The sequence below is a fragment of the Helianthus annuus genome, chromosome 15, assembly GCF_002127325.2.
Source record: "Helianthus annuus cultivar XRQ/B chromosome 15, HanXRQr2.0-SUNRISE, whole genome shotgun sequence".
NCBI lineage: Eukaryota > Viridiplantae > Streptophyta > Magnoliopsida > Asterales > Asteraceae > Helianthus > Helianthus annuus.
Genome location: NC_035447.2, coordinates 11,098,609 through 11,242,787, shown reverse-complemented (window position 1 = coordinate 11,242,787; position 144,179 = coordinate 11,098,609). Strand labels below are relative to the sequence as shown.

General features: G+C 38.1%; 4 protein-coding genes and 2 long non-coding RNA genes across 31 annotated transcripts; 1 reads left to right on the top strand and 5 right to left on the bottom strand.

Moving 5' to 3' along the window:
* Positions 1 to 36,133: 36,133 nt before the first annotated feature.
* Positions 36,134 to 39,133, bottom strand: LOC110910623. The gene is made up of 2 exons (XR_002576329.2): positions 38,745 to 39,133; positions 36,134 to 38,006 (listed from the first exon to the last, which is right to left on the bottom strand). It is a non-coding gene; the product is annotated as an uncharacterized LOC110910623 (long non-coding RNA).
* Positions 39,134 to 40,044: 911 nt separating this feature from the next.
* Positions 40,045 to 42,577, bottom strand: LOC110910622 (probable cysteine desulfurase). Its single transcript, XM_022155244.2, has 5 exons — positions 42,255 to 42,577; positions 41,428 to 41,932; positions 41,142 to 41,343; positions 40,632 to 41,051; positions 40,045 to 40,541 (listed from the first exon to the last, which is right to left on the bottom strand). Exons 1-5 carry the CDS (start codon positions 42,547 to 42,549, stop codon positions 40,185 to 40,187), a joined length of 1,779 nt encoding a protein of 592 aa, XP_022010936.2. The 5' UTR covers positions 42,550 to 42,577; the 3' UTR covers positions 40,045 to 40,184.
* A 16,543-nt stretch (positions 42,578 to 59,120) lies between these two features.
* On the top strand, positions 59,121 to 62,207 carry LOC110910621 (lipase 1). The gene is made up of 5 exons (XM_022155243.2): positions 59,121 to 59,766; positions 60,576 to 60,853; positions 61,611 to 61,703; positions 61,782 to 61,849; positions 61,934 to 62,207. Exons 1-5 carry the CDS (start codon positions 59,415 to 59,417, stop codon positions 62,049 to 62,051), a joined length of 909 nt encoding a protein of 302 aa, XP_022010935.1. The 5' UTR covers positions 59,121 to 59,414; the 3' UTR covers positions 62,052 to 62,207.
* A 284-nt stretch (positions 62,208 to 62,491) lies between these two features.
* On the bottom strand, positions 62,492 to 65,218 carry LOC110910620 (haloacid dehalogenase-like hydrolase domain-containing protein At4g39970). The gene is made up of 10 exons (XM_022155241.2): positions 64,769 to 65,218; positions 64,584 to 64,677; positions 64,362 to 64,406; positions 64,233 to 64,283; positions 64,024 to 64,098; positions 63,922 to 63,955; positions 63,541 to 63,596; positions 63,159 to 63,218; positions 62,962 to 63,068; positions 62,492 to 62,744 (listed from the first exon to the last, which is right to left on the bottom strand). Exons 1-10 carry the CDS (start codon positions 65,131 to 65,133, stop codon positions 62,699 to 62,701), a joined length of 933 nt encoding a protein of 310 aa, XP_022010933.1. The 5' UTR covers positions 65,134 to 65,218; the 3' UTR covers positions 62,492 to 62,698.
* A 37,320-nt stretch (positions 65,219 to 102,538) lies between these two features.
* On the bottom strand, positions 102,539 to 103,844 carry LOC110910609. The gene is made up of 2 exons (XR_002576306.2): positions 103,512 to 103,844; positions 102,539 to 102,905 (listed from the first exon to the last, which is right to left on the bottom strand). It is a non-coding gene; the product is annotated as an uncharacterized LOC110910609 (long non-coding RNA).
* Positions 103,845 to 124,416: 20,572 nt separating this feature from the next.
* Positions 124,417 to 129,415, bottom strand: LOC110910608 (pectin acetylesterase 8-like). 26 transcript variants are annotated; one of them, XR_002576298.2, is made up of 12 exons: positions 129,134 to 129,414; positions 128,946 to 129,029; positions 127,843 to 128,450; positions 127,067 to 127,143; positions 126,875 to 126,952; positions 126,670 to 126,775; positions 126,391 to 126,532; positions 125,977 to 126,147; positions 125,819 to 125,881; positions 125,536 to 125,648; positions 125,076 to 125,172; positions 124,417 to 124,763 (listed from the first exon to the last, which is right to left on the bottom strand). XR_002576298.2 is itself a non-coding variant. In XM_022155234.2 (7 exons), exons 3-7 carry the CDS (start codon positions 127,880 to 127,882, stop codon positions 126,358 to 126,360), a joined length of 483 nt encoding a protein of 160 aa, XP_022010926.2. In that variant the 5' UTR covers positions 127,883 to 128,450; positions 128,946 to 129,029; positions 129,134 to 129,414; the 3' UTR covers positions 126,154 to 126,357. The 26 variants fall into 26 exon arrangements, 1 of the variants encoding a protein (XP_022010926.2); XR_002576294.2 differs by lacking the exon at positions 125,977 to 126,147 and having other exon boundaries at positions 127,843 to 128,068; positions 128,212 to 128,450; positions 129,134 to 129,413; XR_002576293.2 differs by lacking the exon at positions 125,977 to 126,147 and having other exon boundaries at positions 127,843 to 128,063; positions 128,212 to 128,450; positions 129,134 to 129,413.
* Between the last annotated feature and the right edge of the window lie 14,764 nt (positions 129,416 to 144,179).

Genomic DNA, 144,179 nt, shown 5'->3' with positions numbered 1-144,179 from the left:
CAATTTATGTTTCAATATTCTGTCACGCATACTATACCATAAACTACAAACTTATAATACACAGTTTCACTTACAAAACAATTTGTATGGCCGAACAATCACGGCTTTATTCCTTTGACTTTATCAGCATCCCCGAAAATATTAGATCCGCTAATTCGCTCCTTTTCCTCATAATTTAGCATTGACGCAAAGCCATTTATTACTCCATCATTAATCCACTTACTTGGTTGTAAATCCAACATTTGAAAATGGTACAACCCAACGCCACTTTCAGTTTCGAAAACCAATTTTCTGCAAAAGATGACAGTATTATCAACAATGCGTTCAGTTAACTGTATCTACCACAAATAACAAGCTTACGAGTACAACTGTCTACCAAAGCACATACACATGTCTAACAGGTGTAAGAATGCAGTACGCGCTCACATAAATAACAACTTTTCACAGTGAACACATGTGTACTTCTAGTTAGTCTTTTATAGTACACATGTGTACAACATACAGACCTATTTTGTGCACATGTGTACTTCTAGTTAGTGTTTTATAGTACACATGTGTACAATATACAAACCTATTTTGTGCACATGTGTACATCTAGTTAGTATATACCAACATGTACCAACATATGCACGTGTGCACATTAAGTACTCATTCAGTTTTCTAAAACAAGAATCGTCCTTACGCATTCGTCCTCGCAACCTCGTTCAGTTCCGTTTCAACCGCATTTTTTTCCCCATTCTTTTTCCCTGTCTTTTTTTTGGTTGGGCGACCCTATCATACAAAAACAACTTTATTAAAAATATCTTAAAATATGAAAAATTTAACAATTCTCCCAGATGAAAAATATACATACTCGGTGTCGTTCGCGCAACTTGACAAATATCTCCATAAGACCTTTTCGTTTTTGTCCAACCAGGTGTTGATATTCACGGATCTGTGCAAGAACGGAGACTGCCCGTATTTCGATATCTTTTTCTTCCGCTTTCCCTTCCCTTCAGCCTCATTGACTTCTGCCTGCTTTTGTATGATTTGAATTTTTTCAGTCACATCATTTTGCGGGCACGGGTCGTCCTGCGTGATACCAAGACTGAACGACGGAATGTCATTCAGCTTCTGCGTATCATACGCACCTTCCATAACGTCCTCCAAAACATCCACTGATTTCATCATAATCTGCGTGAACGTTGATGCTATATGTGGCGTCCCAAGACCATCTATCTCTTCATTCATTTCTACATCATTCCTTTTTACATTCGCACCTAAACAATTAGATTAACCTAAGTTTATAACATTGACTTAAACAACTTACACATAATAATTAACAAACAGATTAATATTAACTACCACTTTTTACAACGGTCGGACTAACAAAGCCGTCCGATTCGCCTTTCCCACCAACTGCAGATCTGTTGAATATGCTTTTGTGTCGCGCAAGAATGTCAATTACGGAATCACTTTTCGGATAAGCAGTTATAAACTGGTTTATCGCAACCTCCATTCTACCTTTAACATCTTCTGCATCGTCACACATTGCAAGAATGCTTGAAACATACCCCTTCACATTTAAACAAAATATTAAGAGTGTACGATAACAAGTGTACACTAATGTACTCTATCGATTATAAAATATTCACCCACGTCTAACTCATACCTCAACTGAACATGTATCGAAGGATACAGGTCCCTTTTCAACTTCATCCTTCGATAAATCAACCGCTTCTTCTTCGACATGTACATCACCATCTACATGGAACTCTTGGAGTTCTCTAAGTTCACCCATACCAAACCCTCCGTTCTTTATCTCCTGCTCTTTACGCATACTCATCCTATCTTTCGTCCAAAAATTGTAGAGGAGACTCTTTGTGGAAATCTTCAAAACCCGGACAACTTGTAGCCTCCAGATATAACAACTATATTTAAAGCATTTAAACAAACAAAGTTTGTTAAGTACATATGTGTACACTACAAAAAAAATACACAGGTGTACATTACCAAAGTATAGTACATACCACCAAATAAGTGAGGGGTCCCCTAAAATAATCTTCCGGGTCGCATCTGTCCCAGTCATCCTTACAAGACTTCACAGCATCCATCATAAGCTGACACCAGTCATGATCTTTGAATTCCTTCTCCGGAGAAAACCAATCCAATATGTTATGCATCACGCTCCCGTTTTTTGTACTAACGATTATAGTAGATAACATCAATATAACAAAGTCTACATTGAACATAGTCCAATCCTGATAAGGATCTACTCTGATCTTATCTAATATGTTCTTAAAACTAATCGGACGCTCGTAAAACCTATCAGTCCATTTTTTTTTTCAAAGGATGACCAGGTTCATCCTTCTTCTTCTTAGCCACCTTTGTGTCACCGAGTGGTAAACCTAATATTTTCCTAACTGATTCTTTCTCTACGCTTATATGCCTATCCCCAATTTGTATTTTCATACTCTCAGTGTCTAACATATCTACCACATAATGACCCAGGTTTGCATTTACTTCGCTGAGATTGAATCCCAAAAACTGCCCAAAACCCATTTTTATGACGACATCACGTTGCCATTTATTAATAACACGAACCGCTTCATAAAGCTTATTAGGCGATGTCCTAGTTCGTATACTTGGTAGATCGTCCTCTGCCTTTACTTTTTTTTTCAGCTTCTTTGGCAATTTTTTGCTTTTCCTCTTTTTCAGGTTGAACATCACACCAACTACGTTATCCTTATCATCATCATCTTCTGCAACTATTTTCAAGAAAAATTTAAAAAAACTTAGAATCTGCCTTACCACAATACCATACAAAATACAAAACATTTTTAAAAAAATCATACCTTTGTTTTCAACTTCCTTTTCGTCTTTATCATCCAAAGACGACCCAAACGACATTCCAATATCACCTTTCTTTCGCGAACCTAAATAATTAGGTATTAAAAATTGTAATAAAAAAATCAAATACACATGTGTACATTCAGGATCAACATCATACCTAAACTTTCCTTTCGTAAGACAACACCAGTCGGTTTGCTGATTATACTGGTCGGTTGTGTACTCTGACTTTCTTTTATAACAACTGTAGACAATCATAACAAACTCATTTGAATGGAATCACATTATCAATATAGATGCTGTTATTTTAAAATGAAACACAATTACTTTACCTTCTGGTACATCAGCAAACGGAACACTAACGGGTTTCATTTTTTCTCTTTTCACCTTTTTCTTCGACAACCTTTTCGCTCTTTGCCACCCATTTAAACTTTTCAACCTCTGCTGACTATCACCGGTTGAACCTGCATTATCCGCTACAACAATTATGCATTACATTTTTTTCAAATATTATCATGCTAATTTGTAACTACATTTTTTAATTATTGTTACTTGCCTTTTCCATTAATAACCCCAGCTTCGCACGGTTGTTCCCTCTTTTTCCCCGGCTTCCTTTCACATATACCATGCTCATTTTTTCCATGATCAACACCTACGGGCACCATTACAAAAAACATACATACAAAACCTTAAATTTAAAACAATAACATTATAAAACACATTACTTCACAATTACCATCATCTTTCATATCGCGTACGTCCAAAACCTTTGCATCATCCTTCGGTTTCGCACAGTCCCTTGGTTCTTTTAACATCTTTGAACCTTTTTCCAAAAACAACAAAATTAATCACGTATACAAAACATACAAAACACATCATACAATCAATTTAGATAAAACATTTATATTAAATTATAGACTATTAACTTTAAAACATTTTCACCTATATTGTCCGTTTCTTCATCATCCGAACATTCAATGGGGCAATCTATTGTCTTACTAAATCTACTTGCCAAAATACGAGCTATCCTCTCGCTTTTCCCACCTACAAAATTAAGTTACATACGTTCCTATTAAATTTATTACCACCTATATTCAATCAATTTATTCTTTACATCTTTACAAAAAAAATTAAAACTTACGTCTTCTCATTGTTACGTTTCGAACCTACAAAATGTAAACACAAATGAAATTACTAATATGAAAAACTTTAACCGTTGCAGTGACATCACGATGTGGTACACAAATGTAACATCATTATTCAACCCAAAAAATAACACTTACAAAGGAAGCCAACTACATAACAGACATAACATACCACTTGTCAATATGATTACACAGTTTAATACACATACACATGTGTACACATTTTCATGCCATTCACATTCATACGATCACACAATTTCGGGTAAACATGTACACATGTGTACTATGAAAACTACTTCTACATCAGTTAAAACCATGGCATAAACCCCTATTTTTTATTAACAAAACTTTTTAGTAAACAGAATCAACACACAACAAAGAAATAATTAAAGTATCACTATGTACACCGGTGTACATCTCGAACTAAACAACATACACAGGTGTACTGATCGTTTACATATTTAATAAAACAAACCAACCTACCTACAATATTTTGAAAAAGATAACAACATCAAAAAACTCAAGCCCTAATTGCAGATAACGCCTTCAAACATTCAAGCCCTAATTATGTTCTAACAGATTCAACGAAATCTTACTGATAATCCATTAAATCCTACTTATAACCATACTATTGTACAATAATTCCAATAAGTAAACCACTCTCATAACAAAAACATTTAAACACTAGTTCCGATTGGTGTTACTACTTGATTCAGTAAAGGAACGGAACATGCAACTAGCGTTTGAAACAATTAAAGAAGATGATTTTTCATTGTGTACCTTTTGAATGATGAAGATGAACTTCTTCCGGTGATTAAACACCTACCGCCGCCGACGATACCTTTTCTCTAGTCGCCGATTGTGAATATAATGAGATACCGGTTGTTGCATCCTTATGACATTATTTTATTTTAAGAACTATAAAATATCACGTGATTTAATGTTGTTTATGGAAAGAATCTTGCTATTTTTTAAATACATTAATTAACCTAATTACAATTTTACCCTTTAGATTTTAATAAAATACTAATAATTAACATATTAATTACAATTATTCCACTACTTTAATTATCAAGATTATATTGATCAACGGTTCAGATCAGTTCACGCAGTTCACGCAGAGGAGGTTGTTCACGCTAGAACCTCACCATATATATATATATATATATATATATATCAAATTGATGTGTTGATTATACCTGTATGTTTATAGTTTATGCTAACAAACATAATCAACAATTTTAGTTGATTATGTTGATGTGCTTATTAGAATAAACATAACCAATACAAAAAAGTTTGAAATTAGTACAAACAATATTGAAACCAACACAGACACTTTTGAGTACTTCGGATAAATGTCGTTTTAGATATATATACACACACATATAGCAACATAAGAAGTGAAGGGGGAAATTTTATTTTTTTTTAAATGTTTTTCCCATCTTGTCATACAGGTATTTTAGTTCTAGTATCTACAAAAAATCGTGTAGTAGAGTAATTATGTAATTACTCTAGATTAATTATTATTACTCTAGAGTAATTTAGTTACTCTATTAGAGTAAATACATAAATTATTTTATTTTATTATTATTATTATTAAATTTTGCAACTAGCCATCATTCTTAGTTAGATCGAAAAAAAATTCAAAAAAAACTTTCTTCACTTCTTATGTTAAGACCCATTTGTATATATACATATATATATATATAGAGAGAGAGAGAGAGAGCAAAGATACAAGTTGTGAGAGGTTAGAAAACTCAGTCTTATGAAAGGTTTTTCAAAAAAAAAAAAGTTACTAAAAATCTCAAAAATCAACTTTTCCAAAAAAAAAAACATAGTTTTTTATTTACCATAATCATTCTCGCGAGTTTATTTAAAAATTTATAATTTTATATTTTACACATGATATAAATAAATACAAAAAGTAATACATTTTTTTATTGTAAACTAAGCTAGTATAGTTACTCGCGCCATGCGCGGAGTGTGTTACACTTTGTACAAAGGTAACAAGTTGACGTTAACCCGCGCGTTGCGGCGGGATCTTGATTATGAATGTTTTTAATACCGGTGATTTTTAATTCCCAACTCTAACTACACATTCGCAAGGCTTTTGATACTCACAGTTTCAAAACACAACGAAAAACCTAAATCCACAAATGGTGTTTGAAGATCAAGATCAATACAAACTAAAATAGCATAGTAAATTTGTCTTCTAATTAGTTATTCAAGCTGCAAAGAGCAACTTATGGCGTTCATATCTCATTTATATATGCACAAAATTGATGATGAAAAGTGGACAGGAAGTGAACGACATGACTAATATTAAAAGATAGAATAGCAGATCAGATGTAGAGATAAATAATACGTAGGATTATTGGTTGCTTAAGAGGTTATACACATGCTTTTAGGGACTTGTACTGTTTGTTAAAGGTAAATTAATTTTCAATGTTTGACGGAACCCTAAACGATGTCGCCTTGTATCCGCCACCTCCTCTGTCTCTCTCTCTAGGGACATGGGGTGCGTGGCATGTGGAAGGCTGACTCACAACGTCCGAATTGTAGACTTTTCCATTCCACCTAGCTTTCTGACTCTACGGATGATCACCCCCTTTGATCAGAATATCACCTTTTGTCCCTCTGTACATCTAATCTCTTAAACCCAATATCACCCTTTACTGGAGTTATAATGTAATATATGGTTAAAAAAAGTCAAATAGACTTTAATTGATATAGGTTATGATATGGCAGCCAGTTTAACCAATTAACCCATTAAAAATCTGTCAACCAATTTACAACTTGTCAACTCGTTTGACACAGTTAGATAAACGGGTTATAAAAATCATATTCGGGTTAAACAAATATAAATGTGCTTAGGTTAGGGTTGGTTTACAATACCGATAAAAATATGGGTAATGTCCGGCTTCACCAATTCAACTTGAGACGAATGCCACCTCTATTCGTACATGTTGGTGCTCCGTTAAGAACAACTGCTCAGGCCTACGCAGCACTTGATTGATTAATATCCACCTACAACATAGAAAAGTGCAATCTAAATTACAGAAAAAGGAAACCTATCAAACTTCAAATCAACACCAAACACCATTTCGAGTGCGTAGATCAATATATTATATACATAAGGGGCTGTTTGGTAGCCTCTTAATGACCATTCAGATGCTAACTCTTAATGGTGTAAAACCTCTGAATGAATAAGAGGTAACCTCAAGTCTGAATGGTTAAGAGGTAACCTCTGAATGGTAAATCATCACATGTCACATTTTTCTACCTTCTCATTGGTAAAATTCTTAATGGTTCCACCAAAAGGTAACCTCTTAATGACCATTTAGAGGCTACCAAACAGCCCCTAAGTTTCATTTTCACAACTAAACAATAGAATTAGTTAATCAAAAGTTATACTTCATATAAAATGTATATAAGATTGAGATTCTAAGGCTTTAATTGAGTTTTTCTAATTAAATGAAATATAAATTTACACGTCGATGGCATCAGATGTTAAAGCAATCTCTTTGGCAGACCCCTTCTTTACAGAATTAAACATTACCCATAGCAAAAGGCTTTTTTAACCAAAACAGTAAACCAAAAAACAATATTTGCCCATATATTATCATATTCCTTGAATGTGTACCGAGGTCTCACAACAAATCCATATTCAAATGCAATAAAGAAATTAGCATGCATAAGCAAAAGACAAAATCATTTACTTTCTTTTAAACCAACAATGAAATCGTATTTGACAGTCAAATTTATCTAATTGAGGATTGATTCTACTTTGTGAATTCTGATGATTAGTCTTAGTGCATACACAGAGATGTCACAAAAAGGAATTAACCGTAATATAGGCTATTCTGCACATGTTTCACCATGATTAAATTTCAATGTTAAACTTTATTATCTATAGTGCATTCAAACGTTTCTCTTTTAGATCGCCAAGATCGAGTAGAGCATTGTTTGAAGTTCGAGTAGATCTTTAAGCAAACCGCCGCTGTATCGTTTGAAGGTCTACCCGAAACGTCGTGGTGAAGATTATGGACGATAGGGAACGGTGTGTACCATCATGATAGAAGGACCCTTTCGAAGAGGTGTGTCCATGGTGTGGCAACCTTTTGAATAGTCACATCTACTGCACCATCGTGACCATTCATATTAATGTATGTGATTTAGCAAACCATAGCATCCATTTGAAGATCATTATACATGATTGTTGGTCGTTTGATCAAACCATCAAGTCTGTTTATCAAGCAACAAACCAACACATCAATTTTAGGGATTGATATGACGATGCTACCAAACCAGCGAATCCATTCGTGATCCATCAAACCCTCTGTTCGGTGCGTCTGTGTCTTGAATCAACGGGTTTGGTAGCGATTCAACCGCATACTGAACCATCGCATCCCTTATGATCACTCTGTTTGAAATGATCCATACGAACCATGGAATCTATGGAACAAAATATTTCCAAAATCTTCTTCAACTTTCTAAGACTCAGATTTATGTGATATTCCTTTATGAAAATCATTTTCCCCACAATTTATAACTAATTTGTCTGTAACTAATTTGAAAACCCTAACAAAAAAATTTGGAACGAAGGAAACCTTGATATAATTAATTCAAGAAACAGCATAAATGGGGTAAAACCGTAAAGGGTATGATTAAAAGGGTACCATGTGGGTAATGGCATGGGGTGGAATGCATAACGATGGTAAAGTAAAGATTGGAAGTTAGGTTGTAACGGTAAACATTACGTCAATTAAGTTGGTTTATGATTAAGTATATACATAATATAATAATAAAATGAAAGGGTGTGATTAAAATAAACTAAAAGTTGTGACTTTTAAACAAATGAGACACACCCTAAGTTGGTAATTGTATAAGGGTATAATTAGGTGACTTGTCCATTAATACGAGAGACTCCATTTTTTAACAAAAATTACATTAAAAAGTAGATAAACATAAGGAGTAAATTACAAAAATCGTCCTTTATGTATGTTACTTATTGCAAATTGTGTTCTTTGTCTTTAATAAGTACAAAGACCGTACTCGATATTTACAAACCCTTGCACATTATTGTAACATCTCGCAAAAATCATGTCCAATATAGTATCGACACAGACAAATATCGGGTACGTTTTCTGTATTTATTGAAGATAAAGGACACAATTTGCAATAAGTGACATACATAAAGGACAATTTGCAATAAGTGACATACATAAAGGACGTTTTCTGTAATTATTGAAGATAAAGGACACAATTTGCAATAAGTGACACAATTTGCACATTATTGTAACACCTCGCAAAAATCATGTCCTTTCTGTGTGTCCTTTATCTTCAATAAAGGACACCTCGCAAATTGTGTCCTTTATCTTCATCCCAAATATCGGTACCAATACCGGTATTCGTTTTTCTCTTTAGCTTACTATATCGAGTGTTGTATCGTATCGATACTGTAAAAATTGAGCTTATAGCAAAATCCCACCTCAAACGTATTTATTTTTTCTCGAGTATTAATTTCATTGACAGGCAAATGTATTAAAATAGAGTATTATTTTTGGTGTCATAAGTGTTGGATATTATGTCCGGTTCGATAAGTCAACGCTGCCGACCGGGTCTTGACCCGTAAGAGTTACACCTTGGGCAACGAACTAAAAATCCACTTAACCCGTTTAATTGGTAATTACAAACAACATACGAGACAGATCACCATTATTTATGATCATAAGCGGGTATTAACGGAGAGACAGGTACATGGACCGGGTGACACGGGTATTCTCACCCACCGCCACTTGTCATGCGCCACCCCTTTTGGCCAAAAGAGATACATGCAATTTGCCACCCCTTTTGGCCAATAGAAATACATGCAATTTGCATGAATGACACTTGGCGAGCATGCAAAAGTGTCCCTGTCTTTAAATCTTCTGGGTCTTGCTATTTGGTGAGAGTAGAGTTAGATGACCAAAATATTAGTTGTAGCAACAAAATGCTCTCAACCACAACACCCACAAAGCAACCGGCCAAGGGCCGCCCGCCGGCCACTGTCGCGGCTGTCGCCGCATTCGTCGCCCTGCTGCCGCCCTTCACCGCCCCGTCTCGGCCACTGCCAGCCGCAGCCACCCGCGGTCTGCCGCCGTTGTTCGCCGCGGTGGGCCGCCGCTTGGTGCCGCCCTCCTTCGTCGCGTCTCGTTGGTTCGTTAACTAGCCCTTGTTCGTTGAACCTCGGTGTCTCGACTGTTAGTCATTAACCGAGGTATATCTTTCTCATCGGAAGTTAAATATATTTTACTGTGCTCGTATTTGCATGTAACCGGATCCTGTCGGGTTTCGTTTGTTGATCACTTGTTTATTTTCCGCGGCGTTTTATTAATTAACTTGTTTAATTAATTAACTATTATTTATCGAACCGGGTTTTTGATAAATAAATTTTGACCGATTACCACGGAATCCCAACAGTGGTATCAGAGCCTTGGTTACAACATACGAGTCGGTACCGGTCCTTTTAACCGGAATTAGAACGCAAAATTTATTTATTTAAAGCTTCCGATCTAAGTATTTTTTATGTGCACTTTTATTTTGGTCAATATTTTATTTGTTTTGCTTGACCAAAACATTGCCCGGTTTACTTTGTGATTGTTGTGCGATGTGTAAATCCGGCCCGACCTTTTTTTGTGGTTGTATATTTTATTCGGTTTTTGTATTTATTATTTTTGGGCCACCGAGATGGTTCAAAGTTGTAATAGTTTAGTTTATGGTTTTGGCCCGTCTTGTGGTTCAAAGTTGTAATAGATAGGCCTTTATGTCTTTATTGTATTTACTTGTTAAATATTGTTGATACAAAGACCCGAAGCAAAACCGAATGCCAAGAGGAGTCTTGGAGTTAGTGGGAGTTGCTCAAGACAACAAGATGCACTCAAGTCCATCCTTGTGGTTGTTTGTGTGTTGTGACCCCGTGACCCGTTTGATCTCGCTATTAGGCTCTAGCAAGATCGAACAATTTTGGCCATATGGATTTACATATTTATCTTGCTATTGTGGTTGCTTTTATCTTATAAATTGTTATAACGTAACCAACCTAAATACCAACATGTTTTTAAAAGGAGTTTTAAAATATTAAAAACAATCACACTAAAACAAGTTCTAAATTGTTTTTACAACTTGTTAAAGCTTTGTTATAAAACAAAGTTTGTTTTTGAAACAAATAATAACTAATTAAGTTTTGCAAATTAAATTAATTTTATTTTCCAAAACGATCAACTTAATAGTTTTCTATTAACTTAAAATTGGTTATTCCAAGTCGCGACAAACTTAGTTTTATAGGTTATCTAAAACTAATTGTCCCGAGAGGTGAAAGGGTCCTTTTGGTTATGTCGCAAATTTAATATCTAAATTAAAACCGACTATAACGACCCTATTTGGTAAAAATTAAAATCAATAATCTATGCCATCCTACTACTAGTAACACTTGGGGCATAATGCGAACCATCAGTGTTGGAGCCACAGCACAACACTTGGTGTCTAGTTTATCCTTCCAAGGTGCAAGGGCTTCGTCGACACATCCGGCCCTTCCACATGTGACCGTGTTAGGACGACTATTACTTTTCTTCTCGTGTTACGTGCCCCAGCTGTCTCGAGAACAAAAGTGGCATAGATGAGGCCAAACGTATCAATGCAAGGACAATAGGTTGTCCTCGCAACCTCATAAACCCTGAGAGTTGTGCTTTTCTCACAATTGGCAATCGTTTTCAGTCCGCTTGAACCTCTTGCTAATGTTGCATGCCCCAGCTGCCTTTAGAAAGAGCTTCTAACCGGATTCTCATTCCTTATCGTCTCACCTCACGTATTAAGGAGATATACATCGAAAATACTAATTAATATCACCTTGCTTATATATAACAGATGTCTAATGAAAACAACTCCTTCATTTTCAAGTCTATACTTGAAAAGGAAAAGAAATAAAATTTGAATAACACCAACCTTCTCGAATGGCACCGCAATCTGAGAATAGTTCTCAAGATGGAGGAAAAGCTGTATATCTTATATGGCCTAGTCCCTACCGAGCGTGAAAGTAATTCTACTACTGCTCGTAAGGCACTGGAGTAACATAACGAGGATGTCGTTGAGGTAGCCTGCCTTATGAAAGCCACCATGTCTCTTGAACTTCAAAAGAATATGGAAGATATGGATGCTTATGACATGATCCAGCAACTGAAAGGCATGTTCCAGAAACAAGCCCAACGGAGCGATATGACACCATGAGACAGCTCATAAGCTGTAAAATGCTGGAAGGATCATGTATCAGTACTCATGTGCTAAAGATGAAAGGATACATTGACCAAATGAACAAACTTGGTTATTCCACAAAACCAACCAAGTTCTAATGGTCAAGTCGGGTGGTGTTAAGAAGCCCAATAACAAGAAAAGGAAACATAAGTGCAAAGGCAAGAGAAAAGTTGTTGTTGCTGCCAGAAATGCCACCAACGACAAGCATGTTGCAAAACCACACCCTCCTAGGAGTATCAGTGCTTTGAATGCAACCAAATGGGCACTGAAAGGGAAACTGCCTACAGTATCTAGCCAAGCTGAATATGAACAAGGCCAATAACATTGGCACTTCTTCCGATATTCTTATTTATGTTATCGAACTTTTCACTGTTTCTAGCAACACATGGGTATTTGATACTAGATGTGGTTACCACATCGTTAATGTCTTGCAAGAACCTGAAAAGTGGAAGAAACTGAAACAAGGCTACCTGGAACTCATAGTTGGTAACGGAAAGAAAGTTCCAGTTCTTGCAACTGGAACATTTTGTTCCCCTGGTCTTGCAGTTACTTTAAATAACTGTTTATATGCATCTGGTTTGACCATAATTTTAGTTTCTTCACTGTTTGAACAAGGATTCAATTCAAGTACGTCTTAAAAGGTTCTTCTATTATAGCCTACTTGAATGATGTCTTTTATTTTGAGGCTGAACCTCGAAATGGTATTTCTGAGATTGATGTTCAAACAAGTAATAACATATATCATCTTTTTAAACGTAACAAAGCTGGCATAAATGAAAGATATTTATGGCATTGCAGACCTGGCCACATAAGTAAGGCACGCATAAAAGGCTCTAGTCTGAGTGGATTCTCGAATCCACTAGACAGGACTCCTTTGATGATTGCGAATCTTGCTTAGCTGGCAAACTTACAAAGTACCCCTTCACCGATGTTGGTGAACGGATCAATGGTCTTCTAGAACTCATTCACATGATGTATATGGCCCTTTCAGAACCATGTCTAGAAACCATGACTAAAAACCAGCTTGATAGAAAGATGAAAGTACTTCGATCAGATCGAGGTAGTGAATATCTCAGCTTTGAATTTCTCAATCATCTAAAAGAGTGTGGAATAGTTTCACAACCCTCTCCACCTAGCACATCCCAACTTAATGGCGTGAGTGAAAGGTGAAATCAAACTCTACTTGATATGGTTCGATCGATGATGTATAGAACTAACTTGCCTCACTCCTTTTGGATCATGCTCTTATGATCGCTTCCCGCATTGTCAATTTGACTCCGACTAAAAGGTCAACAAAACCGCCATATGAGATATGGCATGGGCGTAAACCCGATTTGGAATACCTTATAGTATGGGGATATGAAGCATACATCACAAGTGATTATGATGATAAGCTCGATCCTCGAGGCGAAAAGGTTGTTTTCGTCGGACACTGTAAAAGAAGCGGATATTATTTCTACAATCCTGAAGCAAATGTGATTTCCATCAAACGGAAGGGACACTTTCTCGAGAAAGAACTTCTTAATCGAGAAACTGGAAATAATGTGGTTGATCTTAAAGAAATTCAAGAACCACAAACAACCGCAGATGTAGTCGGACTGTCTGATCAACAAGTAATTGTTGCCAATGAGTCAGACATAAAACACAAGCTTTTGCAGAAGTAGTAGATTTCGCAAGAATCTGATAGATGTCTATGGCGTCTAAAAGGTCCCGAAGTCTTATTAGTAGTTGAGTCTAATGACGAACCTGCTAACTACAAATCTGCAATCTTAGATTCAGAATCTGAGAAATGGCAAGAAGCCATGAACGTCGAGATGCAATCTATGCATGACAATCAAGTATGGTACTTGGTTGAGCTACCCCCGAATCTCGGGCAATAGGGAGCAAATGGATTTTCAAGAGAAAAACCGATATGCATGGAAATATACAAACCTATAAAGCACGGCTAGTAGCGAAAAGGTTTCACTCAAACTCAAGGTATTGACTATGATGCAACCTTCTCACCCGTTGCCATGATCAAATCGATTAGGATATTACTTGCCATAGCTGCGTACTATGATTACGAAATTTGGCAAATGGATGTTAAAACCGTCTTTCTTAATGGACATCTTTCCATGGTTCAACCTGACGATTTTATCGATCCAAAATATCCTAATAGGGTATGTAAGTTAAACAAGTCCATTTATGGATTCAAGCAAGCATCTCGAAGCTGGAATCTTCGTTTTGACCAGAAAGTCAAAGAGTTTGGTTTTGTCAAGAACGAAGATGAACCTTGTGTTTACAGAAAGGCTAGTGGGAGTGCTATATCATTTCTCATCTTGTATGTAGATGATATATTGATCATTGGAAACAACATCCCCATGCTTAAGGAGATTAAACATTGGTTGGGATCTTGCTTCGTAATGAAAGATCTTGGAGAAACTGCTTACATTCTAGGAATGAAGGTCTATAGGAATAGATCTAAGCGGCTTCTAGGGCTAAGTCAAAGAATGTACATAGAAAAAATGATGACACGCTTCAAGAAGGAAAACTCCAAGAAAGGAGGTGTTCCTATGACTAAAGGAACCGTGTTGAACAAATCACAATCTCCTTCAACGGACATTGAAACTAAGAAAATGGAAGCAGTTCCATATGCTTTAGCGATTGGTTCAATCATGTATGCTATGTACTAGACTTAACGTCTCGTATGCTTTAGGCATAACCAGTCGTTTTCAGCGTAGTCCTGGCATTGCCCAGTGGACTACAGTAAAGAACATTCTGAGGTACTTGAGAAGAACCAAAGATATATTCTTGGTGTTTGGAGGAGTGGAAGAGGAGCTCACTGTAAGGTGTTACACTGATGCTGGCTTCCAAAATGACCGAGATGATTCTCGCTCACAATTAGGATTCGTATTCACTCTCAATAGAGGAGTTGTCTATTGGAAAAGCTCCAAACAGAGTATAGTGGCGGAATCAGCCACCGAATCCGAATGTATAGTTGCATCGGATGCTGCGGAAGAATCTGCTTGGATGAAGTAGTTCATCAGCGACCTCGATGTGGTTTCAAGAATTCAGAAACCAATCTAGGTGTTCTGTGATAACACAGGAATCATTGCTCAAACCAAGGAGCCCAGATCACAGGGTTAAGCACATTCTAAGAAAGTTCCACTATATACGGGAAATACTAGAACGAGGAGACATCTTAATAAGCAAAATAGACACAGATCAAAACCTAGCAGACCCGTTCTCTAAACCGATGACTCAGGACAAGCTATCGGTCTTAGATTGGATAACCATTTGTTTGATTTAGTATTTGGATGTACGAACACTTAAACAATTGTACCTTTTGAATTCACCTTTGATTTACTGGCTAAATGCAAAGTTTGAATCTTACAACTGTGTTCGATTTTGATACGTTTAATCCATGAATCTTGTATTCTAAATTATCCGTAGTCGGTCAGACTCGTGGGAACGACTCTGAATTAAGACTATTCTGACTTTGGACTCAAGGAGTTGACTTCCAAACTCACAAACCTCATTATGAATGACGTTGGATGTAACTTGTATCAAATCATCTTCGTGGATCATGGTCATAAGATGTATTTGATTTAGGTATACTCATTTAGTATCCTCTGACCTGAGATACATACTAGAACTTTCGTTTACTAAAGACTATTCTTTGATCAGTGTCCAAAGCTGTCGCGTAACTGCCAGTCATAAAGGCATTGGTTGGGAGTGGATCTGAAGTTCAGTGGGAGTTGTATGTAGTCAAGATGGGATTCTGTACTCTTACATTATAATGTAACAGTTAGACAATTCCGAACCCGCTTTGTCTACGAACAAGGAAGCTATAAGTAATGCAACTATGAATCTCATGGAGAGTTCGATCCTGGCTCGTTGATTCAAACGGGTGAAGTGTAAGGCCTTACCCAAACTTACTGTGTGTTTGATTGGACCACTTTGATTCTATGAACGAGAACGATAATGATTGAACGCCATGTGAGATTGAATCTGATCCATGTCTCATTGTTCAATTGATGTCTTTTACAGAAAGGATAGATGACGAGAATTGCCATAAGTCTATTGTCTTCAAGTAGCAAACCGTTGCTAAAGAGAAGATACCTTGGTTAATGACTTTAAAGTGTCATGACCTGTTGGGGGCAACCATGTGTAGCTAGAACACCGCTGGCTGTCTGCGTTGAGATCTTATCAGAGACCGTCCAAGTGGGAGCTGTTGGATATTATGTCCGGTTCGATAAGTCAACGCTGCCGACCGGTTCTTGACCCGTAAGAGTTACACCTTGGGCAACGAACTAAAAATCCACTTAACCAGTTTAACTGGTAATTACGAACAACATACGAGACAGATCATAATTATTTTTGATCATAAGCGGGTATTAACGGAGAGACAGGTACATGGACCGGGTGACACGGGTATTCTCACCCACCGCCACTTGTCATGCGCCACCCCTTTTGGCCAATAGAGATACATGCAATTTGCCACCCCTTTTGGCCAATAGAAATACATGCAATTTGCATGAATGACACTTGGCGAGCATGCAAAAGTGTCCATGTCTTTAAATCTTGTGGGTCTTGCTATTTGGTGAGAGTAGAGTTAGATGACCAAAATATTAGTTGTAGCAACAAAATGCTCTCAACCACAACACCCACAAAGCAACCGGCCAAGGGCCGCCCGCCGGCCACTGTCGCGGCTGCCGCCGCATTCGTCGCCCCGCTGCCGCCCTTCACCGCCCCGTCTCGGCCACTGCCAGCAGCAACCACCCACGGTCTGCCGCCGTTGTTCGTCGCGTCTCGTTGGTTCGTTAACTAGCCCTTGTTCGTTGAACCTCGGTGTCTCGACCGGTTAGTCATTAACCGAGGTATATCTTTCTCATCGGTAGTTAAATATATTTTACTGTGCTCGTATTTGCATGTAACCGGATCCTGTCGGGTTTCGTTTGTTGATCACTTGTTTATTTTCCGCTGCGTTTTATTAATTAACTTGTTTAATTAATTAACTATTATTAATTTTACCGGGTTTTTGATAAATAAATTTTGACCGATCACACGAAATCCCAACAATAAGCTACACGAGTGATCAAATCTGCTTTGCGGTTTAGGTTTTATTTATATATAAAGTGATGAACTTTACACTTGTTATCATTTTAGTAATATAAAATAACATTTTCTATAAAATTTCAAACCAGTTAGATATAGTTGATTTTGTTCTTTGCAATGTCGTCTAAACAACGTCGCTACCATATTCTTTATAGTGTAACCACCTTTTCTCCCACCGGAAACTCCATTCCACCTGACTAACCACCACCAATGTGTAACCACCAACTATCCCACCGGACCACCACCCTCAAACTAAACTCCACTCCACACGACTAACACCCACCACTCACCACCTATGTTCTGCCACAACGACTCTAACCACCCATCGTCTTCCACATCCTTCACTCCACTCACCTTCTCCTACACAATAAACAACCTTGAACCACCGTCCACCAACTTTCAACCCACCATTTCTAACCACCACCTCCCACCAGTCACCAACAAACACCGCCTCCTTCTCACTCACCCACCACCAATCATCCTCAACTCGTTGTTGTCGTTGTGGTTTTAATGTGTGAGAGAAGGAAACCACAGAACTGTTGTTGTCGTTGGCTTAAAGAGAGGGAAAAGAAACAACAGTGGCAACTATTGTTTAGCTTTCAAAAATTGGGGTTAAAGGTTGCAGCTGTTGTGAGAAAATAGAGGGGGAGAAATGGTGTTGTAAGGGGAGGGGGTGGTTATCACTTGAAAAAATTCCATCACTCACAACATTCAATCAAGTTCCGCCATGTCATCAACCATTATTCTATCACTCACAACCTTTTTTAGTGGCAATGGTCATCACTTACAACACCCAACAATAAACCCTCACATCCTTTCCTCCATCACGCGCGAAGTTTTTCACGGGATCCTTCCATCACTCGTTAACATTTGTTGGTGGCGGTGGAAAACTTCAAACTTCCACGCGTGAAATATGCCCCATCACGGAGAAAAAGCCACCACCCCCAGTCCCCTAATGGTTGTTGTTTTAAATCTAGTGTTTGGGTTGTAATGTGAGATATTAGGGAGATATAATAAATATTTAATTGTGGGATGCTTTAGAATGGGTATGGGATAAGAGGTAAAGTGAAAATATGGGCTGATGTTCGGTTTGTTAATGAGTTGCTTATGGTCTCCGTGAGCAAATTAAGGCTATAGAACTCTAATGCTTTTGGACTCGTTTGATTTAATTATGGGCTAGTAAGTGTTCGATATTTCTTGGGCGACTTTTTAACTAGTTGAATTTCGATCAATTAAATTGTTGTCTCAACTTAGGCAGCGAAAGTGTTGAACCAAATTATTAGATTTGGACTCTTTTACATTGATTGATTTGGTCGAGTATCAATTAAATCATTTCAGGCTAAAGCAAATAATACTGAGTTGCTACTGAGTTATATGGTCTGCATAGTTGATTAGTTGCAACAAATGAATTGAGCTTTGGACCGTTGGAATTTCAAAAAAATAGGAGGGTCAGGTTTAGTGTAATATTCATTTATTTGTGGGCCAGAATGTTGACAGGTTCGGGCGCATATTATTTTTGTTGGGCGGAGATATAGATGATTGTCTACATGGGCCAGCAAAAGGATTTGGTTCAAGACTTAACCCGAAAGATACTAATTTTTATTATTAGGTCGAGTGGTGATTGACGGTACGTTAAGGCCAGGTGTTTTGATTACGTCTAGTGGGCTGTAAAATTTAGTTGATCGTTTGGGATTTTCTGATTAATGTTTATTGATGTTGGGCTATGTAAGATCTACTGATGAAAGCCAAAACCCAACGGAACCATTATTTCTACCTGATGAAATAAGTTAAAATACAATCATTGGTCCAACAGTATCCCCCCCCCCCCCCTAAGGCTTCCTAAGCCAACAGCCCAATCCCTGTCGCATAACTACTGCCTTCAAAGTATAGATAACAAAAGTGCTCAATTGCAAAAGAGCTGGTCAACAGTCAAGTCAAAGTCAAGACTCAAGACTAGAAGACTAAGTCAATATGTCCAAGACCAGAACTGTTGGAAACTAGATGTTCTATAGAATCCAGCTATTCTCTTCATTATATAGCAAAAGCGGTAGTTCAATGTAACAGTAAAACTATCCAGCAGTTTTGACAACTGCTGACAGTTATACTAATTTAATGAGTTGTTAGATGTCGCTTTCATGGTGATGTACTAGCTTTTATATCCTCCTACATATAGTTCTTTACTTTCACTGTAATTTGTTGAAATATCAGTATAAATGTGCTCCTATTATTATGTGTTTGGCTAGATTCTAATATTTCTTGTTTTATTTTGTGAGGTTTGGCTTATATTTGCTCGTTGGGCCGCTCCCCTGTTTGTGTCGCTGGCCTGCTTCTCCCGCTCTCCTTGGGCTTCTCTTCTTGGGCTCCAGCTGTTTCTCTTGGGCTCCAGCCGTCGCATATATGCTAGGGTTATTTTCCCCTTTTAAGGGGTGGTTGATGGCTGCTTATCATCATCGAGCATTTCAGCTCTCTTGCTACTTCTTGGTGTTCTTTGTCTTTCTCATTTCCTCATAAGTAAAATACGTGAGCAGCCTTAGAGTTATAGCATTTCTGTTTGTTCTTGTTGAACATTTATATCACCAGTCAATCTGTGATGACTGGATGATTGCTTCGTTGTAATCGTTTGATGCTTTGAATAAAGTGGTGCTGTGTGTTTGAATCTAAATTTGTGACATGGTATCAGAGCCCCAAGGTTGAAATCGGGCTCTGGTTCTTCTTCCGCTGTGGTTTATTGCTCCGATTGTCCTTCTCTTGTCCGATCTAGGGTGTAACAACTGCCATTAAAATCAATAGTTAGGACGGTAATTAGTTAATGAGAAAACCCTAATTGAGACACCCAAGTAATTCTGCACTAGCCCTAAAATTTTCAGAACAATCAGAATCAGGATCAGGGCCCCTAAAACTCGAGGGGGGTAAACCCTAGTTGATAATTATCTTAATTTAAACGTTGCTTTGTTCTGATTTGTTGAAAAGTTGAGTCACCCAAGCTACAACCGAGTCTAGGCAGCCTATGAATTAGACTGCTTAGCTTACGGACCGTAAAGGTTCGGGCTTACGGTCCGTAAGGAGGCCCCAAAACTTGCTATAAATAGCCGACCTTGGCATTAGAACAGAAGTGTTAAAACGTTGCACAAACCTTCTGTGAACGTTGAGTTATTTCCGAAATCAGTTCATCACACACACACGATCACGAGGTGCTGCCGCAATCAGGGTAATAACTCGATCGCTATTACGATTCAACGTCCGATCGATTATAACTATCCAACGATTGTCCGAGTGCTGCTCAAATTGAGCTTGTACTTTGCTATTCATTGTGATTTCGACTTGAATGTTTGAGTGTTGTTCGAATTCGGACTATGCTCTGTCATTCGTTGTGAATCCATTGAATTATTAAGTATTGCACTTGATAATAGTTGTGAGGGTTTAATCTCGTGAATTGACGTAACTGCTGAATTAGTTACTAATCCCGTTTGTGTGTGCATTGTTATTTAAATTAGGTTAAAAGGCTAATCAGTAAAGCTTATACTCTGCTCGTAAATCTGCAATGTGAGTCATTTCTCTTTTTATAAACTCTTTTCTCACAGTTTGTGAGCCAACTGTTTTACAAAACTCCAAGTTATTTTTAAAGTTATAATTACAGGGATTAAGTCTATGTAATCACCAAATTACAGCCGGTATGTGGGGTTTTGTATACATTACTTGTTTCCCGTCACACTTGGACAAACGGGTGGCCAAGGGGTGATCTGACCACAGTCACAGACACCATTGGACAAATGGGCTAGCCAATGGATGGTCGAGTGACAAATACTGTGGGTAGTTGGTTTGATATCAGAAACATTGTAATTCCCCTTAATACTGTAGTTTATAACAAATGTGTCGTTTTCAGTAAAATGAATGATTCACTCAGTATTTCCCTGCTGACAAAACCTTTTTCAAACATGTTTCAGATGATATGGTATGAGCAAAGAAAAGTGCCGTGGAGCACTCCCAGCTTAGAAAAGTGGCTCAATGTAAATAAATAAATGAACATGTTTTGAAAATAAAGATTTCCCTGAGAAATCACATTATTGTAAATTTAGGGAATTTATCCCTAACGAGCAGTTTGAATTATTAAAAAGATCATGTTTTAAAAAGACTTCCGCTGTTGCCTAAATTAAATACCACGGGGTTCCTGTCCCGCGGCTCCTGAAACGGGTCAAAACGGGTCTGGGGCCGTGACAGGAAAAGGTGGTATCAGAGCCACTGTTTTAAGCTTACTGATTAAGCTCATTATTTGTAACTAGGAAAAATTTTATTTGTCATTTTGTGAATATATGCTTATTAACTGATTAATTGTTAAAATTACAGTATGGGTAAACAAAAGATTTCTGCTATCTACCGCAAATTAGATAGTACACCTAAAGAACAGGGAACCTCTTCCTCCAAATCTCCCACCAATTTAGAAGAAGGAATCTTTGTCCGTAAGGCAAATTATGAAAACCCACTTACACCGGAGAAAAGGAATTCAATCCTTAGAAAAGGTCAAGAGAAAAAGAAACCCCGAACCAAGAGAGTGAGGTTTAACTCAGAAATTCAGGAAATTAATAATAATCCACCAGGAGAGAATAACTTAGATGAAAAATGGGTAAATCTGTATCTGCTTGCTACTGTAGCAGAAAATGCAAATCTTTAAGCTTTAAATCTAGAAATATTTACTTCCCAGTAAATAAATAAATAGATCTAAGTGTGTTCTGTTTGCTGTATGTTGTACAAATTGGTATGCAATAAAAATGTTTATTTGTTAAGCTTTGTTCCAAAGTTTTAACTTAGCATTTTGTGCATTTTGCATATATGCCGTACAACATGAATGAGATGTCGGAAGCATTTTAGAATCTCAACCTCTATCCTGTGCCAATTGAAGTCTCCCACAACTTCACTGGTTACATTGCTGACATAGAGGAACCTCTGGAATTCCAAGCTCCACCGCTGGAAAAAGCAAAACCTAAAAAGAAGAGAAGATATGTAGGGTGGCGAAAAGTGCGCAGAAGGAAACCTAGGAGACTCCCTAAAATAGAAAATCCTGTGAGTGTGAGCAAGGGAAAAGAAATAGAAACCGGAGAAAATTCCAAGCCAGCAGAAATAAGGATAGACCTAAAGCAAAAGGGAATAGAGATCGGAGAAAGCTCTAAACAGTCTGAGGAAATCACGTTCCAGGACGAAATAGACCGCCTACTGGCTAATTGTGATGTTTTAGAGCCTATCAACGATAATCTCTTTTCTTATCCTACTACAGCCCAATTCCCAATAAACCTAGGACCAGCTATTCCAGACCCACTAGTTCACACCCGACCATTAGGCCAAATGGAGGAATGGTGGACCAATGACTGGCAATTCCAAAATATAGTTAATAGTCCCTATAGTTTTCTCCCACAGTTTGATCCAGAACCGGTCCCTAATCCGCCAATGAGCTATGAAAATTTAGCTGAACTACGTCAGTTTGGTGAAGAACTGATAGGCACCGGGAATAGGATCCGGGAAATGGGGGAGCAGATTTCTTGGAAGTACGACGAGAGGGAACGTCGTTACTGAAACTGCCAGCAAACCAAAAGATAGGAGGGGTTGGAAAAATTTGTCTGTATTATAACTAATATAGTAAAACTGATTCTGTAAAATGGGCAATAAAACACTGTAAGATAAAAAGTGTATTGAAGCAGGTATAATATATGAAACAAAACAGAAGTCGAGGCATCGACAATTTTGACTATGCTTGCATGTTATGCTGATCTATGTGTTTATCTGTGTATTTATCTGTAATTTTGGCATTAATAATTAGACACTAATAATTTCTATTAATACTAATTAGCAGATGGAAAACGCTAATAGTGAACCAGTTAATGAAGTAAATCAGTCTGAGCAAAATCAGGATGATCAATATATAACTAGACAAGATATTGAATACTTTATTGCTCAAGGGATAGCCAATGCTATTCCAGAAATAGTGGCTGCTGTTCAGAAACCTGCCGAACCACAATTAATTCCTAGTAAACGTATTCCGGAAGATAACGGCAGTAACAACATAAATGGAGGCGGCAATCATAACGATCATGATCCGCAACAGGCCCCACTCCCTAAGAGAATGAAAGCTGCAACGCCTGGTTGCACTTACAAGGAATTTCTTGCCTGTAAACCCGCAGAATTTGCAGGTAATGAAGGGGCAACTGCAACACTGCGTTCGTTAGAGAAAACCGAGGCAGTAATTGCAATAAGTAAATGTGCTGAAGAAGATCAAGTGATGTATGCATCAAACTTGTTCAAAGAAGGGGCGCTAGAATGGTGGAACACGGTGCTACAAGCAAAAGGAAGAAGGGTGGCCTATGCAATAAATTGGGAAGAATTTAAGAGTCTTGTAGAAAGAAAATTCTGTCCCGAATACGAGAAGGAACAAATGGCAAACAAGTTCCTGAGTCATCGTGTGTTAGGTGTAGACTGTCGAGGATATACTTCGACATTCTTCGAATATGCGAGAGTGGTACCTTCCCTGGCTTCGCCAGAACCGGTACTTATTTCCCGTTATATTTGGGGATTAATTGGAGAAATCCTTAACATCGTTAAAGCTGCGAGACCACGCACGATTGACGATGCTGTGGAATTAGCTAATACCTTAACCGATGAACTAGTCCGCACCAGAGAAGAAGATCGTAAGAAGGAATTGGCTCAGAAGATTACCCAAGGATTTCGCGTGGGTAATAGTAACAATAAATTCAAGAAAAGAGGAACCGGGCAATACTCGTCACTTCCTTTCTGTCGAAATTGCAAAAAGAAACACTATGGACAGTGTAATATATTTTGCAACTTCTGCAAGGCGAAAGGACATCGGGAAGAAGACTGCAGAAGGAAAACAAAAGTTTGTTATAACTGCAGAGAAGCAGGACATTTTCAGTCTGAATGCCCTAAGTTAGCTAAACCAGCAGATAGTAGAGCTAAAACGACTGAAGGAACTACTAAGAAAAATGCACGAGCATTCCAGCTGACCACTCAAGAAGCCGAACTCATTCCAGACGTGATAGCGGGTACGTTCTTAGTACATAACGTCTATGCAAAAGTATTATTTGATTCTGGTGCAAACCAAAGTTTCATTAATACTGCATTTTGCCAAGCTCTTAACTTACCTCTAAATACCCTTAGGCAGATCTTTACTGTTGAAACGGCAGATGGAAATTCTGTCAACATAGATAAGGTTGTAAAAATAGAATTGTTAGGTCATAAGTTTTCTGCAAACCTGTTACCTATGAATTTAGCCGGATTCGATGTAGTGTTAGGAATGGATTGGTTAATAGCCAACCATGCTCGAATCCTGTGTGATAAGAATTCCGTAGAAATCCGTACCCCCACAGGAGAAGTAATCCTAATTACAGGAGATAGACCTCGGAAGCCACTGAAATTCATTTCAGTAATGAAATTAGCTAGTTATTCAAGGAAACAAGGAATGGTGTATATGATTTCTGTAATCATTAACACTAAAAGTAAGGAACTTCAGGACATCCCTATAGTTTCAGAATACCCAGATGTTTTTCCAGAAGAATTACCTGGTTTACCATCTGATAGGGAAATAGAGTTTAGAATTCATTTAATTCCAGGTACTGCACCAATAGCTAAGACACCTTATCGATTAGCACCTACTGAAATGCTAGAATTGAAAAAGCAATTAGATGAATTACTAAGCAAAGGATTCATACAACCTAGTTCGTCCCCTTGGGGTGCACCAGTGTTGTTTGTGAAAAAGAAAGATGGATCAATGAGAATGTGTATCGATTATAGGGAATTGAATAAAGTTACAATTAAGAACCGATACCCATTACCTAGGTTTGATGATCTTTTTGATCAATTGCAAGGAGCTAGGTATTTCTCTAAAATAGACTTAAGATCTGGATATCACCAGTTGAAAGTACAAGAGGAGGACATACCTAAAACTGCTTTCAGAACTAGGTATGGTCATTATGAGTTTACAGTCATGCCCTTTGGATTAACAAATGCTCCAGCCGCATTTATGGACATGATGAATAGAATCTGTAAACCATACTTGGATAAATTTGTAATCGTGTTCATTGACGATATACTCATTTATTCCAAAAGCCAGGAGGAACATTGTGAGCACTTGCATGCACTCTTAACTTTGTTAAGAAAGGAAAAACTTTATGCCAAATTCTCAAAGTGCGAATTCTGGCTACAAGAAGTGCAATTTTTAGGTCATATGGTGAATCACGAAGGAATTCACGTAGATCCTGCTAAAATAGAAGCAATCACGAATTGGAAAGCTCCACGAACGGTCATGGAAGTTAGAAGTTTTCTAGGATTAGCTGGATATTATAGACGATTTATTAAAGATTTCTCTAGGATAGCTGTACCTTTAACTAAGCTAACCTGTAAAGCTGTTAAGTTTGAATGGGGATCTAGACAAGAGGAAGCTTTTAGGATTCTAAAGCACAAATTGACAAATGCTCCAATTTTAGCTTTACCCGAAGGAACCGAGGATTTTGAAGTATACTGTGATGCTTCAAAATTAGGATATGGATGTGTGTTGATGCAACGCAAAAAGGTAATTGCGTATGCCTCTAGGCAATTGAAAAAGCACGAAGAAAATTATACAACTCATGATCTAGAATTAGGAGCCATAATTTTTGCTCTTAAAATTTGGAGACATTATCTGTATGGAAGTAAGTTTACTATCTATACGGACCATAAGAGTTTAAAGTATATATTTGGGCAAAAAGAATTAAATATGAGGCAAAGAAGGTGGATGGAAATCCTAAGTGATTACGACTGTGATATTCAGTATCACGAAGGAAAGGCAAACGTAGTCGCAGATGCCTTAAGTCGTAAATATCATGAAAAGCAAAAGCGAGTCCGTGCTCTTAGGTTAAATCTACAATTAGATTTAATGGAACAAATAAAGGAAGTTCAGGGAACGTCAATCAAGGATGATACCGAAGGAATGAAAGGTTACCTAAAGGAATTAGAACAAGGAAAAGATGGAATTTGGAGATTCCACAAGAAACGAATTTGGGTACCTAAGCAAGGAGAATTAAGAAATAAGATTTTAGAAGAATCTCATAAATCTAGGTATACTGTACATTCAGGAAATAATAAGATGTACCAAGATTTAAGAAATAATTTTTGGTGGATAGGAATGAAAAAGGATATAGCCGAATACGTATCTAAGTGTTTAACCTGTTCACAAGTTAAAGCTGAACATCAGAAACCTTCAGGACTACTACAACAGTTAGAAATGCCTGTATGGAAATGGGAACTCATAACAATGGATTTTGTTACTAAGTTACCCAGAACTAGAAAAGGCAATGATGCTATTTGGGTAATTGTGGATCGATTAACCAAATTAGCTCATTTTCTACCAATGAAGGAAACCTTTAGCATGGAAAGGTTAGCCAAGTTGTATGTAGATGAAGTAGTATCCTTACATGGAGTCCCACTCTCCATTGTATCGGATAGAGATAGTCGTTTTACTTCCCGTTTCTGGACAAGTTTCCAAGAAGCAATGGGAACTCGACTTAATTTAAGTACTGCATATCATCCTCAAACGGACGGGCAAAGTGAAAGGACAATACAAACCCTGGAAGACATGCTCCGAGCATGTGTAATTGACTTTGGTGGCAATTGGGATAGCCATTTACCATTAATTGAATTCTCCTATAACAATAGTTATCATTCGAGCATCGAAGCTGCTCCATTCGAAGCAATGTATGGACGCAAGTGCAGAACTCCCGTTTGTTGGGCAGAAATAGGAGAAAGTCAGTTATCAGGTCCAGAGATTGTGCAAGAAACTACTGACAAGATATCGCAAATCAAGGAAAGACTGAAGACTGCTAGAGATCGTCAGAAGAGCTATGCAGACAATCGCCGTAAGCCATTAGAATTTCAAGTCGGAGACAAAGTACTTTTGAAAGTATCTCCTTGGAAAGGAGTAGTACGATTCGGTAAGAAAGGAAAACTGTGTCCAAGATATGTTGGACCATTCCCAGTGATCCAACGAATAGGACCAGTAGCTTATCGTTTACAACTACCAGAAGAATTAGCTGGAGTACATGATGTGTTTCATGTATCCAATCTCAAGAAATGTCTATCAGACGAATCCCTGGTAGTACCTCTTCAAGATATAGAGGTAAATGAAAAGCTGAAATTCGTAGAGAAACCCTTACAAATAGAAGACCGGAAAATCAAGTTTCTCAAACATAAACGACTGGTGTTGGTCAAAGTCAAATGGGAATCCAAGAGAGGACCAGAATTTACTTGGGAACTGGAATCAGAGATGAAGCGAAAGTATCCTCATCTATTTCAGTAAATCTCAAGGACGAGATTTTTCTTAAGGTGGGGAGGATGTAACAACTGCCATTAAAATCAATAGTTAGGACGATAATTAGTTAATGAGAAAACCCTAATTGAGACACCCAAGTAATTCTGCACTAGCCCTAAAATTTTCAGAACAATCAGAATCAGGATCAGGGCCCCTAAAACTCGAGGGGGGTAAACCCTAGTTGATAATTATCTTAATTTAAACGTTGCTTTGTTCTGATTTGTTGAAAAGTTGAGTCACCCAAGCTACAACCGAGTCTAGGCAGCCTATGAATTAGACTGCTTAGCTTACGGACCGTAAAGGTTCGGGCTTACGGTCCGTAAGGAGGCCCCAAAACTTGCTATAAATAGCCGACCTTGGCATTAGAACAGAAGTGTTAAAACGTTGCACAAACCTTCTGTGAACGTTGAGTTATTTCCGAAATCAGTTCATCACACACACACGATCACGAGGTGCTGCCGCAATCAGGGTAATAACTCGATCGCTATTACGATTCAACGTCCGATCGATTATAACTATCCAACGATTGTCCGAGTGCTGCTCGAATTGAGCTTGTACTTTGCTATTCATTGTGATTTCGACTTGAATGTTTGAGTGCTGTTCGAATTCGGACTATGCTCTGTCATTCGTTGTGAATCCATTGAATTATTAAGTATTGCACTTGATAATAGTTGTGAGGGTTTAATCTCGTGAATTGACGTAACTGCTGAATTAGTTACTAATCCCGTTTGTGTGTGCATTGTTATTTAAATTAGGTTAAAAGGCTAATCAGTAAAGCTTATACTCTGCTCGTAAATCTGCAATGTGAGTCATTTCTCTTTTTATAAACTCTTTTCTCACAGTTTGTGAGCCAACTGTTTTACAAAACTCCAAGTTATTTTTAAAGTTATAATTACAGGGATTAAGTCTATGTAATCACCAAATTACAGCCGGTATGTGGGGTTTTGTATACATTACTTGTTTCCCGTCACACTTGGACAAACGGGTGGCCAAGGGGTGATCTGACCACAGTCACAGGCACCATTGGACAAATGGGCTAGCCAATGGATGGTCGAGTGACAAATACTGTGGGTAGTTGGTTTGATATCAGAAACATTGTAATTCCCCTTAATACTGTAGATTATAACAAATGCGTCGTTTTCAGTAAAATGAATGATTCACTCAGTATTTCCCTGCTGACAAAACCTTTTTCAAACATGTTTCAGGTGATATGGTATGAGCAAAGAAAAGTGCCGTGGAGCACTCCCAGCTTAGAAAAGTGGCTCAATGTAAATAAATAAATGAACATGTTTTGAAAATAAATATTTCCCTGAGAAATCACATTATTGTAAATTTAGGGAATTTATCCCTAACGAGCAGTTTGAATTATTAAAAAGATCCTGTTTTAAAAAGACTTCCGCTGTCGCCTAAATTAAATACCACGGGGTTCCTGTCCCGCGGCTCCTGAAACGGGTCAAACCGGGTCTGGGGCCGTAACATAGGGTTTCTTCCTTGACGACATCCTGTGGTCTGATTTCTGTTTCCGGAGTGGTTCCTGCTCAAGGGAGACGGTGCAGATCTAGTAGGTGTGAAACCCTAAGGTCTAGGGTTTGGTTTCCGTTGGTGCCTGGCTTCCGGTGACGGCGCTGCTGTTGATACCCTTTCTGGGGTTGTTGTGTCCTTGTTGAAGAAGAAGATCCTCGTTGGTCCCATTAGGGCAAACCAACAGGAACTGACCTCCGGCTTTCTAACCTGTGTCTTGCAACCCTAAGTGAAGGTTGTATTCCTGGTCCCCTTCTCTGCTGGCACCCACTGTGAGATTGTTCCTTTCCTTGTCTCCTTTTATTTTTATTTTTTTTTTTGCATCACTGTGTCTTGAGTCTAGGCATCCTTGATACCGGGTTAGGCAAAACCGGTTTTGATTATTGGGACACAGAGAGGGTTCACTCTGTTGCATTATGTCTGTTTGTTGGTCTGTTAAGTTGTGGCTCCCTGGTCATTGTCTGCAGAGGCACCTTTGAGTGATGAACCTCTGATCGGACCTCTATCCAGGCTTCGCCGGTGTGTGGTTGGTACTCTTTTGATTGCTTGTCTGTTTGGCTCTTGACTGCTTATCTGTTTGGTTCTGTTGTCTGCTTATTTGTTTACTGACTGTTCTATTCTGTGTTTCGTTATCCTACCATTATGCCTGATAAAACTGAAACTGTTGTGACCTTGATTAGCAAGTTGGATGCCAGTGACCCTCTATATCTGCATGCTAGTGACTCTAGTGGGCTCACAATTGTTAGCATAAAACTAAAAGGAACTGAAAATTATGTGGTCTGGTCTAATGCTATGAAACTTGCTTTAATGGCCAAAAACAAACTAGGTTTTGTTGATGGAACTTGCGTTAAATCAAAAGACAATGATGTGCTTGCTAGTCAGTGGGATCGATGTAATTCTATTGTCCTTACCTGGATTTTGAACTCAGTTTCTGATGAATTATATGTTGGTTAAGTCTATTCTAAACTTGCTTCAGAAGTGTGGGATGATCTAAAAGACACCTATGATAAGGTTGATGGTTCTGTTGTGTTTAGCCTATATGAAAAAATTAACTCAGTTAGCCAAAATGGCTCCAGTGTGGCTGAATAATGCCATAAAATTAACACTATGTGGAAACAGTTTGATGCTATGCTACAACTGCCTTCTTGCACCTGTAATGCTTCTGCTAAATTTAATGAGTTTAGTTAGTTAATTAAGCTTATGCAATTCTTAACGGGTCTTGATGATATTTTCCAACCTGTTAGGACAAATCTGTTAATTAGGGATCCTCTACCAACTATTAAAACTGCCTTCTCTATCATTTCTAGAGAAGAATCACATAGAGGATCTAATGGTGGGTCAAAAATTCCCAATGTTGGTTTTGCTGCTAAGACAAACAATTTTTATGACAACAAAAAGAGATTTAACAAGGGTCCCAACCCTAACCTTAAATGCTCTCATTGCAACAAAATTGGGCATACCATTGACAAATGTTTTGAATTGCATGGCTATCCCACCAATTATAGACAAAAACCTACTCAAAATGGTCAATGGTCTAAGTCTAACAATTCTGCTAATAACAGTAATAGCCCCTCTGTTAACAACTCTATGTGTGATGCTAGTTCTTTGAATACTCTGTCTGCTGATCAGTTTTCTAAGTTGCTAGGGCTGCTAAATGAAAATAAAACTGAAGACACAAATAAGTCCAATGTAGGAGGTAAATGCTTTAACTCCTTCTCTACTCTAGGTGGTTACAAAAACTCATTTTGTTTCAACTCTATAAACTCACCATCTCAGCTGTTGAACTGGATCATTGACTCTGGTGCAAACCAGCACATGGTCATGACCAGTGAAAACATGTTCAACTTAGTTGATGTCTCAGAATACAATATAACAATTAAACATCTTAATGGGACAGATGCTAAAGTTACAAAAATTGGGTGTTTTAAGCGATCTGACTCTGTGATCTTAAAACATGTCTTTGTTGTGCCTGAATATTATGTGAATCTCATTTCTGTGTATAAGCTTGCTAAAGACAACAAACTTAGAGTTATTTTTGATGAAAATACTTGCTATATTCAGGATTCCTGCACAAAGAAAACCCTGGTGACTGGTAGAAAAACTGAGGGTTTGTACTTTTGTGGTAATCCGTTAGGCACTAATTTCTCTTGCTTGAGTAAAACTGAAAATATAAAGCTCTGGCACTCAAGACTGGGACACCCAGCTGAACAAGTGTTAAAAGTTTTACAAATTAAAACTGAGTTAAACGACACCAGACCCTGTGACATCTGCCATAAGGCCAAACAACACAGGGTACCCTTTCCCCTAAGTGACCACAGGTCAACTAAAGTAGGGGATCTGGTTCACTTAGATGTTTGGGGACCTTACAAGGTTACTAGTATAGACGGGTACAAATATTTTCTTACCATTGTAGACGACTTTACCAGATCTATATGGGTCTATCTAATGAAATCTAAATCTGAAGTGTTTGAGAACATACAAAGTTTTTATAATCTGGTAAAAACCCAATTTGAAGTGAATGTCAAAATTTTTAGAAGTGATAACGGATCTGAATTCATTAACTCACAAATAACTACTTTTGTTAAAACAAACGGTATCATCCATCAAACCTCGTGCACTTATACTCCTCAACAAAACGGTGTTGTGGAAAGAAAACACAGACACTTGCTAATGTTGCAAGAGCTTTATTATTTCAGTCCAAAGTCCCTCTTAAATACTGGTCTGAATGTGTGCTTACTGCTTCCTACTTGATTAACAGGCTTCCCTCTTCTGTGCTGCATGGTAGTTCCCCTTATGAAAAACTTTTTGGCTTTAAACCTTCTCTTGATCACTTGAAAGTTTTAGGTTGTCTCTGTTTTTTTACTTTTTTGGATAACACTGATAAACTTGAAGAACGTGCTGAAAAATGTGTCTTTATGGGGTATTCCAACAATAAAAAAGGCTATAAGGTCTGGAGTTTAGATCAAAAGAAGTTCATCTTCTCCAGAGATGTCAGTTTTCATGAAACCATTTTTCCCTTTGAAAATAAAAACAACTCTCCAGATCAAGTCACAATAAATGATTTAAACCAAATCAATTTTTTTGACAACTTTGAAACTTCAAGTGAAACAAATCCCTATGATGAAAAGAAGGACATTCCTGATTCTCCTGTTGAGACACAGCAACACAGTGACGAGGCTGAGCACACTGCTGATCAGCAGTCATTAGGAAATAATGGTGTGAACCATGAATCCACTAGTGCTGAACCTGGTCCTGTGAGGGTTGAGTTGAACAGCTCTAATGATGAATCAAAACTTCCTGAGGGTACCCAAACCATTAGGAGATCATCTAGATCTGTGTCTGCCCCTAAGAAGTTTAATGACTTTGTTGTTGGACACGCCAAATATAGTTATGATAAAGTTGTAAATTACTCCAACTTGCCTAGGGAAAGTATCTGATTAGCTGCCAATGTTAACAAAACCATCGAACCGTCCACCTATAAAGAAGCCAGCAAAGACAAAAGGTGGATTGATGCGATGAATGAAGAGTTATCAGCTCTTCACAGAAACAACACTTGGGATATAGTGGACCTACCTAGTGGAAAAAAACCCATTGGGTGTAAATGGGTTTTTAAAGTCAAATATAAATACACGGGTGAGATTGATAGATTCAAAGCTAGACTCGTTGCTAAAGGTTATAACCAACGAGAGGGTATAGACTTTGAGGAAACATTCTCACCTATGGTCAAAATGGTCACTGTCAGATGTGTCATCAGTCTGTCTGTTCAAAATAACTGGCCTATGTACCAACTTGATGTCAATAATGCTTTTCTTTATGGTCATCTTAAGGAAGAAGTTTATATGAGTCTTCTGGATGGTCTAGGGGTCAAATATCAAAACAAAGTTTGCAAATTGAACAAGTCCTTGTATGGCCTCAAACATGCCCCACGCATGTGGAACGAAAGACTTGTTCAGGCTCTTGTTAAATTCGGATTCATTCAGTCCAAGCGTGATCATTCTATGTTCATCATGTCAACAAAGGACATATTTGTTGTCCTTCTCGTCTACGTAGATGATATTATTATAACAGGAAATAATGAAGGAAAAGTGACTGAAGTAAAAAAATTTTTGAAAACTGAATTTCTAATTAAGGACCTTGGGCTCTTAAATTTTTTTCTTGGCATTGAGGTCATAAAAACTGGGGATGGGGTGTGTCTCTCTCAAAGAAAATACTGCATGGACCTTCTCAATGAATATGGGATGAGTGGCAGCAAACCCATTGGTTGTCCTATTGACCAAAATCATGTTCTAACAAACTTAGTAAAAAAGGAAACCAATTTGGTTGATGTTACTCAATATCAAAAACTAATTGGTAAGTTGATTTATTTGTCCCATACTCGCCCAGATATAGCATATTCAGTTCATTATCTATCTCAGTTTATGCATCAACCCACTGAAGCCCACACTCAGATTGCTTTCAAGGTGTTACGATACCTAAAGGGGGCACCTGGAACTGGGATTATGTTTAAAAAAACTGACACGCTCCAATTAACTGCCTATTCCGATTCGAACTGGGCAAAATGCACTGAAAGTAGAAGGTCAGTAACTGGTTTCTGTATCTTTCTTGGGGGCTCGTTAGTCTCTTGGAAAAGCAAGAAACAAAGCGTTGTGTCCCGATCGTCTGCTGAAGCAGAGTACAGGTCAATGTGCAGCGCTACATGTGAGCTATTGTGGCTGATCAACATTCTTAGAGAGCTAAATGTTGAGGTCTCTCTTCCTATTACGCTAAAGTGTGATAGCTCCATTGCCTTGTCCATTGCTGCTAAGCCTGTGTTTCATGACAAGACCAAGCACTTTAAAGTTGACTTGTTCTTTTTACGAGAAAAAATAGCTTCGGGACATATCAAGACTTGTGGTATAAAAACTGAACATCAGCTCGCTGACCTGTTTACCAAGGGCCTTTTACCTACAGCTCATGCTCATATGTGTAAGTCCATTGGCCTTCTTAACCTATTTGCACATTTAAACTGGGGGGGGGTGTTGAAATATCAATATAAATGTGCTCCTATAATTATATGTTTGGCTAGATTCTAATATTTCTTGTTTTATTTTGTGAGGTTTGGCTTATGTTTGCTCGTTGGGCCGCTCCCCTGTTTGTGTCGCTGGCCTGCTTCTCCCGCTCTCCTTGGGCTTCTCTTCTTGGGCTCCAGCTGTCGCATATATGCTAGGGTTATTTTCCCCTTTTAAGGGGTGGTTGATGGCTGCTTATCATCATCGAGCATTTCAGCTCTCTTGCTACTTCTTGGTGTTCTTTGTCTTTCTCATTTCCTCACAAGTAAAATACGTGAGCAGCCTTAGAGTTATAGCATTTCTGTTTGTTCTTGTTGAACCTTTGTATCACCAGTCAATCTGTGATGACTGGATGATTGCTTCGTTGTAATCATTTGATGCTTTGAATAAAGTGGTGATGTGTGTTTGAATCTAAGTTTGTGACATAATTGTCAACACTTAGAGCCTTCGTGCATAAGAACCAAGTATGAGAGAGTGCACCTGGTGAAGGTGAAGGGGAATAAGTTGTACTTGTGATTGTATTACATTCTATGAATTCAATATAAACCAAATTGAATTCAAAATCTGTACTTTGAGTTTGTTTTTTTTTTTTTTTTTTGGTACATTTTAGAGGCCAAACCAATTTCAATATTCAGGTTTTGGTTTGAACTTGAATGGGTGATAAACTCAGTTAAAGCCTTTTGGTATTATCAAACTTCTAATCAGGTTTTGGTTTTGGTAACATATGTTTATAGACGAATTCTATCTCTCAACATTAATGTTTATATGTACACAATATTACCTCTATCCTAGATAATTCTTCTAGTTTACAGTTTACTAGACATAGTTTTAACAAAGTCTTTAACTGTAGTCAAATGTCTTAGTTATCCTTTGAATTTTGATAAGTACAAAATAAGGGGTGTATTGTATGCAGCAATAAAGATCCTTTGAATTTTGATAAGTACAAAATAAGGGGTGTATTGTATACAACAATAAAGATTAATAAATAATAGATCCTTGGGTAAATTACTTTTTGAGTCCCTGTGTTTTAGTGGTTTTAACTAGTTGAGTCCAAAAGCAAAATGTTTAACGACCTGAGTCCCTATAAGCATTTTCTTTAACCATTTGAGTCCTTTTGAGTCCAAATTTTAACCTTTTGAGTCCAATTTTTTGGACTCAAATCGTTATAAAATGAACAAAATTGGACTCAAAACGTTATAAAATAAATGGCTAGGGACTCGGGGCGTTAAACTTTTTGATTTTGGACTCAAGTGGTTAAAACCACTAAAACACTGGGACTCAAAAAGTAATTTACTCTAGATCCTTTGTTCTGTTTGTTGCTTTTGCTATAAGATTTTCTTTAAAAAATAACAAAGTATTTAAGTGTTGATTTAAGATTTCTTTTATTTAATTTTTTCCAGGGTGGGGGAGGGAAAGATGATTACACGAATGCGTATATTGATGGAGTTCGCGAAATAGGGTCAAGTTTTGAGGCAACCTTTAATTTTAGGTGACAAACAATTATTTTAGGTGTCGATAAGAATGTTTCGACAAACAATATTTTTATTCAGGTTAAAATATTTGTAGTATACTTGACAAATGATTATACAATGGGTTATTTTGGTGTTAGTGTGTGTGTGTATATATATGTATGTATTTCATATTATGAAATGAATTTATTGTTTTTGTTATTATATATGTATCCATGGTAAATTAGTAATTCTATAATGTTTTTAAATAATTAAAAGTATGACATGCGTAAATGAACGTCAAAATATGTGTCATAAATGTGTGTCTTAAACGAGTGTCATAAACGTGTGTCGAAAACGAGTGTCGTAAACGTATGTCATCAAAGTGTGCCATGACACACAAATGCAATGTTTGCCATGCTCTTGCGCGTCAAGAAAAGTGTTGTGCTGGCATTCGTTTTTTACGTTTTTCGATCAATGTAAAACACGGGTAGATTTCATCTTAGACATATTTATTACAATTTTTATACCGAGTGTGTATATCGTACCCAAAAATGTAACAAGTGAAACAAAATCTACCGAAGACTCGCCGTAACGTGTGAGTAATTCAACTAGTTAAAACAATTTGTTGTAGTGTTGACGTAAAATTTATATGATTTCTTCGTTCCACTACTTTTAAATATTTGTTTTGTTATACATGACTGAAGTTCTTTTATACTTCTTACTGTTTGCAAACTCCACAAATTCGATAATGCAATATTGTAAATTCATTAAATTACCACAGCCTCATATTACATCTCAGTAGTTGTTCTCATAAATAAAAAGATATAACAAGTACCCGTCTCTAACTAACCTATTAGCTTTCTTTGGTTGCACTTGCCTAATTCTTGTTACAACATAATCTTTTGATAATGTGGTGTACATGATTCATCCATATTCAATTTCTTGCAGTAAAAAAAAAAGAAGCTAAGAATCATCACACATTTTAACGTCCCTATATATAACTCATCTCTATGGATATCTCCAACATCTTCTCCTGTCTTCATACCCTAACTTTACACTTTTATTACTCCACAATGTCAAACCACAGTTCTAATAGTTCAATGTCTAATTCGGCCAAAGTATATGTAGATGAACACGCTCAAAACAATTCTCATGATATGTCTAACCAAGCTGATGTGTCCAACCCAGACATATCAACTGAAATCCAAAGGAAACCGATGAACTTAGCACCCAGGAACAAATAGTTTTTCAAGCCACCCCCGATCCTCAAAGGGGAGTAAGGCAACTTCATGATCATTGTGGATTCAAGGTTGTGCATGTGTAGCCGTATCTCACCACACATCTAAATACACACAAGTCATTTGCCTTGAGTATTTAGAACAGGAATCTGTCTTCCGGTGCCACCGTGCTTTTCAGAAATGTCTTGTCGAAACCCACACCATAACTGAATGTAAAGCACGCACATTCTCGATGTAACTTCTAAAAATGGGCGGAATGTCATGGTCGAACTCCGTGTGGAAAATTGTGAGTCCTAACACGACTAATGTTTTTGTCAATACTAATGTTCATTATTTCTTGGTTTGTAACTTTTTTATTGAGCAAAAAGCAAATCTGAGCTCAATAAGAAAGTTACAAACCAAGAAATAATAAGCATTAGTATTGGCAAAAACATTAGTCCTGTTGAAGGACTCGCAATTTTCCACACGGAGTTCGACCATGGCATTCTGCCCATTTTTAGAAGTTACATCGAGAATGTGTGTGCTTTACATTTGGTTATGGTGTTGGTTTCCAACAAGACATTTCCGAAAAGCACGGTGGCACCGGAAGACAGATTCCTGTTCCAAATACTTGAGGCAAATGACTTGTGTGTATTTTGATGTGTGGCGAGATACGACTACACATGTACAACCTTAAAGCCACGAGGATCATGAAGTTGCCTTACTCCCCTTTTAGGATCGGGGGTGGCTTGAAAAGATATTTGTTCTTGGGTGCCAAGTTCATCGGTTTCCTCATGAATTTTATTTGATATGTCCGGGTTGGACACATCAACTTGGTTAGACATGTCATAAGAACTGGTTTAAGCATAGTAAACTATATATAATTCAGCCGATTTAGACATGGATCTATTAGAACTGTGGTTTGGCATTGTAGAGTAATAAAAATGTGAAGTTAGGGTATCAAGAGAGGATAAGATCTTGGAAATATCCATAAAGATAGAGATGGGTTGTATATATAGGGTGTTAAAATGCGCGATGATAATCCGTAGCTTCTCCTTTTTTTACTGCAAGAAATATTTGAATATGGATGAATCATGAACATCACATTATCAAGATTATGTTCTAACAAGAACTAGGCAAGTGTAAACAATGAAAATTAGTTAGTTAGGTAGTTACAGACGGGTACTTGTTATATTTTTTTGGGGATATGAGATTTAAATAACCTCAACTTTCATCAATTGGCCGATATGACTTCCAACTTTCGATTTATACCACACCATTCTCAACTTTCAACTTATTTTCCTCTGTCACTCCCAAACTAACCGAACCCAAACCCAATTAGTTTTATTTTCTGATGTGGCGCTTTGTTTGGTGACATGACATTTTTGCTGACATGACATCTGATGTGGCAGCCAACGTGGCAATTTTGATGACATGGCAGCTGATGTGTCAGCTGACATGTCATTTGACGTGGCATCTGGCATAAGCTAACTGGGTTAAGATTCAGTTAGTTTGCGAGTGCCAGAAAAAAATAAGTTAAAAGTTGGGAGTGCTGTGGTATAAATCAAAAGTAGAAAGTGATATCGGTCAATCGGTGAAAGCTGAAGTTATTTAATCCATTACCCTTTTTCTTATAAAAGAACCACTATTTAAAGATAATGTGAGGTTGTAGTAATTAATTGAATTATCAATATCATGGTGTATGTGGAGTTTGAAAAGGTAAGGAAGTATCAAAGAATTTCAGGAATGTATAAGTAAACAAATATTCAAACTAGTGAACGATAAAATCAAATAAATTTCACCTCAACACTACTACCAATTATATTGAGTAGAAAACTTCGTTGTGAAGACATTGCAGCCGATTTTAGAAACACTCAACTTTCATCTGAGTAAATAATGCATAGACGATGGTTTATACATATAGGGTAACCAAGCTGCCTGAAGACGCATACACACCCGCGTGATTCACCTACACAAAGTCTTCGCACCACACCCTTGTGATGACTTAACTAACTAATCACATGGTAGGTAGGTCGTAAAAACAGTATGAATTTTTTTATATTTTTGCACCTCCTCAAAAAAGTTTCTGAATCCGTCACTGACCGTGGTCCTTTTTATCTACCGTTGGGGTGGTCTAATTCGTGTCTTGGTTATGGCCAGTGAAGCGACTGGGGAAGCGAGTGGCTTGAGAACTGATCGGAGGATCTGATAGGGTGAGTTTAGTGTTCATTTTTTAGAGAACTGATTGAGACTTACGTGAGTAAACTTGATATAAAAAAAATGGCTAATTTTATTATTTACTAAGACAACCGTGTTATCTTGGCCCATTACCAACCATTACTATTGGCCCATGTCAATCCTTTCTAAGCCCATGGTTACTACACACATAAAGCAAAATTTATGAAATGACAATTTAATTTAATATTTATTTTTCAAGAACTTTTTGGCTTTGAAACATCTGAAATGACAATTTTATTTAATATTTCGGAGTGTTTCTAACAAATTCACAATACCATGTAAGAATTGAGAAATCTTACCATCATTGTGGTAGATAATAGTTTTTATATAAAACAATATTACAATATAAGTACATGAGATTTGACTAATTAGATAAAGCACACAAAGTATTTTTTTTTTTTTTTTTTAGTTCTAATAGTCTCAAGCTCAGATAAAGGAGAAATGTTTGTAACAATGAAATCTAGAAAAGACCCAGGATTTCAATTCGCTTTAGATCATAAAAACGTTAAGCCACCTTGTCCACGATAACCATTATACATCCTTGTGTTCATGAATGAATATAATTTCCTAATTTTTTTACTAAGTTATTTACATTTAATATCACTTTGGAAATAAGCCTTTTAGAAAATGGTTACTAAGGTTTGTTTGTGGGTGGGGGTTGGGTACTTGGGTCTAATTGACGAAGCCTTTAAGTTAATAGTGATGCTCCCCTAAATATCAAGAGTTGGAGTCTTAGGAGAAAATGAGAAATATAGCCTAAAAAAAAAATAGAAAGAAACATATTTACTCCCCTTTGAATTCTTCCAAACAAATAATAAATATAAACCAACATGTAAAATAAATAATTACAATAAAAGTGGACTATATTGCCATGTTCCTACTTTGAAGCTTCCAATAATATTAAACGGAAATAATGTGAATTACAACATGCATGAATAAATATAATATATTATCTCAGCATACATACTTTTGACTAACAAGCCAATTATGTCATGGATTTGAAACTACACTTGAAAAAACACATAGTTGGAATCTATGTCCTTGGGAAGTGTACACTGATATGTAGGGAATTCTGGAAGTATGTTTCCTATGTGCTTTGCAACCTCAAGATAGATTGCATACTTGTCATAATCCATTGTTTTGCATCCTGTCACCTTTTGTTGAAAATCTGCTTTTGGTACATGAGTATTAGTCTTAAGAGTCCAACTGCCTGTTTTCCAATTCAAGTGGTAAAGAGGAAGAAATCTTTGTCCATAAACAGCCAGAAATTCAATTGCAGATACAATGAATTCATATTCCTCATTAGACATGTAGTAAGGAAAGCTTACTCTTGTCCAACCCAACTTTGCTCCATTATAGCCCTATCAATAGAACAAGAACATCATATGATATACATAAATATAGTTTATGGTAATGTTTGGTATGGAGAAATGTAGAAATAAAACTCTTACCATTTGGACCGCAGATTTGATTGCAAGCGAATATGGCTCATCGACACCAAGCAAACAATGAGCATACGGTCCTGCGCAAGCACACCCTCCTCGAGCTTGGATGCCAAAGAGGTCATTGAGAAGCTTGGCAACAAAAGCACCATTAAGAGGCTTATCTCTCTTATTAGAGTTCGTAGTTGTGTAAATGAGGAAAGATAGAATTGCTTGTCTCTCGGCTTTGGTATTTCCCAACACCCATATGTTGGAAAGTTTCACAAGCCTCGCTAGCGCCCTTTCAATGTAGTCATGTTCTCTCTTGGCAATAACTTCACATTTGATGTATTCTTTAACTTGGAAGGCTAATGCTGCTTTTACTCGTTGAATAATTTGGGGCGTCCCAGCGTCTTCCCTTTCTTCAATGTCATTAATGTATAGTGTGTCCTAGGAATTTACAACTACCTAATGGTTAGATACATTCAGTTTAATTAACAATTGATAGTTTTCGATGGACTTGAATACAGTTTCGGATACCTGTTCACCGAAGGAATTAACGAAGTTGACAGTCCCGCCTCCACATGTCGAAGGGGGAGCATATTTGAGCTGATATAAGGCCTTGCTCATCAAAAGAATCCCTGGTGATCCAGGTCCCCCTAGAAACTTGTGTGGACTTAAGGTTATAGCATCATACCCATCAATAGCACCTGATCTCATGTCAATCTCCACATATGGACCACTATTGTGCATTTAACATTAATGGTATCAGTCATTTATAATATTGCAAATTTGTTATTAGTAATAGGCCATGCAAAACATGTACCTTGCTGCGAAATCAAAGCATGCGAAGGCTCCATACCCGTGAAGCAAGCGAGCCAAAGAACGCGTATCAGAACAAATTCCAGTAACATTACTACAAGCAGAGAATGAACCGAGCATGGGGCGGCCAGTGCCTTGATAAAACTCCAAACGCGTCTTCAAGTCATCGATGTCAATCATTCCTTCTTCGTCTAGACCGATCTCTATAACTTCTGCTAGGCTTTGCCTCCAGGAAAGGAGGTTGGAGTGGTGTTCATAAGGACCAACAAAAACTACCCATCTTTCCTCACTTCCTATACATGTGTTCAATACTTTCTCTTTCAAAATTGATGGAACTGCAATTCCCATGACTTCTTGAAGCCGTTTTATAGCGGCTGTAGTGCCTGATCCGCAGAAAAGGAGCGCGTCATGTTGGGTTCCGCCTAAGCATTTCTTCACAAATCCGGTTGCCTCATGGAGCATTTTCATCGTCCGAATACCGACATAGTTGTCACATGTGTGAGTGTTACCTGAAAATTTTCAACACCAGTAGCTGTAAGTGTACATCATAAGTTCCTTACATATTAATTTCTAATTTGTATGTATGCCCTATGCTTTTAATTCTAATAATTAAACTTTTGGCCCGAAAAATTTGTACGTGGGGCCCGGTCAAAAAATCGCAATATACATAAATTTAATATATAAAAATGTTGTGCGGTCAGTTGACCCCACAACATATATTCTAGGTGGCCCCATCCGCCGAGGTCTCTAGAACTACGGCGAAACAAGTGTTTGACGAAAACTGAAGTGGTACACAATAAATTATTAAAACAGAAACAAAAGTATGGTTACCATAAAAGGGAAGAATATTGTGAATGATATAATCTTCAATGTAACGAAGACAGCGGCCAGAGGCTGTATGATCTGCATACGTAAGTTTACGCGATCCAAATGGGGTCTGAATCTCAGCAAACCCGCCTATAATTTGTGATCGAAGCCACCTTAGTTTATCATCAACACTCGAACCACTCTCGGGCGCATCTCTGTCAACGATCGCTTCACTAAGAAGCATATCATACTCACTAACTTCATATGTACAGTGTTCATGTTCAAACATCTTTTGTTGGGTAAATAGCACCGGTGACATTATAGTTGTTATGGGAAATAATATATATTGTGAAGAGTATTTAAAGAGATTTTGTTGACGGAATATGATAAAAACAGGCGGACCATAGACATGTTTTTACGGTGGAACTATGAGAGTTGACTTGCAACTCTACAACATGGAACATAGATTGACACTACAATCTGTTGGTAACTTATAAAGGTGGCGCCTAATGTAACTTAATTGTGCCTAATTAATTTGTTTTCTTTTCTTTTTTAATTTTTTGATGAGTTACATATGCTTTTTGTCCAAAATATTTTTTGTACTTTTGAGGAAACTATGATTTTTATTTTTTGTTATTTCAGTCAAGTTAGGTAACTCTGTTTGTTTGTTTGTTTTTTGGTCAGCTTAAATCGCATTACAGTGTCTTTTTAGCTCAAGTATAATATGCTTTAGTACAAATATATTATACAACATTTGTGTGCAAATTGAGTTGTACATTATGGATAATGTGTTGTACATATTTTGTGATTACTCTTGTTACATAAATTTTATATAATCTTTATGCATAGTGGGTTTAAAGTGGGTTTGTATATGATGCTTAATAAGTTTTTGTACATAGTTGTGTTATACATGATGCTTAGTGGTGTTGTACCTCATGTTTTGGGGTTTTTTTAAAAAAAAAAATTGATATTTCACTTTAAACCCAAAACTACTTGATTTTGTAGTTTTAACCCAAAAGTTTTTAGTTTTTCCAATTTCACCTCACAACCTTTTTACTTTCAACTTTGATCCCCTATATTTTTCATATTTTGCAAAATTTTTCGTTTTACGTTTAGATATAAAATTTGCGACTTAACATGGCACAATGTGTGTGTCTGGTTGACTGGTTCAATGATTTTACTTTTTGTAATACGTTTCATTTTAAATTTTGCGAGTTAACATGGGGCAACGTACGTGTGTAGTTCAGTGTGTTTACGTTATCTATTTTTTTCCGTTTAATAAGTTCGTCACAACGTGCGATTCCTAAATCGAGTTATTTATTATATTTTATTTTTATATGTCAGTCTAATTTTTCCACATTAAGACGCCGCAACTTCAATGTTGGTGGTCATTGGCTATAGTGTGACATTGGTGCTATTTGTCACGGTTTTACACCCCCGCTGCAACACAGGGAGCTTAATACTATAGGTTTTATATGGATACAAGTCATATAACGTAGTAATTATGATACCATTAATTATATTGAAATTATTTGGTAAATTATTTATTTGTATAAGATAGTAATACAGACTTAACCGACAAAAACATCTTTAACACATTGTAAATGTGAATCTGATCAACAACATGTCAATTTCGTTGGCCGCGGCGCAACGCACGTGGGTCAATCTTCTAGTTAATATCATATACATACCTAGGGGTGTAAACAAGCCCAGAGGCTCGAGAGCTACTCGTGATCGGCTCGGTTAAAAGCTCGAACGAGCCGAGCCTTAACGAGCCCAAGCCCGAGCTCGAGCCTGAACTAGAGCTCGTTTTGTTATCGAGCCCGAGCTCGAGCCTGAAATACAAAGCTTGTTTAGGCTCGCGAGCCTAAACGAGCCCATACAAAATTTTAATTTTTTTATATATAATATATTAATAATGACGATAACATTGATGAGCCGAGCTAGAGCCGAGCTTTGGCTCGTTTAAGCGATGTTGAAGTGAGCTCGAGCCTAGCTTTTAGCTCGTTTAAGGTTGTTCTCAAAATAGTTCGAGCCGAGTCGAGCCAAGCTCGAGCTTTGGGTTTTACTCACGAGCCGAGCTCGAGCTCAAAGAAGTAGGCTCGAACCGAGCCGAGCTCGAGCTCGAGCTTCAGAAAAACCTAACGAGCCGAGCTCGAGCCTGATCGAGCTCGGACTCGGCTCGGCTCGTTTACACCCCTACTGTGCTATTTACCCCGGTAAATAGAGTAACAAATAAGTTACTATTTGTTATTATTAATTTTTGTGCCCAAAAATTTGTCGTACACAAACTTGTAGTAGACAAGTCGTTGGCCACGGCGCAACGCACGCGGGTCAATCTTCTAGTTAATATCATATACATACCTTTATAAAAAGTATAAAAGAAATTTTATATGTTTTAGTAAAAATATATTAATATTATATATTATTACAAAGCAACCCCTTCCTTAAGGGTGTTCAACGAATTTATTTTTTTATTTGGACTCGTTTTAGATTTAGATTAGATTTATTCTGTTCGATTTGTATATGAAACTCGTATTCGATTTAATTCATTTTTACCTAATCATAAAATTATTTTACTTTTATTTTTAGAACTACTACAAACTAATTATTTTTAACATTAAAAATTCTAATCTACAAAATTAATAAACTATTAATACGTAAAACACCAAAAGTTATAAGTTAGGCTGGTTGGTAACTGATGTAGTGCGTGGTACGATAATGAAGATCAAACACGTTGATTCTGCGAATACCCGTGTAGTTCTTCCCCAACCCCAAAATTCAACCCAAAGGGCACAGAATTTGAAGTGAAAATCAGTTTTCTCAAAATTCAAGTCTGATTGTTCAAATGACTAGGGCAATATATAAATAGAGACAGAAATTCGAAATGGGCCTAAAAAAGGCAACGGGCCAAACACAAGCCAAAAAACAAAATGCCCAAAATACTTGAAAAAAACATAAAAATGGAAAAAACCAATATAAATAAGCGTTTTTTCGGCCTGGACGATGACCGTAGACGGTTTGCAGCAAGATAGAGCTCGTTCTCCCATTCGTTTCGCCTGGTCATACGCCCAAAACGGACCTCCGTAACCCAAGTTAGAGCCATTTTAGTGAAGCCCCTTTTGTTACGCGATCTTGGGCTTCCAAATACAAGATGGCCCGCTCTTCCACACTTGGGCCCGCATCATTCCCTCCTGGGTAGACAAAATTCGACCTCGAACCCGTAGCAACCTCATCATCAGACGAATCCCCATGAAAAGGCAGCAAATGTTTGACATTGAAAACATCGGAACAACGAATGTGGCTTGGTAACTTCAGACGATAGGCATTAGAATTTATCTTCTGCACAATCTCAACTGGCCCAATCTTCTTGGCTGACAATTTATTATACTCCCCCACTGAAAAACGATCCTTGGTCAAAATGGCCCAAACAAAGTCACCCTCTTCAAAAAATCAACTTGCCTACGCTTTTGGTCTGCAGCTTGCTTGTACTTTGAGTTAGCGTTGGCCAAGTTATCCTGCACAGCTTTATGAACATCATGTAACCCAACCACAAAATCTTGCACCTTCTTGGGAACAGAACCTAGGGTAGGAAGTGACATCAAATCAAGAGGACCCCGAGGCTTAGCAGAATAGACCACCTCAAACGGACTAAACCCAGTACTTCTATTAACAGCATGATTATGAGCAAACTCAGCCTGACAAAGCTTTTGATCCCACGACTTCACATGATCACCCACAAGACACCGCAAAAGATTACCAAGTGATCGATTAACAACCTCTGTCTGCCCATCAGTTTGTGGGTGGTAAGCACTGCTAAAATTGAGCTGAGTGTTCACCATCTTCCATAAACTGCGCCAAAAGTGACTCAAGAAACGAGTATCCCGATCAGAAACTATAGAGGATGGCAAACCATGCAAACGATAGATATCTCGAAAGAACAAATGAGCCACATTAACTGCATCTGTTGTCTTCTTGCAAGGAATAAAGTGCACCATTTTAGAAAACCGGTCCACCACTACAAAGATCGAATCATTACCACGCTGAGTACGGGGTAACCCAACACAAAATCCATGCTAATATCTACCCAAGGTTGCTGAGGAATGGGTAGAGGCATATAAAGCCCTGCATTGGTAGCTGTGCCTTTTGAAACTTGACAGATCCTGCAACGTCTAACAAACCGGTCAACATCCCTCCGCATAGTAGGCCAAAAATAAGAAGACTGCACCAATCGTAAAGTACGGTCTCTACCCACATGCCCTTCACCATGCAGTTCTTTAATTATTTGAAGGCGGAGGCTGGAATTAGGAATACATAATTGATTTTCCTTAAAAAGAAAACCGTCATGCACAAGAAAATCTGTCCTCTTCCCAAACTGCACATCTTGCAAAATGACAGAAAAATATGGATCTGTTGAAAGCTGTTCCATGAGATTGTCTAGCCCGGGTACAACAACTCTCATAGAAACAAGCAGGCTACTCCTTCTGCTCAAGGCATCTGCCACACGATTCGAAATCCCAGACTTATGCTTCACAACAAAAGTAAACTTTTCCAGGAAAGCCATCCACCGGGCATGTTTATGTGACACTTTATCTTGACTGCGGATATGCCTCAATGAATCATGGTCTGTAAATAAAACAAACTCCTTGTGAAACAGATAATGACGCTAATGTTTCACAGCCTGGACTACTGCATAAAATTCATGATCATAAGTGCTATAACGCAACTTTGGCCCAGTCAACTTCTCACTGAAATAGGACACTGGATGCCCCCTTGACTTAGGACTGCCCCAATACCACCCTGCGAGGCATCTGTGTGCAGCTCAAAAACCCGAGAAAAATCTGACAAAATTAGAATTGGTGCTGATGTAAGCTTTTCCTTGATTAACTGAAAAGCTGATTCTGCCTCCTCAGTCCATATAAAGGTCTTTCCCTTCATGCAGTCAGTCACTGGCGCCATAAGGGAACTGAAATTTCGAATGAACCGTCTATAAAATGAAGCAAGACCATGGAAGCTACGTACTTCAGTTATTGTAGTGGGGGTTGGCCACTGCTTAACAGCCGCTACCTTTGATTCATCCACCTGTATTCCGTCACCAGAAACAACATACCCCAAAAACAGGACCTTAGGGACCATAAAGACACACTTCTTTTTGGCTGCATACAGGTTATCCCTTCGGAGCAAGGTCAAAACCTGCCGTACATGCTTCACATGCTCATCAAAATTAGGGCTATAAATAAGAACATCATCAAAATAAACCACCACAAACTTGCCAATAAAGGGCCTAACCAACTGGTTCATGACCCGCATAAACGTACTAGGGGCATTGGACAAGCCAAAAGGCATCACTAACATTCATACAACCCCTCACGAGTCTTGAAGGCGGTTTTCCACTCATCCCCAGGCCTGAGTCGGATCTGGTAATACCCACTCTTCAAGTCTAGTTTCGTGAAAATAGTGGCACCGCTAATTTGATCAAGCAAATCATCAAGTCGAGGAATAGGAAACCTGTACCTCACAGTGATCTTGTTGACTGCACGACTGTCAACACACATACGCCATGTCCCATCCTTCTTTGGAGTCAACAGAGCAGGAACAGCACACGGACTCATGCTTTCCCGAACATACCCTTAAGAAATTAAATCTTCAACCTGCCGACGTAATTCCTCATGCTCCTTTGGACTCATTCTGTAATGGGGCTTATTGGGTAGCTGGGACCCCGGTTCCAAATCAATGTGATGTTGGATGTCTCGTAGGGGTGGCAACCCGGCAGGTAAATCATCTGGGAAAACATCAACAAACTTCTCGAATAACGGGACCATACATTCAGGAATGTCGACTTCCTCGGCCACAGGCTTCCCAATCAAAATAAAAACATTGTCTGCTTCCTCCAACTCATCTTGAAACTGACTAATGGTCAACAGAGTACCCGACTGTTTCGTGGCTAACTGCTTAGGCTTGCTAGGAACAAGAGTGATCTTCACACCACCAAACAGAAAACTATAAGTATTGGACCGCCCGTTATGTTCTATATTACGCTCGTACTCCCAAGGTCTGCCCAACAATAAGTGACACGCGTCCATAGGGACCACATCACACACGACATCATCCTTGTACGTGGACCCAATGGAAATTGAAACAAGTGCCCTTTTGGATACCGTCACTTCACCTCCCTTTTTAAGCCATTGAAGCTTGTACGGTTTCGGGTGACTCTCTGTCTTCAAGGCCAACTTTTGAACTGCCTCTTCAGAAATCAGATTGTCACAACTCCCCGAATCAATGACAAACGTGCAAACCTTCCCCAAAATGGTACATGTTGAGTGGAAGATGTTGTGTTTCAGCCAGTCATCCCCATCTGCCTTTGGTGTGTAGCAAGAGCGCCTGACCACTAAGTTCACCCCAACATCACCGGTCACAACCTCTTCTTCGTACTCAGTTTCTTCATCATACACTGGGTTATTTTCATATTCCTCATACTGTTCATCGTCAGACTCAGCAAACAAGTGTCTTTTACCGGCCTTCTTACACTCAGCTTGACGATGGCCGTCTCACCACAATTGAAACATCTCGGACCACTACTACTAGCCCCCTTAGAAGTAGGCCCGGTATTGCTACCCCCCGGCTTCTGCTGACTAGGCCCACCACGAGGTGCCCCACTGCCTGACCCAACGTTTCCCCCAGCAGGGGTAAATGAACCGCCCACCCGACGGTTTTGCTTCTCAAAGGCCAACGCCCGTTGGTGTGCCTCAGGAATGGTTAACGGATCAAAAAGATTCACGGACTCCATGATTTGAACCCTTAGACCCCCAATATACTGAGAAACAAGTTGCTCCTCTGGTTCTTGAATATCATTCCTCGCAATCAACTGGTAAAATTCTGTGGTATAATCATCAACCGATTTAACCCCTTGTTTCAAATTCTGCAGACGCTGGTACATCAACCTTTGAAAATTATGAGGCAAAAAGTTGGACCGCAAGCACTTTTTCATCTTCGCCCACGTCACGATCCTTGACTTCCCGAGTCTATTCCGTGTTAATTTCAATTGTTGCCACCATGCAGAGGCCCTACCACGTAACCTGGTAGCGATCAAGGCCACCCGCTTGTTTTCAGGCACCTCCTTGTACTCGAACACCTCCTCTACGGTAGCCAACCAATCGATGAACCCCTCCGGATTCAAACTAGACCCATCAAATTCCGGAATATCAACTCTTATCCCAGAATCCCAACGCATGTTACCCCCTCCACGTTCACCCCTTGATTGCCCCTCCCGTTCGTCTTCGGAAGTCGAATCATCACCAAATGGGTTACTAAGTTCAGAACCATACCCGTCATTGGGTCTCTGCCTCCTACGATTGATCAGGTCGGCCATCCGGTCAGTCAACTGATCGACCACTTGATCCAACCGCTCATCCACTCTCGCCATAAGTCGCTGCTCCAACTCTCGTTCATACACTTCATCAAGAGGCCTGTTGTTGTTTCTCCTCGGAGGCATTTTGAGCCAAGAATTCGGCTCTGATACCAACTGATGTAGTGCGTGGTACGATAATGAATGTCAAACACATTGATTCTGCGAATACCCGTGTAGTTCTTCCCCAACCCCAAAATTCAACCCAAAGGGCACAGAATTTGAAGTGAAAATCAGTTTTCTCAAAATTCAAGTCTGATTGTTCAAATGACTAGGGCAATACATAAATAGAGACAGAAATTCGAAATTGGCCTAAAAAAGTCAACGGGCCAAACACAAGCCCAAAAACAAAATGCCCAAAATACTTGAAAAAACATAAAAATGGAAAAACTAATAGAAATAAGCGTTTTTCCGGCCTGGACGATGACCCAAACCGCCGTAGGCCCAAAACGGACCCCCGTAGCCCAAGTTAGAGCCATTTTAGTGAAGCCCCTTTTGTTACGCGATCTTGGGCTTCCAAATACAAGATGGCCCGCTCTTCCACACTTGGGCCCGCATCAGTAACGATGTAAGTTTAGGGGTTGTTTGGAAACATCTGAATGGTTAAGTGCTGAACCAGTAAGAAGTCGAAGTCTGAACCATTAAGTGCTGAATCAATAAGAGGTCTGAACCATTAAGAGCCTGTATAATGCTTAACTGTTCAGAGGCAAATGTCAGACCAATTCAGATTAGAGGTCTTAACCATTCAGACTCTGTATAAATCTTAACCATTCAGAGGCAAATGTCTGAACCATTCAGACATCTGCTCGTAGAACAAACAATCTGAACCATTAAGTGCTGAACTAGTAAGAGGTCTGAATCATTAAGAGGTAAACAAACAGCCCCTTAGTTAGATAAGAATTTGGAAATAAGTAGTTTGGGCTATTTGTCATTTGGGCTTGATAATGTTATAAATTATTAAATAATTGACTTATCAAGTTATGGATGTAATTTATACTTTGCTCCAACTTTGGAGTTGTATGTGTACTAAAAAAAATATGTATAAATTGAATTCAAATTTTGAATCGAAACGAATTAAAAAAATACTAAATTCGTATTCGATTTAAATTCGATTACTGGACTCGGATACGAATCGAATCAAGTCGAATTCGATTCTTTAGAAATCGAATGCGAACAGTTTCAAAATTTTCAAATCCAAATCGAATTGTGAACATCCCTACCTTTACCCATCTTATCGTTCCCATGTTACTTCGGCAAAATTCGGAAACCATAACATTTCTTCAGCTAAATAACCAAATAAATAATAATATAACAATATTAATAATAATAGCAATGGATTAAATTGTTATTTTATCCAAACCACGTAAACGAAAATCTTATTTAACTCTATATTTATTTATAAAAAATCATTAGATTTTATACCAGAACAAAACTGTTCACTTGCACATGGTTTAGTACGGTTTCCCTACTACCTTTATTGAATTTCGCTATTAAGAATTTTAAATGTTCAACTAGTGGTCAAAGATTTATAATATATATGGCACTTGCAATCCAACATGATGTAAATCTTCTGTTGCAAACTTGCAATAAGAATAAAGGGTATGGAGAGGATGGGTTTGCAGGGGATGAGCCGCCACGTAAGCGCCACGTAGGAGTGGTTTGGAGGGGATGGACCTAGGGGGGTGGGGGATGAACCCCTTTATGTATATATATGTATGTATGTATAGGTATATGTGAGAGGAAGAGAAGAAAGCAGGTCCGGCTACCCCGGCTGTGGGTGGCCGGTTGTGCCGAGCCGAGCCCCAGGGGGCGGTGTGGGGGACCGGCGCCGGTCCTAGCCGGGCCTCAGCCGGCCCCCATACCTTCCAGTCTAAAGGACTTGTTGCATGTTTCCGAACTTCTCGTGTGCGTTATGTCTGGATTCAAAGAATTTTTTTTATTTGTAGGTGATTTATAAAAATACGAAATGTTGATAGGTAGTTTTTATTTGTAACTGTGTTGATTTTTGGGTAATTGGTTGGTGAGAATCCACTTGTTGAGGAACCAAACACAATATTGATTTTCTTTTCTTTTTCTTTGTCAATAATTTAATTAACTCATATTTATTTACTGACCGACCTAATAGAAGAACCAGGTAAGACTCATGCCTAGGGTTTCAAAATTCTTTAATGTTTTATCTAACTTATAATAAAAGACTCCAAATAACGCCACATGTTATTTTCTCCTTCAACCTCATAAATTTTATTTATATTTTTTTAATAAATTTCTTTTAATATTAATATTAATTAATAACCAATATATAGATATCACTTATGTTTATTCTTATCTTTATCTAAATTAATAAATAACTTCAATTTTGTAATTTAGACTCTTTGTTTTTTTACTTTTAACCCAAAGTTTTTCATCTTTTGCAATTTAATCTCAACTCTTTTTTATTTTCAATTTTGGTCCACCATACTTTAATCTTTCCCAAGTTTTTTGTTTCGTTCTAAATTTTGTGAGTTAACGCACCGCAACGTGCGTGTGGGGTTCAACATTTTTTTGTATATTTTTTCCCGTTTAACTGGCCCGTCGCGTCATATCTTTCTGCGTTTGACAAGTTCGTCCAACACGTGGGTCCTGGATGGACTTAGTTATTTTTTTCTATGTTTTACGTTTCGGTTTAATTTCTCAGCACCGAGCGTGCGTCATTCAAAGATTTTACGTCTGTTTTTCGCTCGGCGTTATTTTTTTCCCGTTTTAATTTATTTTGTTTATACGAGCTTTTCCGGTGTTGGTGGTTGCTGACAATGGTATAGTATTGCTACTACTTAACACAGTTTTATGACACCCGCTGCAACGCAGGGGCTTAATACTAGTATATTATATACTAGGTTAGAACCCCGTGTAATACACGGGTTGAATAAATGTAATTTTATATATCAAATAATAAAAAATATATCTTTAAAAACCTTGTTTATTACACTGGTTGAATAAATATAATTTTATATACCAAATAATAAAACAATATATCTTTAAAAATCTCGTTTATTACATGGGTTGAATAAATGTAATTTTATACATTAAATAATAAAAAAAAGTTATATCTTTAAAAACCTCGTGTATTGTGTATTGTATGGTTGAGTAAATTTAATTTTATATATTAGATAATGAAAAAAGTTACATTTTTAAGAACCTCATGTATTATATGGGTTGAGCACATTTAATTTTATATACCAATTAATAAAAGGTTATATCTTGTTATTATATCTTTAAAAACCTTGTGTATTATAAAACCTTTGGACTAAACTAACAAAATGGCTCAAACCACAGGGACTAAAATAACATTTAACTCTTTACCTTATATTGATTTATATTTAATGTACACTCATTAGTTTTTTTTATCATATAGTATAGATATAGATTATTGAGTTAATTACATACTTAGTCCATGTGGTTTGCATAAAGTAACATACTTAGATACTAAGAGTTAAAATCACACTCTAGGGTATTAACTTTTCATTTTGTAACGTTTGGAGGTATTAACGTTATTTGTAGTTTTAAAATCACATTCTATTAGTACCTTAGTATGTTATTTTGTACAAACCACACGGACCAATTATGTTAATACCCTAAAAGTTAATACCTCCAAACGTTACAAAATGAAAAGTTAATATCCTTGAAGGTGATTTTAACTATTAGTACCTAAGAGCATTCTCATCCAATCCATCAAATTATACATACATTCCACTAAAAAACAACTCCTATATCAATATATTTTCACTAAAAACAAATACTTTTCCTCTCTCCTTTTCAATTAAATAATATTATCATCACATTTTTCTCTTTCTTTCACTCACAACCACTTTCAATATATATTAAAAAAATTATACTGGGTGAACAGTGTCCCCCTAAATATACAGATGAACAGTAACATTTTATCTCTCCTCCACTCACAACCACTTTTTATACCCTTTACAATATAAAAACTCACCCTCACAAGTTTTGATGGATTGAATGAGAATGTTCTAAGTATGTTATTTTGTGCAAACCACAGGTACTAACTATGTAATTAACTCTAGATTATTTATAATATAAAATTAAATTATATTTATTAAACAGTTTACATTTTATATTAAAAGATAACAAATATATAGTAGATCACTAATCTAATATGTATATTAATACGATAAGTATTATATATTAATAAAATGTTAACGTAAAAAGATGTTATAAATATTACAAAATGGAAAAATTAAAAGAAAAAAAAAAAGATTATAAGATTAAATTTTATATCTAGCAAAAAGTATATAAAAAATTAATATATTAATGTAATAGCAACCAAAACATTTATAGTTATCTTTTAATTAATATTAATTATAATTAAGTAGAAGATAGAGATGAGAAAACTAAAAAATAGATTTTTTTTAAAAGATAACTTAAAAATAGATGACTCCAATGAATGACATGTGTCCATTCATTGGTTTCTTTTATTATATAGTATAGATATAGATTAAATAAGGATATTAATTGAACTTTTATTACTAAAAATCATTTTATCGGCTTAGTTTGCTGGTAAACGTGTTGCTCTGTGCCTGTGAAGACGTCGTTTCGAATCCTATTGACCACTGCTTAGTCTTTTTCTTTTTTGTTTGATGTTTCCCACTTTAATACATCGGACCTTGGTGGCCTTCCATAGTTTTTATTAACAGCCCACTAAAAGGCCCTTTAGTTACCACACTCAAACCTAATCAAAATCAAAACTGCAATCCTACGTTCATTTAACAACTGCAACTACAAGTCTCAAAAATTGAAATCGGGTTTCCATTATAAATCGCAAGCTGCCATGTATCAAAATCAAAATCGATTCTTATCTTATTTTAATTGATTATTAGTAGAACGTTAATTAATGTTTTTAGCTTCATATTTTAGGTGTACGTTTGTTTGTGAAGGTTATATAATAGCTTTGAATTTTGGATAATTTGTTGTTGTTTTACCAAAATTAGAACTAAATTGTTAAGCTTTGCACTTATAAAACATTGTACCTTCTTGTATTGATAGAATGTTCAGATTCTCAAATGTCAAGTTGTAAGTTTGTGACAGTTGTTTAGTTTAAACTCTCTATCGTTGGGCGACCTCTTCAATTGATGATATGGTAAAATTAGAACATTATTATTAATACTTAGTGTATCATTTCTTTAACTTTAATTGTCACTAAAACGTTCCTTTTATAATGTAGAATCCTCAATATTTGACCCATTTATTTGTGACATATTTGACACGTTTTGATCGGCTTACTCGTGACATACTAGACCCGTTTTGAGTGGTTCATTTTTGTCTCTAGGCCCTCGATTTTTTGTTTCGCTTTGGGCCTCCGAATTAGTTAGACAGGCCCAGTTATTTAGCACCATGTCTACTTCTAATCTACTCCTATTTAGCACTTATTCAGTAATATATGCATATTGCCAATTCTAAGGGTTTGAGAATGATATTTATTTAACATATAAATTGGTTTTTTTTGTCTAATGGAATTTCTAACTTTTTTTTGTAAAATATTCTAATTACACATTTTTTTTTGCTCATCTTATTCTAATATTCCTACATCGTATTTTCTTATTATTTTTCACTCAATCTCTATATATAGAAATTGATAGAGGGGGAATGTGTGAATATTAACACTTTTTTCTATTTTCGAAATAAAGTATTTTTCTGTTTATGAATTACGAGATACCAGCCGGTTGAGGAGAAGGTCTTGACTTGAGTCAACTCTGAACGAGGGCATTTATTTTTGCATCAAATTCTATTGGCTTGCCTATCACGTGGAACTTTTTTTAACGGCTAATTTTTCCCTTTAAATACTTATACCTTCTAAGGATTGAACCTTGGTCTTCTCACAAGAGATAATTTCTCTTAACCACCACCACCAGGCTATAACCTAAGTGGCCCTATCAAGTGGAACTACCAGACTTTTCAAAAAAAAAAAAAAAAAAAAAGTGGAACTACCAGAAGTTGGGCTTCAGCCCATTTGCATGATTAAATAAAGATTTTTTGGTTTTGCATGATTTTTTAACGCGTAACTAAATCACCGGATAAGCATTCTGGGTTGCCCACAATCGAGTAAACACAGCCCCTCCTTCATAACGATCAAAGTTAGATGCATACCCGAACCATCAGTTCCGGGGCAAACCCACCCGCCCGAAGGCCCACTGCGGTAAAACCCGGTTCGGCTCGGTTTCGAACTGGGGGCCTCCAAAGAGACCTAGTTCTAAACTTCATTGTCACCACATATGTCCTTCAAAGTGATGCTAGTGGGAGTTGAACTTGAGATCTCAAAAAGAGAAATCAAATGACTAAACACTAGGCTAACTTATCAAGACTTTGGTTTAGCATGATAACTTGGATAATTTCATTTGATACATCTTCTTTTATGATTGAAAGGCAAAAGCATGGCTTATGTTGTTCAGTTCTGATCATAAAGGGAAAAGATCTCTATCAACTAAGATCATGGGGTATGGTGGGGCTTGGGTTGAGGCTTGGGTTGGGCATTTGGTGACACGTGGATCTTGAATATTCTCAACCCAAAGCCAAGTTTTCAAGGGGTATGGTTGGGGCTTGGGTTGGGCATGGCTGGGCGGGTGGCATAGCCACATCAAATTTTTTTAATATATATTTATATTTATAACTACATAAAAAATAAACATACATATTTTTTTAAAAAAATACATAAACATACATAATAATTATCAAAATAAAAAACAGTCATTCTTCGTCGTCTTCGTCGGTTTCGAATCCAGGAATCGTTGAAACATGTTCTACCAAATCAGCTCGAAGGTTCTGATGTATATCCCTTGACTTTATTAAAAAATCATTTGCCGCTTTATCTTCGTCTGTTACGTTACCTGGTTGGGGGTCATCATCATCATAGTAGGTTACGACCGCTCTACCTTCATCCTCCAAAATCATGTTGTGAAGAATGATAAATGTGTACATCACGTTTCCAATTTGATCCTTGTCCCATAGTCGACAAGGCATTGCCAATATTCGCCACCTTTTCTTCAAAACACCGAATGCTCGCTCGACGTCTTTACGTGCAGCCATCTGGACCCTGTTAAACTTTAATCTCTTTGGATCTGAGGTACCGTGTCTTGTGAACGATTTTACGAAAACCCCCCACTCTGGGTAAATCCCATAAACTAGGTAGTACCCGTACATGTACTCAATCCCCTTTACAAAGAAAGTTCCTTTGGGTCCACGTCAGATGATGATGACGATTCACGATAGCTTTCACCACCGCCGCGATCGTTTGTAGAAATATTTCCGTACCATCGTCAGATGATGACGATTCACTATAACTTGAAGAACTCATGGTAATATTGTGTTTTATGTGTTTGATATTGTGTGAGAAAAATGTTAAATGTGGTAAGTATATATAAAGGAAAACAGATTTTTTTTAAACTAGCCCCCAACGGCTACTTTGAATGGGCCACTCAGCAACCGCCATGTCACCTTGCTCCCCCGCCCCACGCCTGGCTTGAAACCCAAGCCCCAAGGGCCACGCCCCAAACCCAAGCCCACCCGAGGTGGTGCCTTGGGTGTTTTCTCCCAACCCACGTCCCAACCCAAGCCCCATACCCATGGCCTAAGAAGTGGTGTTGTCATGAGCATAGGTAGACGTGTTCGAGGACATAACTAATGTTTATTTCTAAATTTTGGCAATAATAATGTTTTATTGTATTTTTATTTTGTGTTGTATTTTATTTCTTTATATTTATTCATTATTTTGTGTTGTATTTTATTTCTTTATATTTATTCATTAGAGGGAAGAATAAAAAATCAACCGATTTTTGGAAACACATTTAGGCGAAGATTTTCTTAACACAATGGGCCAAGGAGAATACCATACCTCGGACATGATGTCTTGTGGGTTAAATTCGAAGTTCTAATGTGTTTGATTAGGTGTTATTGGTTTTTGGTTTAGAGCATTGTTACTTTGAGTATGTTGGTTAAAGAAGCATTGGAAGGAAGTTCGGAGGTTAAAACAAACAAATGGTGAAAGTTGAAATTTTGAAGATTCGAGCCTGGCCCGTTGTAAATTACGATAGGAGTCTGTATATGGTCCGTGAAAATGATCGTAAGTTACGTTGTTTACAAAAGATTTGCTCACTAAATTACTATGAGACCATAAATTACATTATGTCTGCCGTAAATTAAATTACGACTGGACGTGTGAAAATCTGGATTTTGTGGGATTTTGACCTACTTAACCCCACAAGTTAGGGTTTCAAAATTATCTTATTTCCCAACCGTTTTAAAGCTATCTAAAGGCAATTTTAGGCTTTCATTCATTCCACTCGAGATTCCAATCAAGGTTTTCATGAATTGAGGATCAAATCATAAAGAGGCAAGGCTAATTAACGTGTGATCTTCTTCGGTGTAGGGTTTGTACGAGTGAATTTTTTATTCTAGTTTTTAATTAGGTTTCGGGATTGAATTCGTTAACCTGTAAAGTTACGTTGAGTTTAACTTATGGTTTGAAACATTTAAACAATCAGATTGTGTTGAAAACATTGAGTTAATGTCATATGGATAGAGATCTTAACTCATCTTTTTATTGACCTTTCAACGTCGATCACATGATTTTGGTAAAATGGACGCATATTGGTCTAATGGTTGGATTGTTTTGGTAAAATGGACATAGATTCTACATTACAAACTAGAATAACTAGCCAAGTGGTTTATGACCTTGCTGTTTATAAAAGTTCTTTTGAAGAATATTACGAGGAAATGAATATTCCGTTTACTCAAAAACCAGTTTGGGAGGTCTTGAGAAAATCAACAAAGTGGTCCTTAGTTAAGTTAATGGTTCAATCATCAAAATCAACAAAAACATCTTCGTCCAACGAATATACGTTCCAAGATAGCTTGGATGTCCGTACACAAATCGATCTCCACAACATCGTTGATGAGTTTAAAGTTGATCAACAGCCTCAACAAATGTCAAATTCTAAGAAAGTTTGGAAAAATTAACGACGAGGATGCCAACCCTCGTCACCTTAAAGAAACAGAGGCAAAGGCACGATCAGATTTGAATTGTTTTCTCTTAACATCAAGCATCTATCGGGAGCCCGTCGTGATCTTTTTGAGAAGGCAAAAGCATAAATCTGTTAGGAATACTATAAGTCGATAAGTAACCAATAAATGATTAAGTTTTTAAAATTTTAACTTTAGGGATTGTTAATTTAATTATAAATAAATTTTATATAATTGTTATTTTATTTTTAAGGTTAAGTTAAAAAATATTTTTAAGGTTAAGTTAAAAAAAAATTTAGTTGTCTAAATTTTAAATTATTTAGTATTTCATTACAACTTAAATATTAAATAAATAAAAATAATAAAGCAAAATATTCACACCATCACAACCATACCTATCTTTTTTAACATTTCACATAGCACATACTCTAATTTAAAATTCGTTTGAAAACTCTACCTCCGTTTAAACCGGCGGCTCAGTGTACACCTTGTGCCATTCATGTGTAACTTGTGATTCGTCTGTTGACTCTTGTTCATTTCGATGAAATTCCAATATAGGACAACAACCTTTCTACCTCAAACAAAACACCAAGTACAATATCAACACATCATTCATTGTTTATCATCAACACCACCTAACCAAACCCTCTCAATCATCATCTCCGTCACCGTAACGTACCCAGTAATATTCCATTCATACCGTATAATAACTAAAAACTTATTTTCTCCGACGACTTCAACGCTATATTATCAACTCCTATAAATAAACCATGGCAAGGTGTTGTAGCTTCACAGCATCACGAGACTGGTGTTTCCGGTACTCGTTCAGCCGCACCGGCCTCAAGTCAACCACGGTCAACCTCCACGACGGCGCAACCGTTATTCATATATGGATCCCCAAAAGCTATAAACCAAACAAGCCTAGTTTGCTCCTTATTCATGGATTTGGTGCCAACGCAATGTGGCAATATAATGATTTTGTATCTCCACTTGTTTCAAAGTTTAATGTCTACATACCGGACCTTTTGTTTTTTGGAGACTCGTACACGACTAGACCGGACCGGACCGAACAGTTCCAAGCGGAGTGTGTTATGGCAGCCTTGGAAGATGTTGGTGTTGTTGGTAAGAATATTAGTGTTAGTGTTCGAATTGAACTTGAAAAACTAGATGTTTGGTTTTTGAATTTTCGAATCGAATTTGCATTCGACTCGAATTTAGTATTGAATTTCGAATCGAATTCTAGGTTGTGATTTTGGATTCAATTGTGCATATGTTTATAGGCCATGGGTGAGAATAGTGTCACGCAGCTACCTACCTCACACTTCCCCATTGGCCCGAACAATTTACATTTTTACCCCCAGTTTAGAATTACGATTTTGCCCCCGGTTCAGAATTACAATCTTGTCATTGTTGTAGCTTTTGACTAATTACGATTTTTACCCCCAGTTCAAAATCGCAGTCTTGTCATTGTTGTAGTTTTGACAAATTACGATTTTATCCCTGGTCAAAATTACGACAGTGTTGCCATTGTTTTAGCTTTTTTAGCAAACATATGACAGTGTTTTGTTTTAATCAGACTCGATGTAATTTTTATTCGTTATCACTCGCTCATTGTTTTAAAATAGCGTATTAATTATTAAGCTACTTTATTTTGTTGTAATATATAATAAATGAGTTAGCGTAATAATTATTACCCTACTTTTAAAAGCGTAGCGTAATAAAAATTACTATAGCATAATATCTATATGGATTTGTATGTGTATTTTTTAGTAATATGAGCTTTTAAAAATTGCATTGAGAATTTTTTTATTAATTAGACTTGAATTCAAATCGAAACGAATTTAGCAAAAAGTTTTCTCAAATTCATATTCAAAATTTTAAAATCCGTTTAACTTGAGTAACTCGAAATTTGACTCGTTGCACATTTCAAGGTAAGATACATGTGATGGGGCTGAGCTACGGCGGGTTTGTGGGGTACTGCATGGCAGTGCAGTACCCGGAGAAGGTTGATAAGGTGGTGATCGCGGCTTCTGGTGTTTGTTTCGACGAAAGCGATATGGAAACAGGGTTGCTTAGTGTGAAGAATATTGAAGATGCCATCAGTATTTTGTTGGCTCAAACACCAGAAAAACTGAGGGAGTTGATGCAAATGGCCTTCTTTAAGCCTCCTCAGAATGTGCCTTCTTGCTTTCTCTCTGACTTTATTGATGTGAGTCAATGCTACTATTTTTAATTTCAAAATCAACATTAACTGGATCTGTTTTAATGAAATAGTTAATAACTATGTTAAACTGTGTAACGAATTTAGGCATAAATAGGAAAACTTTTAATTAAATGGTCACATATCTATGTCAAATGTTGATGTATATAAATGCTTGTTTGACTTTTTGGATCAATATTTTCCTCACAATCTATTCTTCTTGATATAAATTTGACCCAGAAAGTCAAACAAGCATTTATTTACATCAAATAATTATAAAATCGCATGTCAATTTCTTTTTTAAGTTTTTAGTTGTGGCATAATATGCCCAAAACAGTTTAGTTTATTATATAAAACACATTTAAAAAAAACTATATGGGTTAAAAGGCCCATGTAACCAAATGCGAAGGGTTCGACTTCAACAGGCATTTAAAAAAAAAAAATTCTTTTTCTGGTTAAAAAAAAAAGTATAGAACACGAACCCGCCAGGTTGACACAAACACAGCTCGTTTAACTAAACGTGTTTGTCGGTTCAACTTGAAACTAACTCGAGCCCGTTTATACTAAATCAAATCCACGAATTTCATGTTAGGTTCGTGTCATGTTAGAAATTTTCACCCCTACCGTGAATGTGCTTAACTTGTCACCGTTGACTTTCTTGAAAATGACTTAGTTTGACAAAACAATTTGTAAGGTCAAAGTAAAGAGATTAGCCATTTGACTTGTAGTAATAAAATGTTCTAATCCACTGGATTTGGCATTGAAGGTAATGAACACAGAGCATGTTCAAGAAAAAAGAGAGTTGATTGAAACATTACATAAAGGTAGAAAAGTCTCTAATCTTCCGAAGATTACTCAGGTTCGTTTATATCCCTATCGACATACCTATATAATCGGTCTTTAACGTTGTTGGTTAACTTTATTCTCCACGATGCAGCCCACATTGATCATCTGGGGAGAGCATGATCAGATATTCCCACTAGAATTGGGTCACAGGTTAAAACGGTATGCATCAAACATAAAGTTTGTGCGCTTCATTAATGAGATATCCGCGCGCTTAATGTTTGTTTTGTTGTTTCTTATCATCAGCCATTTAGGTGAAAACGCGGAACTGGTAATCATAAAGAACTCTGGGCACGCGATCAACGCAGAGAAACCTAAAGAGCTCTACAAAAACATGAAATCGTTCCTCACTGACCACAAGTAGACCGGAAAGAGGCTTTGATATAAACTTATAATTACATTCTTAGTACACATTCTTTACAATAGGTTATTAGTTTAAGTAAAGGTGTTGTATAATTTTGTTATATTGTCATATTGATCATATTAAATACTTACTTGACCACATTGTTTTGTACTTACCTACACTAGAACATATCTTGACCTTGACCAAACATTAGACTGGAATGTTTGACCCAGTGGCAGACCCAGAAATTATTTGTTGGGGATACGGATGAGGTGTTCAACCATATTTTCAATGGTGACGTCGAGTTTTTTGCCTAAAATATACACTAAATTTTTTTTTTCAAGGGGTGCGGCCGCCCACCCTGGCTAAAGGGTAGGTCCGCCCCTGGTTTGACCATCAATAAATGGTTAACATAATGCCGTTTGATGGATATAAATGTTGGAATCATGAAGCGTGTGATAAGATGAGAACTTATCTATGATCAAAAAAAAAAGAATTTTGTACATTAGTTCATGGAAAGTATGTTTGAGAGAGAAACTGATGAAATGACCAAATTGTGTACAGTGTATACAAGTTTCAAGCAAATGTTGATTTGTCGTTGATTTTTTAAACAAATATCTCCAAAATTTGAAGGGTTGCGTTTTCGCCTGGAAATTCTTGTCATCTTCCTATGCAGTGACCGCATTTTGTAGCACCTCTTCCAAGTCTTTTAATCTGAGTAAGATTACAAGTTAGCATGACTTCAGAATCATATGTAGCTAGACAAATGTAGTGGTTTGACTTTATGGTCAACTCTGTTACAGAAAACTAGCTTAGAAGAATATGGGTCGAAAATGTATCTATCGCACATAAAACCTTGGTTTATAAAAGTTATCCATTTTGACCCGTTAACAACCCGCCCACTAAATGAAAACCGAAACTGTTACCATACCTTACGTCACTTAAGTCGGGGTATTTCGCTATAGCATCTGTAAAGTCCTGTTCTGCGGTTGAAGATGTGTAGGTAATCACACAAGACATTCCAGCTTTTGTTGCTGCCTGCAGAGTTTATTCGGTTTGAATCCATTATTCATTGAAAAAATAATTTAAGCAATCAATATTGCAGACTGGATACGGCAAATGGTCAACCTGTAGGCCAATAACACTATCTTCCACCACTAAGCAGGCTTTCTCAGAAACACCTAGCATCTGGCAAGGTAAGAAAAACATTCAATCAAATGGAAGCACAATTATGAAGGTATCAATTTCGACCCATATCCTTATAACGGGTCTTTTTTTTTTTTTTTTTTTTTTTTTTGTCTGTAGCATGTTAAATGGGCCTAAAGTGTATTTTAAAAGCATAAAACTTTGTGACTGATTTTGTTGACAAAATTAGATTATTATAATATTATATATGTAATCGTATTTCGAGACTAGTTATCGGAGTATTAAATAAAGTAAAATCTTGGACGGAAAACTGTTACGGGCTAACCACTCACTGTTAGTGAAAAAAGTGGTTATCGATTATTACCTTACAAGCTGTAATATATATAGACGGGTCAGGCTTCTTTTCCTTCACGTCGTCACCTACAAAATGTAATGTTCTGAAAACCGAAATAACAAACAACTGAGATACTAGGAGCTTAATTTCACTTAACGCCATTTCTTGATCACCTTTATTTATTATTCACATTTTTAAGCATCAACAACTATTTAGCATGACACATGTAAGGTAACCGTTGAAAAGAAATTCATGTTTAGTAATCTTATGATGCAATACAGGCACATTTACTCTATATTAAAATACACAGTTTCCATATGGTTAAACGCGTTGGGAGGCATTATATATATTCAATTAGTCAAACACTACATATATAAAAAATGGTATTGATTACGATATACCGAATTTTACCTGCAAGAAAGCAATCAAGACTTTGGAAACGCTCCTGAAGGAATAAACAAAGTTTGTCATTGCATGTAAACACACGCTAGCCATTAAGAACAGAGGGCTTACCATTCCAATAAGACTTTCTAGACAGAGGATAACCGAGCTTTTAGTCGCTGCAGAACATACAGCAAGCTTTTTACCCTGTGCTCAAAGAAAACAATGAATGAACTATAAGTCAAAAACAGTTATCTTACAGAAGCCTTAGCGTGCGCCTTTGACAACATAGATTATAAAGCCTACATAGTGAGTTATGTATTAAAAAACAGATATCTTACAGAAGCCCTTGCTTCATCCATCAGTCTTAAAACACCCGGTCTTGGCTCAACCTGCCAAATCCACACCAATCAAACCATATATACATACACACACACATCTCAATATATAACTAAAAAGTTACTTCTTACAGTTCCTGACTTGAGTATATCCTTGTACTTCTCTGTCTTCCAATCCTAACAACATCAAAATTATAAAGCATTCAACATCAATTTATGAACCGTTTAAGCCAGTTTCTGATACCAAACTGATCCAACAGTTAGCATACTTCTACTCGGACCAGCTGGACAGAGGAAAACAAGCCAGAAAAGGCCAAACAGCCCGTTACACGATTGCTTACAATGCAACAATACCTGAAGAACATCAATCAGTTTCGCCCTATCAGCGTCACTTTCCGGAGGCGTGGGAAAGAGCGTCGAAGTAGGCCAGCCGTTCTCCTTAAAATACCTGATCAAATTCATTCAGTTACTATACATACATCATTTCTCAAATATAACAATTATAAAACAAGACTATTCACGAAAGAGAGGAAAAGAACCATCGCATTTTCGGTTTACCACCACCAACTTGATTCTGAAGGACGTCGTAAAACTCGGTGCCCCAATCGAGAACTTCAGAGAATGGAGGACACCGGACATCAAAGTGAGCAAAAGCCAGATTATAAGCTTGCCTATGCAAGTCCTCTGACTCGAGAATAACTCCGTCGCAGTCGAATATTAAGGCTTCCATTGCACGTGAAGTAGCGGAAATTGAGCGTGATGATGATGATCTGGTTGAGAAAGAGTACGAGGAGAATTGGGGGATGCGACGGAGGGAAGTGGTGGTGGTGGTGGTGGTGAAGAGGGGGGTGTGGTGGCGGGTGACGGTGGGAGGGGAGAGGAAGAGGATGGTGTTGGACGCCATTGATGATGCAGAGAGAGTAGAGTGTTAGTTTGGGTGGAGGGAGATTGATGTTATGTGATTGATATGTGTTGGTTATGTTCTTGTGGCTGTACGAGGAGGAGGTCTTAACGGATTTACCTAACGTTAAAATATTAAAGTCAAACCCAAGTCAAACAGAGGATTCATCTATCGAAAATTATGAAAATTATAAAAACAATCATTGATAGAACCGGGTCTCACCGGAAGCAGCCTCACTATTTCTAAGGGTGGAGGGTATCGTGCAATCACTCTAGGGTGTTTGAGTCATTCTCTAGCAAATAATATCATGTTATGTCAAGTCCCCATTCCACTCTCCATTTTGCACTCAATCACTAGCAATGGTTCAAACACATGGAGAGTGGTAAAGAATTTAAAAAAAAAAATTGTGATTGGTTGAAAGAGGTTGGGACCCACCATTAAACCTCTCTCTCTCCTCCTTCCCTCCTCTTCCCGCATCGGTGAGTATACACCGAAGAAGCCATTCACCAAACACCGAAAAGAGGCCGACGATCATTCACCGAGCGGTGAAAACAATTCCCCAAAGGGGTCCCCGACATGATACCGTCCAGCCTAACGGTTAAGGCTGTCTACATCTTACACTACTCAAACCCTAACTTAGTTTTGCTATTGGTGATGGTGGAGGTGGTGATGATGATGAGGATGAGGATGATGATCATTGAATTAAAAACGGCGATTAACACGGTAAATTTTGGAGATAAACCCTAGCCTACACTTGGTGTCTATTTTGATGATTTATTTTTTCAACTTGTCTATCTTCAAGATGTTCTCATAAATCTTTCTATTTTTAAAACAGGGGTTTGTTACTTCTTGTTAGAAAACGGTGGAATTCGTCGGGGTATATGTACAAAACATAGAACCACGTTTAAATTGGTGATGACATAATCAAATAAAGTTGCAAAAGTTACAAAGTTATGTTGCGGTACATTGCCACTTATGTAAAGTTAGTGAAAAAGATATCAAATAATATCAAAACCGACTATGATAGAAACCAAAAATATAAAAATGAATATGGATAACGATGTTGCGTGTGCAATGTTTGGTAAAAAGTTATGTGCGTTATAAAAGAAAAATATATATAATAGTTTAATTATACAAAAGTTGTCTCATATTGATATGCCTAAAACGACAACAACGCGTGTTTTACGATGATCCAAAACCATAAAAACAGACACCGGTAGTCGGTATAGGTTCGACTCACTGCATTACTATAACAACCCGCACTTTCGTGCGTTGTTACTACTCGCTATACTCGTTACGCCTAGCACCAGAGATTCGGATCATAATGTAACAATATCAGGTACATCGCTATATCGAAGTATAATCGAATAATTACGCATATTCTATCGCTATTACAAGCTATTTTTCGTAAATAATAACACTCACGATGATGTTGAGTGAGGACCTATTCTGCCCTCCTCGATAGCCGTGAGGTGTCGAAACGTAAACAATCAACGCTAACAAGGACTTTCGGGTGAGTACCATGCCTCCAGCCATCGTGACGATGATGGCAATACGAGCAAGTAGTGCCTCGATAATCCTTGTGGCACATCACATCGAAGAACGCACTCGAAGGCACGCGTAACTCGATCATCGCACCGAATATTGAATATATAGATACGTATATATGACCCTTTTATGATTAATTATAATAAATAAATGAATAATGATCTAATATGGAAATGTGGACCAAAACTATCGCAACGCACCAAAAAAACAAGGATCGGGAAGCCAACCGATCGGATAGGCCAGCCGAACGGCTGGGACAACCGATCGGACAGGCCGGCCGAACGGCTGGGCCGACCGATCGGACAGGCCGTCCGATCCGGACAGGCCGGCCGATCGAAAGGGGTCGTCCGATCCAGGCCAACTTGCCCTCCTTTCCTTCCTCCTTGCCTATAAATACCCCTCATTCACCTCCAACACACTACTGATCACTGTTGCTGCTCGACCAGAAGTTCCAACCCCTTTATCTCTCGATTTCTCGCGATTCTTGTAAGTTTTCAACTCAAATCTTGTACTTCCTTGATCTTTATGCATTCCCCCACCTTCCTATCTTTCAAATTTCAACTTTTGACCGTGAAATCAATGGATTTGGGGTGTTCTAGAGTGATGTCATCATGAGGTTCTTATGAACTTCAAGTGTTGGCCTCATTCCACCAAGAACAACTCAGATCCAAAGGATTTCCACAAGGATAAACAACATTTTCACAACGGATCTACGCATAATCATGGATAAAAGGATTGAAGGATGGTTTTCCAACTTTCTTTCAACTCTTTTACTCTCAAAGTATTCAAAACGGTGGAATCGGAGCTTATACCGACATTCTACTCATTTTTAGTGTCGAGTTGGTCAAAGATCTGATTCCTAACGACGAAACAACCAATTTCGGGTTAAACAAGGAAAAACCGCCAAGAACGGCCAATTTTGACGGAACGGGGTGATTCCCGGCCGCTAGAACAAGTCCGTTTTGATGGAATTTCAGTTGTTCAACACGTCACATCAACGTCCCGACCAAAACCGCTGAAAAACATGCAAAAATTGTCGAAAACAGCTGGACGGGCCAGCCGATCGAACAGCCCAACCGATCAGACAGGCTAGCCGATCGGACAGGCTGGCCGATCGGACAGCCCATCCGATTGGGCTGCCCATCCGATCGAACAGCCTATTCGATCGGACAGCCCATCCGAACGGGCCAGCCTTTGATCCGATTTTCTTTCAATTCCACGTATTCCGTTATCTTTTACCGTGCCATCAAACACTTATGTGATCAGTCTATAATCAGGGCATTCTCGGACATAATCCCGCCAATCCAACCCAAATACGCACTGTGAGTATACTTGACCCCTTTTTATCGAATTTTGGGTGTAACATACTGAAGGGGTATGGTCCCAAAACGACCATTACCCGCATCAAACAAACCCCTACCAGTAAGCAAACCGCACCCATGCGGTCACATCCTTCGAACCCATGCGGTTCGAAGATGAATAGCTTGACCCAAGTACGGAAGAAGATGAACATATCGATGCGGCTGGCACCGCATCATATGGCCATTTTCGTCACGACAAGGGAAGCGAGCAAATAGTCTCCACATACGATGATGCGGCCAACACCGCATCTCGCGTATTTCTTGATCACAAGTAGGAGACGCGGTAACTTCAGGCGTTACCGCATGCAGCGATGCGGCTCGCACCGCACCCTGCATATCCAACAAGTGGACTGACACGCCAGGCAAGTGGCTGACACCACGAGGCAAGTGGCGCCGGCGACAGTCCCCTGTCAGAGCTATCAAAGCAATGGGCTGACGTGGCGTAACCCCCACGGCCGGCGAGACTGACACACCTGCAACGGTGCAGCTCGTCGTCAGCCCATCCATCAATCTCCTCCTTCACTCCTCGGCTATAAATACCGACCCCAAACCAGGTTTGAGGTATCTCTTCACAACTCTCTAACTACTACTATTATCTTGCTTTGCTTCCCAAGCAAACTACTGATTCTCACGCCGGAGAGTGGTAACAAGGAGCACCCCCCACCCCATCCTCCTTGTTACGAGTCACGGCTTGTTTCCTTGTGCAGGAGATCATCCACCGGTGACCCAGCCAGCGATCTCCGAGAGGAAGGGATTAACCCTTCTTGACGAGACCAGTGTGTTAACCCTGCCCGGTTAACCATTGTTTCATCATTGGCGCCCACCGCTACTCTTAGCACTTTTTAATCCATCCCTCTCCCTCTCAAGATCATGACTGATAACCAAAACACCAATGCGGATAATCCAAATCCCCCGGTCCCAACAGGGGTCCACCCTTCGACCCCCCAACCCGGACACATTGGCACGTCCACCCAAAGGATCCCATCCTTTGCGTTCGGACACGACTTATCACAGGCCCCAACTGTGCTCCCACCAGGTGTGGACTTACACTCCTGGTACCAACAGCAGACTGACCTGCTGATAGCGGCTTACAACCGCGCTTGTACGGAAGCAAACGTACAGGCTGGGCCTACTCCAATACAACACACACCTGCCAACCGCATACTCCAATATGATGGCAGGTTACACTCACGTCCGGCTTCCAGAAGCCGACATGACGACCGTGGATCATCTTACTGTTCGGTCAATACACTCAACGAGGATACCTCCTCATATGAGTCCCGCTCCAGAGGGCCAGTGCATACCCGCCTGGGCCCCTATGGCGAAAATAGGAGGCGGTCAGCCTCCAGGCGCGGCCCAGGCATCCAGAGCCGACTGGGCCCGCAACCTTACACAGAAGGGTACGATCATACCGACCCTGACGATCAAACCTACCGCGGGGAGTCTCACGACACCAACAGCAGACCGGGGGGACGCAACTATGTTCCTCCCAGTCACCCCCGCACTACATACCTCAGGGCGGCAAAGCGCCCTGTGCACGAACCATACAGGCCACGGGCCGCGGCCGAAAATTCAAAATTCGTCCCGCACATCGCCAACGCCGATATCACAACGACAAAATTCCCAGTCAACATTGGGAAATACAGTGGCTCGACCGACCCGGACGACCACATGAACATCTTCACAGGCGCAGGCGTCAATGGCAGGTGGGACGAACCCACCTGGTGCAATTTTTTCCCCCAGACCCTTATCGGTCTGGCGAGGGCATGGTTTGATTCTTTGCCAGTGGGATCACTGGATTCTTTCGAGGACTTGCGCGCCAAGTTCCTCGCCCATTTCAGCCAGCAGCGACGCCACGAACGCGATTCGTTGGACGTCATGAACATCTGGCGAAGGGATGACGAATCGCTCGAGGCATTCGTCATCCGTTACAATAAAGAATGCCTAGAGATAGGCGACGTGGCGGACCAAATGGCGCGAAACCATTTTATTCGGGCCGTCAAAGACAGAGAGATGATCATGACCATCTCTGGCAAGGAGGGTTTGCCTAAAAAATGGGAGGATGTCATGACCGCAGTCAAGACATATGCCCAGACACAGCGGTCGCTCGAACCGCACGTCAAAAAGGCAAAACCCCAAGCCGAAACATCCCACCAAGGGTCCAAACGTAACAACAAACGAAACCGGGATACAGGAAATCGGGATATTACTAAACCGTATTTCCCGCAACCCAACACGTTTGACCCACAATGCTACAACCCTGCCCGAGACACTCGGGCACCAAGAAAAGAATCTCGGGACCGCAAATGGACCGAGATCAACCAGTCGCCAAGAGAGGTCCTCCTCGCAGATCCACAATTCTTGCGACCGGCCCAACCAATGAAGTCCAAGAAAAGTCAGGACCTCACACTATACTGTGAGTACCACAAGGACTCGGGCCACACCACCAACAACTGCATCAGTCTCCGGCTGGAGATTGAGCGGGCGTTGAAAGAGGGGAAACTGCAACACCTTTTGCCAGGTGGACAAAAGCCCACCAAGCATATCACCCCTCACAACGAAGGTACCTCCTCCGGAAAGAAAGCCATGTACGTGGCTTCCACCCACATGATTTACGGAGGCAAGGGTAGGCCGCGCAAAGCGGCACGAAGACCGGACAATGATTGGAAAGACGAGCAAGTCCGAGGCGGACCGCGTGATAGACGCGCCGTCGTCATTTCAGGCCAGCTGGCCCATTACTGCACCGAGCGTCTGTTCATCGACCCGGGCAGTACATCCGATATAATCTACGAGCAATGCTTCAATCAATTTGACCAAGAGGACAAAGATCGGTTGCAAGCCGTAGATTACCCGCTGGCCGGATTCGCAGGGGAAACAGTCTTTCCCCTAGGTCAAATTACATTTCCCGTGCGTCTTACCAATGGTAAACACACGCGGACAGAGGAGGTTAACTTCATGGTTTTACCCCACACCTCCAATTATGACGTCCTCCTTGGGAGAGAATCCCAAGGAGATTTCAATATGATCACATCCGTCCCCCACTCCGCGGTTGGTTTCCCAACCGCATCGGGGGTTGCAATCATCTACGCCCGCAAGGACGTCATGATGACGGACGAAGCACGTCCGACAAAGGTCGCAAGGCCCACCCCCGTCGACCAACCGGAAAAATGGGTTCTCAACCCAACGCATCCGGAACAGAAGGTCACATTGGGTCACGCCTTATCCTCGACCACCAGAGCGCACCTGAAGGAGCTCCTCTTCAGGAACCAAGACATCTTCGCGTGGACTCCCGCAGACATGACAGGGGTCCCACGTGAAATAGCGCAGCACTATTTGAATACCAAACCAGGTATCAAACCAGTGATCCAAGGCCAACGCCACCTTGGGTCAGCTAAAAATCAGGCGATGCAAGAGCAGATCGAAGAACTGCTCTCCGCAGGTATACTGCGGGAAGTCAAGTACCAGACTTGGTTATCCAACCCTGTCATGGTAGAAAAACCATCCGGGGGCTGGCGCATGTGCGTCGATTACAAGGACCTTAACAAGGCCTGCCCCAAGGATTGTTACGCGCTTCCAGAAATCGACGAAAAGGTCGATAACCTCGCGCCATTTCGGTGGAAGTGTTTCCTCGATTGCTACAAAGGGTACCACCAGGTACAAATGGCACTTGAGGATGAAGACAAAACGGCATTCCGGACCCCAACCGGAAATTACTGCTATACAAAAATGCCGTTTGGGTTGCGCAACGCGGGCTCAACCTACCAGAAACTGATGAACGACACTTTCCGCGGTCAAATAAGCAAAAGTGTCGAAATCTATATGGACGACCTGGTCGTCATGAGCATGGAGGAAGATACCATGCTCACCGATATAGAAAGAACATTCCAAACTCTGCGAAGCGTCAACATGAAGCTCAATCCAGGGAAATGCTCGTTTGGAATGGAAGAAGGCAAATTCCTTGGGTTCATCGTCACCAAAGATGGATTCAAGGTAAACCCGGAAAAAGTGCAGGCGATCGAGCGCATGCCATCGCCTGCATCGATGAAAGATATGCAACGCCTGGCCGGAAGGCTGGCGGCACTCAACAGGTTCTTGGCTAACCACGCAGCCAAGTCATACCCTTTCATCAAGACCCTGCGAAGCTGTTCAAAGAAAGAACAATTCCAGTGGACCATAGAGGCTGAAAAGGCCTTCCGGGAAATGAAGGAGTGTTTGATACAACTCCCAACACTAACCGCACCATGCAAAGATGAGCCACTCATCTTATACCTATCCGCTGCAGACAACGCAGTGGGCGCGGTATTAATAGTGGAACGAGCGGGGGTTCAAACACCCATCTATTACATCAGCAAAATGCTCAACGACCCGGAGACGAGATACTCAATAATGGAAAAATTGGTACTAGCACTGGTACATGCTTCAAGACGGTTACGACGCTACTTCGTAAACCACATCATCACAGTGCTAACCAATTACAGGATCGGCCCGATCCTGTCCAAACCCGACATCTCTGGGAGATTAGCAAAATGGGCAATTGAGCTGGGCGCACATACGATACATTACAAACCGCGCCCTGCCATCAAAGGCCAAATCTTAGCTGATTTCGCCGCTGAAGTACCAGCGGATCGCATCCAAGAATGCGAAGAATCCCAAAACCCTGCGCCCCCACCGCCGTCCTCAGAAATATGGGCACTATTTACCGATGGTGCATCCAACGAGGAAGGTGCGGGCGCAGGTCTGCGACTCGTCAGCCCTGACGGCCAAGAGCTTACATATGCCATCCGCCTCGATTTTAAAAGCACGAACAACGAGGCAGAATATGAAGCACTATTAGCCGGGCTACGTTTAGCAGTCAAAATCGGCGTGCAACATCTGGAAGCGCACGTCGATTCCTTGTTAGTTGCGGGCCAGGTACGCGGCGACTATGCCGCCAAAGGAGACATCATGATCCTCTACCTCGAGCAAGCCCTGCAGCTAAAATCCAAATTCGCTTCATTCAATATTCGACACATTAATCGAAGCGAAAACAAATCCGCGGATGCACTATCAAAACTTGCATCCACCAGCTTCCAACACTTGGCAAAGGAGGTACGCATCGAGATTTTGCAAAATCCTTCGGTTCCTCTACGCCAGGTCAGTGTCATCCAATACGGAACAACGTCATGGATGACACCAATTATCGCATACCTTCAGTCAGGTGTGACTCCCGAGAGCAAAACAGAGGCACGTAAGTTGCAATACAAAGCGTGCCACTATCAAATGGGAGACGGTATCTTATACCGAAAGTCATACCTCGGACCGCTCCTCCGATGCGTTAATCCACAAGATGCCACATACCTTATCCGAGAGATACATGAGGGCATATGCGGCATACATGCCGGACCACGCATGGTCGTGGCAAAAATCATGAATGCCGGGTATTACTGGCCCGGCATGCACCTGGACGCCGTCAAAGAATTACGCAAATGCATGGACTGCCAGCGCCATGCACCAAAAACTATGCGGCCAAAAAACAATCTGGTCCCCGTCACTACTGCATGGCCTTTTCAAAAATGGGCGATCGACGTAGTGGGACCATTCCCGGACGCACCAGGTGCAGTTAAATTTATCATAGTGGCGGTTGATTACTTCACAAAATGGGTAGAGGCGAAACCACTCGCTTCAACCACTGCTATGATAACAAGAAAGTTCATTTGGGAGCACATCATCTGCCGTTTCGGTTTACCAATGTACATTGTTACCGACAACGGCACCAACTTCGCTGCCGACGAATTCCAAAAATGGCTAGAAGAGCTGAACATCAAACACATATTCTCGTCAGTCGCACACCCGCAAGGGAACGGCCAAGTCGAAAGTATAAATAAAGGCCTAGTCGACGGAATCAAAGCACGATTGGGAACAGCCAGGCGTGGCTGGGTCGATGAACTCCCAAGCATCTTATGGGCTCACCGCACTAGCCCAAAAACAAGCAATGGGGAAACACCTTTCAGCCTCGTCTACGGGTCTGAAGCGGTAATACCCGCAGAAATGGGCCTCCCATCTCCTAGAATGTTGGCTATCGAAAAGCTAGACAACAACAGGGAACGTAGGATCGATTTGGACCTCCTAGAAGAAAGGCGCGAGAACGCCGCCATCAACGAGGCCAAATACAAATCCAAACTGGAAAAGTATTACAACGCGCGAGTCCGCGTTTGTACTTTCACTCCAGGGGACTACGTCCTACGTGACAACGAGGCATCTAATGTCGAGCGCCCAGGAAAACTTGCCCCCAAGTGGGAGGGACCCTACCTCATCAGCGAGGTCTTAGGGAAGGGCGCATACAGGTTACAAACACTAGAGGGCGAACCTATCGCCAGAACATGGAACGCACAACAGCTTAGACGCTGCTATATGTAAGCTATGTTCTTACACTCCCTATGTAACCTATCGGACCGCAGGTCATTTGAAAATAAATAAACGTCATTTTATATATTGTTGTTTGTTTACTACTATTACAAATGCGTGTTTCCACTTCGCGGTATCCAAAAAACAGATTGGCAAAATCTTCATTTACGATACCTATACAAAGTGGTAGCCACACGCAACTATTGTAATAGGCCAGCAAAAGGCAAAAAGACTTGCATGTTTTATCCGGCCGGATACACAAGTTTTTGTTACACACCTAACACAATTCCTGAGCCCAAAAAGGCAAACAATGGAATTGACGCGGACTCATACGACAAAGGTATGGAGTACACTCGACCCCATTCACAAATGGGTAGAGTTCCGGTAATATAAGCTTTTACAAAGTTTACGCAATTCTAAAAACCCTCACACGGTAAATAACAGAATTGATGCATACCCATACAACAAAAGTATGGAGTATACTTGACCCCGTTCATAAATGGGTAAAGAATACGCAGACACACGTTCAGACATGCAAGAATTAAAAACACTTGTACAAACTGAACAAAGAAACTTTATATTCAAAAAATTCAAGTATCCACGTGATGCTTACGGAATTTACATAAAGTTCCTATTCTATACAAGAGGAATACAAAAAAGGAGGCACACTAGCCAACCTAAACCCTATTTTGTACCGCTGGTCCCCGCGTCTCCTTCGGCACCACCAGCGGGTTCTTCCTCTTCCACATCCGGATAAAGCATCCGCAACCGGTCGACATAGTCCGCAACCTCCAAACACTCGTCCAGCTCCCCTACACAGGCAAGGGGCGTATCATAAAAGGAGGCTACGGCCGCTTTCAGACGACCCTCGGTATCCACATCACGGAACCCGGATGCCTGATCGGTATAACCGCCTGCGGATAATACATTGATGTGCCCAATGCAGCGGTTAAAACCAGCCTTGAAGCCAGCCTCGCGCGCACGTTCCTTGACCAGGTCCAATCCAGATGAGGTCTCAGGGGCATTCATTATAGCCTCGACAATCTGCAGTAAAAAGATCATAAGTCTTGAGTGCTAATCCAAGCAAATGTAAAGGCAAAGGATACTTACACGCGCGATGCCGTGAGTCCGCAACCACTCACGGTCAGCTTCCAGTTGGTTAATAGAGGACACCAAGGCATCCTTGGCCTCAGCAGCAGCGTCAGCCCGCTTCTCCGCAGCGGACACGCGGACAGTAAGGTCTGTCACTGCGACCTCCCGGGCCTGAACCTCAGCCTGTTACAAGAACAGCAAACAGTTCACTCGGTGAATATTTTGAAAACAATAAAGACGAAAGCAACAACGTTAAAGAAACATACCTGCAGGCTTTCAACAACCTTGCCTAAATGAATGCGCTCCGCATTCGCCTCTTCAAGAGCCTTGGAAGCACGGCTCTCCTTCTCTGCGGCCTCTTCATGGGCCTTTGAGGCACGAGCCCCGGCTTCTTTGGCCTCTTCAAGGGCCTTCAAGGCATCGGCCTTCGCCTGCAGCGCTTTACAAGAAATGGCCTCCGCCGCAGCTTTCTCGCTGCCCAAGGCAACGTTTGCCGCCTTGACAGTCGCCAACTCCTGCCGAGTATGAAACAGAACGTTATTCTGCTTAACCCAAGATTCATTCCATTTCTTGCGCTCGTTAGACAACTTTTCGTTCCAACTCTTGCGCTCATCAGCAAGAAGTTTAGCAAGAGTACGCACCTGTTTTAGCTGGGCAGCGGCAGCCCATTCCGAAGTCTGCTTCTGCTTCTCAAAAGCAGCTTTATCCTTCTCGAGCTGCTCCGCACCCGCACGAGCAGCCTCGACCAACTTCTCGGCTTCCGCCCGCATACGAGCAGCCTCCTCCTCGCGGCGGCCCAGCACCTTATAATCTTCCAAAATGGCATTAGCCACAATGGAAGACCCTACCAACATGGTCGAGAGCTGGTTTATACGCAGCTCCCGCGGTGCGGCACGAGCCCGATCAACTTCAAAGGGGGTCCCCAGACCACCCAAGATCTCCCTGCAGGCCGCAGGGTCGTTAGCAATATCATCCCCCTGCAATACAGTCCAGGGGGGTCGATGGTACAGCGTACTGCGATCCTGGGAGTAGGTGCGGTAGTAATACTCCAATTCAGACTCCCCAGGCTGAATTGGAGGCCCGTCATACCCCGCACCACCGGCAGACGAGCTGGTACCCTTATCAACCGCAGACTTCTGCGGCCCAGCACCATGCTGCCGCGCTTCAGCGCCAGTTTTTTGCGGTTCAGCATCAGAATGTTGCTTCTCAGTAGCAGTGAACCGCAAACTCAAATCGTCTCCCTCATTGGGAGAGATCAGGTTGTTGGATGAGTCGACAGTATCAAATATCTGGGCCGCAGCATTCTCTGCGGTACCCTCCTTCTGCACGGTTGACTCAGGTACCACCTTGACGGGAGGTGTCGACGGCACCTCCGTTCCACCCGCACCCATGGCACGCGGAGGGGACTCCGGAGCATCGAAGATAGAAAAATCTTCATCTTGACGCTCTGCAAAAAAGTGAAATAGCTATCAGAACTAGTTACACAACAGTTAACACTAGATAGCCTACACTTACCAACGACAACCGCAGGTTTTTTCTGCGCCGGAGCAGACCTTTTGGTTACTAGTCTCCGACGTTTGGTTTCAACACCACCAGCAGCTTTCTGCTCTGGCCTCCTCTTCTCACCAATCACAGGGGGACCCGCAGCTGCCCCTCCCGCAGCCGCCTCTTCTGCCTGCTTCTTCGCAGCACCAGAACGTGACTCCGCGGCTGTACTCAAACCCTCAAGGGTATCAGATACTATCACATAATCCTTGTGTCGACGAAAAGAGGAATGAGAGATACCTGCTGCCTGCGGCACCAGATGAGGCACAGTAGTGACCTCCTTTATCTTCTTTTGGCGAAAGCGCACGCCCTTCACAGTTTGCCTCTTAGGCACACCTTTCGCTTCAGGGTCCCCCAAGGCCCCAAGATCACCTGCATGGAATCAATACGTCAATAACACAACATGATCAACACAAGTAGCAAAGCTTCGATAATATACCTTTGCCTACTGGCAACTCAACTGCCAGTGCAGCCGCAGTAGGCACCCGGAAGTTACTACGGATGATAGTGTTGTGATCCTGTTCACCATCCGCACAAACTACGGTCTCAACCGTACCCTCGAAATCCGGAGCAAACATCCTCCATGCGGGAGCATCTTCTGATAGTAGACACAAAGGTCAGTAACACACGTAAGGATAAAGAATGTACAGAAACAAAAAGTACGTACCACCGCTCTTTTCCCGCACCACGGGTTTCGAGTTCTTGCCCCTCCTCAACATCATACGCAACAGCCATAGTTGCGTGTTGGTCAACTTCACAGACTCAATAGTCTGCAGTTGCGGGAACCATTGCACCGATTTCAAACTGGGCATCGCAATGGTCTCTGTTATGATCGTCTCGGTCACATTCCGAAACGTCATATCCACAGCAAGGGCAGCAGATTTGATATAGAAGAACTTCTTCTTCCACATCGTCATCCCCTTAGGGGGAGTCATCAGCTTTGGGGTACCGTCTCGTAGACGGAAAGAAAAGAACCCCATGGACACTGTCATCTGATAAAACCGTCGGAAGTCTCCAACGGTAGGCTCTATGCCAAGAGCACGGAAGGTAAACTCAAAATTACGAATACGAATCATCCCAAGCGGACTCACTTGAGAAATGTGGACCTTGTACCACTCCAAGATATCCACAACAAATACCGTCAACGGTAATCGGAGGTTACAATCTCCGAAGAAATCGGACCACATGGTCACATAACCGGCCGGAGCGTCGGCACCAGTATCACCCTCTGATGGGTACCGAGCCCCATATTCCGAGGGCATTTGGACCTCAAGCATAAGGCGATCAAAGCTTTTTCTGGTCCACTTCAGTGCCGGTAATCCACCACCGGCAGCCCCCTCTTCTTCTTCTTCGGCCACTAAAGGCTGTTCAGGGTTTTCACCCTCCACATTGTGTGGACTAGATGGTTCAGCCATCAAAAATATCAAAGAAACAGAAGATGGTGAACAGAAACACTAGAAACCTCACCGGAATTTCAGAAAAAATCGTCGGAGAAGACAGATGACAACTTTCTCTCAAACGGCAAATTTTTTGAATTTTCGACCAAGTGAGAGGAAACCACAAACGGTTTTCCCCTTATATACCCATCGCAATTAATGCGGAGGAAGAAAGCAAATCATCACGTTCAAAAAGAGCGTATCTTGCAACAACACGTGTCGAGCGCCGTTTTAGCTGACGGTTATCACGCGCGCGTAGCCGCCCACGCGCCTGACAAAGAAGACGTTTTACACTCCCTGCTACAGTGCATTTAATGCCTCGGGCAGTGCAAATGTCCTTTCATTTCAGCACATGCAGAAACGTCTCACCAACTTCTACCAACTCACACGTGCGATCAAGCCACGTAGGCAAGAAAAAGCGACAACATTATCCAAAAAACCTAAGCGGCATGCGGTTTTTCTGGTTTACCACACCATAACCCATACCGCATGTCGTTTTTTTATATACCCTAAAAAATAGGTAGAAATATATCTATCTATACTATAAAGGGATATATTACCTTTTCCGCATCACTCACGAGCACACGTGAAATATGCGGAAGTGACACACATGAACCCATTCAGATGTGTCAGATGCTCAGAACCAGTGTTGTTCTTTGGACTGAACCGCATCTCAGGAACAGGAAAAGCGCATTGCCTTCGTTCTCTTCAAGCTTCAAATCCCTCCTGTCCGGTTCACAACCACAGACATTATCCAAAAAACCTAAGCGGCATGCGGTTTTTCTGGTTTACCACACCATAACCCATACCGCATGTCGTTTTTTTATATACCCTAAAAAATAGGTAGAAATATATCTATCTATACTATAAAGGGATATATTACCTTTTCCGCATCACTCACGAGCACACGTGAAATATGCGGAAGTGACACACATGAACCCATTCAGATGTGTCAGATGCTCAGAACCAGTGTTGTTCTTTGGACTGAACCGCATCTCAGGAACAGGAAAAGCGCATTGCCTTCGTTCTCTTCAAGCTTCAAATCCCTCCTGTCCGGTTCACAACCACAGAGGGTGCATGAACAACTTCTTCAGAAAAAAGAAGGAACGGAATCTACGCGCCCGCACATCAGCAGCCCTGACTCCTGAACCTTCAAGAGTTACATCCGTGCAACAAGCACACTTTGAGCGAAAATGGGACTGCAACATCGCAGACACCCATGAAGAGCTACAGACATAACCATAGCTTCCGCAGAGTGGTTGCTACGGAAGAGCAAAGCTCACTCCACATCACCGAACGAGGCTACCTCGTTATAAACTCGGTATTGGAGCGTGAAGGAAAGTGGCTCCAGAAAGAACGCAGATACGTGCTCTAAACAAGTACTTATCAAGCAGCAAGTGTCCGAACAGCGGTAACAAGTCTGCCTATGACTTTGTTTACCTGCCAACGGACCGCGGTAACAAGTCTGCTTAGGACTTTGGTTACCTACCAATGGATCGCATGGAATAAACAACGATGGGCACCCCCTTGCCTATGACCATGTTTATTTACCCATAGTTTAGATCCACATTGTTCGACCAAACACGGCCAACAATGACGCAACGAAGTAACCGCAAAGAACGTACGGTTACTTGAGAGCTATCAAGATGAACACGAACACCCCACAAAAAAGGGATGGTCATCTCGTAATAGGATGCTGAACATAGAACTTGAGCAAAGTTCTAACACAACATCCAAAACCTTCAAACCCGACCGCAAAGGTTGGTTTAAAAGCTTTTCTTTTCTTCCTCGTGCACCATTCTGGCAAATGGTTCGAAGAAGAAACCACCTCCAAGAGGTTCGAAACATGTGCAAACCTTCGAACCACCATCCCAGAGGTTGGTTCGAAGTTTGTGCAGCATTACTATGAAGGTCCCTAACAGGCCTTCAACACAACAACAGGTGGCAACCCACCTGATGACATGCAACGGCTGAGAATTTCGCATCAAGCGAAACCCCTTCACCGGTACGGAAGAGGCATAGCCGGATTTTTGACCAGATCACCAGTTTGATCTGGCCTAGAATTTCCTCCAGACTGCCACACTACCTTCCTACACCATAAGTCCAGTACTCCTCCCACGTGCAACTTGCACAAGGTAGCAACACTAGACTGGGGGGACTTGAAGGGGTATGGTCCCAAAACGACCATTACCCGCATCAAACAAACCCCTACCAGTAAGCAAACCGCACCCATGCGGTCACATCCTTCGAACCCATGCGGTTCGAAGATGAATAGCTTGACCCAAGTACGGAAGAAGATGAACATATCGATGCGGCTGGCACCGCATCATATGGCCATTTTCGTCACGACAAGGGAAGCGAGCAAATAGTCTCCACATACGATGATGCGGCCAACACCGCATCTCGCGTATTTCTTGATCACAAGTAGGAGACGCGGTAACTTCAGGCGTTACCGCATGCAGCGATGCGGCTCGCACCGCACCCTGCATATCCAACAAGTGGGCTGACACGCCAGGCAAGTGGCTGACACCACGAGGCAAGTGGCGCCGGCGACAGTCCCCTGTCAGAGCTATCAAAGCAATGGGCTGACGTGGCGTAACCCCCACGGCCGGCGAGACTGACACACCTGCAACGGTGCAGCTCGTCGTCAGCCCATCCATCAATCTCCTCCTTCACTCCTCGGCTATAAATACCGACCCCAAACCAGGTTTGAGGTATCTCTTCACAACTCTCTAACTACTACTATTATCTTGCTTTGCTTCCCAAGCAAACTACTGATTCTCACGCCGGAGAGTGGTAACAAGGAGCACCCCCCACCCCATCCTCCTTGTTACGAGTCACGGCTTGTTTCCTTGTGCAGGAGATCATCCACCGGTGACCCAGCCAGCGATCTCCGAGAGGAAGGGATTAACCCTTCTTGACGAGACCAGTGTGTTAACCCTGCCCGGTTAACCATTGTTTCATCACATACGTTCCTTATAAATCGAACTCATCAACGAACCATTTAATTAGTCAATTTATCACTTGCGAATAACTGTTTGCTTAGATATACGTGATGCTAGTTACATATGTGCTAGGACTTATACTCGTGACGTCCCACCACAACTAGTATAGTACTATTGCGCCCGACGGGGTCTAGTTATGCCATCGAAGAATCGAGCATCGAGGACTTAGCTGGTAGTATCAGTTTTGTGAGTATATATGTTGTGTATTACGTCTATGCATGTGGAAATTCACAGCACTTTTAATCTATTATACTATTACATATCAAACCTGTATACTCGCCAATACTTTTGTATTGACAATATTTTAACGTATGTTGCAGGTTTAGTTGAAGTCTTCCTCAAATCAAGCTAGGAAGTCTAGAAACTCACCTAAAATCTAGGTTGTCGGATTTGAATTGTTCGAGAGGACAAGAAATCTGTGATGACTTATGTGATTGTATTATTTGTTAGTATGGGATAACGAATGTAATAAATATTATCGCAATATAGTTGTTATGGATTCTCTTGAGCAATCTGATTCGCCTAGTGCCGCACCCCGATGATTCCGCCATCGGTTGGGGCGTGACAGATTGGTATCAGAGCCATAACTATAGGGAATTAGGCAAGACTCGACCTAGTCTGGGTCGATGTCTTAGAAATTGACCTAGTCTATAGTCTAAGCCCCCACAGGCTGACTCGTACGAACCCGGTAGGGTTTGTATTGCGCCTACCTGATGCTTTCGGTCGAAATTGCTAAGTCTACAACTTTGTGTGAACCTCGCATACTACAGCTTCGCACGAAGAAGCCTTTCCTAAGGCTGAAATACTACTTAGCCTTTCCTAAGGCTGACACAATACACATGTTTTCGAAAATACTTGCATCTCGCAACTGAGTGATCCCGTCGAGACCAGGGGTGAAAACGAATAACTCTCGTTAGGATTGCTCACTCAGCGCATTTTTCCAGCACGAGAATCTTTCGTTGAGTTATGAGTGATATCCATACCTCGACGAAAGCCTCCATTCCGAAATTCTAGTGGAGCTCTCGGAATTCATTCGATGAGCACAACCACAATTGGGAACGAAACTGTTATGTCAGGGATGAAACCCGTACCTTAATGAACCGATCCACTCTCTAAATAGTTTTCAAAAGCTCTCACCAGGGACTCGACCATCACAATGACTCGAGCCACGCGATGACTAGGAGGACGAATGCCATGAGCTGCGTCCCAGTGGAAGCATAAGTCTCCAAAGTCAATGCGCGTGCACGAATTCGTTGGGTGTGATTGGGTTACCTTCGGTAGTCGACGCCTAAACACCCGAGGCACTCCGAATACTTTACTAAGCCTACGACTCGCCGGATTTTACGTTTTGATGAACTTAGTTACGTTTCATGTGTTTAACTACGATTATCAATTTTCGCCCCCTATTTTACAAAACGCAAAACTCGCACAACCATCGCAATCCAAAACAAAGACCGAATGTTCGCAACAAAACTAATGTCTAATTGTCTGATTTCTCTCGCATTCTCTCTCTCTCAATGCGTCCTCGCGCGTTCTAAACCATAATGTATGTGTGTAAGTATAAACTACAATTATCTATATCTAAGTACAATCAAAACATTGTGTGAGAATCTAGGAAGTTTCATGACTCCTATGTGGCTCCTATGTGAAGTCTAATTATATTGTACGTTACAAGTTACGGTCGCGCTCAATCGCATCGTAAACTCAAAATCATTATGATCGAATCTCATTCCAAATCTATCTGTCTAGATGCCTTCCCACAACTCTGCCTCGAGACGAACACTAGGAGAAGAGCCAAACGAAGCGCCGATAAGAGGATTGCCTCGCTTGTGACCAAGGAAGTGGTCAAGCGCATCCCTCAAATTGTCGCTCAAGTGCACTCTCTCAGCAACTCTCGGGCCTCGAAGGACTCTAAGACGGAAGCGCCGCAATCTACTTTTCTCTACAAACACTTCAAAGCCTGTGACCCGATGGAATTCACAGGTGAAGGAGGTGTGACCCAACTACTCCAGTGGTTCGATTCTATCGAAGTTACCCTTCGTCAAAGTGGGCGTCCCGATAGTTTCCGTACTACTTGCGCTACCGGAGCATTTCAATCGCGAGCACTCGACTGGTGGACCGCCGAACACAACAAACGTGGGATCTCCGCAGCTTACGCCCTCTCTTGGGATGAGCTGAAGGAACTCATGAAGGAAGAATACTGTCCTCCTCACAAAGTCTAGAAGCTAGAAAACGAATTTTGGGAAATCAAGCAAACCGAAGGTGACAATGCTGGCTATACCGCAAGGTTCAAGCAGCTTAGTACAATCTGCCCAAGTCAAGTCAACACTTCAGAAAAAGCCATTCCAAAGTATATCTGCGGCTTGCCTGAGTGTGTGGGTAATTTTGTCGAAGCTGCAAGACCTACTACCATCGAAGAAACCTACCGTTTAGCTGCAGAGATCAACTGCAAACGAGTCCTAGACGGATTTTTCTCTAAGAAGCCTGTCAAGCAAGCTCATCAAGCAATCATCATCAACTCCTCCGACGGTTCCTCTGGTGAATCGGTCGATGGTTCATCTGACAACTCCTCTGAAGGTTCTTCTAAGGACTGCTCCAACAATGTCTCCGTCAAATCATCAGGCGAATCCGACGACGACACTGCATTATCCCAGGACGCACAACCTAGCCGCAAACGAAAGACCGTGAGCCCAGACTCTTCAACAACTGGACTGTCGCAACCAGAACCTCTCCGAGCAGTCCCAATTCGACTGAAGCGTGCTTACAATGGGCCCAATCCCCTGTGTTTCACGTCACGTATCATCACCCGCTGGAAGCAAATTGTCGCTATTGCACAAATTGCAACTGGTATGGTCATCATACGCAGTACTGCCGCGTGGGACCGCAGCTTTGAGGAAATTCGGCAACAACCGCAGTCTTAGCAGAGGTCCTCCATAGCAACGTTATTTTGCTTCTAATGTTGTTGTAATAATACAACTTATCGCCGTCATTTTATTTTATGTGTGGAACTTATTCCATCTATCGTCGCATGTGAATTGTATTTCTCTTATACTCGCGCACCATTCAAACGCTAGCACTATGCAGTATACAACGTATTTTACCCTTACAACACTCTTAGAATGAGGTACGATAAACGTGCAAGGAAAAACTAATCGCGGGTGCACACGGGATTATTTTGGTCAGTGCACGGAGATCGTAGTGAAATTCTAATGGTGCCATAACGTTAAAAGCATGGTCAAGCGTGGTGGATACGCCGCTGGTACTTCCTATATATAAGCGTCTTCGCCATGTCAACAAAGCGTGACACCAAATCACGGGGCATAAGTGGTATGGGTAACGCAAGGTGTGCTTTACCATACAACCGAAGTTTCGTGAAGAAAGTGCCATGTGGAGTTGGACGTTATTAGACCTATTATATTATTATGGTTATTTTCGACACACTACAAATCTATCGCAAGGCGTAACAAAACTAAATCGCATCACTGTGAGACTTCTCGTAGGTCTGCGAACGCAACGCAATTGCCACATCGATGGACTTAGGTAAGTTCACCCCGAAGAGCAATTGGAGCAACGCAAGAATGGTCGTAAGTCTATAACGCAACTCAATCGCAGTTTTGCTAGATCTATCTCGCAACCAAAATCACTCGATATGTGGCTCGAAATCGCAATCGCATCTTGTGTTTATCTCGCAATCTCTACCGCTGATTATCAACCATTGTGTGAACCTCTATCGCTTGGTGTGGATCGCTTATCGTGGATCGCTAGACGAGTATTGAAAATCACTCGCCGCTTTTCGCTTTAACGCATTTCGCGCCTATTTCATCAATTCGATACTCTTATCGCATGTCACTATCATTTATCGATGTACGTGTTTTCTGTGATATGTTAGCACGCACGACCTTGCTTCACGAGACAAAATTAATAGGGCTGGAACATGGTGGTGTTTTAACCATATTAGCAGACTTTCATGGAAAAAGGCCATGCGGGCTAACATTAGTTAATGTTGGTGGTGTATTCAACTCAATCGAATCGCGTATCGCTCGCAACGCAATAGTTGTCGCTTATCATTTATTAGGGTCAAACTGCTTAACGCCATTCTGATCATCGATTATCGCTTGGGAATCATCACAGTTTGTGTAGTATAAAGGTACATAACATCGCTTCACGAGAACAAAACTAATATGGGAAACATGGTGTTTGCCATATTAGCAAACTCTCGTGGAAATATGCCATGTGGGCTTATGTGGGAACAAATCGAAATCGCATTATTCGCAATCGAAATCGCATCATCTGCTATCGCTAATCGATCGTCGTCTATCCCAAAGCGCCTTATCAATGTTTCATGTCATCAAACTACTCGCACTCGCGATCAACGCTTTGTCCGCATCCAATTCGCTTCTATTCACGACTCGGTCTAGCATCCTATCGCTTGGACTGAGGGAACGAAATTCTATCTGAGTCTTATCAGCACGCGTGACACCGCCTCACGAAACAGAGGTAGTATGGGCAAAACATGGTGGATACGCCGCTGGTACTTCCTATATATAAGTGTTTTAATCATATTAACAAACCTTCGTGGGAAAGTGCCACGTGGGGCTCGATGTAAATTATTTTTCCGTACTGTTAAAGAAAACCAATTTTTATAAAATTTTATTAAAACCGTTGGACAAGTGAAATTTACTTACAACATGGAGAAAACATCGAATTAGTTTAGCCGCATGCCCAATGGAAGTTTCATAAGTCCAGTTTTCCTTAAAACTTTTGCAATGACGAAAAGGAATCTTCCCAAAAACGATGGTTCGACAATCGAGTTTCAGCTCGAACCCTCGTTATAGGAGAGTTTTTCTTAAAACTACTTTTACCACCAAATTCTTTCAAAATGTAAAAATCTTTTATTAAACTAACAAAAACCCTTCCCATAGCGCTGGTGTGGACATCGATGCAGTGAACGCCGCGCCATGGGGAGATTTTCTTGAAGCATCTTCGAAGATTAATCGACTATTTGTAAGTTTAAAACGCCTCGGAATCGCTTTTGTGTGTGTTATCGCCTTTGGTTGTACGAATCGTATCTTCTCACCGCTCTCGCTCGTCGAGTCTTAATCGATCGCTCGATTATCCGGATGCTTTTGACCGCTACTCTCATCCACATCAACTCTCACGACCCTACTAATGGATTAATTTCGGGACGAAATTTCCTAAAGCAGGGGAGACTGTAATAACCCGCACTTTCGTGCGTTGTTACTACTCGCTATACTCGTTACGCCTAGCACCAGAGATTCGGATCATAATGTAACAATATCAGGTACATCGCTATATCGAAGTACAATCGAATAATTACGCATATTCTATCGCTATTACAAGCTATTTTTCGTAAATAATAACACTCACGATGATGTTGAGTGAGGACCTATTCTGCCGTCCTCGATAGCCGTGAGGTGTCGAAACGTAAACAATCAACGCTAACAAGGACTTTCGGGTGAGTACCATGCCTTCAGCCATCGTGACGATGATGGCAATACGAGCAAGTAGTGCCCCGATAATCCTTGTGGCATATTGATGTGTGTAAAATGCAACATATAAATCACATCAATTAAGGCATAAAACTAACCCTTTTTAAGTACTAATGTTGGAAAAAGAGTGTTTTTGTCTTCCTTTTGTATTTTCAGGATGAAATGAGCTCAAAATCACAAAAGAAGCAAAAAGACAACTAATTCTAGCATAAATACAAGAAAAGGAATAAAAGTAGACTGCCCGGACCCTCAACGGCACCTCCCAAGGCAAAGGAGAAGAAACAGAGTCTGAACACGCCCCGTGTCCAACGAACACGGGGGCGTGCCCAGGAAGCAGCAGAAAAGACAAACCAGTAGAAGCTTCCATTGCCCACCACGGGGCCGTGTCCAGCGAGCACGGGGGCGTGGTGAAAGTACAGCAGGCGCATTAATTGTAATTCGCAATTACAATTAATGAAGTGAGAGAATGTCAGACGGGCACGGGGCCGTGTCCAGCGGACACGGGGCCGTGTCCAGCCTTCTGTTCAGCCTATAAATAGAGGAGCTTGGCTTCATTCTCTCTCATCCCTTGGCACACCACCTCTCTCACACTTCATCCACCACCCACCACCACCATAACACCATCATCCACCACCATCATCCATTGTCCATCGTAGAGTGTGTGAGTCGTCTCGGGATCCAAGATTGATAGTAAGAGTTCTTGACAATCAAGGCCATGTTTGCCTAAGTCTCTTACATCACTTGGTGAAGACAAGTGTTTAGTATAATACTTTTTATTTTTAATCTTTTGCACTTTTTATTTGGTTTTGTATTAATGACTTTAATAACTAGTTACTTATGTTGAAGGTGATCTTTCCTTATCGTTTGTCCGTGGTGTCTTGGCATTATTTTACTGTCTATATAAAATAAAAGATTTTCACCATTCATATCTCCACTGTCTATATGGAGGTATGTTGGCTACCTGGTCGGGGGTTAAGGGAACGGTTTGGTAAGGGTCTTGCCCTTGTTCAGCGTTTAGAGGTCCTGCTTGGGACCTGGGTCAAATTTAGTAGGATCTCCTTCAATGCCCATAGGTATTGGATGGCGGGGATCCAAACTCTTTGACCCCCTCATAAGTTAACTACTATTAATACTATAACCCGGCTATTTAGGACTGTATCCCTGCAGACTCAGACTACTTAGCCGAGGGTAACGTCACCGCCAAAAGCGGGGCCTACCACAATTTGCATTAATAACTTAATTCATTATCTTTCAATAATCCGACCCTTTAGGATTGTATCCTTGCTGACTCAAACTACTGGGTTGAGGGTAACGTCGCCTTCAAAAGAGGGGCCTACTACAATAACTAAGATAATCTCTTAAACAAGTGCAAAAGTGCGAAAATAATCAAAGGTTATACTAATACACGTGTCGGATCCAAGTGATTCATCTTGTCTATCTGTTTTTATTTTATTTTTATTTTCAGCATTTAGTTAGTTTTTATTTTTCTTAGTTTAAAACATTTTTCTAACTTTTTGATTTGATTAGACGTTGAGGATAAACCGGTACTAAAAGCTCTTGTGTCCTTGGACGACCTCGGTATCTTACCAACACTATACTACGTCCACGATGGGTGCACTTGCCCATATGTGTGTTTAGTGTTAGTGAATATCGTGTTTTATAAATTTAAAACTTGGCTAAAAGTGTAAAAAGGGCTTAAATATACATCTAAAATATAACACACTTCACGCACATCAAGTTTTTGGCGCCGTTGCCGGGGACACAAGGATTTTAAGAAAGCTTAAAATCGACGGCCTAATCAGTTTTTCAAAACCTTTTTAAAACGCGCGCATTTTTCTGCATTTTAGTTTAGTTTTGCATTTACAGTAGCCTGAACACGGGGCCGTGCTCACTGAACACGCCCCCGTGCTGCATATTTTTAGAGTAGATACCCAGATACAGAGTCTGAACATGGGGCCGTGCTCACTGAACACGCCCCCGTGCTCAACGTGACCAGTAACTTTAATTAAAACGCCCAGATACAGACCCTGAACACGGGGCCGTGTTCACTCAACACGGGGCCGTGTCCAGCTTCTGTTTCAGTCTTATTTTTGTTTTCTGGTCCTGAGACTCAGTTGTGGTCTGTTGAGTGATTCTTATGGATCAATACTCAAGAGGTTACAACTACACCTATGATGAGGATGATTATAGAGGAAATTATTGCACTAATTGTCGTAACGCACGCTCGGTTCAATATAATAACTCATATCAACCATCCAATTCATACAACCATTATGAGGAGCCCAGGTACGAGCCATCAACTTCATACACATCCTATGAAGACCAAAGGTATGAACCTCCTCCCTCATACTCATATTTTGATGAACCAATGTATGAGCCTTCATACTCATACTTTGAAGATTCAAGATATGAGCCACCACCTTCATACTCTTATTATGAGGAACCATGGCGTGAACAACCCACCTCATATGAGTACTATGAAGAACAAAGTTTCGACCCTTATCCATCATATACTTATAATGAAGAACAATGGTGTGAACCATCTACTTCATATGAGAATTATGAGGAACCAAGGATCGAACAACCGGATTCAAGCTTTGAGGATCCAAATTCTTTTTCTCTCACCGAAGTAACTAATAGGATATTGGAAAAACTTAAAACTATCGAACGTTATATAAAAGAATCTCGCGCAAGGGAAGAGGAATCCCGCGCAAGAGAAGAGCTAAAAATGATAATAACGTAGAGGTAGTTGAAAGTGTAGAAATGGAAGAACAAGAAAGTGAAAAACCGACACATGAGTTAAACAACGAAAATGGTGAGTCCGATAATGTTAAAATTCAAGAAGAGTCTAATTTTGAAGAAATTAACCTCTTGTCACCTAATTTCGAAAATCATTGTTTAATAACCCCTCATGCCAAGTTTTTAAAAGAGTTAAACACTAGTGCTAAAATCAAAGATTTAGTAAGTGTTAAGTTAACTAATGATCAAACTTCGCTAATAAAAGAAGATCCTTTTGAAATTAACATTACACCGGTTCCATGTTTCTTTCAAAATTCATTTATTAGTAATATCACCATTGATAAAGATCTTTGTGTTAACATAATGCCTAACTACATTTTTGAAAAATTGAGTGTTAGTGATTTTACTCCACTTCAAATACCCATTTTTCTATCCGATCGGAAAGTAATGAAATCAATCGGTGTAGTTGAAAATGTTTTGGTTCAAACAAATCAAATGGTAATCCCAACCGACTTCGTCATCCTAGATGACGCCCCTTTAGTCTTGGGAAAACCTTTTGTACAAACTCATAAAGCTTTGAAAAACCGGAAATTCAACAATCTACCTCTTCAATTAGGGGCATTCAAAAGGAGCATAGATCTTGAGCGTTCAATGAAATATCCTTTTGGCAACAATGACCCCCTAATTGAAGATGAAGCTGAACCACCCGATACAACCAACGAAGAAGACCACTTTGTCGAGGAAGAGATAGCCATAGAACAAACCTTTAAGGTTCTTAATCTAGATGAGCCACAAAATAAGGTGTCTTCTAAAGACCCACCCATTGAGCTCAAAGAACTTCCTAAAGGTTTGGAATATGCTTTTCTAGGCAAAGAAGGTAGTTTACCCGTAATTATTTCATCTAAATTAAGCAATCTAGAAAAAGAGAAATTAATTAACCTACTTAAAAAACACAAAAACGCGATCGCTTGGAAGCTTGTAGATATCAAAGGAATAAGCCCTTCCATGTGCACGCACAAAATTTTAATGAATGATGACTACAAAACGGTAATTCAACCACAACGAAGAGTGAACCCCAATGTTCAAGAAGTGGTTAAGAATGAAGTCATCAAACTACTCGACGCCGGACTAATCTACCCTGTCTCCGATAGCCCGTGGGTAAGTCCCGTTCAAGTAGTCCCAAAGAAAGGAGGTATGACGGTAATAACTAACGAGAAAAATGAATTAATACCAACGAGAACCGTCATAGGATGGAGAGTTTGTATAGATTATAGGCGATTAAATGAAGCGACAAGGAAAGACCACTTTCCTTTGCCCTTCATTGATCAAATGTTAGAAAGATTATCCGGTCATAAATTTTATTGTTTCTTAGATGGTTTTACAGGTTACTTTCAGATACCGATAGCACCAGAAGACCAAGAGAAAACAACTTTCACATGTCCCTACGGAACTTTTGCATATCGACGCATGCCATTCGGTCTATGTAATGCGCCTGCAACATTCCAACGTTGTATGGTCGCCATTTTCCATGATATGATCGAAAAGACAATGGAAGTCTTCATGGATGACTTTTCCATCTTTGGAGACTCATATGACCAATGCCTCGATAATCTTGAACGAATGCTATCCCGATGTGAGGAAACTAACCTCGCCCTTAACTGGGAAAAATGCCATTTCATGGTAACAGAGGGAATAGTACTCGGTCACAAAATCTCAAGCGAAGGAATGGAAGTTGATCGAGCAAAAATAGAGACTATTTCTCGATTACCTCCTCCATCCTCCGTGCGAGCAATCAGAAGTTTCCTAGGACATGCCAGATTTTATAGAAGGTTTATCAAAGACTTTTCAAAAATTTCAAGGCCTCTAACAAAATTACTTGAAAAAGATGCACCCTTCATCTTTGACAAGGAATGCAATCAAGCATTTCTAACCCTCAAGGAAATGCTAGTCAATGCACCTATCATGATAGCGCCAGACTGGAAATTTCCTTTCGAAATCATGTGTGATGCAAGTGACTTTGCTGTTGGAGCAGTCTTGGGACAAAGAAAAGAAAAGCATTTCCACCCAATTTATTATGCTAGTAAAACTCTTAATGACGCACAAGAAAATTATACAACTACAGAAAAAGAATTACTAGCAGTGGTATTTGCTTTTGATAAATTTCGTTCTTATCTTGTTCTTTCTAAAACAGTAGTCTATACAGACCATGCAGCCATCAGGTACCTCTTCAAGAAGCAAGACGCAAAACCCCGTTTGATCAGATGGATTCTACTCCTCCAAGAATTCGACATTGAAATCAAGGACAAAAGAGGAGCAGAAAACACTGCTGCAGATCATCTCTCGCGCTTAGAAGACCCAGCTTTGGAGACAACCAGAGACGAGCAAATCAACGAGAAATTTCCCACGGAATCCTTGGAAATGATGGAAAGTAGACAAGAACCATGGTATGCCGACTACGCTAATTTCTTAGCTAGCGGTATAGTCACCAAAGGATGGCCACATCATCAAAGAAAGAAATTCTTTGCTGATGTAAAGCATTACTTTTGGGAAGACCCCTATCTTTTCAAAATGTGTGCCGACCAGCTCATCCGAAGGTGTGTCCATGGTAATGAAGCACGAAGAATTCTCCGTCATTGTCATGAAGGTCCATACGGAGGACATCATGGTGCCACAAGTACCGCACGAGAGGTATTTGATTCGGGATTTTACTGGCCGACCATTTACAAGGATGCACAAAACCTTGTGAAGACATGTGATGCCTGCCAGAGATCAGGTAATATTTCTTCCAAAAACGAAATGCCTCAAAATGGCATTCTCGTCTGTGAAATCTTTGATGTGTGGGGACTCGATTTCATGGGACCTTTCCCACCTTCAAAGGGAAACAAATATATACTTGTGGCAGTCGATTACTTGTCTAAATGGGCGTAGGCCGAGGCTCTTCCAACAAATGATGGAAGAGTAGTGGTAAAATTTCTGAAAAAGTTGTTCTCTCGTTTCGGGACACCAAAGGCTTTAATAAGTGATAGAGGTACCCATTTTTGCAATCATCAACTCGAAAAAATATTAACAAGGTATGGGGTCTATCACCGGGTCTCAACAGCATATCACCCTCAAACAAATGGGCAAGCCGAAGTGACTAATCGAGGTTTAAAACGAATACTTGAAAAAACCGTAGGAATAAATAAAAAAGAATGGGCCGACAAATTAGACGACGCTTTATGGGCTTTTCGAACTGCTTATAAAACCACTATAGGCACAACCCCATATAAACTCGTCTATGGAAAAAGTTGTCACTTGCCAGTAGAAATAGCTCACAAGGCCTACTGGGCAATAAAAAACGTAAACTTAGATTTGGAAAATGCCGGTAAAAATCGATTTTGTCAATTAAACGAATTAGACGAACTTAGGAATTATGCATATTCTAACTCCGAAATTTATAAAGAAAGAATGAAAAATTTGCATGATAAATATATTAAATCTAATGAATTTCGGGTTGGAGACCAAGTTCTATTGTTTAATTCACGACTTCGATTATTTCCTGGTAAGTTAAAATCTAGGTGGTCAGGACCTTTTTCCGTCACCCATGTTTTTCCACACGGTGCAGTAGAAATTAAAACTCGAAATGGGACACCATTTAAAGTCAATGGCCAACGGCTGAAACTCTACCGAGGATCCATTGAGGATGAGGAAGAGGAGATCTCACTTCAGACGGTTAACGAATAAACTCGTACCCGACATGTTACAGGTAAGTGTACGTTTAAAAACCGGTAAATCGTCTAACCATTTTTCAGAAATAAGGGGCATGCACACGAGCACACAAAAAAAAAACTTTGCTCGGCACGGGGTCGTGTCCGCTGGACACGGGGCCGTGTCGAGGCGACTGTCGGGATAAAACTCTCTTTTTCTATCAGTTACACCATTCCACACGCCCCATTTAGCCGAAAACTCTCTGGTTTGAGGCGATTTTCTGCAGTTTTTCAACGTCACCACCGAATCTAACAACGTCAAGGAATGATTCTATCTTCATTAGTAGTTAGATTAGTTACTTGCATGTAGTTAAAACATCAAAAATTGGGGAAAAATCTAGGGTTCTTCATGTTCATCCGGATCGAACTCAAAATTTTTGATGAAATTTGTTAGTAGTAGTTTAGATTAGAATAGTAGAAAGTAAATAAGCATGTATTGTTGATAGATTTGTCTGATTTCCAACTAAAACCCCAAACTCTTGTTCTTGAACCGAAAAACACGAAATTGAAAGGGTAAACGGTTTGTTTTGGGAAAAATGACACTTAGGGTTTCATTTTCGGGGGAAACCGCTACTATTGGGCTAAAAATTTTCAGGTTTTCGAAACCGGGACGAAAAATGGAATTTTTGGGTTACAGACGCCTGGACACGGGGCCGTGTCCGCTAAACACGGGGCCGTGTCCAGCCCACTGTTTGCAGTTTCACTCTGATTTTCCTTGTTTCGTACTAACTTTTTATGTATTCTTTTCAGATGTCGAAATTCACAAGGTTTAACGCAAATGAACTGGACGCTAGGGCACGGTACGAGGTTCTACAAACAAGACCGGAAGAGTACCCAAGGCGGGCGTGTACTGATTTGCTAACCATGGTGAATCAACTTGACCGCTTCAACAACATTGTGAGGGGTCCACTGCATGTCGCATTGACCACCCGACTACGGTCGGTACATCAATGCACGATGGAGTTCTACAACACCTTCATTTTCAACTCGAGGCGCGAACCGTTTGACCATGAGGCGGTCGAATTTCGATGTGGAGGGACCACGTTTAGAACCTCCATGGCACAGTTTGGAGCCATCATTGGGCTATATAGTGAAGAGGAAGCGGGGAATGAAGAGAATACTGGGGGATTACGAGACTTGGATGCAACTGAACGCCAAGCCGCATGGGCTCAAATAGGTGAAGGAATCTACAACCCGAGCAGCACCAAAAGTACCAAACTGAGGGACCCGCTATACCGATACATCCACAGGCTCCTATCGTACTCGCTGAACCAATGCCACAACAGTAGTGGCGTTGTTGGGTTGAAAGATTTGGTTGTCCTTCACTGCATCCACAACCAGAAGCCTCTAGATGTTCCGTACCTCCTACTGCGAAACATGCACCTAAACCGCCTTGCTCATGCTCCTACACCGATCTTCTTCGGAGGATGGGTGTACCGTCTTTTCAAGCACTTCACGAATATCCCAAGGTCCTTCGAAAGGAGTCCATGGTCGGGACGGGTCGATTATCACATTTGCCGATCCATGAACTTGCTTTATGAAGCGGAGGACGGGACGGTGAGCTTTCAGAGGACGCAAGGCTATGCATGGAACCCGCAAGAGGCTCTAGTTCTTCATGCACCACATCCCCATTTTCAGTACCCACCCCAAGGCGATGCGGGCCAATCCTCCTCTCAAGGAGGTGGTTTTCCTAACTTTCAAAGTTTACATGATCTTTTGCAGGAAAACCTCATGTGCACAAGGAACACCTACAATCTCGCCAACAACACACACCACCGGGTTGGAGCTATCGAACGCAACATTAACGATATACAAGATGATATCGGTAGCATCCGGGAGTACATGGCGAGGCACGGGGGTGGAGGTGATGGTAGTGATGAAGACATGGAGTAGGAGGCTTGGAGGAACAAGGGGCTGGTTGGTGATGAGCCCACAGGTTTAAGTGCCCTTCTATCTATCAAACAATTCATGGCCTGCGTGCCATTTGTCGAACAATTTACTTTCTCTAACTACTTTTTATCTTTGTTTTATTTTTACTTTGTGTTTGGATGATGCTTGACGATGGTAATTTAGGATGGTTTGTGCTTGTTTGGTTGGTATTTAGTGTTTAAACAGGTGCAATGCAAGGGTTAGAGTGCTAAACATTAGCACTTGCAGCCCCATGATGGAGAAACCGGGAGACAAAACCTATTTTTCAGGCTAACAGACTGTCCACACGGGGACGTGTCCAGCCGACACGCCCCCGTGTTCATCTCCCAGATCAGTTGTTTGGCTACTGACCTGCAATTTTTTGCCAGACACGAGGTCGTGTCCAGCCGACACGCCCCCGTGTTCACCTTCTGTAAGTAATCGTTACTGGCAGTTCACCACAGGGTCGTGTCCAATGGGCACGGGGCCGTGTTCAGACTGCCAGTAACATAAACCTTTGCTTTTAAACCCACTTTTACACATTCTAATCAACCAAAAACATTATTTTTGGACACATTGAGGACAATGTGTAATTTAAGTGTGGGGGGGGATGCTAAAACCTTGAAATTTTGCAAAATCCTAAACACAAGCCTTACACAAAACTCTATTGGAACCGCTAAACACCCCAAATTTTTTCAAAAACTTTTTCATTTTTTTTTTACTTGTCTTAGTTTAAGTTGGGAATAACAAGTTCTAAAAAGGTTATATTTTTACAAGTTTACAACCGATAGCGTCGTGATAAAAAAAAAGAACCAACATAAGAAAATTATGAAACGGTATAACAAGTTTAGTTAAAAATTCGATTATATATACTTGGTCACATTAAAAACCCATTCCCACAAAAGTGAGTTTTGAGCCTTTATTGAGCATAAAAATACACATATTTAGATTAAATGCTCATTTTTCGTTTCTTGTGTGAATAGCCGCTCGGTTCTTACAAATCTAGAACTTGCCACGACGATACATTCCCGGTCCTTACCAACTTAAACCCAAGTAAGTAAATGATGGAGGCATTAGGACTAACCATTTTTCTTTCAAAACCATTATTTTTCATTTTTTTTTACCTACCCAAAATGCCCCTAGATAGCCCCTTTGAGCCTAAACCTTTCATTTCATTACCCCAAAACCCTTTTTAACCACCAAAAACCTTTTTATTTTTTTTTTATTTTTTTTTCTTTCACCCTTTATTTTAGTAACAAGCTCGCTTTTTTGTAAACTCACCTTTTTATGTGACGATCAAAAAAAAAAAAAGATGATGAAGTCAAAAACAAACAAAAGATATAAAAGCTTGTTTGGAGAAATACTTCAAAATAAAAAGTCACTAAAAACAAGGTACTTCACGAAAACCGACGCTTGTTACGATTTTCGCCCTTTTTACTAACCACTAACCAACCACCCACCTATAACCCAAGCCTAACCCTTCACCCCAAAAGTCCTCTTGATATTTACAAAGGTAAGAAGTTAAAAAGGAGGAGGATTGATTGCTTGGCAAGCCTATGGAAGGCGTAAGTTCCGTGCCGCTCTCGAGTGATTCACTAAAATATACACCTTCGGCCGAGTGTTGAGTGATCTCCCGTGAGGTATGTGAACTTGTATATAAATGGAATTTTAATAAGGCATGCTATGCCCAAATAAGTAATTTATCTTATGAAACGTTCAAAATAAATCATAACGAATAGGATTGTAAATAAATAAAAATAAAACTTACAAAGACCTTGGATTCCCGACACTCTATGACAAGCCAAAAACTTTCTCTTCTACCTATTCCATTTGGGAGTGTAAGCCACATTTAAAGAGTTTTGCTTGAGGACAAGCAAAAGTTCAAGTGTGGGGGTATTTGATGTGTGTAAAATGCAACATATAAATCACATCAATTAAGGCATAAAACTAACCCTTTTTAAGTACTAATGTTGGAAAAAGAGTGTTTTTGTCTTCCTTTTGTATTTTCAGGATGAAATGAGCTCAAAATCATAAAAGAAGCAAAAAGACAACTAATTCTAGCATAAATACAAGAAAAGGAATAAAAGTAGACTGCCCGGACCCTCAACGGCACCTCCCAAGGCAAAGGAGAAGAAACAGAGTCTGAACACGCCCCGTGTCCAGCGAACACGGGGGCGTGCCCAGGAAGCAGCAGAAAAGACAAACCAGTAGAAGCTTCCATTGCCCACCACGGGGCCGTGTCCAGCGAGCACGGGGGCGTGGTGAAAGTACAGCAGGCGCATTAATTGTAATTCGCAATTACAATTAATGAAGTGAGAGAATGTCAGACGGGCACGGGGCCGTGTCCAGCGGACACGGGGCCGTGTCCAGCCTTCTGTTCAGCCTATAAATAGAGGAGCTTGGCTTCATTCTCTCTCATCCCTTGGCACACCACCTCTCTCACACTTCATCCACCACCCACCACCACCATAACACCATCATCCACCACCATCATCCATTGTCCATCGTAGAGTGTGTGAGTCGTCTCGGGATCCAAGATTGATAGTAAGAGTTCTTGACAATCAAGGCCATGTTTGCCTAAGTCTCTTACATCACTTGGTGAAGACAAGTGTTTAGTATAATACTTTTTATTTTTAATCTTTTGCACTTTTTATTTGGTTTTGTATTAATGACTTTAATAACTAGTTACTTATGTTGAAGGTGATCTTTCCTTATCGTTTGTCCGTGGTGTCTTGGCATTATTTTACTGTCTATATAAAATAAAAGATTTTCACCATTCATATCTCCACGGTCTATATGGAGGTATGTTGGCTCCCTGGTCGGGGGTTAAGGGAACGGTTTGGTAAGGGTCTTGCCCTTGTTCAGCGTTTAGAGGTCCTGCTTGGGACCTGGGTCAAATTTAGTAGGATCTCCTTCAATGCCCATAGGTATTGGATGGCGGGGATCCAAACTCTTTGACCCCCTCATAAGTTAACTACTATTAATACTATAACCCGGCTATTTAGGACTGTATCCCTGCAGACTCAGGCTACTTAGCCGAGGGTAACGTCACCGCCAAAAGCGGGGCCTACCACAATTTGCATTAATAACTTAATTCATTATCTTTCAATAATCCGACCCTTTAGGATTGTATCCCTGCTGACTCAAACTACTGGGTTGAGGGTAACGTCGCCTTCAAAAGAGGGGCCTACTACAATAACTAAGATAATCTCTTAAACAAGTGCAAAAGTGCGAAAATAATCAAAGGTTATACTAATACACGTGTCGGATCCAAGTGATTCATCTTGTCTATCTGTTTTTATTTTATTTTTATTTTCAGCATTTAGTTAGTTTTTATTTTTCTTAGTTTAAAACATTTTTCTAACTTTTTGATTTGATTAGACGTTGAGGATAAACCGGTACTAAAAGCTCTTGTGTCCTTGGACGACCTCGCTATCTTACCAACACTATACTACGTCCACGATGGGTGCACTTGCCCATATGTGTGTTTAGTGTTAGTGAATATCGTGTTTTATAAATTTAAAACTTGGCTAAAAGTGTGGCTTAAATATACATCTAAAATATAACACACTTCACGCACATCACATATCACATCGAAGAACGCACTCGAAGGCACGCGTAACTCGATCATCGCACCGAATATTGAATATATACGTATATATGAACCTTTTATGATTAATTATAATAAATAAATGAATAGTGATCTAAATATATGGAAATGTGGACCAAAAAACCCTCAAAAAACCTAACCCCCCACCCCCACCCCACCACCACCCAAAAACCTAAACCCCCACCCCCTCGGCAATTTTTTTTTTTTTTTTTTTGGTGGGTGACGGGGTTGGGAGTTTGGGTTTTTGGGTGGTGGTGGATGTTTAAGTTTTTTTTTTTTTTTGTAGTGGGTTTTTTTAGAAGCCTTTGTACCCTTCTAACAATTAGGAGCCTTTGTATTTAATCCTAATCCTTATAAACAAATCATATTTTATGATAATAAAAATAAAAACATGCAATAATTTTGTTACAACTAGAAACCACCATCAATCGCCGCAAGCAGAGGCGGGCGGAGTTTGTTTAGATCCGTCTCTCCCCTGAGTCTTTGTGTGTGAGTAAAGTGAAAAAGTAGTGGAGCAGAGGGTTTTTATGAGGGAGTGCAACCCATGTATAAGGTGACCCACACATAAAACTGGTACAACACTTTAAGCAGAATGTACAACATCAATTGCAACAAAATGTTGCAAATTAGAGTAGTATATAATATAATAACATAATAAAAGATTACATGATATTTCGATTCAAAAGATTCTATCACGACCAGCATATCGCAATACAAGTTAGCTTATATAGATGATGGCGTTAGCTTGTGCAAAGTAACTTGCTTCTTTTATGCAAATAGTATGTATGTAGATTTTGTAGCACCTCAAGTAGCGACGTAACTAGGCTAGGAATCATATTTATGAGTAGCGACGTAACTTGGCCGCTTTATGTGGCAGTGATGTGGCCAAGGTTGGAGATGAGTAATGACGACATCAATTTTTTGTGCGGTTAGAAAATGGTGACGATTGATTGGTTAGAACTCACTGAAAAACATAGGTTGCATCTTGGTTAGCCTAAAGTCGATTAACTAAACCACTATGAGATCGTCGTCACGTCATTGCCACATAAGAATTTAAACAAAACACTCAATAACTAGGTGGAGTGGAATAATTAAAAAAACAAATGTGTTTGGTTAGAATGTTAGATTAGGATGGGCTCCACCTTCTTTCTCATTAGACTATGTGTTGTGAAATAACAATCTCAATCAATAACTAGTAAAAAGTATTGCTACCTCAACGTCACATAGGCAGATAGGCAATTAATTAGGTGTTGTGAAATGACTAAACATAATATTAAAAATAAATAAAAATAACATGATTGGTCAAAAGGAGTTAGACCCACCTTCTCCTAATTCACTCCCATTAACACATTCACAACGGCTCCATCGTCGCCCCTGGATAACTACACGGCACAGTGTTTAACGCCTTGACCGGTTGAGTGGCATAGGACTGCAATCTACAACACTTAAGACTTAGGGTGAAGGGAGTGGTTAGACACTTGAAAGTGGCAAACTTTAAAATGGACCAATCAAAGTGTGCCATGTCAGCAGGTGTGAAGAGTTTAAACTTTGATGAAAAGTGTTGGCATTGGTTAAACACTTGAAAGTGGTAAACTTTTTTTTTTCATTTAAAAAAAAATATATATATGTGTTAAAAGTCAACAATACACACACACATCACTTTTGTTTGTTTTGTTTGTCGATCGGTGTGGGTATGCCGCGATTCAATTTTGCCGATCGGTGAAAGCAGGGGCGGACCTGTAGGCTTAACGGGCGTAGCCCGGGCTACGGCTCAAGTTTTGACCAGTAGTGTAAAAAAAAAAAAATTTTTCCGATTTTTATACACAGGACACCCCTTTTTTTCCGATTTTTATACACAGGACACCCCTGAACAAGTACGAGAACACCCCTAAAAAATTTTGGGATACCCCTGAGTTGAAGGTCTAGTTCCGCCACTGGGTGAAAGTGGGGTGGGGGCGGTGTTACCGTGCGGCAAAGGGAGTTTGCCGACCCTTTTGCCGCCCACTCCCTTCACCCTTACTGCTTGTTAACACAATTACGACGACTCCATTGCCACCCCTTGATGATGGCCCGACACGTGTTTAGCGTTGCCTGGCTGTGGCGTGGGGCACTAATCAGCAACTAAGGTTATCCGAAAAAGGTGGCCATCTTGCCATCTGGTATGAAATGACGTGAATGATGGGTGAATTTATTTTTGGGTTGGTCATATGTAGGTCCCACCTCATTAATTTTTTACAGTACTTTTTATTTTAATAGTTGGTCCAACTTTGTACAATTTTTTTGTTTATCTAACAAAATATGAAATCAATAAAAGGATCTAAGCAATAAAAGGATCTAAGCAAACCTGATAAATAACTTTGTTAAGCTCTTGTGAACCATTGATGGAAGGGAAAAGGTGGTTTGGGATTATATCCATAACTTTCAAACCATATGAACAAAACCTATAAGGACCGTTCGTGTTATATAGTTTAAAATTATTTAGTCATTGGTGGCATACAACCTTCTATTTCAACTTTTTAAGGTAAGGTGTCTCTCCTCTATCTATGAATTGAAGAGTTCAAATCCTACAAGAAGCAAGACCCATACAATATTTCAGGTGTAGGTTAGTATTCAAAAATGGTGGGCAACTAGCAATTAATATGAGGTGAGGTAGGGGTTTACAAGTATAGTGTTTTTTAACAAATTTTGAAACAATCCAACATCACACTTGCTTGCTAGATTTGTATTAAAGAATGGCTTTACAAAATTCCTCTTATTTATGATGTGGCGAAATACGTATCAAATGGTGTGAATGTCTATGGAATTTACACTTGTTGAGACTTATGTCGATATTTACCGGCCCAGAACACAAAATTTTCGGTTTTGGGCTAAATTGATGTCTTTTATATTTGAATGAATTTTTAAAAGAAAAAACATAGGCCCAAAAACATATAACTATTTACAATCACATAATTTATAATTTTGATTTAGAAAAACACTATTTGAAGGCATTTTTAACAGAAAAACATAGGTCCAAAAACATATAACTATTTACAATCACATAATTTATAATTATGATTTAGAAAAACACAATCAAAATTATTTTCCTCAAAATATTTTCCATCATGATGATCCTTAAGTTATTCACCCCAAATTATTTTCATCAAAAAGGGACTTCCTTTCCTAAAACTGCTTATTAAGAAGTATCAATTACTTCTAATAAAATATAATAATTTTCATTAATCATGCTAATTAGTTTATATCTAATAACTTCTAATAACACCACATAAATTTCTTATTTATACATTGAGATAAATCACATATAATGCATTTCACAATTGAAAAATATATTGCTTTCATATCAAAATATATATTACCAAAATCTATGTAGGAAACTAAATGGCATATTATATGACAAACAAAAAAACAAATTAATAGTCCGACAAAAGTTATTGATTGATTAACTGTGTATTCTTGATGTCATATTTCATCCTTAACAATTATTAGATCAACATTATTTATTTTATTGAATTTAAATTAACAGAAAACTCCAAACAAAAATCTCTCACATAAATTAAATGCATTACAAATAAATATGTACTTTCCACTCAACTAAACTTAAAATAAAAATTATTTTGGTAATTAAACAAGGAACTAAGGATTATACAAGTGCCCCCCACATCTGCATTTCCAACCAAGCGGTTTATAATTTGAGTACCTGTTGTTACTGCCACCTGATGGTGGTTGATCATAGTAATCCACCGGCTTGACTCGGTCTTGACCCGGTTTCACTCGGTTGTGACCCGGCATTGTGGGCACTTGCACCGCCATGCATGGGTGGCACAGGTTGCACTTGTTGTGGCAGCTTGGTGGTGTTGATCCCAGCCTTGTTTTCTCTTCATACATTAAACCCTAATTTTCAAAAAAAAAAAAAATTAAACCCTAATTATACAAATAATTACCAAAGAATGTAAAAGAGCCATGTCGCTTATTAGCTGTTCGAGATCGGCTCACTAAAGTTTGAATCAAGCCAAGGTTAAATGAGCTCGAGCTCTGGTATGTTAAATGAGCCGAACTCAACTTTAGTGACTTCGGCTCTTTTACACTTTATATTGGCTCGTTTCAAACTTTTTTGAAACGGGCCAAAACGAGTTTGGCTCTTTTACTTACATTGGCCCATTTCAAACTTTGGCCGGCTAAAAGACTGAAATGAGTCAAAACTTAAATGAGCTCGAACTCTCGTAACTTAAATGAGCCGAACTCAAGCTTAGACGACTCGGCTCATTTACACCCTAAATTTTATTTCAACCCCGTCTCAACGACGGTTAGCTAAAAGCTCGAATCAAGACGAACTTATATGAGCTCGAACTCTCATAAGTTAGATGAGCCGAACTTAAAGCTAAGACGGGCTCGGCTAGCTTACACCCTCAATATTATTTACAACAACTCCGTCTTCGCCCAGCACAGTACAGGCTGGGCGAAGACGGAGTTGTTAATGTTAAGATTATATTTAATTACCCGGATGGGGGTGGTGGAGGATGTTGAGGGACTAATTAGGAGAAGCAAGCAATGAGAGGTTAGAGAGAGAGAACAAAGAGTGATTAGAAGAGAGAGAGTAAGTGATTGCAGTGAGTTCATGGCCATGGAAGCATTTTATAAGCAGTGTGTCACCACCACCGGCGGTGCCGGCGCCAGTGAAAAGAGAGAGAGAGAGATTGGAACAATGTATGTATAGAAACACCAAATTTAGGTAATAGATCACAGCCCAGAAGTAAACACAGAAGGATTTGTTGAGTGGTTTTTCTCTCTCTCTCTCTATGCAGAACAATGTTTTGCATATGTATTTGTATGTATGTGTGACTGTGAATGATGTATATGAGAGAGAGAAGGTGAAAGTAACAAGACAGGAAGGGGAAAGAGGAAGAAGTTACAAGATTGATGGTCCTACTTCCGGTCAGTCTTCGTCTTTTTCTTTGTACCACCAACCCATTTTCCTATCATCCTTTTATTTATATTTCTTTTCTTTTATTTGTAACTCTTAGGGGTGGGGTGGCTATCACTTATCAAGTTCTGGCATGTTATCAACCATTTTTTTATCACTCACAATATTTTTTAGTGGCAATGGTCATTACTCACAACATCCAACAATAAACTCTCACACCCCCTCACATCCATTTATCACTCACACCCCATCACTCGTTGAATTTATCACGCTGAACATTCCATCACTCGTGGAATTAATCGGTGGCGGTGGGAGTCTATTGAAGTCCACGCGTGGTAGAAGGTGCATCACGCACCACCCCGCCTCCCCTTATAAAGTTCGTAACAGCATTCACATCTCATTCTGTATTTTTTGTGTGACCGGATTCTGCATATTATAAAAAAATGGTTGTGAACAGTAGTCACAGTTTTTTACACGACTATAAAGTTTTGTTTGACACAGTCATACACTCGTCAGGTATCATTAAGTTTATTGCCAGATAGCTATCGTTTATACTTGTTAGTTTGTTAAGAAAACATTCATAAAAAAAGAGTTAAATGTCATTTTAGTCCCTGTGGTTTTGGTCATTTTGGCAGTTTAGTTCAAAGGTTTTATTTTTCACCTGTGTGTCCAAAAAGGTTTCACAGTTGTCATTTTAGTCCACTGGGTTAACTTAATCCATTTTTTCAGTCAACGAGATGGGCAATTCAGTCATTTTATATGTAATTTTGTTAACTAGAAGTGCAATTCGGCCATATAAATGACCGAATTACCCTTCTCGTTAATAGAAAAATGGGAAGTAACCAGTAGACTAAAATGGCAATGGTGAAACCTTTTTGAACCCACAACGAAAAATGAAACTTTTGGACTAAACTGTCAAAATGACCCAGACCACATGGATTAAAATGACATTTAACTCATTCAAATGCATTTTTTACCGTTTTCATTTTTATACAGTTTAATTACTTAAGGAAATTAAAAGAAAAATAAATACTAAAGTGGATTAATAAATTACTCTATTAATTAGGTAATCTATATATGATAAAATGGAAACTGAATGAACAGTCATTTACTATTAAATTAATATTAGATTAGAATTTAGAATTATTTAAAATTAGAATGGAATGAATAATAACATCATTAAGAGATGAGCAAATGGTATCGGGTATAGGTACCGGTCTCAAATTTACTAAACCGGTGTATTTTCGGTACCAGTTCTGCACAGGTATTCACCGATTTTTACCCTCAAATACTGGTGCCGTACCAGTACCGACCGGTACCGAACCGTACCATACTAGGTATATTTGGTACCGGTACCCACTTTTGGGGATTTCGGTAACGGTATTTTCGGTACCGGTTGGTACCGAGCTCATCAAATCCTGTAGCAACGCAGCAATGCAAGTAATTGCACCGTTTAGATTACTCTTCATACCCACAGTAAGTAAACTGTATTTCGTTTGAATGAGGTTTTATATACACAACAACTTATTTTGCTTCCTTTTTTGTCTTTTTCTGTAATGAATGAATTGTAGCATGTAAAATTAGCTTGGATATTTAGAATATTGATGAGGAAATCGTATCAAATCCTGTAAACGAACCGGTATCGTATCGGTACCAAATTTACTATGCCAAATCATTTTCGGTACCAATTTGGTACCCACCTTTTGGCGTTTTCAGAATCGTTACTTTCGGTTCGACACCGGTCTAGCACCATACCTGTATTTATTGATTTTTACCTTCAAATACCATACCGTATTGTACCGCGCATTTTCGGTGCCGGTACCTAATTTCGATGATTTTCCGGATCGGTACTTTCTCTGTCGTTACCGGTACCGAGCTCATCCATATTTTAACGTGTTAACACCATAATAACTGAACTGAAAACAACCGAATTTCCAACGTATAGGACGTGTGGGTCCTATTATTATATATTAGGTTATTTAAAATCGTTTTTTTATGACAGAGTGATTATCCTTACCACGTCATTTTATTTATGTTTTGATATTTAGTATCTGTTTGCCGTTGCTGACACGCCTTTTATAGTAATTGGGTCCCGCCGCAACGCACGGACAGAAAATAACTAGTTATAAATAAAAAGAAAACGTATACGGGTATGTAACAGGTATGTATGTTCGGGATAATATGGTTGGGTATCATATATAGTGTCATACACATCCATAGTTCCATACCAGTGAAATTATTCAACTCTTGTAAATCAGTTTCGGGTACTGGATAGTACTATTAAGGTATATTAACTTACGTAGTATAGATATGTAAATTTGTTAATAAATTAATGAAAAAAAGAAGAGTAAAATATGGATTGATGTGGGGTGGGTGTATTTAAATCTTGGTCTTTGTTTTGACTGGTGTAGTGATGGAAGGTAGCAGGAGTAGGTGTAGGTGTAGACGTAGGTGTGGCTTCGATGCATTCATGTCAGCATAGACATCATAATGAGGCAACGGAGATTGACTTTGTACTACAACTTTACATAACATAACGTAACCCCCATTGCCTTACTTAGGGTGTAATAAGGAGTGGTTAAACACTTTGGAGTGGTAAACCAAAAAACCGACCAATTAGAGCACGTCATGTCAATCAGTTAAAAATGTTTAAACTTTGCTGAAAAGTGTTGGCAATGGTTTAAACATTTGGTGAAGTGGTAAACTTTTTAAATAAAAAAAAAGGAAAAAAATGTGATTGGTTGAGATTGGAATGGACCCCACCCCACACCCCCCTCTCTCTTTCCTTTCTCCTTTCCCGCATCGGTAAAGCCTCACCGATTTTAAACCCATTTCGTCAAACACTTCATGTGGCAAAAGGTTGGCATTGGTTTGCCATACTTTACCGAATCGGTAAAGTGGGTTTACCGAAAGCCACACCGAACACCCTTAGGGTGAGCGAGCGGGGCACAATCGGTAACCCATTGCGGGGACCGTTGTTGCCGCTCGGTGGTGGTGCCGCCATCCAGGCGGTGACACAATTCGGGGGCCCAAAATCGGTGGGAAGTCACCGAAGAAAGGAAGAAGAGAGGGAGGAGAGAGGGCACTGTTTAATCAATGAAAATTTTTTTTTTTTTTTTAATAAAAAAACAATTCCCCTAAGAGGGGTGCACCCCGTACGTTTTTGGACAAGAAGGAAGTTATAGAGGGGAAATGACATGACAACGTATGATTGGGTTAAAAAAAGTTTTCCCTCACCTAATTAGGGGGTGCCCCCTTCACCCTTATTAATTTCTTTTTTTTTCTTGGACGGCTATAGTGATTAGTTCCAAAGACACCAATTTATACACACAAGCTTCGTTTGATCCGTAGCTGGCATGAAAAGGCAACCGCTTGTCAGGATTAACCCAACAGCCCAGATTCGAACTCAAGATTAATGCGGGCATGAGCCCCCTCCAAAGGAATAAACCTTCCCACCTCTGAGTAGTTGGGCTCTGACCATCATTGGCCATTGCTATCTTTTTAGCAGTTACTATCGTTATATGATCTAAAAATTTCAATTACATAGATAATTTATAGCTGATAAGTACTAGATCAATTGGTTTGAGAGAAGGTATTTCATTGTCTTTTAATGTAAAGGTCATAGGTTGGAGTCTCATTCATTTGATACAATATTTTCCCGGTCGGAAATTTCAAGTTTCGCCACTGTTAGCTAGTAAATATTGGCGGCGCGGCGCCTACCCATGCTATAAAATTAATTTTTTTATTTAAATAAAGTCTTAAAATTAAACTTCATTAATAAAACTTAAAATTTAACATTACATAAAAATAAAATCTAAAACTTAAAACCTTACAATAAAATAAAACATAATCCATAAAACATTACATAACATAAAATCTAAAGCATTACATAAAACTTAAACATAGATCTTAATAATTTGTCATGTCGAAACGTGTTCAAAGTTCTCATCGTAGGCGTATTTGTAGTCTACAAGGGCCACTTGAATAACTTCCGCCTTAGAGAGCTCGTTGTGGGGATTTCCCACATTCAAGAACCTTCTATGGAATCTTGAACACTTGAAACGACAAACAAGAAACGTGAGTCTACTTGATCTACGGTTCGGGGGTCTCACCAACGTGGATACAAAATTGGTGGTACACCCAGTTCAAAAAGGTAGCCCTTCCACTAGGGATGAACGCTCGTGATGGACTACGACAAACATCGCCAACGTGATGTCTTCTTCTTCGGTCTACCGGATTCTTGCCATTTTGAGATGGGATTTTTGTAGATGGGAATATAAAATTTTGAAAGGTTTTGGTAGATGAAAATAGAAAATTGAGAGAGTTTTATTTATGGCCTAGATAAATAATGAAATAGGTTGGTTAAATAGAGAAAGGTAATAAATTATTTATATTTGATTTTTTTTAAATGTAAACGATCAAATGGGTCCAACAATTAAAAAAGCATCGAAGAACACAAAACTCACGCGGATACCCGTGCTAGCCAGCCGAACCCACCAAGTCTACATGCGAAGATGGCAGCAGTATGCTAGCCCGGATTTAAACTCGCAAACGCTTTACCCGGGAGTGCATCGGGTGGTCTAACAAAAATTAACCATTGAACATTGCTTAGCCAATAGTAAAAAATTGGTAATGATCTACATGTGACTATCATATTTATACCATAGTTTTGTTTTCATTTTTATACCTTTACTAGATTATTAGACCCGTGTACTACACGGGTTTAAGGATATATAAATTTGTAAATTATTTAATTTTATATTCTCTTCGTAAATTTACATAAGTGAATTCTTTACCAAAGATGATGCAACAGTTGGTCATGTGTAAAAACCAATTCTCTTAGAAACAACCAACTTTACATAAAAATTGTCCTATACTTTTATTTATTGTCATGGCAAAACATTGGGCGAGAGGAATCTATCTCTTTTCAATATAAATGAAATCTTTCTATTTGGCGGTATTAAACGAAATCTAGGGATAAATGTTCAAGTGTTATTATTACTTCCGGAGGATAATATGAGTGTCTCAATAACCTAGTCACCTAGGTATAGGACATGTAGTCGAGTTCGTTACATAAACTATTCTTTCAATGAATATTTCTTGATAACGTCACTGGAACATTGACCTTTGTTAATTATCAATGGTTTGGCAAGCCTAAAATTATAACTCCATTTAGGACATCCAGTGAGCATAAACTTGTATCAAAATTAGTATGAAGATATTATATCCTTAAACGTGTTTGTTACACAGGTCTAATAACATTAAAAGTGTTTTCAAAGCATGGAAGTAAACCGGTTTTCAAATATTAGATTAACCTATTATTTACCTTTTTTATTATTATAATATAAAATAATAATTTATTGTAAAGAAATCTTTTTTTTTAAAAATAAGAAGGTGTTGTCATATTGACATTATATATGAAATTATTTATTATAAATAGAATTGTTGCAAATAACTAACATAAGTCAAAATTATAAATAATTAATATCTAAGTAAACAATAAAATATTTATTAGTATTAAGTTGTTAAGGAATTTTTTATTGTGTTGTATTAATTAATTAAATAATTAATAATAATAATAAATGTGAATTGAAGGAGAAAATGACATATGATTTTAAGTAGGCTTTTGTTTAGTATGAGAATACCATGTGACATTATCTATACCTTTTTATTAGTATTAGATAAATATTTTATACACGAATAATAACATATACATCAACCAATGAGTAAATTATTAAACATAAAGTTATCTCATGAGAATTGAGAAGAGCAATACCTTCTAGTTGTCTTATGCAACACAACTAATTTAGTATATGTTTTCAGAACGACGAATGATTTTATTATTAATAGAGTAAACTGTCCAAATGGTCCATAAGGTTTGGTCACTTTTGCTATTTTAGTTCAAAATTCAAACTTTTTGAATCTGGGTTCATGTGGTTTCAATTTTGTTGTCATTTTCATCCAAATCAAAATCTGGTCAGATTTTTCAGTTAATATCCAGCTTTTTTGTCTTTTTTCTCCTTTTAATGATGGTCAAAATGATCTTTTAATATTTTATTATAACAAATTAAAAAAATTTGACCATTTTGTCATTCTTTAAAAGTAAGGAAAAGGACAAACAAAGTTGGATCTTAACTGAAAATCTGACCAGATTTTGCTTTTGCATGAAAATGACAACAAAATTGAAACCATAAGAACCCAGATTCAAAAGATTTGAGTTTTGCATTAAAGTGTCAAAAATGAACAAACCTCAGGGACCATCTTGGCAGTTTACTCTTATTAATAAGGGGAGGCGGGGTGGATCCGTGATGGAAGCCCATCACGCGTGATGGCAATTTCCACACCGCCGCCACCATCAAATTTAACGCGTTGAAAATAGAACGCGTGGAAAACTTCATGCGTTGAAGTTGTTCGAAATTTGACCGTTTGGCATTTTATGACCGTTAAAAATGGTAACTTTTAATTTAAAAAAACCTTTAAACCATTTATATAATATTCTCAATTTTTAACCATTTCACTCACACCAAAACACAAACACATATCACACATTCTACATATTTTTCAAATGGATTTTCCTACAGATTCTTTATTTTTTTTTAAGAGTAAATTACAAGTTTCGTCCTTTATATTTACATCAAATTTCAGGCGCTGTCCTTTTGGCCAAAAGTTTACAGGCGGTGTCCTTTACCTTTCAAAATCTTGCACGTTTTGTCCTTTAGGTCAAACCTAGTTAGAAATCTTAGTTAAAAAATGTCATGTGTGATGCACATGAGGGTAAAATGCCATTTTCCTCTCAATCCTTTCAATTCCCCATCTATATCCCACACCAGCTTTCTCTTCAACATTTGCAAAGACTTTTTTCTTTTCCACTATGCTTCAAATACAAACCCTAATAACCAATAACCACAACGAATCCTAACATCTTCTAGCAACAACAATCGACATTAAAACAATGATCTGTTCACCCTTCAACTCAGATTCGATCTTTACATATCAAATCCGAGCTTCTACTAGATTTGCTTTTCAAACAAAAATTCCCAGATGTACTACAATTAACAAACCTGCAACGTCAATTCAGATCTACACTAAACAAATATTGTTCGCAAGCTATTAATCAACACTTTCAACCTTAGATTCAGATCAAATCAAATTGTTTGCAAATGGGAAAGATTCGGGCTTTTTACCATCTTCTATCTCATTAGTATCCGAACTTGAACCCGTTTCATCCTCTGACTTTGACTTCTCACTTTCACTTGAATCATCATCTCCAATGCTCATTTCAACTTCTCTCGTGTTAGATTCCTCAGTTCTTGATAAGGGTTCTTCATAATTTCCACCACCAGTTCTTGAAGATTTGGATAAATCACCAGAATCATCTTCAAACTGAGAAGATGACTGTAACATCCCAAAACCCGAATGTTTATAATTGCCATGTGTTCTTATATGACTTAGCATGAAATAAACGACTAGGTTATTTAACCTAGTTAAGTAACGCTCCAAAAACTCGAATTACTAAATTTGCTAATGAGACCCCATGTTTAATAATATAGAATGTAGTAACTAGGTTATTATACCTAGTCAAAAGTTTAGCAAAGCAAACAAGTGAACAAACTTGAGGGACCATATATGAACAAGGGGGAAAGTTATGTTTTATTAAATAAAATCACAACACACAACACACATACATCGTGTGTGTGTGCGTGGAATGCTCTGGAGAAGAACAAAGGGGTGCAAACCCTAGTTCTTAAAGAAGTCCAAATTGAAGGTTGAATCCAAGCTCAAAATCATGAATAAACACGAATTAATGCTCACCATCACAAGAGGATCAAAAGGTATGTCTCAAAAACTAAGATTGGTGATCTTGTACGAAATGGGTTAGGTCTTAATCCATGAATTGGGATGAAATTAAGCATGAACATATGTTAGAATTATCATTGGAATGTGAATTATGCAAGATTTGATGTTAATTGAGATTTGGAGATGAAACCCACTTGGGTTAGTAGAAATGGCGACATGGGTATGTCACCCATGTCCAATCTTTGTTTAATTCTTGATATGATATGTTGCATGTGACCAAATTGTTAGTTATATTGAATATGGTATGAGATTGAATTGTTATTGGTAGTTTGGATGATTGAAAACAAGAATTAGAAAGAAAAGAATGAAGGTTACTTGTACATCATGTTTAGAAACTTGTACGCACGCCAAGTGTTTGATGAAATGTCTAGGTGAAGTTAGGATGTGAGATTGTATGAAATGGCTTGACATATATGAATGAAACATGATAATGATGTAATTAGTAGTATACTAACTTGAGGAATGTGCCTTAGATGGAACTCATACAAGAATTCGGGTTGAATGTATGTGTTGGTCAAGACTATGCATTAGAAGCTTGTACATTGTGCTTGAACGGGCGATGCTCCCCATGTGTTTTTATTAATCACTTAATTTCAATCAAGAAGTGAATGTGTACTAAATATATAATATATGACCATGCTAGTAAAGGATGATGTTATGAATTACGTTAGGTTGTCTAACTGAACAATGTGGTTGACGATTTATGTTGTATGCGTGTTAGTGAAAGTCAATGTAGATAAGAGCTGGAAAATGTGTATTAATATGAATAAGCATGAGTACTAACATTATTATGGCATGACGACATGAAAGGATAGGAACCACACTAGCATGGACCAAGCATGAAAGGCTAACGGGTCGAAATGGGGCAAGGAAGCGGTTACGAACATGGATGCACGAGGTAAGTGATTTCCGTAATCACTTCGTAGTACAAGTAAGTAATAAAGTGTTGTAATGAATTAAATATGATGTTTGAGGTCAAATATGTGTTAAAGTCTTTCGTCGTAAATGATGGGTTTAAGGTTGACCAAAATGCCCATGATGGGTATTTTGGGGTAAACGAACTTAAAAGTGGTTTAGAAGCAAGCTATTCGATTAGAGTAATGTTTTGGACAGGTATGGAAGTGGGGATGATGGTTTGGTCAGTCGTAGACCAATTAATGCGCGAATACCCTTAACGGGTCAAATAGTTAGATAATAGTTAAGTCGAATGTATGTAAGTTAAGGATTTCCGTAATCCGGAGGTAAGATTTTATGTTCATATGATAGAATGTGAATTTACAAGCATGTAGGAAGAAACGGGAGGTCAAACGGGTAAACGGTTCAAAAGTTACGTGCGTTTTAGTGCGTACGGACGACGAAACGAACCTGCAGAAAACTGCAAAAACTAGAGGGCGTCGCCGACGGGTAGGGGGCCCAAAGGTGGGATCCTAAAGAATATGTAGTAATATGGTACCCAAAGGTGGGATCCTAAAGAATATGTAGTAATATGGTACCCAAAGGTGGGAGCCTAAAGAATATGTAGTAATATGGTACCCAAAGGTGGGATCCTAAATTAAGAATTTCCTTAAGTAGATACGTATGAAGGTATGTATGTATGTATGTATGTGTGAATATAAGTGGTATGTATGAATGAATGTATGTATGTATGTATGTAGGTGTGTATGTAAGTAGTATGTGTATGTGTATATATATATCCAAGTGAGTATGTACGAAAGTGTGTGCACGTATGTAGGGTTGTGAGAAGGCATGTAATAGGTATGTATGTAGACATGTATGCATGTATGTATGTAGGTATGCACGTATGTAGGAACGTACGTATGAATGTAGGTACGTGGGTTTGTAAGTAGTTATGTGTGAACGGATGCACATATGTAAGTATGTATGAAAGTATATACGCATGTATTCAATGAAATTGAGTATTGACGATAACAATAATGTGCCTTGTGAACGAAGTGTAACGCAGGTAAAATGAGAAAGTCTCACCACGGAATGTACGATCAGATGGAAAGCTGGGATGTAAAGAATTAACGGAACAAAAGTAAACGTGAATAAATCTTGTATGTTTATAATGCGTACTAATGTTATGAATTTAATGTGGTGAGCGCAGGTAGTACGAGTCATGAGGATCATCAAGGAACAGAGATCGAGGATCGAGTCACTAGTGAGATTGTACGGGAACGTTGATGTATATAATGTAGTAAACATAAGCTATGCTTTACTTAGTAAATAAGTTGATTGATGGATTTATGTGAAAGAATTATGTTAAAGTTAATTTTTAAATAAGTTAAGGTGTTTATAATGAAAGAAAGTTTATGGCTTGAACTTCCGCTGCGACTTTTAGTCAAATACGTATTAGGGTCTTACAAGTTGGTATCAGAGCCCTGGTTTGAGGGAATCAAGTACGAGAAGGTAGGTACTTGAACTCAAACCTATGTGCTCTTGTGATAAGGAACCTGTACAATCCATGACTCGATCAAGATCCAAAGGTAGAAATGGAATGAAAACGTGTATGTATGTATTCATATGAAGAAGCTAACGGTTTGCTATGTGCAAGGTAAGCTTAAAAGTTTGGAGAGGATGATCCGTGAATGCAGTCTAAGGTGGATGCTAAGGCAGGCAAGGATGCGAATGGACAGACGGACCCCAGGTACACAATGTTGACATGTATGGGTACCGTTGTTAAAAGAAAAAGGAAAAAGTCTCCTTGGGAGGGTAAGTACTAAACGGAAGACAACGATATTGTCTTGGTAAAATTGTAAAAATGTAGCACGAACTGAGACCCACTAATGCGGACATAAGGCGATGATTACCTGAAGGCACGGAATTAGTATGTGAATTGCGCACCTGGCCAGTACGCAAGAAGCATATGACGTTCGTGAGACCGTGGTAATTATCGCAGGTATATCTGTAGAATTGGGTAGAAGGTGGGCGTGCGGGTGAAGTGGGTAGTAAAGCTCTCGGGAAATTGAGAGTACTATGTAGGAATGAAATGCAGAAAATGATATGTTTGAATCTGTGAGACGGATTCAGCACATGTAATGAATGAAAGATGTGAATGGGTAATGTAAATGAAATGTTTGAATCCGCAAAAAGGATTCAAAGCACGAAAGGAAGAAAATGTATGAATAGTATGTTTGGAACCGCTAGACGGATTCAAAACATGAAAGCAATGAAAGGCATGAATGTGACAATTGAGTTCGCGGGACGGATTTAAAATATAAAAAGGGATGAAATTAATCCACATCACAATGTGTCGACAGTTTGACCATGGTTGTGTCAAACGAGTCATACGGGTAAATGTAAAGTAATAAACAAAAGAATGATCGTAATGGGCATGCAAACCTAAATTTTAAAGCGAAAGAAAGAAGTTCGAACAAGTTATGTGTTAAATATGTTAGTAATGGACTCTTAGGAGTCATAATGAATGACGGGCTACGACCCGGACAATGATTTAAATACGAACAGGTAAGTTTTGTTAAGAATACCGAAATGATGTAATGAATGTCTATGCAAGTAAGCATGAATGGAAAGAAGTACGAAGAGTACCTCAATACATCTATGGTAAGTAAGAAATGACAGCCTGACCTGGAAAGGGTCAAACTGCAAAGGTTGATGAAATGAGGAACCAGAATAAAAGAATTGCATGTAAGGAATGAAATGCGGAATGTGTTAAAGTTTGTACGTAGGACGTTGAAAAAGGAAATATAGGTGAGTAATCACCTAGTATAATGAATGCTTGAATGAAATGTGCTAACCGCAAAAATTGTAGATTATAATGTTAGGAACTCTTGATGTGATGAAACCAAACGAATTGGTGGAAGGATGTGCACGGGCGAAAGCGCATTACGCGGATGAATGAAATCTAGCCTGGTATGACTAGTACTCGTGAAGAATGCGGATCGATCTGGGTTGCAGATCGTCGATGGATGATATGAGATGAGGTCAGTAAAAAGTTTAACTTATGTTAGATAAGTATGAATTGGTTAATTGGGTACGACCTACGAAATGAATGATGGAATGGGTATGAATGTTATGATATGGAAAGTTTAATTTTAACAATTGACATAAGAAGAATGTATGTCAATAAGGAGTGAATTTCAAATGTTTGTAATGATCTTCGGGTGGTATTGAACTTAAATGATAGTAACTATGGAAATTCTGATAGAATATAAAAGACGGCAAATGTTATTAAGAAATGCTAATTTTGATGCTCGGCTTGTTGGCCATGTTCATTTGAACAAGACATTGTAGAAAAGATACGCATGGCATAAATAACAGCAGTAACCATGGAAATAATGTTTAGTCTTTGTGGATTAAGTATGGATAAATAAGTTAAGAAGGGTGAATCTAGCTGTAATAATAAGTTCTTGAATGATTATAGTATGCGTATGGTAATGTATCGACCCCTTTTATGAGCTTAGAGGTAATCGGGAGTAATGATAGTAATGGAATGTTTAACATGGCTCATAGTGATTCAAATGAAAGGTAGCGTATGGTGTATGAGTAGTATGAAATAAATCGATTTATTTCGATTAGCAAATATATGAATGAAAGATGCTTAGATAGGAAGTTAGAAACAAACCACAGACTAAGGTTTATACAGTTAATAATTGTATACAATTGGAATAAACTCGATGAAAGAAACGTTAGTGATGATATGTGTTAAGAGCTAGTATTATGAAGTAAAAGACAAAGTAAAAGACACTAATAAGAGCTCTGGAGCAGAGTCTAACATAAGTATAATTATGAAAGCAATTTACGTAATATGAGGGCATAGGAACGATGTGTTCAATTACGTTCATGCATGAATAACACCTTGTCAAGATCCCGAAAGCGTTTAGGTGGTAGTAAGTATTGTGAATGAACAACCTGAAAGGGGTAAGAGTAAAATTGGTCTAGTTTGAATGAGAAAGGTTTCGGGGACGAAACCTTCTTTAAGGGGGGTAGACTTGTAACATCCCAAAACCCGAATGTTTATAATTGCCATGTGTTCTTATATGACTTAGCATGAAATAAACGACTAGGTTATTTAACCTAGTTAAGTAACGCTCCAAAAACTCGAATTACTAAATTTGCTAATGAGACCCCATGTTTAATAATATAGAATGTAGTAACTAGGTTATTATACCTAGTCAAAAGTTTAGCAAAGCAAACAAGTGAACAAACTTGAGGGACCATATATGAACAAGGGGGAAAGTTATGTTTTATTAAATAAAATCACAACACACAACACACATACATCGTGTGTGTGTGCGTGGAATGCTCTGGAGAAGAACAAAGGGGTGCAAACCCTAGTTCTTAAAGAAGTCCAAATTGAAGGTTGAATCCAAGCTCAAAATCATGAATAAACACGAATTAATGCTCACCATCACAAGAGGATCAAAAGGTATGTCTCAAAAACTAAGATTGGTGATCTTGTACGAAATGGGTTAGGTCTTAATCCATGAATTGGGATGAAATTAAGCATGAACATATGTTAGAATTATCATTGGAATGTGAATTATGCAAGATTTGATGTTAATTGAGATTTGGAGATGAAACCCACTTGGGTTAGTAGAAATGGCGACATGGGTATGTCACCCATGTCCAATCTTTGTTTAATTCTTGATATGATATGTTGCATGTGACCAAATTGTTAGTTATATTGAATATGGTATGAGATTGAATTGTTATTGGTAGTTTGGATGATTGAAAACAAGAATTAGAAAGAAAAGAATGAAGGTTACTTGTACATCATGTTTAGAAACTTGTACGCACGCCAAGTGTTTGATGAAATGTCTAGGTGAAGTTAGGATGTGAGATTGTATGAAATGGCTTGACATATATGAATGAAACATGATAATGATGTAATTAGTAGTATACTAACTTGAGGAATGTGCCTTAGATGGAACTCATACAAGAATTCGGGTTGAATGTATGTGTTGGTCAAGACTATGCATTAGAAGCTTGTACATTGTGCTTGAACGGGCGATGCTCCCCATGTGTTTTTATTAATCACTTAATTTCAATCAAGAAGTGAATGTGTACTAAATATATAATATATGACCATGCTAGTAAAGGATGATGTTATGAATTACGTTAGGTTGTCTAACTGAACAATGTGGTTGACGATTTATGTTGTATGCGTGTTAGTGAAAGTCAATGTAGATAAGAGCTGGAAAATGTGTATTAATATGAATAAGCATGAGTACTAACATTATTATGGCATGACGACATGAAAGGATAGGAACCACACTAGCATGGACCAAGCATGAAAGGCTAACAGGTCGAAATGGGGCAAGGAAGCGGTTACGAACATGGATGCACGAGGTAAGTGATTTCCGTAATCACTTCGTAGTACAAGTAAGTAATAAAGTGTTGTAATGAATTAAATATGATGTTTGAGGTCAAATATGTGTTAAAGTCTTTCGTCGTAAATGATGGGTTTAAGGTTGACCAAAATGCCCATGATGGGTATTTTGGGGTAAACGAACTTAAAAGTGGTTTAGAAGCAAGCTATTCGATTAGAGTAATGTTTTGGACAGGTATGGAAGTGGGGATGATGGTTTGGTCAGTCGTAGACCAATTAATGCGCGAATACCCTTAACGGGTCAAATAGTTAGATAATAGTTAAGTCGAATGTATGTAAGTTAAGGATTTCCGTAATCCGGAGGTAAGATTTTATGTTCATATGATAGAATGTGAATTTACAAGCATGTAGGAAGAAACGGGAGGTCAAACGGGTAAACGGTTCAAAAGTTACGTGCGTTTTAGTGCGTACGGACGACGAAACGAACCTGCAGAAAACTGCAAAAACTAGAGGGCGTCGCCGACGGGTAGGGGGCCCAAAGGTGGGATCCTAAAGAATATGTAGTAATATGGTACCCAAAGGTGGGATCCTAAAGAATATGTAGTAATATGGTACCCAAAGGTGGGAGCCTAAAGAATATGTAGTAATATGGTACCCAAAGGTGGGATCCTAAATTAAGAATTTCCTTAAGTAGATACGTATGAAGGTATGTATGTATGTATGTATGTATGTGTGAATATAAGTGGTATGTATGAATGAATGTATGTATGTATGTATGTAGGTGTGTATGTAAGTAGTATGTGTATGTGTATATATATATCCAAGTGAGTATGTACGAAAGTGTGTGCACGTATGTAGGGTTGTGAGAAGGCATGTAATAGGTATGTATGTAGACATGTATGCATGTATGTATGTAGGTATGCACGTATGTAGGAACGTACGTATGAATGTAGGTACGTGGGTTTGTAAGTAGTTATGTGTGAACGGATGCACATATGTAAGTATGTATGAAAGTATATACGCATGTATTCAATGAAATTGAGTATTGACGATAACAATAATGTGCCTTGTGAACGAAGTGTAACGCAGGTAAAATGAGAAAGTCTCACCACGGAATGTACGATCAGATGGAAAGCTGGGATGTAAAGAATTAACGGAACAAAAGTAAACGTGAATAAATCTTGTATGTTTATAATGCGTACTAATGTTATGAATTTAATGTGGTGAGCGCAGGTAGTACGAGTCATGAGGATCATCAAGGAACAGAGATCGAGGATCGAGTCACTAGTGAGATTGTACGGGAACGTTGATGTATATAATGTAGTAAACATAAGCTATGCTTTACTTAGTAAATAAGTTGATTGATGGATTTATGTGAAAGAGTTATGTTAAAGTTAATTTTTAAATAAGTTAAGGTGTTTATAATGAAAGAAAGTTTATGGCTTGAACTTCCGCTGCGACTTTTAGTCAAATACGTATTAGGGTCTTACAATGACACTATGGACACCTTGGTCTTGGATTCTGACTTGGACTCTTGACCCGACCCGTTTACACCACCCGCCCGCCACAGTTCACCACATGTTTAATGTTGTAGATGTCGCCGGATAACGAAAGAGACGAAGAGGATTGGTCACCGTGAAGCCATTGTTGTTGATGTTCTAGAAGAAGGGTAAGGTGTGGAGAGGATTTGGTTGAACAATATGAAGATGAAATTAGGGGAATCAGATGCTTGTAGGGTTTAAATTGAAAGGGTTGGGAGGAAAATGACCATTTTACCCTCATGTGCCTTGCATATGACATTTTTTAACTGACATTTCTAACTTGGTTTGGTCTAAAGGATAAAACGTGCAAGATTTTGAAAGGTAAAGGACACTGCCTGTAAACTTTTGGCCAAAAGGACAGCGCCTGAAATTTGATGTAAACATAAAGGAAAAAACTTGTAATTTACTCTTTTTTTAATTGTAGTCTAAAATATTTCTAATATGTTTAATTGAACTAGTATTTTTAATTTTAATGAAATTTATAATTTTAGTGTTTTATTGTTAATTTCCAATTTAAAAAAAATTAAAAAAGTTGTGCGTGATAGAATTCCATCACTAGTGATGACCACCGCCACTAAAAAAAGGTTGTGAGTGATGAAATAATGGTTGATGACATAGTGAAACTTGATTGGATTTGTGAGTGATGAGTGATAACCACCCCCACTTCCCTAATACAATGCTACTACAAGGAGCTAGAAGCATTCCGAATACACGGGTCAAGAAAAAAAAAGTTAAAATTACATGAAGATGTCCACTCAATGATAGTTGTTTTACCCTCATTTTTATCTAAATAAACTAGAACCAAACTCTTAGGGTGCGTTTGGTTCGCAGGAATTCAATGGAATTTAAAGGAATTGGAATCTAAATTCCATATCTTAAAATGTTTGGTTCACAGAATTTGATGGAATTGGAATCTAAATTCCAATCTTCATGTGTTTGTTTGACAATGAATTGGAATTGGAATTGGAATTGAGCATGAAATCCTTCAAATTCCTCGAACTAAAGGAATTCAAAATCCTTCCTATATGTGAAGGAATTAAAGTAAATTCATTGTAATCTTCGACCATTTCGACCCGAACGGTTTCGACCCGCACCGTTTCAACTCGTACCGTTTCGATCCAAACTGTTTCGACCCATACTGGTTTCGATCCAAACCGTTTCGACCCGTACCGTTTCAAATTGAACCGTTACGAACCGAACCTTTTCGATGCGAACCGTTTCGACCCATACCGTTTCGAATCAAATCGCTTCGACTCGAATCGTTTCGACCCGTTCCGTTTTGACGCGAACTGTTTCGACGCAAACCGTTTCGGCGCGTACCGTTTCGACGCGAACCGTTTCGACGCGAACGGTTTCGACCGTACTGTTTCGACCCGTACCGTTTCGACGCGAACCGTTTTGGCCGTACCGTTTCGACCCGCATTGTTTCCACCCGAACCGGGGGTTGTGGGTGCCGGGTTGATGGATTCCAATTCATTTGACAACCAAACACAACAAAAGTGGAATTGAGATTCCAATTCCAACAATTTTCAATTCCAATTAGAATGTTTAAATTCTAAATCCAATTCCTTTAAATTCTAATTCCTATACAAATTAAAATTCTAACAAAACATTACGTGAACCAAAGACCCCTTATATACTTTTTTTGTTTTACTTTTTACAAAAGAACTCACTAAATTGAGTGGTTTATTATCTTTTTAACGTTTAAATTTTTTCCTACATTTACTTACACTCGTGTAGATTGATTTATTCATATTTTTTTAAAGTTTAATTTTTTTTTTCCTACACAAACTACATGTTCCTTGATGCGTGTAAATTTCAAGATAGATAAATAAACATTGCTATCCAACAATGTTCATATACTTTAAAATTGTTAAGTATGAAAATATAAATTCTTGCTCTTCTCGCATTGATTTGTCTTCTGAATTGAACATTCCACTGTACACACACAAGTATATACGTATACATACATACCAATCTGTTGCGTCGTTATCTTATTATCTGTAATATTCAACTAAACCAATATACAACCAAAATCCAAATTACCCAACCCGATAAACAATTGAATACTAAAAAGTGTAAATGTCTAAGACCCTAATCAAAATTCAAAAACATCCTTTTGAGTTTTGACGTCTCTTGACCTTTAGCAACCGATTTTATCATCCATTGGTTAAGTTTTTTTTCACAATCTAGCCTAGTTCGCCGCATCAGAACTTCACGATTGAAGATTTGAAGGTTATCCGGTAAACATCTCGATTCATAAGTATCATGGATTTTTATTTTGTAATTCGTTGACTCAATTGTCAATTCATGCTATATGGTTGTCTAAATTACTAGATGTTCAATCCAAAAAACTTGTTTGATTTTGACTCAGATGAAAAGGAGTCCATCGACTTGATTCGATTTGTAAACGAATCGAACAAAGATACCAAAAATAATTGTATGCTCGCTCGTGAACAACCTACAAGTACAACCCTGCATTATTTAATAGAGGGTAGACATTGGTATGCTACAGGAAAGGCAGGGGTGTAGAGCTTGTTTTGAAGTGTCCCAATCACTTCCCTCAAATGTATTTATTTTACAATCCATCAATCCACATATGCCCAATCTTACCCCTTTTGATATTATTTTTTGTTAAACTTTATTGACAACTAGTATTAAGCCCCTGCGTTGCAGCGGTTGTCATAAAACTGTTTAAGTAGCAGCAATACTATACTATTGTCAACGATCACCAACACCGGAAAAGCTCGTAAAAACAAAATAAATAAAAACGGGAAAAAATAACGTCGAGCGAAAAGCAGAAATAAAATCTTTGAATCACGCACGCTTGTTGCTGAGAAATTAAACCGAAACGTAAAACATAGAAAAAAAAACTAAGTCCATCCAGGACTCGCGTGTTGGATGAACTTTTCAAACGCAGAAAAATAGATGTGACGCGACGGACCGGTTAAACGGGAAAAAAATATACCAAAAAATATTGAACCCCACACGCACGTCGCGGTGCGTTAACTCACAAAATTTAGAACGAAACGAAAAACTTGAGAAAGATGAAAAGTATGGTGGACCAAAATTGAAAATAAAAAAGAGTTGAGATAAAATTGGAAAGATGAAAAATTTTAGGTTAAAAGTAAAAAAGACAAAGGGTCTAAATTGCAAAATTGAAGTTATTTATTGATTTTAGATAAAGATAAGAATAAAAATAAGTGATATCTATAAATTGGTTATTAATTAATATTAATATTAAAAGAAATTTATTAAGTAAATATAAATAAAATTTTAGAAAATGGCTGAATTTATCAATTTATTTTATATTTGGTGTACGAAAAAGTTTAAATTAATGTTATTTTATTAGAATACTAGTTTTAAGCTACCCGCGTTGCAGGCCAGTAGGTATAAAAACATGCTACCAACGTTGAGGAGATAGGAACGTAAAACCATGCTAAGTAGCATCGAATGAAGACCAAAACCAGGTAAAGCGTAAAAAACACGAATTTCCAACACAAAGTGACTTACGTGACGTAAAACATAGAAGGAGTCGAATTTATAACGATGCGTATTAGAAAGTGGAGGGGGTAAAAAAACTTAAACGACCAAATGTGACCACCAAATACGAATGAAAAAAAAACCCTGAGGGGCCAAATGTGACTATCAAACACTGTGCTAAATAGCAACGAACGACGAACAAATCCGAGAAAAACGTAAAACAAAAACTAAAATTATTTAACCTTTGTGACACAAATTATAAAAACTAAAGTTTTGTTACAAAATGAAAAATCATAATGCTAAAAAAAGAAAAAAAAGAAGACAAAAAGACAAAAAAGTATATTATTTCTCCCTATGTTATTAAAATTAAAATTGAGAGACATAATAATAATAATAATAATAATAATAATAATAATAATAATAATAATAGTAAGAAGGATACCAAAATATTTTTTATATATATAATATTATAATTTAAATTAAGAGGTTTATAGATAATAATAATAATTATAATAATAATAAGGATAACAAAATATTTTTAAATAAAAATAAAAATATAATTGTGAAGGTGAAGGAGAAATTGTCATGGGGCATTAATTGTAGTCTTTGAATCACAAAAAAATGTAAATTATAAACTTGTATATAATCCTTATTAAATAAAATAGTAAAACAAAAGATCAGTTATACTTTCAGCTATTCAAAATAATTTTCTAAGTTTTCACTTCTCTCTTGAGATAGTACAATCCATCTTATTATATGACTTATAAAAAATAACACTAAAATAGTAAAAAAAAAATAAGGATAATAAAATTGTAAGTACTCTTAAAAATAATTATAAGTTATGAGGTTATGATAAATGAATTGCAATTAAATTCTGTTATATATATTAATGACATATTAAATACTTCGATATAAATATTATTTTTGGATATATAGATCATGAGATGAGATATGAATATCATCATCATATAGTAAATATTACATACTAGGTTATCACCCGGGTGCTACCCGGGTTGGAGAAAACTATTAAGATAAATATCAAATGTATAAATAAAATAAAATACAAAGTCTCATGTTACATAAATTAGTAATACAGTGATATACAATTTAAAGACAGTCGAGTACTCGAGTCCCTTTGAAGATGCATATCCTTCGAGTTACCAAAACCTTTCCCTTAGTAAATTGAGTTCCCTCTACAAAAAAAAAAAAAAAAAAAAAACCAAATTATAAGTGTTTAAATATATAATATAAACTTTAGTGTCGATACTATATAATATAAACTTTGGTGTAGATACTAAGCTTGTTGAGATATTGGGATAAAAACGCACCAAGTTACTTAGGTATATATAATTCTTAATACAATCACACTACTTCAATCATAAAATCAACTGAACTTTATATAATTGTTTCACATCAATCTTAAATGAATCAAATACTCTAATTGACAATACGGTTTGAAACATGTACAATCATATCTTGATAACTTGATGTATTTTGATGATCAACCTCCAACTTCAACAACTTCCCTTTGATATGTTGCTTCAAATCCATAATTGATTACCAGTTGGACCCATTCCAAATTATCTGACCAAACTAAGTCTATGGTAAATGTGTGCTTGTAAGTGAAAAAACACATCCATTACTTGTGCTCGTTAAATCTGCACGCCACAATAAGTGAAAAAACACATCCACTGTGCATTAGAATAACTTAACATATATATTTTTTCTTTATAAGCATTGAAATAACTTTGGACGAATTCATCCCGTTACCTTTTAAGCTCTTTTTTTATTTTACCCATTTGACACATTAGTGATTATAGACATATACAAAGATTCAGGTACCACGCAACACAACCCAACTCAACCCTTTCAAAGGTAAATAGGTTGAAATTGTCATCTCCGCAAGGAAAAGGTGGAAAAAAGTTATAACTATCCACACTATTTGAGTAGATTTGAAATTGTTTACTTACAGTTTTGCTCGCAATAGGTGAACAACAGGCATTTTATTTTTAAGGGTTGGTTTGTAGAAATGACCAACTGTTGCTTAAACGTAATTGACATTCCGACCTGCATATTAAAAATCACACATAATATATATTGGCTCTCCTTTGCAAATCTTCTTAAATCAAGAAAATCTTTTTAAATCAAGCATATGAATCGTTTTAAGCTATATACATGTTAATAGAAAGAATTCTAACGGATAGTAGGATTTCAAGAAGATTGCGATCTTATTGGAGAATATAAAGGTCTGAACGAAAGCCAACATAGACTTCGAAGGAGACTTTCTTCGGTGTATGGATCATTAGCTTTAACCATGGTAGTAACATATGTAAAATATATGAATTATACACAATAATCAAAATAGTAGAGACTTTCTAGTCAAGACACGTTAATTAAACTAATATCCCTACATAAACCTTGCAAAATTACCTTTATATTTTCATTGGATAAACCATAATAAAGATATCAGATTTAGTCTTGCAGAGCGTGTTGCAACATGACCTTCATGTGATGTCCCCATGTAGTGTAAATGATCCTGGGAACTACATTATAGCTGTTAGAACATGCGAAAAAATCACTTTGTCATGTGTAAAGGTGCTTAACATGATCTTAATCAGATTCTTACCCAACCCTTTTTGACATGTTACCCGACTCGCTTATATTGACATGATAAAGATTAGTTTTTGAGTCATTTAAAAGATGAAAATAATACCTGGAAATTCACCATTTGGAAAGATCATGAAAACAACTTTCCCTTTAAGGTGAGCCAATACTTCTGTAGAGCCATTGTCAAAAAAATGTCAAACAGAATATAATTTTCAATCCACAAATTCGAGTTATAAAGATCTCAAAATTTGTAGCTCAACCCACCAATTTAGCAAATAAACTTTAAAACGAAGTTATGAAGCTAAACAAAAGTTCCATGAACTATGGACCATACATGGTGTCCAAGCATTGGCGCGTTGTCGATTTTACCTATAATTGGTTATCGAAACTGACCCGAAACCACATACCGAGCCTAACCCAAAGCAACCTGAAAAACTAAGTACACTAAAAACTGAATTTTACGACATACCCAAACCCAATTAAGTGTAAAAAAATTACCAAAAGTTATAAACACGGATCATAAGCAATCAATAAGCTTATAAATCTCTTACAAGTTCACAACCCATGTTTAAGTTTATGAAAAGTTTACAACTAATTATCCTCGTTTGACCCGTCAGCGATAAATTATAACTCAAATCGACTCACTTATAAGAGAACAAACGGGCTGGCCCAGTTTACCTTGTTACTCAACATGGGTGAATCACTCATATACCATGTCTCTTGTATTTCAGTTTGGCAGTGGGCATAGCAAGAGTTGATAAACATCCCTCTTGGTGAAGAAGTGCCAAAAAATCCATCCAATGCGCGTATGAACTCCAACCTGAATTATGTAAATCAAAAGTATAACCATTAGTCAATATAGAGTGCAGGTCAAGATACCCGGGAAAGTTGGATTGACCCAAAACACCATTTGTCTATGTAATTACAATAATGATTTATCTTAGGGTGATTAGTGACCTTGTATGATCTCAATTTGATCAGATGAACACTGCTCAATATCCATTTTACAGTCGTGCCATTTACCATGAGGATCAACTACCCCAGGAGCTACTGCATTCTTTATCTATAAAATGTAAACCGCAATTGTATCAAAAAACATCAAAAGTAAACCGTTTATATTATGTCCTGAACACTGCAATATATACTGAACTGTTTGTCTAACCTGCCCTGAATCATAGGCCGTGTTTGTTACAAAAAGTGGTGTTTCTATTTCTTGGACCACGTTTTCAGGGAAAAGGCACTGCAAAACCGAAAAAAATATCAGTTCTGTTCCAAAGTTCTAGCGGGTAAGAACATCAAATAGCACACCCCTAATTAAGTAGATTAAATAAAATTTTAATTCATCGATCTGTACTTGAAACTCCTCTCCATGGCAACAAATTCCATAGCCACAACGGACATCCATCACTCCTTGTGAAAAAGAACCAACTCCTGAAAATTAGATTAATAATTCAAAAACATATACAAGTAAAAATACAATCTTTCAACGAAAAGGATATATCATAGTTTGGTAATTTGATGGGTATAAATTTGGATGCAGAAAACCAAGGGGATTGAAGTGACATGGATATAAACTATAAGGCAATCAAGTTTAAAAATGAGTCTAGAATAAAACAGTTTAGTACAGTGTTTCAAATTTGAATTTAAATGAGTAATTATAGTTATTAAAGAACACTATAAAGTGTCACTAAATCTTCACATATGCTCATAGACTTTATTTTTTACATATGATTTAATTCCTTATCCTTTTAAACATAAAAACAAAGTGCTTGACTTTTTCTTTCAAAAAAAAAAGATCTTTCATTTCTACGTAATTAAACCTTTTTACATTATATAATTTAGTGAAAAGCCCCTTTTATGAGTGATTAAGTACCTAACTCTACAACGAAACATGGGGATAAATCTTAAAAGCACAAGTCTTGATCATGCAAAAACAAAGTCCACGAACTTATGTATAAAACTTCGCAAGTCTATATGGGGTTTTCCAAGTTTGACATATATAGTCAAAGACCAAGTTTCATATTTAAATACACACACAAAAAAAAATCACCACATATTATAGTTTGATTTTCAAAAGTCAACATACCAACTACACGGGTCATAAATTTCCACATGGTGTAAGAATCTCACCTTTAAAAGAAAATTTGCTCCAGCTACTTGCCCATTTCATCTACCTTGTCTCAGACAAGTGCCAAGCTTTTCTTTTATTAGATATAGAAATTTAAATGCTCATCCACCAATGGCCTTCCCCATGAAGGAATATCTCAGCTAATAGGTTGCATGATGTGAGAAATCCATAATAACTTTAGCCATTCACGAATTATCTTAGCATTCAAGAGTGATACAGCCTCCTACACTTCTTATTGTCAATATTATCAAACCATGCACCACATAATTAATGATACAACAAATATATTCCAAATCTAATCAGATACATAATCAAAACTGGGGAAATTGAATGCTCAGTTGTAATTATTTTACTGTATAATTCCCATATACCTTTCTATTAACATCTTTGACAATTCTTCAAACTTCGTGGCGGATAACACATCCTGAATTTTATTAACTAAAAGTTAACTTATTTTAGAATACAAAGAAGAAAGCTTACAGTATCATCACTTCGTTCTGTTAACTTAAGGTACTGCAGTGTAACATGATCTACAAGAAAGAAGCCCATCGTTGCACGTAATTCGTAATAGATGATCTATTAGCCAATGACAAGCTATTCATGCCCTCACCTACATGTCAATTAATAGTGTGCTATGAATAATTGTTAAAGAAATGGTGACCTTAAAAAAGATTTGACGACTTGATAACAGTGAACATCCGCCCGTTTTGAAGTAAAAGAAATGGTGACCTTAAAAAAGATTTAACACTAATCAACAATTCATCGTCTAATCAACATAAAAAACAGTGTTAACAGATGTTTTTTTTAATAACAGTGAACATCCGCCCGTTTTGAAGTAAAAGCCCTAAAATCAAAGAAGATGAAAAAATAGATTAGGGATATAATTTATTGCTGAAATCCCAAAAATCGTAGAAGGTGAAGTAATCACAATAACATTAACTATCGATACATGAAAACCCTATATCGTTAACGATGAAACAACATATCACGCATACAAAAGATTTGTGATATCTTTAGTTTTCTAAACCAACAATACAAATCAATTCCTATTTCATTGATCCACAATCAGCACTCTTAATTAGAACTCTTAATTAGAAACTCTTACCGCGAAGAGTGACAGATCCATCGAGACCTTGCAATTGAATCAAGAACAGCTTACATGTGATGGAGAAGAAGACTTTTAGGGTTTCTATAAACAAAAAATGATGGCAGTCAAAGAAAAAACTAAAAATAGGATTAATACGATTCGAATCAAATAACAAAAAAATTAAAGGTCAAGAAGGAAGAACATACATGCGATTAATTAAGACTGATGAATCCCCTTTGTCTCCAATAAGTCTGCGAGGATTGCGATGAAGCGATGGGAGGATAGGGTATAAGAATGCAAAGAAAGAGAAGCAGGGGAAGAGCTAGGGTTTGTGAATTGTGTGAAGGAAGATAGTGCTAAAAGAAATATAAAGGATCCGAATCCATCATGAGACCCGAACAAAGAATCGATGAACTGGATGAAGAACAAAGGATTCCTTGGTTTACGTGTAGAAGGAAGAGAAAGAAATGATATTCTGTGTGTATAATATGAACAAAATATCTTATATATAGGGATCCATTTTCTTAGATGGGCGGGTCGGAACCATGTTTGTCGGATCCCGCTAAACCCAAATAAATAAGGAGGAATTTTTTGGAGCCAAAACCAATTTCAAGAAGCCCTGTGGTGATGCCACATCATCTCTCAAGCCCTCATAACATGACAACTAAGCCCTTATTTATCATGTTTATATATATATATATAGATTAAATAAAATCATACTACAAATAAAGTATACGTTTAAAACAAATAGGACTAAAGTTTTTTAAACTATAATTTTGAGCGTCTACAACAACCTCTTTTTTATTAGTAGTCGGCATTTAACTATTCAAATTAAAACTCCCATGAAAAGTCGGAGTTCTTTAAGTTCTCACAACTCAATGGGGTAAGAAAGTATACTTTTAAAAAAATAGGACTAAAGTTTTTTAAACTATAATTTTGAGTGTCTACAACAACCTCTTTAATTAGTAGTTGACATTTAAATATACAAATTAAAACTCGCATACAAAGTCGGAGTTCACTAAGTTCTCACAACTCAATGAGGCAATAAAGTATACGTTTAAAAAAATAAGACTAAAGTTTTTTAACTTTAATTTTGAGTATGTACAACAACCTCTGTAATTAGTAGTCGACATTTAAATATTCAAATTAAAACTCACATGTCAAAGTTCACTAAATTCTCACAACTCAACGGGGTTCTCTCTTAATCCAAAATGATGTAAAAAAAACCCTTGTAAAATGCATTTAACCATATCCGGAATATGAAAAGTCATTTGATATACATTTATATTAGTTATAGATAATTATTAATTATATTTGAAATTATATGTTTGATCTTTAACTATATTAAGTAATATTATATTATATTATATTATATTATATTATATTATATTATATTATATTATATTATATTATATTATATTATATTATATTATATTATATTATACTAGGTTAGAACCCCGTGTATTACACGGGTTGCATAAATATAATTTTATATAATAATTAATAAAAATATATATCTTTAAAAAAACTCGTATATTGCACGTGTTGAATAAATATAATGTCATATGTTAACACAAATAGTCATCAAGTTTTATATTTTAAAAATGAACATTGATGTACTATTTACTTATTATAACATTTTACTTTGTTTTTTTTATTTTGCATAAATGTAATTTTATATAATAAAAAATAAAAATATACATCTTTAAAAAAACTCGTATATTGCACGTGTTGAATAAAATATAATGAGGTTGAATCCTTATCTAAATATTCTTATCTAATTTTTTTGTTTCAAATTATTATTAGAGTTAATTACATAGTTAGTCCCTGTGGTTTGCCCAAAGTAACATACTTAGGTACTAATAGTTTAAAATCACATTCTAGGGTATTAACTTTTCATTTTGTAACGTTTGGAGGTATTAACGTTATTTGTAGGTTTAAAATCACATTCTATTAGTACCTAAGTATGTTATTTTGTGCAAACCACAGGGACTAACTATGTTAATACCCTAGAAGTTAATACCTCCAAACGTTACAAAATGAAAAGTTAATACCCTAGAAGGTGATTTTAGACTATTAGTACCTAAGTATGTTATTTTGTGCAAACCACAGGGACTAACTATGTAATTAACTCTTATTATTATTATTATTATTATATGATTATAATAAAAATAAATGTTTATCATTATCTAAATATTTATTTTTATCTAATATTTTGTTTAAAATTATTATTATTTAATATGAGAGATAAGTAGGAAAATAAGGTGAAAAAAGCACCAGAAAGTGACATGTGTCTAGAATATATTTTCATTTATTAGTATAAAAAGATTTAACAAAGTCATATTCCATACGTAAAATGTGTTACAATTCTTTTGACAAATCAACTTTCACATATAACACCAACTCATTAACAAAGATACTTCTATCTTTTAAATAAAACCCTAAAATTTACTTTCCTAACATGCTTATAATCAAGAATGATATTAGATAATTGATCATACATATCCCGGATAATCAGTTGGTATCTAGATATTTAATTTTGTTACATATAATATCCTACACCTTCATATTATTAATTATCTTTTTATTTTCTTATATATTCTAATACAAATTTTTATTATCAATAATTTTAATCAATTAAATGAGAGAATGACAAGTGTCCCGAAACATGTTTCTTTTATTATATATTATATTATATTATATTATATTATATTATATTATATTATATTATATTATATTATATTATATTATATTATATTATATTATATTATATTATATTATATTATATTATATTATATTATATTATATTATATTATATTATATTATATTATATTATATTATATTATATTATATTATATTATATTATATTATATTATATTATATTATATTATATATATTATATTATATTATATTATATTATATTATATTATATTATATTATATTATATTATATTATTTGATACATTTATATTAGTTATAGATAATTATTAATTAAATTTGAATTTATATGTTTATCTTTAACTATATTAATTAATATTATACTATATTATATTATATTTTGTGTATAAAAAAATTAATATGTAATATTATTATTAAAAATGAGGAGGCACCAGACAGTGACACATGTAGAAAAAGATTTTTGTTTATTAGTATAGGAAGATTGCAAAAACAAAATATGTTAAGAAATTTATTATATGCAAAGTATTAGACTTTTTCGCTCAAATCAAAGGAAGAAAAGTTTTCATTTTTCATAATCTTTGTAAATGAAAGTTTAATTTTAATAAATATAATTAATACTTGATTATATTAAAGAACAAATATGGTTGTCTTAACTATCAAATGGAATAAAACTTCTACTTTTTTATAAAAAGAAAATATTAATAATTAAGATATTGAATTCTTTTCTTCGGCCGGTATTGAAGAACATAGTCCCATTTAGGGATGAGCTTGGTACCGGTACCGAAAATCCCCAAAAGTGGGTACTGGTAACGGTACCGGTACCGGTTCACGATACCGGTATTTGAGGGTAAAAACCGGTAAATACCGGTACCGTACCGTACCGGTATCGAACCGGTACCGAAAATGCTAAAAGTCGATACCGAATCGGTACTGAAAAGTACCTGGTTCGGTAAATCCGTTACCGGTACCGGTACCAGTACCGGGAACGACCTGCTCATCCCTAGTCCCATTTTCCACCTTATGAGTTCTAAACATAAATATCCATATGATGTGTCATGTGTGCCTTGCTGATGTGTCCTCATGATGTCCATTAACATCCGCACAAACCCACGTTCACCATGCTATCCTAAATGTTTGCTTAATAGTTTCATGTTTTCCTTTCTGTTTGTTTGTAAGTCCTATATAAATCGTTTGTGTTTTAGTCTAAAGGTTATGAATGAAAATGATAAGTTGAATCTCTTCCAAAAGTCTATAAAGTCTCTCAAGCTTCTACCTTTTTTCTTGGATCAATTGGTTAACGATTAGGTTCGTAACACCATATGAGGTTCATCTAAATGCAAACTCTCAATCTTTTTGTAAGACCATCCCCAGTGGGGGCATTTAGGAGATGTATTTAGATGATGTGGCAAGTTCTTGTGAATGATTGCATTGGTGAAGGTTGGCATTCAGGGTTGATGTCTATGGGTAAGTGCGTTGCATTTAGGTTATTGCGGGAGGCAAGGAGAGAGAAAGTGAAGAGAAAGAATGGAGAAGATGATAGAGAAGATGGAATAAAATGTTGAGCAAGCTGATGAGACGCAGGTAGCAAGAGAGAGTGTGCATTTTTATCCTTTGCATTGGGGATGGTTTAAGGTGATGACATCTTCTTTAGGAGTTAAGGTGGTGTTTGTTTTTTCAGATGTAAAAGGTCTGCAGTCTGCGGACCACATCTGCACGAGAAGAGGTGGACCAATTGTCTGCAGAGTGTATTAAAAAGAGTGTTTGGCTATCTCACATCTTTTTAAAACCCCACATCTGCAAAGCCTTCACCACCACCATCTCCCACCTCCCCCACCACCACTTCAGCCTTCACCGACAATCTCCCACCTCCCCCACCACGGAAACCCCACGGAGAATCATCGGTTAAGTCCTCATCATCAATAATAGCTACAGATTCATCTCCACCTCCCCCAATCCCAATGTCAAATTCAATCACCTCGTTTTCAATATGAGGTCTATTTCAAACCATAAACAACAAAAATCATAACATAAACATTTTTGCACCTTCATGTGTCAATCTGCTTTGTATAACAACACATGAATTGAACAATGAACAATTGAAGATCGAATTAGGGTTTATGCTAAAGTAAACTACCGAAAACGAAGATATTACTGACAAAATAGCTTTTGAAATCGGTGATTGCGGATCTTCTGGTGCTCCTGCTGCTCGAATTCGTTGATTGTGGATGTTTTTTGGTGTTGAATTAGTTGTGTTTTGTTCGTGAGTTGATAGAAAACGAAACCAAAGGTGAATGCAGGGGAATAAGGGTTCGAGCCTTCTGAGTGTGTTGTGTGATGGAACCTAGGGAGTAGGATACTACTTCATACGGAGGAGGTGGAGATGACGGCTGGGAGGAGGGGAGGGGTGGAAGAGATGTTTGTGTTTTGTGTTTTGAGAAATAAGAAGGGGTTAGAAGGGTTGGAAGACGTTGGAAGACGTGGGAAGACATTGGACCATGTCTGCGTGGGGAAGAGGACGCGCAGAGGTTTGAAGACATTTTTTTAATGAAATGTCTTCTAAAAAACAAACGGTCTGTAGAGTTAAACGTCTGCGCGTGGTCTGCGCGGCGCAGACGTAAGAGGTCAGAAGAGGTTTTTGTGAAAAAATAAAAACCCCCTAAAATTCTTAACGTATAACATTTTATGAGAAAGATTTGATACAAAGTTACAAACTAAGCATAATACACAATTTAACTGTGGCATCAACCATTCAGACCTTGATAAAATTCTTAAGATATCTCTCACGTTTGTTTATAGAATTTCTGACACTTTGACTCACCTGTTACATTTAAGAAAACACATAATACTAAGTTCCTTCTTGTGTAATTATTTACAAACTTATTTAGATCAAAATATCATAATCCTAAGGAAAGAGAAGATAACGTTCGTTTAATTAGAAAATTCGTTATGATAACACTTTGTAAGGCCACCCGTAGTGGGGCATTATATGGCGACATATACCACCATCCAGTTCCATAGCACCGGGGTACCCCCACCACCGGGCACTATAGGCCAAAAAAAATCCCTCCGTGATATGCATAGCAGTGTGTCATGGTGGTTTCTCTCTCTCTCACACACATATATATACATATATGTGTATAATAAAATGGGTGTAACCCCACTGCACATTCAAGTTATATAACCTCTGATAACCTCCTTTTCTTACGCATTTGCCGTGTGTCGAATAACCCCACATCTATGGGGGTTATGAGACTTGAAAACTATACATGATCTAAAAGATAAAACATTTCTTTCTCTAGATAACTTTTTATAAAAACCTTTAGTTTGATCCATGACACTGTTAGATTAATCTTGACGGGTCAAGTCGGGTCGGTAGCAGTATGTTTTTAATGGGTCAAGTATTTTTAATTAGTCATGTGTTTTTAATGTTGAAGTGTTAAGCAAGATTAAGTTAGTGGGTTAATGGGTTAGTTGCCCTAATTATTAGTTAGTGGGTTAGTGGGTCATTGTTTGTTCCTATATATTGTACGTTTTCTTTAGAATGAGATGTAGGGTTTTTTTTAGCAGCAAACACATTCTCTGTACGTGAGTTTTTTTGTGTGATTAAAGCCTTCAAAACCCAACAATTGGTATCAGAGCCAGGGCCGGCCCAAGGGTAAGCCAAATGAGGCTTGGGCCATCAAAACTATAGGTCCTCCACAATTTGATGAAACTACAGTATAAATGATTTAAGGTGTGGGTTATCAACAGATTAATGGTTGGTAGTGTAGTGGTTTTATGTATGTATGGATGTTGGTGAGACCCGGGTTCGAATCCATGGTTCACGAATTTTTTTTTCTTGTTTTTAAATTTTAACACAATCTTTCAAATAATTACACCTGGGCCCTTCAAGTTTAACTTTCAATTACATACACTTTTTTTGGGAAAAAGGCCACAAGATTTTACTTCGCCTTAGGCCACCAAAATGGTTGAGCCGGCCCTAATCAGAGCCCTAGGCTCATACCTGGTTTGTAGTACGAGAGAGAGGGCCGTTTTGAGAGTCGTTTTGGAGTAAGAGAGCAGCCCTTGGTTGCAGGGCAGAAGAAAACACATAAGAGGAGAGCAACCGTTTTTTTTTTGGGAGGTAAAAATCGACAGGATGAAGTATAGAAGCAGCAGTTCACGAAGGTAAGAATTTAAAATAAGGGGAAGTCAACAAGATGAGACGGCAGTACAGTTGTGACGGCAATTGATGTGCGACACTAGTGGAATGTGTTTGAAAAGAAGCAGGATGTAGAAGTTCAAGGCAGGATGTGGCGATTAAACTAAAAAACCAAGCACGTCAAGAAATGGAAACTTACGGCTAGATTTGGTTGAAGGATTTTATATTTCAAGCAAGCAAGTGCCAAAATAATAAAATCAAAGTAAAAGCAAGAAAGGGTAACGTGTCTTTGTTGATAATAATTGCACGCAAGTAGGCAAGTGAAAGAAGTAAGCAAAGCAGCCACACATCTCTTGACCTTCAGCCTTGAATACCAAAGGAATAACAACAAACCAGCAAGAAATTGGGAAAATCAAGAAGACAACAATCAAAGAAGGTATCGATTTTTTAGATGGTGATCGATAAACGTCATACCGGTGGGATTGGACAATTGAATGGCGGGTTGTTTCGGGGCTGAATCGGTAACGAAAGAGTATCAAGTGGCATTGGTATAGGGTTGCCAAATCTGGTCATAGCAAGAAAATGCAAGAATAAGGCAAACAAGCTAGCAAGAAAGTAGAACGATTTGGAACGAGCAGCAAGGTTATTTTTGGCAATGGATAGCAATCAAGAAGCATGTTTAAAGTAAGTTAACTAGCAAGATCAGCAAGAAAAAAAGTCGGGTTTAAATAATTGAATCCTTAAGAAAGAAAGAAAGAAAGAAAGAAGAGGCGCCACAAGAAAGAAGAAAGAAGAAAGAAGAAAGAAGAAAAGAGGTCGGCGTCGCTTAGCAAGAAAGAAAGAAAGAAAGAAGGCCTCGCAAGAAAAAGAGAAAGAAAGAGATCGGTGTCACAGGAAAGAAAGAGCAAGCACCAGTCAGAATGAAGAAAGAAAGAAAAGGCGTCGATTAGAAAGAAAGAAGAATATCGATAGCCAAAAGAAAGAAAGAATCGAACCTTAACGGTTCGTATGGCAAGAGCAAGACCAGAACCTATGTGGTTCAATCAACGAGCAAGAAAGAAACGGGTCAAAATGTCAAGATTAAGGGGGTGAATGTTAGATTAATCTTGACGGGTTAAGTCGGGTCGGTAGCAGTATGTTTTTAATGGGTCAAGTATTTTTAATTAGTCATGTGTTTTTAATGTTGAAGTGTTAAGCAAGATTAAGTTAGTGGGTTAATGGGTTAGTGGCCCTAATTATTAGTTAGTGGGTCATTGTTTGTTCCTATATATTGTACGTTTTCTTTCGAATGAGATGTAGGGTTTTTTTAGCAGCAAACACATTCTCTGTACGTGAGTTTTCTTTGTGTGATTAAAGCCTTCAAAACCCAACAGATACATTCACGTTCACCAACTTATACGAACCAAAAAATGATCCATACTTCTACATTTCTTCAAACAACTTGTTAATGGCATCAGATTCAAGTCGACGCTTATATTGCACCTTCATTAACTATATAACTTTGTTGTAGACTGTTTTCGTCATATTGTCTTGGATAGTGACAAGTTCTTCTATATAACTCATCTTTCCATCAACTGCGAAGTTTTCTAGTGGACATATGTCGTGCCACCTATCAAACACTTTCTCAAACTCAACACATGATTTGTGTTATGAATCTCACCCAACTCTTTGGGTAGTTTTAAACAATAAGCAACTTTCCCGACTCTAGCCATCGGCCCAATAAATCTCAACCTCAACTTGCATCTCTTCCGGAATTAAATAACCCTTGTCCATTGTCACACCTTGAACATAACCCGAACTCCATCTTCGCTATGTAGATCATCATCGTTTATCGTTCGCTCGGTGCATATTTATGTCTTTCACAAATTCGATTGACCTTGTAGTATGCTTCTCAAGAGGATGAAATTTTAGTTCCAAGTTCCCCTTAGGATATTTTATGGGTCTAGATTGTATTGTGGGAGCCAATCACCATTGGCGGTGATGAGGGTGAGCGGGGAGGACCACCGCACAGGGCCCGCGATTTCAAGGGGCACGTGTTTTTTTTTTTTTTTTAAATCCGATATATATGTTAATTTTTTTAAACAGTATACTCATACCAACTCTAAGATATGCCCATTTACAAAATTCCTTTTATGGTTTAGAAGTTAGCCCATTGACATTAGGTTTAGTGAACCCAATACCCATTTGATTTAAAAATAATAATAAAACATTACGGAAAGACACATTTTTTCGAGCTCGAACAAAGTACATAAATTTTCATAGACGCCACTCTGCAATCACCATATATGTGTTGTGACACTAAATGGTCCCAACTCCCAAATCAGATATCTTTCTTTTCTCGTAATTGTTGGGCTTAGGAGAAAAGGCCCAAAATTTAAAAAAACGGATTGAGAAGCCCAAAAATCTTGAAATGGATATCAAAACGTAGCACAAAGAGTTAGGAACTCCGATAATTTTCTGGTTTTTGATTGATCATTGTAATTATAGTTTTAGTTTTTTATTTAATTTATTTTTAAAGAAGAAAACCGGATGCTGAAGATATTAGATTAACTTGGTCACTTATCTTGGAACTTAAATATATACTTTTGAAACTGAAATGAAATCTTTACAATCATTCAAATTTTGGTTATGAATATATATTGTTGTACACTACACGTACATCGTCGCACAAAATACTCGAGGTGACATATCTATTAAATAGCAAAAGTGGCACACACTTGTTCTAAATACTTGTTTAACGTGCCTTGCGATCGTTGCTAATGTTTTCATCTCGTGGGAAAGTCTTGTCAATGAGGAACAAATTTACGAGTCGACACAACTCTTTTGTTTGCTCCATGTTGATCGCATGCCCCGTCTTCTTTAACACTACAAGATCCGCATTGTCACCTAAATTGTTATGGACAAATACCATTGCAAGGTATGGGACTTGCCTCACATCGGTAGTATGGAGAACTGATGAGGGGTTTATATACCAAATGGGCTCTCTCACCGATTAGACTAGCCTTTTGGGTTGTGTTCTCCTGTTTGGTATGTAACATAAATGGTGGCATAAAGAATTATATGTTCTTCAACATTTAGCCATTGGAAGGTTTTATGGCTTTGAGTCACAAGGACGGGTTTGTTTACACTCCACCAAATCAAAACGAATCGAATCAAACCAAACCAAACCAAACTAAATCAATGGTTAAGGATACTAGTACATTGGTGTGTTAATATCATATACAAGAAAAGACAGAAAAACCATCAGACTAGTTACTATGGTGACCAAATTGTACAACCGGTTGTCATGTGAAGAGTAGGACAAAATTGAAGAAAATTATTTTAATCAACTAATGGAAATAAGTGGACAACCTAGTTGGTGTGGCAACCAATGGTTGCAACCAACAACTAACATAATATTTAATTCTTTATTATTTTTTCTATTATTTAACTTCTATTTCTTTATAATATTTAATTCTTTTTTCTTTTTTTATTATTTAACTTCTAGTTCTTTATAATAAAATATTAGTTTAGATTGGGTTGTGAATATGGGTAAAAAATTGGATTGGGTTGGGTTGTGTAGGTGGAAGAGAGAGAAATTAATATTTTAATAAAAGTAGTTGGTGGCTGAAAGCTAGTATCTGGTAGCTGTAGCTGTAGCTAGTACCTGGTAGCTGTAGCTTTTTAGATATTTAAGGTGTTTGGCAGAGTAACTGGAGCTTTTAATAAAATGTATAAAATGACCAAAATGGGCATAAATAAAAAAAACATAATATTCAATGTAATCTCTCTCTCTCTCTCACTCTCTCTCTCTCACACACACACACACACATATAGGATTAGGTTCAAACGTGAACAAAATCCCAAGAGTGAACCGCGTGAACTGATCTGGGCCCTTGATTTTTATGATCTTGAGATTAAAGTGAGTGGCATGATGGTAATTATTTGGTTAATTTTTTCCATTTAATTAAATACAAAAAAGATATATGTGTAATTTCCGTATTAAACTGATTGCATAAATCTTGTTCTTTCTCACAAATCAAGTAATCAACATATTCAACCCTAGATCTGGAACCATCAACCGCCGGCCATCAACCATCCCATTCTTCATCTTCTCCCCGTAAACCAGCAACCATCACCGCCGGTATGTGCATTCAGTACCCGATTCGCTAATAATTGAAACGACATCGTTGTTTGGGTCGGAATCGTCTTCACCGTCGTTGGTTAACTTACCGCCGATTAGAGTAAACGCCGATGGCCATCAGAAGGTGAGGTGATCGGAGGAGTAGACTTTAATAAGTCATGCATCGGAGAAATCAGGAATGTTGCTCATTCAAGTTCAACGCTTTATGAGGGTTTTATCCTCTTCTGTTAAACAGGTGATTATTTCAATTCAAAACATTTTTTACAATTGGAGCAATGATGATAAAAGTTAAAACGACTAAATTCGATTTTTTTTCTTTTGCAGTTTTCAAATTTCTTCAATTGGCTTCACAAATGTGTGAAAATGTTAATGTCGGATCCAAGTGACCAGCATCAGTTTTTGGCTTTTAATAGGTTTGTTGTTGATTTAAGTTAGATTATATCTCTAACCGATCAAACAGCCGAAGTTTAAAGACTTATTTACTCGTAAAACGTGTCAAACAGGCTGAAATTTGCCCAAACTGTTGTTCAACCTCCTATAATTTTGATATAATTCTAGCAAGTTGTACGCTTTATAAAATAAAATGAATTAAAAAGGGAAAAAATTAGCTGGCTGGCCAACACAAGCTACCCTTTTTCTCGCATTAAAAGTACTCGTGTCATCTTTCTTATAGTAATCATCAAGAATTTACTATATCTTCATCTCACTTTGTTTTGGTAGTGAACTGGTTATTTTATTTTTGAAGTATCTATATGATCAAGATCCAGTAAAGCGGTTGCTCGAATCAACTGAAGTTGACCATAGCATTGAAGTTGACTCGTAAGTAACTTATCCTACAAACTCAGTTCCAGTTGGGAGACATTTTAAACAACAAACATGGATCTTTTTAACTGAAAGTTCACCCCATGTGATTTTAGTTCAGAACATGTTTTGTCCAACGTTTTTTTATATATATTAAAAACAATATATTATCTTTATTTACATAGTACCCTTGTATCAAAACTAGAATTAATTACCTTTTTGGAATTTCTTAAAAATGAATTTGAAACTTTATCCTTGTGGAAAAGTATCTGAAATTACCTTTTTAATGCGATGATGTACGCATGTGTATTCTTTTGCTCTGTTTTTAATGTGATGTACACATGTGTATTATGATTTTGTTCTGTTTTTAATGCGATGTACACATGTGTATAGCGTCTATTTTTTGTGATATCTCAATTTTTTTTTGGGTATTGAATGTGTAAAGTTGTTTATGTACACTTGTGAATTATGCAAAGTATTAATTGCTGAGTTTTATTGTTCAATTCTTTGATTTTCCTCTGTTTTTAACGCGATGTACACATGTGTATTCTGATTTTGCTCTGTTTTTAATGCGATGTACACATGTGTATTCTGATTTTGCTCTAATTTTAACCCAATGTACACATGTGTATAGCGTCTGCTTTTGTGATATCTCATAACTTTTTTATGTATTGAATGTGTAAAGTTGTTGATGTACACTTGTGAATTATGCAAAGTATTAGTTGCTGAGTTTTTTTTTTTTTGCTATTATAGGAGAGGTCGTTAACGAGAAAAGTAAAGATGGAAGGTCGATAAGGATGATTCACGTATGAGGTCGATAACGATGATTCACGTATGTTTGTTTGCTTGGTCGATAAGGATGATTGAGCATACACCGTGGCGAATAGTTGTAAAAGACTATATTTTTTGTTTTTCCGATTATGTTGCGTTTATTGTTTTTACGAAACTGGAACTTGTAATTGAATGTTTTTTGATTGGTTTGGCAAACATTATGGAACTTGTAATTTGTTAAAATAAAATAGTTTTACAGGTTTTGTTTGTATGTTTATATTATGTAGCTAATTACACATGTGTCCGATACTGAGTACATATGCGTACTGTTCTATTCATATCCAAGTACACATGTGTATACCGTTTAAATATGAAGGTTACATGGATCTTAAAAATCACAATTTAAATTCTGGTGATGAAATCTGAAAAATAAAATTGAAATAAAAGATATTGTGGATAATGAATTTGAAATAGGAAATATATTGTGGATAATGAATTTAAAATAGGAAAGATATTGTGGATAATGAATTTAAAATTGGAAAGATGTAACTTAATTCAATTATTAAAATAATGATTTAAATCTAATTTTTTATATAATTACAATCCTACTCTTAACAACTAAAAAGGAAATCAATGGTACAGATCAGTTCACGTAGTTCACTCTTGGGAGGTTGTTCACTCTAGAACCCTACCCTATATATATATATATATATAGAGGAAGGTTAACATACATTACGACTTAACGTACATCACGTACGACAGGTAATTACGCACGTTCATTTTAAAATCACGCACGTTATAACTCAAAAATCCAAAATCACGCATGTTGAAACACAATAATCACGCATATAGAAAACATTAATCACGTATCTTATAGAACAAATCACGCACGTTATCGTACGTGAAGTACGTTAAGCCGTAATGTATGATATACTTTATATATATATATATATATATATATATATATATATAGGGGAAGGTTCATTTAAGAAGAAATTTAACGTGAGAAGAAAAAGAAGAAAGGACATAATGGTAAAACATTAAATAGTTTATAACTCCTCCAATTAATTATGTTATCTCTCAATAATAAAGCAAAAAATATTCTATCCTACACATTTCAAAATTTGTCCTACATATATCTTACACTTACCGAAATTTACCCTACACATATCTAAATTTATCATACACATTTAAGAATTTATCCTACACATACTAAAATTTATCCTACACATGTCGAAAATTGTCCTTCACCATAGATTATTTTATCTTGAAAGAGTATATTTAAAAGTGAGTTACAAGTTTAATTAGTTAGCTAATTAACTACAATTAGAAATTTACCTATATGCCCTTATTAATTACATTAAATACACACATTAAATGAAGTAAAATGAAGCATTTCTATTGGTTTAAAACTTATTCTTTTTATTCTTACAAAATTTTTCTTCTCATTTGAACCTTCCACTATATATATATATATATATATATATATATATATATATATATATATATATATATATATATATATATATATATATAGGGAGGAGCTCATGCGAGAACCACCCTTATTGTGAGAACCTTGAGAACCAATGTGAACACAACCTAAAATAGCTAAAAAACCTAAAAAAAACCTAAAAAAACCTAACCCCCAACCCCCCCCCCCAAAAACCTAAACCCCCACCCCCCCCCCCCCCACCCAAAAAAAACCTAACCCCCCCCCCCCCCAAACCTAACCCCCCCCCCCCAAGCTAAAAAAACCTAAAAAAAACCTAAAAAAACCTAAAAAAACCTAAAAAAAACCTAACCCTACCCCCCCCCCAAAAACCTAAACCCCCCCCCCCAAGCTAAAAAAAACCTAAAAAAACCTAAAAAAACCTAACCCCCACCCCCCCCCCCCCAAAAACCTAAACCCCCCTCCCCCACCCCCCAAAAACCTAACCCCCCCCCCCCAACCCACCCAAGCTAAAATGCTAAAAACTAAACCCCAAAAAACCTAAAAAAATCTAAAAAAATCAAAAAAAAAATCTAAAAATTTTTTTTTGATTTTTTTAATATTTTTTAGGTTAAAATCGCTACTTTTCGAAGCAAAAAAAAAAAAAAATTTTTTTTTTAAAAAAAAAAAAATTTTTTTTTAAAAAAAAAAAAAATTAAAAATTTTTTTTTTTTTTTTTTTGATTCGAAAAGTAGCGATTTTAACCAAAAAAATATTAAAAAAATCAAAAAAAAATTTTTTTATGTGATTTTTAGCTATTTTTAGGCATTTTTGGTGTGTTCACATTGGTTCTCACAATAAGAGGTGGTTCTCGCATGATCTTCTCCCTATATATATATATATATATATATATATATATATATATATATATATATATATATATATATATAGGCAGGTTAACGTACAATGACTCTTATCGTACAAAATGTACGCGATCATCTCAGCAGTACGATCTGGTACGAATTCACTCTTGAACATGCGATTTGTGCTGAAAAACCAGCATGCGAAATTGCTTTATATACCAACATGCGATTTCATTATATTTACCAACATTTTAATTGCTACAAAAAACCAACATGCGATTTCATCAAAAAAAATCAACATGCGATTTCCAACACGCTTTTTTATAACATGCGATTTCACAATCGCGTACGAGTGTACGATAAGCCCTATTGTACGTTACACTTTCTCTTTCTCTCTCTATATATGTATATATAGTGTATGGACCCTGTACATACGTTGCGTATAG

Bases quoted from the DNA above. Each gene is read 5' to 3' on its own strand.
- LOC110910622 (XM_022155244.2), bottom strand. From the start codon at position 42,549: ATGTCACCGGTGCTATTTACCCAACAAAAGATGTTTGAACATGAACAC. The intron at 41,052-41,141 runs GTATCCGAAACT...GTAAATTCCTAG, and splicing joins TTAATTCCTTCGGTGAACAG to GACACACTATACATTAATGA. The intron at 40,542-40,631 runs GTAAGAGTTTTA...TTCTATTGATAG, and splicing joins TCAAATCTGCGGTCCAAATG to GGCTATAATGGAGCAAAGTT.
- LOC110910621 (XM_022155243.2), top strand. From the start codon at position 59,415: ATGGCAAGGTGTTGTAGCTTCACAGCATCACGAGACTGGTGTTTCCGG. The intron at 60,854-61,610 runs GTGAGTCAATGC...TTGGCATTGAAG, and splicing joins TTCTCTCTGACTTTATTGAT to GTAATGAACACAGAGCATGT. The intron at 61,704-61,781 runs GTTCGTTTATAT...TCCACGATGCAG, and splicing joins ATCTTCCGAAGATTACTCAG to CCCACATTGATCATCTGGGG.
- LOC110910620 (XM_022155241.2), bottom strand. From the start codon at position 65,133: ATGGCGTCCAACACCATCCTCTTCCTCTCCCCTCCCACCGTCACCCGC. The intron at 64,099-64,232 runs GTAAGATATCTG...CTTTGAGCACAG, and splicing joins TGGATGAAGCAAGGGCTTCT to GGTAAAAAGCTTGCTGTATG. The intron at 63,219-63,540 runs GTAATAATCGAT...TTACCTTGCCAG, and splicing joins TATATATTACAGCTTGTAAG to ATGCTAGGTGTTTCTGAGAA.
- LOC110910608 (XM_022155234.2), bottom strand. From the start codon at position 127,882: ATGAAATGGGCAAGTAGCTGGAGCAAATTTTCTTTTAAAG. The intron at 127,144-127,842 runs GTGAGATTCTTA...TCTAATTTTCAG, and splicing joins GAGCAAATTTTCTTTTAAAG to GAGTTGGTTCTTTTTCACAA. The intron at 126,540-126,669 runs GTCACTAATCAC...TTTGATTTACAT, and splicing joins TCAAATTGAGATCATACAAG to AATTCAGGTTGGAGTTCATA.